The sequence below is a fragment of the Zootoca vivipara genome, chromosome 5 (genome assembly GCF_965207765.1).
Source record: "Zootoca vivipara chromosome 5, rZooViv2.hap1.1, whole genome shotgun sequence".
Taxonomy (NCBI): Eukaryota; Metazoa; Chordata; class Lepidosauria; order Squamata; family Lacertidae; genus Zootoca; species Zootoca vivipara.
Genome location: NC_142588.1, coordinates 81,888,038 through 82,009,933, shown reverse-complemented (window position 1 = coordinate 82,009,933; position 121,896 = coordinate 81,888,038). Strand labels below are relative to the sequence as shown.

General features: G+C 44.2%; 6 protein-coding genes, 2 long non-coding RNA genes and 3 other non-coding genes across 28 annotated transcripts in view; 6 read left to right on the top strand and 5 right to left on the bottom strand.

The window, feature by feature from the left end:
• The first annotated feature begins 823 nt into the window (after positions 1 to 823).
• LRRC31 (leucine rich repeat containing 31) lies at positions 824 to 12,519 on the top strand. 4 transcript variants are annotated; one of them, XM_035133823.3, is made up of 10 exons: positions 824 to 1,219; positions 2,293 to 2,532; positions 3,055 to 3,174; positions 3,941 to 4,108; positions 4,791 to 4,958; positions 6,279 to 6,446; positions 7,255 to 7,422; positions 7,704 to 7,871; positions 10,330 to 10,497; positions 11,912 to 12,519. In XM_035133823.3, exons 1-10 carry the CDS (start codon positions 1,207 to 1,209, stop codon positions 12,241 to 12,243), a joined length of 1,713 nt encoding a protein of 570 aa, XP_034989714.1. In that variant the 5' UTR covers positions 824 to 1,206; the 3' UTR covers positions 12,244 to 12,519. The 4 variants fall into 4 exon arrangements, with proteins under 4 accessions (XP_034989714.1, XP_034989713.1, XP_088525968.1 ...); XM_035133822.3 differs by having other exon boundaries at positions 7,539 to 7,871; XM_088669842.1 differs by lacking the exon at positions 3,941 to 4,108 and having other exon boundaries at positions 1,063 to 1,219.
• LRRIQ4 (leucine rich repeats and IQ motif containing 4) lies at positions 10,759 to 30,149 on the bottom strand. Of its 2 annotated transcripts, XM_088669843.1 has the most exons (7): positions 30,073 to 30,122; positions 25,921 to 26,001; positions 21,958 to 23,135; positions 19,613 to 19,786; positions 16,911 to 17,049; positions 14,300 to 14,496; positions 10,759 to 12,790 (listed from the first exon to the last, which is right to left on the bottom strand). In XM_088669843.1, the coding sequence occupies exons 3-7, from the start codon at positions 23,116 to 23,118 to the stop codon at positions 12,599 to 12,601; spliced, it is 1,863 nt and encodes a 620-aa protein (XP_088525969.1). In that variant the 5' UTR covers positions 23,119 to 23,135; positions 25,921 to 26,001; positions 30,073 to 30,122; the 3' UTR covers positions 10,759 to 12,598. The 2 variants fall into 2 exon arrangements, with proteins under 2 accessions (XP_088525969.1, XP_034989687.3); XM_035133796.3 differs by lacking the exon at positions 25,921 to 26,001 and having other exon boundaries at positions 30,073 to 30,149.
• On the top strand, positions 26,067 to 41,405 carry LRRC34 (leucine rich repeat containing 34). 5 transcript variants are annotated; one of them, XM_088669847.1, is made up of 12 exons: positions 26,067 to 26,102; positions 30,934 to 30,936; positions 32,345 to 32,469; positions 33,089 to 33,210; positions 35,173 to 35,237; positions 35,729 to 35,812; positions 36,235 to 36,363; positions 36,550 to 36,645; positions 37,884 to 38,038; positions 39,189 to 39,344; positions 40,128 to 40,254; positions 40,483 to 41,405. In XM_088669847.1, the coding sequence occupies exons 1-12, from the start codon at positions 26,067 to 26,069 to the stop codon at positions 40,684 to 40,686; spliced, it is 1,302 nt and encodes a 433-aa protein (XP_088525973.1). In that variant the 3' UTR covers positions 40,687 to 41,405. The 5 variants fall into 5 exon arrangements, with proteins under 5 accessions (XP_088525973.1, XP_060130354.1, XP_088525971.1 ...); XM_060274371.2 differs by lacking the exons at positions 26,067 to 26,102; positions 30,934 to 30,936 and adding exons at positions 30,170 to 30,274; positions 33,318 to 33,338; XM_088669844.1 differs by lacking the exons at positions 26,067 to 26,102; positions 30,934 to 30,936 and adding exons at positions 30,515 to 30,534; positions 33,318 to 33,338.
• Positions 41,406 to 42,975: 1,570 nt separating this feature from the next.
• MYNN (myoneurin) lies at positions 42,976 to 59,670 on the bottom strand. 6 transcript variants are annotated; one of them, XM_035133653.3, is made up of 8 exons: positions 59,600 to 59,670; positions 57,269 to 57,568; positions 54,746 to 55,548; positions 53,437 to 53,632; positions 52,742 to 52,920; positions 49,290 to 49,373; positions 48,526 to 48,612; positions 42,976 to 47,835 (listed from the first exon to the last, which is right to left on the bottom strand). In XM_035133653.3, the coding sequence occupies exons 2-8, from the start codon at positions 57,532 to 57,534 to the stop codon at positions 47,573 to 47,575; spliced, it is 1,878 nt and encodes a 625-aa protein (XP_034989544.1). In that variant the 5' UTR covers positions 57,535 to 57,568; positions 59,600 to 59,670; the 3' UTR covers positions 42,976 to 47,572. The 6 variants fall into 6 exon arrangements, with proteins under 6 accessions (XP_034989544.1, XP_088525965.1, XP_034989545.1 ...); XM_088669839.1 differs by having other exon boundaries at positions 53,437 to 53,596; XM_035133654.3 differs by having other exon boundaries at positions 59,546 to 59,656.
• Positions 59,671 to 60,426: 756 nt separating this feature from the next.
• Positions 60,427 to 60,499, bottom strand: TRNAV-AAC (transfer RNA valine (anticodon AAC)). Its single transcript has one exon. It is a non-coding gene; the product is annotated as a tRNA-Val (tRNA).
• A 435-nt stretch (positions 60,500 to 60,934) lies between these two features.
• Positions 60,935 to 61,007, bottom strand: TRNAV-AAC (transfer RNA valine (anticodon AAC)). Its single transcript has one exon. It is a non-coding gene; the product is annotated as a tRNA-Val (tRNA).
• A 717-nt stretch (positions 61,008 to 61,724) lies between these two features.
• Positions 61,725 to 61,797, top strand: TRNAV-AAC (transfer RNA valine (anticodon AAC)). Its single transcript has one exon. It is a non-coding gene; the product is annotated as a tRNA-Val (tRNA).
• Positions 61,798 to 63,629: 1,832 nt separating this feature from the next.
• Positions 63,630 to 69,308, top strand: ACTRT3 (actin related protein T3). The gene is made up of 2 exons (XM_035133281.3): positions 63,630 to 63,832; positions 66,894 to 69,308. The coding sequence occupies exons 1-2, from the start codon at positions 63,630 to 63,632 to the stop codon at positions 67,810 to 67,812; spliced, it is 1,122 nt and encodes a 373-aa protein (XP_034989172.2). The 3' UTR covers positions 67,813 to 69,308.
• A 28,372-nt stretch (positions 69,309 to 97,680) lies between these two features.
• Positions 97,681 to 121,896, top strand: part of MECOM (MDS1 and EVI1 complex locus) — a 480,916-nt gene continuing 456,700 nt past the window's right edge. For all 4 annotated transcript variants that reach the window (XM_088669185.1, XM_088669184.1, XM_088669183.1 and 1 more), the window contains exon 1: positions 97,681 to 97,951. In XM_088669185.1, coding sequence (XP_088525311.1) covers positions 97,915 to 97,951 — 37 coding nt within the window. In that variant the 5' untranslated portion in view covers positions 97,681 to 97,914. The remainder of the gene's footprint in view (positions 97,952 to 121,896) is intronic.
• LOC148685756 (uncharacterized) lies at positions 98,598 to 100,961 on the top strand. The gene is made up of 2 exons (XR_015949897.1): positions 98,598 to 99,003; positions 100,512 to 100,961. It is a non-coding gene; the product is annotated as an uncharacterized LOC148685756 (long non-coding RNA).
• Positions 100,531 to 102,056, bottom strand: LOC148685755 (uncharacterized). Of its 2 annotated transcripts, XR_015949895.1 has the most exons (3): positions 101,666 to 101,798; positions 101,014 to 101,116; positions 100,531 to 100,911 (listed from the first exon to the last, which is right to left on the bottom strand). It is a non-coding gene; the product is annotated as an uncharacterized LOC148685755 (long non-coding RNA). The 2 variants fall into 2 exon arrangements; XR_015949894.1 differs by lacking the exon at positions 101,014 to 101,116 and having other exon boundaries at positions 101,666 to 102,056.

The following is a 121,896-nucleotide window of genomic DNA, read 5'->3' as shown; positions in this document are numbered from 1 at the left end:
ACAGATTAACATCTAAGGGTCTAGGAAGGTACATAACAGGACAGATGCTCCAAAAGATTTTGCCTTCTAAAGCACCAGTTGGGCAAGAATTGTGCCTTTGTCTTTGAAAAAGCACTGAGTTTAGATACCATGGGTCTTGGCCCTTGGACAAGTCACTAATTTCTCAGCCTCAGTTCTGAATTTGTAAAATGGAATGATAGTGATCTGCTTAATAGGAATTTTGTCATTGCAGTGATGTGGGAAGTCACAGAAAAACAAGAATGGTAACATATGATGTTCTTAAGATGTATTATGTGAAAACCTAATGAATACACACACACACACACACACACATGAATTTTGTCAGTGCAAACATAGTTAAAATGACGAAGAAGACCTTTGTAAATTTTAAAATAAATAATGTGCTACATTAATGGCAGAAGTATTGTGACCAGAAGAAACAGAGCATTTTTCTGGCAGATCACTTTCTTCAAACAATTTTGGCAGATTTCATTATGAATCCTACCCTAACTATGAGGACTCACTGTGAAGACTAAATCACAATAGGTATAAGATATTTTGGGAAATGAACATACTGTAATAATATTGCTTCATAGCTTTATCTCCACAGAAGTATGCTAGCTATTTGATCTCTCTGCTTTTCCCAGACTCCATCAGTGTTACTTTTAAAAGGGAACACAAGGATTCTTTTTTCCTTCAGGTAGTCTTGTAACTTGAGCTATAAAGTGACTCAGCCCTCCCAGCTGCCAGCAATCCGTCACATGTAAGAGGCTCCGGTATCAAAGTCTGCACAACTACTTCCTCTTTTCTCTTCAAATGATCCTACCCCACTACACACACAAAATGCTGACCAGACTGTTCAAATGAAATGTTCAAGGAGGTAGTCGGGCAAAACTGTTGAAAAGATGCATCAAAGAAAAAGTTATGGTAATGCTTTCCACCGGACCATCATATCCCTTGAAAATATTTTTGAACTCTGCACAGTTCTGAAGAGCATATGTCCCTGCTTCACCATCGCACCAAATCAAGGATTTTGCATGAGAAAGCTAATACCCGTATAAGAACAGGAAGTGTCCGAAGACAAGCAATAAAGCAATTGGAACTGAATCAAGAGCAAACTCAAAAGGATGATCAGCTTCAAAGTTGATTTGTTTCATAAGTCATGAAAATACTTGGAAAGGTAAAACAACCTTTCGATTAAAAAAAATGGAAGCTGAAGGTAGGTTGTTTTACTGTATCTCTTAAAAAACTCTGGCAATGCTTATTTTGTTTAATGTATTTCAAGCTTTAGCATGCTCTGTCCCAAGAACTCAGGTGCAACAAACAGATCAAAATGCTCAGTAGTCAGCAAGCATAAATATTGTATGACAGGGGTGGGGAACCTCTGGCTCTTATGCCAGATTTGGTCTCCAAACCATGCCCACCTCCCTCGCACCTGATGCCATATGTGACTTCAGGTTTGCTGTGGGTATTGCAAAGGAAGAATCAGGAGCTTAAAGTGAGCTCTTGATTCTTCCTTTGCCAGAGCAAGGTGTGCTCCCACCACCCTTCAGCTGGTTTTCAGAGCCTTAAACAGCAGTGTGGGGCTGTTTGCAACAGGGCTTTCAATCAACCCTGCATTGCAATTTGAAGTCCCAACAACCCAGGCTTCAAAGCACAGTATCACACACACCACAAAGTAAAACTTTCCCAAAGTTAAAGGTAAGTTTGCTTTTAAATACAAACTGAATTTCTCCCTAGTTACAGGTAGGTAACTGTGTTGGTCTGCCATAGTCAAAACAAAATAAAAAAAATCTTTCCAGTAGCACCTTAGAGACCAACAAAGTTTGTCATTGGTATGAGCTTTCGTGTGCATGCCTGAAGAAGTGTGCATGCACACGAAAGCTCATACCAATGACAAACTTTGTTGATTTCTAAGGTGCTACTGGAAGGAATGTTTTTTATTTTGTTTTGAATTTCTCCCTTTCCTTGGTGCCCGTGCTTTTATTTTGGTTATATTGATATGGTTTCCATAAATGTTTTGTTGTGATTAAATGTATTTTTGTTTGTGAACAGCCCAGAGGACCTTGATGATTGGACAGTGTAGAAATACAGAAAAATAAGAAGAGATGGGTAGGAAGTAATAACTGGCAGGAGTTGCAATACATTCTGAACTTTCTCTTACGATGAAATTGTGTGGGGGTGCATAGTACACAGTGCATGGTCTTCTCCACCTTGTTTTTAAGGCAGGCTCAAGAGCAAGTGCTATCCAAAACACAATTTCTGCCTCTCTTTCTCTCTCTCCTCGGAAAGGTGCAAAGTGGACAAGGACAGAAAAGGCTGCAGATGGCTTTTTTCAGAGATCCCCATTCAACTTCTTTAGAAGTCAGATCCCAAAGAAGAAACCCTCTGCTGAGAAAGGGGGATGTGAACAGTACCAGGGCTCAGACCACGAAGAATCCAAAGAGGAAAGTGGAAAGGGAAGCAGAGGACACAAAATGAACGATTCCTGTTTAGAAACTCAAATGGCGGAGCAGATTTTCCCTGCACCAGGTAATAGTGATAAGAACAGGGACTGTCTGCCCAGGGGGCCTGTGCTCCAAGAGTAGCTCTCTGTGAGTGAAGACAGAAGTAACATTGAAACATCTGTGAGTGAAGACAGATGTAGCATTTTCACCCACCATGTTGTCTCAATGTTTCGCAAAAGGGATTGTGAGGAACTCCAAACTGGGTGAATGGGCAGTCAATTGGCAAATGCAACTCCATGTAAGCAAGTGTACGGTGGTGTGCACATTGGGGCAAAAAGTCATTTCACATATATATACTAATAGAGTGTGAACTGGTAGTAACTGACCAGAACAAGATTTTGGAGTCATCCTGTGAAGATGTAGAACTGCTGTGCAGCAGCTGTGAAGGCATATTCCATGTGAATGATCATTGCGAAAAAAATGTTCATGCTTTACCAGGAGAGAGTCTCCTGCACAATCAGAAGCATGGTTTGTTTGGTTTTCAGCAAATGTTAGGATTGTTGAAAACCATTCCGGTCACTACATTCCCATTGTCTTGGTTCCACAGACTCAATGCTGTGTCCACAAAGAGTCCAGAATTTCCTGGGGAAATTGGGCAAACAGCCCTCTAGCAAGGTTTTGGACTTAAATAATTGTGCATTAAGTACAACAGATATAATGGATCTGGGTGAGTATACATTTTGACACGTATTTTTTCACCCTAGTAATGGCTTCAGAGGCGTTGTCAAATACTTGAGCGCACAGGTTATGGCACAAATTTACATAAAATCTACATGTATGCATAGATGAAAAATAAGGCTCACTTGCAAAGGGGAAAGCAACCTTCGGCAGTCAGGGATTTACTCTGAGCTGTGGTGTGCCAAAAGGATTTCCTGAGCTCAATGCACAGTGTATGGAGATGGCCCTCTGCCCTTATCACAATCTTTTGGCAACAGCTATAGGTCTTTATTTATTTATTTAAAAATATAGCCCGTTAATATAATCAAAATATCTAAACAATTACAAAAGTTGGTAGCCCCTGCAAAGCCTCTTTCAGCCAAGTCCTGGCCATATCTGCCCCCCACAACACACATGGCATTATATAAGAGTTAAGCTGGATGGATGCGACTTGCCTCAGTTGACCTCACAGACCAAATGAGAACGGCTGGTGGGTGAAGTTTGGTCTGCAGGCCGGAGGTTCTGCACCCCTTCTTTGGTCACCTCTCTGCTGCCACCTGACTTCCCAGACGCATGGAGGAGATTGATGGATTGGAGCCATCTTAGCCTTAAAATATCAACCCCCACCCCCTTCTTTGCAGATGTAGGAGCAGAGCTACACAGTTACTTGTAGTACCAATAGCACCTTGCAGCTTTTGTTATCTCCCTCAATAAACATTAATGTACACACATTGCAGTCAGTAGTGGTTTATCTGTCACTCTGCTTTTCCCCCTAGTTGCCATAATACATTTGCTGCCAAGCCTGGAAGAGATTGATCTGTCCTGGAATGATTTAATAGGAGGGACATTAAAGTCTCTTACCCTTCCGTTCAAATGTTTGCAAGAGCTGAAAGTCCTCCGACTGAACAACTGCAGACTCACAGCCATGGATCTTTCGTTTTTAGGTATCATCCAGCAATTGCATAACTTACTCCCAGAGGTTATTACAATGGGTTATTTCATTAGAGATCAAGGTAAAGTCTAATCTGGATTGGGGGGACCTGCGGTAGTCCTGCAGTTCCATTTCAGACACAGGGCTTGTCCACACTTACAGTACTTTTTGCCCTGCTCTTTCCAGGCACAGTTCCACACTTAAAGCACCGTGTCCAGGTGGGTTGATTTTTTTGCCCTGGAGTTTTCCCAGCAAAGCCCCTCTCTTCAGCCCTCAGTTTGAGCAAGTGTCAGTTCCGGTTAACTGTGGATTGGCATTTGTTCCTATTGAGTGTTAAAGAGCAGGTTTTTTGGGGGGAAAGCTCTGGAGCAAAAGGAGGGGCGCTCAAACACTTTAAAGTGCAGAGCTTTAAAGCTTTAACATGCAGACTGTGCCTGGAAAGAGCAGAGGAAAGGTAAATGTGGATAAGCCCTAAGGCTGCATCCAGACTATACAAATATGAGCTTGCTGAAGTAGGGCTGTAACTGGGGACACAAATTGGTGTGCGGAAACCTGTGTATGTATGTTCCTGAAATTATTACATTCTTGCATGTTCTGAAACCAAAGTTTAAATAGTGAAAAAGTATGATGCGATCATTATTGTCTTCTGCTTCTTCAAAGCAATGTATAAACTGGTACCAAATGCTTATTTACAGGTGAAGCGCTTGAAGTAATTCCTTACCTTGAAACACTAGATTTATCGTGGAATAACAACATTGGTGGGAAGCTTTTTCTTCTAATCCAAAATATCCCCAAAGACCATAAACTCAAAACACTAAAAGTGATGGATTGCAGTCTAACTTCTGAAGATGGTGAATCACTAGGTAAGAGCCCATGGCATAGTGATGTAGCAGCTTTGAATACTGCTTTAGCATTTTATTTAGATATCAAACCAAATACCACTTTGTATGGAATCAAGATTTTAAAACTGCTGCACTTGAATGCGTTAAAGAATTTGTGTGAAAACTGGCAGGTTGCTCCCTGTGATTTATGAGTTAGGGGGCTTCAAATATGGTTTGTATTGTGCCTGCCCAAATTTCCCCATATGGTCATGGTTTTTAAATAGTGGAGGGACAAGCTTCACATTTCAGCTCAGCCCTTTAACTTACTGTGGCTTTCAGCAAGTAACTATAGTCAGTGTTATTTTTCAGGGGGACACTCAAGGATATGCAGTACTGTACTGGCAACTCTTTTTGTTGTTGTTAAAAAGTGTGGTACTTACTGTAACAACTTCATGGTGGGTATCGGCCCCAATTTTCCCAGGAAAGAAAAGAGTACTGACTACTGTAGTCATGTATAACATGGGAACTGGCAATACCTTATTTCATTGGTTTCCTGCACTAGTGATTGAGATGAAAGCATTGTTTATTCATTTGATAAAATCTACATACCACTTGATTGTAGTATGGTGTAAAACCTCAAAGCAGTTTGCAAGAAATATTTATATTATAAATAGGAAACTGTTAAAAACAAATAAAAACATTTTAATGTAATGAAAATGAATAGCACTATGTAAACAACAAATTGCTAGGGAGGTGTATCAAAAGATATGGTTAGTTTGATCACATTTCCCTTACTGGTTCAACATTTAAATGATCTTAAGGCAAATTAACATTCATTCGCATGGGGAATGAAACTTCATATTGGCGTATGTTGTATGATTGGCTTTTGAGAAACATGGGCACTCTCTCAAGATGTGTGAGGTACTGACTGGTTCATGTTTGTCACAGGTGGTGCGGGATAACCTTTTTCAAATTCTGAAGGAGTTAAGTTTTAAAATGAGATATGTGTAGTATCTCTCTCCCTCCCTCTCTCCCTCTCCCCACTTCCCATTAAGAGAGAGATGCACACATAAAGGTTATGTGGTTATTCTAGGGAGTCCAGACAACATCCAGATAACTACATCTTGTACATGACCTTAAAAAAGATATTTAGAAACTGGGTAACTGAAATTATTGCCCATTTCTTTATCATGAGATGAATATTTCCTTTTTTGATTGGATTTAGAACTACCTTCTTGTTTTGTTTTAAATTCCAAGTGCCCTGATTTCCTAATAATAAACCTATTTTTAATTTATTACATTTCTCTGCCATTATCTGCTCTGAATACGTTGTGACCAGTTCATCCCCCGTCTTCTTTTCAGCTCAGCAGCTCTACAAAATCCACAGCCTTGAAGTACTGGATCTGTCAATTAACAAAAAGATAGGATATGGCCTGGAGAGTATCGCCCAGGAATTAAAGCATGTCTCAGGACTGAAAGTACTTAATCTGAACAGGTGTGGGTTAAAACTAGATGGATTCAAGCATTTAGGTAAGTTGGTTGGCATCTGTCAGTCTCAGGAGACGATGCAAGAGTGTGTCTTCGGGGGTGAAGTGCAGGTGATGATTTGGTAGCTGGGACTTTTAATAATGATACTTAGCATGTGCGCAGAATTTCTGACTGTTCAGATGCATTATCTTCTTGCAATCCTTACAGCAACCCTGCAAGGTACATGAATATTATTCTGCATTGCAGGGGGTTAGACTAGATGACCCTTGAGTACCTTCCAACTCCAAGGTTCTAGGATTATACCTCTATTGCAGATGGGAAACTGAAGCTGTCTACACAGTACACCTTTAAAGTACTTGAAGAACATTTCCGCCCTCAAAGAGTTTGCCCCTCACAGAGCTACAATTCCCTGCAACGCTTAACAAACTACAGTACTCAGAATTCTTTGAATGTGCTTTAAATATATTCTGTGTATGCATTTGTCAACATCTATAACTGGAAATTTTGAAATAAATTTGAATTAGAAATACACACACACACACACACACCCAAATTAGGGCAAAAATGCTAGAAAATATTTTCCCAAATGTGCTTCAGATCTACTTATCAATCAGATTTTGGGCAGTATTATCTAAGTGTAATTTGAAAACATTTGAAATTAAAAATACCAAATTTGAATTTTCAAATTGCCAAATTTCAACATCATTTGATTTTATTTTTAAAAAAAATTGCCAGTCTCTGCCAATTAAGAGTAGGAATGTGCAAAAGGACTAATGGAGGCTAACAACAGATTTCCTTGATGGCAAATTGATTATTGACAAGTTGTCTTCTTATGCCTATTTTATTTCAGCCAGTGCCTTGCAGCACCTGATGGAACTAAGAGAATTAGATCTGTCATGTAATAAAGAGATTGGAGGAGGTTTCAAGTACTTAGCAGCTCATTTGGCCGAGCTAAAGAACCTAGAAATCCTGAATCTTCATCAGTGTTGTATTACAGAAGAGGACATGACTGTTTTAAGTAAGATATTGCAGAATCATTTAATCCTGAATTGTTTTAGCAAAATCATTATGTGGAATATTTAATTGGAAGATTATCTTACCTTCATTCATTCAATCAATCATCTCTCCCACTAGCTCAGAAATACCTCTGGCTCTCCAGATGTTGCTGGACTACAAATCCCCTAATATCAGAATGTTCATTGGCTATGTTTGCATGTGATGTGAGCTGGAGTCCAACAATATCTAGAGGACCACATGTTTACTACAATGCAGCTGTACTGTCCTTTGATCTTTTTGCAGCCCATATAATTCCTCTTTTGTCGAGTCTTCAGGACCTGGATTTATCGTTAAATAAAAGCATTGGGAAGTCTTCCGACCACCTTCTTAGCAGACTCCGTTTTTTACCAAAACTGAAATCTGTGCTTCTCGGCAATTGTTCTTTACAGCACAATTCATTTGCATCTTTAGGTAAGAATATGCCTTAAAATTATTCTAGTTTCCTTATCTATGTCTCCATCTTCCCACTCCCCAGGGCTAATAATATATCAATTGGGCATGAATGTCAAATGGAAAGAGACAGTAAATCGAATAAACATTGCCTAGAATATTAATCACCAGTAGGTGCATTATAGGACCATCTACTTTCATTAGGTCTGATATAATCAAATGTATGGAAAGGGGAACAGAAGTTCAATTTCTATGCAGGAGAATACATTGCATTGAAGAGCTTCTCAGTATTGGAATAACATCCTTCCATTAAAGAGCTTTTGGTAGACATAAACCAGTATAAGATAATACTTAATTGTAGTATTCTCATTCTCTCTTTCCCAGATGGCTTTGCTATTTTTTTTGTTTATTCATTATTCATACATTCACTCAAGAAATTATATCCAACTCTTCAAATAGGTTTCTAGTGGCAGCTCAGAGTACTAAATCAAAAGTACAATGAAAGCTTTGAAAAACGTAAAACACTACAAACCAAGAGCAGCAGCATGCTTTGCCACTGTCCAAAGAATCTCTTTCAACCCCTTTCGTCTAGTCTCCAGACATCAAGAGCTATATTTTTTTGTGATCTCAAGTCCTGCTGACAGTTAATTATAGAAGTTGGCAACTTCTTTTCTTTTTCTTCATTTACCGGTAACTGTGTCCTGTAAAGCAATATGAGCTCTTTCTTAAGACATAATTGCATCGTTTATTGATTCCTAAATTAACAAAAACATTGCTCCGTTGTCAGAAACTCTGTAGGCTTGCTCCTTTCTTTGTTTTGCCTACAAGGCTGGTTCTGTTTGATCTTCCTATAACAAAGCTATAATAAAGTTGTTCTCTTATCCAAATATCTGTACTGTGGAAAAGGAGCAACACAGAGTGAAAATTAGGCACATCCAAGTCCCATTAAAATTAGTGGGACTTTATGCACATAGGTAATGCTTATCTGTGATGCACTTAACACATGTACATGTAACTTCCTCTGGATTATGTCCATGATGTGCACTTCATATGGTGGTCACTTGAAACTGCACCCTTGGCAGCTATCTACAGAGAAGCTTGTCATGCAACCTGGGATATTTTCTCTGCATCCTTTTACATTTGATACAACAAAGAAAAAATCCCTTGACCTGCAGCTGGATGGGGACTGCTAATACAGATGCAGTCTTTACACTGGCCTTTGACATCTGAGATGTGTGTTTTCAAGACCCTCCCTATTCTTTTGACTGTAATCTGATTTAACTGTTCTGAATTTTAAATTTTTGTAACCCTCGCTGGGACCTCTGCATTGTACAAGCTTCCATATGTTTGTAGAAATCTTGATTTCAAGAAAAAAAATATGCAGTTGTTTCTATCAGAGAGATTTTAGCACACACTTGTGGCCAAAACCCTGCACACTCTTCCTTGAGGATAACTCCCATTGCACAGTGGGACAGTTCCCTGCACACACATATATGGTTAGGTTGCACATCCCTCACTGAAAGTAATTGGAGGTTGAATGTACTCAACATTGGATGGATTGTATCCCATGTGTTTTTTCTCGATGTTTGAACATGGTTTAGGGGAGGTCCTTCTTAGAAAAGTATAGGAAAAGCACATTTCTGATTGCCAATATACAGCCCAAATCGCCAGGGAGGTTTGCTGCATAAGCAGCTGTGCATAAGCAGTTGTGTTGCTGTTCAGCTCCCATTAATTTCAGATGAACTTTTGCAGGTAGGCCTCCTGGTTAGGGGTGCCAGACTCAATAGTGGACAGGACTTCTGTGCCTTTAATTGCCCTGCTCTCTTTTGAGTCTGGAAACCTTAAAGAGAAACCAGCAGACCCTTTGCTTGGAAATTAAACAAAGGGTCTGCTGGTTTCTCTTTAAGAAACCAGCAGACCCTTTAATTTCCAAGCAAACGGTCTTTCTAGACTCAAAAGAGAGCAGGGCAATTAAAGGCACAGAAGTCCTGTCCACTATTGAGTCTGGCAACCCTACTCCTGGTTGTGAACAGAGAATGCTTGGAGGTACATCGTGCAACTCCTCTTGGCACCCTTCCTGCATGATTTCTTTCAGGAAAACTCAGTCACATAGATTTGCTTTAACCACAACAATGTGCCCCAGTACAGCACTCTACTTTTCCACTGGAATAAATGACCACCATTTATATGCATGGGAGAATTGCATTCAACGATTCCAGGGGAGGAAGGAGTCAAACCTTTAGGGTGACTCCTACGGTAGCTGCTGAGACTCAAGTCACTCGAACTTCACAGACCCATTCTGGGTTTTGTTTTCTTGGTAGCCCTGAAGCGTGATAGAATGTTGGGAGAAGCGGGGAGAGAATGTTGTATATGGTCTGATCTATTTTGAAGATACGCAGCTGGGTGCAGAGGGTTGAATGGCGTTGGACCAGGCCTATTTATTTCAGTAAGCACAAGATGTTGTTGCTAATCTTTTCAGCCGATGCTGCCCTTCACCTTCCTGAACTGGAGCTATTAGACCTTTCTTGGAATAAATGCGTTGGCGGGAACCTAAAGCTGATTTTGAAAGCACTAAACCTTGGAGCTGAGATCAAAGTGTTAAGACTAAGCAGCTGCAGCTTGGTGGATGAGGACCTGGGTGGCCTTGGTTGGTATAAAATTGTATTTCCCTTCTCCTTAGTACTTCTTGTTTCAGACTACACGTCAGAGCTGACTTGTTCATTGGACATGAGAGACTTTTGCACAAATGGAAGGAAATCTGGCCAGTAGTATATTTTCAAATGGGATATTTCACCATGCCTATTTGCTTTATAGTGGACTCAACTCAGTGGACTATTGATCATGGACCATTGGTAAAATAAATGTATTTTACCAATGCTTATGCAGAGCAAATAATGCCAGGTGATGCTCAGCCTTATTTATTATTTATTAAATTTGTAAGTCTTTTTATCTTGCCCAAGGCAACCCAAAGCAACTTACAACCAAACAACCCCTACATAGGTACATACATTAAAACCAGGTGGTGGAAGAAATACATTAAAAACATCCCACCTACTTCTAAAAGGCCACAGATAGTTATAGAGGAAAGTTTTTGTCAGGCACCTAAAGATATACAGTCATACCTTGGTACTCGAACGGCTTGGCTCCCGAACAAATCAGATCCCAAACGCCACAAACCCGGAAGTAAGTGTTCCAGTTTGCGAACATTTTTCGGAAGCCAAACGTCTGATGCGGCTTCTGCTTGAGTGCAGGAAGCTCCTGTAGCTCCTGCAGCCAATCGGAAGCCACGACTTGGTTTTCAAACAGTTTCAAGAGTCGAACGGACTCCCACTGAGAGCCAGTGTGGTGTAGTGGTTAAGAGTGGTAGACTCGTAATCTGGGGAACCGGGTTCGCGTCTCCACTCCTCCACATGCAGCTGCTGGGTGACCTTGGGCTAGTCACACTTCTCTGAAGTCTCTCAGCCCCACTCACCTCACAGAGTGTTTGTTGTGGGGGAGGAAGGGAAAGGAGAATGTTAGCCGTTTTGAGACTCCTTAGGGTCTCAAATCCAAACTCTTCTTCTTCCCGGAACGGATTAAGTTCGAGAACCAAGGTACCACTGTATAAAGATGGTGTCAGGCTGGGCAACCATCCCGGGGAGAGCATTTCTCAAGCGGGGAGCCACTGCAGAAAAGCCAGTTCTCGTGCTGTCACTCTCAGGACCCTCTGGCTTGTCCACACAATGCACAAGCTGTCTATGCATGTACAAATGTTTATGTGATGTGTACACTTGTTAATTTGTACTGCTGTTACTGTGTACATACGTACACAGACTCTACACCCATTGAACATTTCATGTGAATAAGTATATGAGTGTAAAACTTACTTTTGGTGACACAGGTACACAGGCTTTACACTCATCCAATGTAGTGCATAACACCCCTAATCTCATTTTTCTCTACAATTTTTCTCCTTCCAAAGTACCACTCCCTTTTTTCTGATATAGAAGTCCATTCGCCACTTGAAAGCATGTACTTTGGAAACCAATGTTGCCTACTGATGAATTGGTTGCTTCTTTCAGGCCTGGTCATCCAAGCTGGGCATCTGGCTCAACTACAGGAACTGGACCTTAGTTATAACAACCAGATCTCTGACCAAGGATGGGCAGTGTTCTATCAAGACATAGTTGGCCTTGAGCAGCTTTCTGAACTGGATGTCAGCCGTCGTCCGTCGTCACGTGGCAACTGTGGCGAATGGTTGGGCAAACTTTTGGCAGCACTGCTGAAGCTGCCCCGGTTCACGGAGCTAGGGCTGCAAGGCTGGGTTCTTTCCGAAGTTCAGCAAAAGCAACTGGAACATTTTAATCGGGACAATGAACGAAATGTTCGCTTTGATGTTTGGTATGGAGCATGATGGTTTTGTGCCAGTGTAACAATCTATAGCTGGTGGCTCAGAGGCTCAGCACGCAGTTCCTATAGCCTTACCTGACAGAATCCAGTGGGGTAGAGAGAAAAGAACACTAGAATTGAGAAACTGAAGCCCTGATCTCAGTGAAACTCCTACTCAGCCCCACCTTGTGAGTAATTTTTCGCCACACAGGATGAAAGACTTGCCTTGCTGGATCATTTTTCCCCACCAAGAGGAGTTTGTGGCTTGAGCAATAGAAAATACTATCTTGATCTGTGAAAATGACTTTCTGTGAGTCCTTTTCTTTTCTTTTCTTGCTTGTATTTATTCCCCTGGCCCTTTAAGGTATCACAGAATGCAGTTATTTCTTCTTGCCCTTGCCTTTGTCCTTTTCCTTTCCCTTTCCCTTGCCCTTGTCTTTTCCTTTTCCTTTGTCTTTTCCCTTTTTGTCTTTATCCTTCTTCTCTTTCTTGCCTCTCCTGATCATTTTCAGGATCTCGCCAAAGGCTCCAATCCCTCTGCGCACCATCAAGCCACGCCACCAAGCCTGGACCTTTGAGGGGAGGGAGAAACAACCATATGAGCATTAAAATGAAGAGGAAAAAAGCAGCTGTTTGTAGGTTTGGGAGAAGAATTAGTTCATTTTGTTCTTACAGCAGACAGACCAATTTGATGGCTGCAAACTTGCTACCATATTGGAGCACAACTCCTGCTTCTCTGGATTTTACAATGTAGTTTTGGTGTGCGAAAAAGTGCACACAGAAATAGGTAAATTTTACTGTCAAAATGCATATGTTATAGAGACATGCATTAACTATATATATATATATATATATATATATATATATATATATATATTAGGGGAAAGGCATACAATTGAAAGTTAACTTTTCATACATTATTTTAAAAAATGCACAAAATGGGATGGAAGAGACCCAGGGCTTTTTTTCAGCTGGAGCTCACCAGAGCTCAGCTCAGGCACCTCTTAGGTGGGCACCATGGCCCCTCTAAGACAGGCATCCCCAAACTTCGGCCCTCCAGATGTTTTGGACTACAATTCCCATCTTCCCCGGCCACTGGTCCCGTTAGCTAGGGATCATGGGAGTCGTAGGCCAAAACATCTGGAGGGCCGCAGTTTGGGGATGCCTGCTCCAAGAGAACAAGGGAGAAGTTCATGGTGAGCTCCAGCACCTCTTTTTCTAGAAAAATACCACTGAACAGACCTACGATTAAATAATGAAACTGAAATGGGATGCAATGCGCTGTCCATTCCTAGCTATTTGTATTTTCAGATTTCAAACGTTGGTGCATAAAATGGATGGTGTGTTCCCGCTTTCCTCCCAAGGCTGTCGTCATGTGGACAAAAAATTTCTTGCAGGAATTCTTCTGGCACCACTCACCCTTTTGCTACTCCCTTGTACCCCATTAGGACTCCTGAATTAGGAGCTCTCCTGAGTCAGTAACCTCTGTGCTTGTCCTCTCCAAAGAACTGTCCTCCTCAACATCATGGACCCTACACATCACTATGTTGGGCCATCAGCAGAGCCCTGAGGGAATTAACCAAGAGGAGGAGATATGCTGGTTTATATGCCAGGGGGCTGCCCCTTAAAAAGTGGTCCTAGAGTTTGTAGGAGCGAGTAGTCAGTGTTTGCCAGCCTCGTGCCCTCCAGGCTTTGGGCTAGAACTCCCATCAGGTTGTCCAAAACAACAGATTAGCAAAAGTTGCCATGTTCACTTGGAGCTCTCAAAGGTTCTGCTACTGCCTGCCTGCCTTGTCCCACCAGCTTCTTCTCAAAGTCAGGAGGAAAATACTCTCCTACCTGACCAGACCTCCTCCTTTTCCCCTTGTTCTTTTCTGTGTTACCCTGCACATTCCCCACACTCCTCTAATACCAAGTCATACCAATGTACCAGGAGATAATGCACCCTAATCAGAATATTATCTGCTACTTTGCTTCCACTATTTAAAATCCTGTGGCCCACCCACAGTTCCACTGAATTGTCACTACAACATGCTGCAGACCCATGAGGCTTTTTGTGTGTGTGTGTGTGTTCTCTGTACCGTTATGGTCAAGGCCTTTTCGTATCTTTGATCTCGCAAGTACTGCATGGTGACTTGCAACCCTTGGCTAAATATTTCCACCGCTGGGAACATCAGAGGGTTTCCTTCAAGTGTCAGAACCTGCAGTTTCTCTAGCTTATCCAGATTCTCCGGGACTTCAAATAACTGATTGGAATGAAGAAATAGCTTTTGCAACTCTAAACACAAGAGAATGATAAAGGTGAATATGATGCATAAGCGACATCCATTTCATGTTTATTTGCAAGCTAAATGTTTGGGTATTATTGTTGTTGTTATTATTATTATTATTACTACTACTACTACTACTACTACTACTACTACAAGTGCCAAACTACCAAGGTTTTTCTTTATTCCTTTGGTTGACAATAAAAATAGGCTCAATTGTAAGGACTCTAGATTCCTTATGTACCAAGTAGCTTAGAGGACAGCTAGGGAAGCTGTGTTCCCTCCAGATGTTGCTGGACTCCCATCAGCTCTAACCAACACAGCCAATGCTTGGGGATGGTGGTGGTTGTACAGCAACATCTGGAGTGCCAAAGATTGCATAGGAGGGCAATCCCTGCTGTGAAGAGGGGCAGAAACAGAGGAGCATGGTAGCCCATGAACACCACGCATTAAATGAGACTTGGTCAGCAGGGCTGAGAGAAACAGTTGGCTCAGGATCAAACTACAAAAGGGCTGAAGCTAAGTGGTAGATAGGGTTGCCAGCCTCAATAGAGGACAGGACTTCTGTGCCTTTAATTGCCCGGCTCTCTGTTGAGTCTAGAAAGACCCTTTGCTTGGAAATTAAAGGGTCTGCTAGTTTCTCTTTAAGGTTTCCAGACTCAAAAGAGAGCAGGGCAATTAAAGGCACAGAAGTCCTGTCCTCTGGCAACCCTAGTGGTAGAGCATCTGCTTTGAACGCAGAAGGTCCTAGGTTCAATCCTCTGCATCTCCAGATTGGATGGGGGAAAACCCTTGTCTGAAAATCCAGGAGAACCACTGCCAGTCAGTGCAGACAATACTGAGTTAGATGGATCAGTGGCCTGATGGCATAAGATGGTGACCTGTGCTTCCTATGGCTTGTAACTCCCAATTACTTTTGAATTTACAAAAAGCAGGTTCAGGAACCGCCAACCAAGTTTGGGAGAGTTAACATGGGGGGAGGGGTTAATCCTTTCCCACAAACAATTTCCCTGTTGATAATCAACTCCTGACCTAAAGCTGTCATTTTCCCTGACTGGAAAAATGCAAACACAATTGTGTGTCTGTAAGGCCCACCACCCTATTCCCAGTTGTGGCAAATAGTAGGGTTTTTTTGGGGGGGGCACTGATTTCCAGCAGAAAAATTCAATAATAAATGGTAAGCCCACTTGTGATCCTAGTCTGGACTGAAACTGCTTTTTGTAAAAGAAAAGGATGCTTGGAGTCACTGAGTTTGGCCTTCATATAGACTGCATCCTGCCTTGGGGGAAAGCATTCTGGTCTTTGGTCCCTCTGGGCACCTCCAAACTGTCAGTATTTTGTGGGAGGGATTCAGGGGTATCCCGGAAATTGAGGTTTGCATAGTTAAAGGTGATTAAGGTGCTTAGTCATCCTGGCACAACAAACCCACTTTTTACAAAGTGCAGTGCCATTCTAGCACAACAAACCCACTTAAAAGTGCTATGTAATCCTACGTAGCACAACAAATCCACTTTTTTTTACAATTAGGCTAGTGACAGGGAAATGCACTGAATAGTGTGAGATGAATGTATGGTTAACTGGAAGATGCATAAAAACAGTCCAAGCAAATCGGAAGGAATGCTCAATAAAGACCTACAGAGATCCCTTCCTGCATGTACACAACATTGGGACGGGTTGTGTTCCGTCCACATGGGAAGGGACCTTTCTCCTTACGGTACAGAAGACTGGCTAGTAAGTATGTGTGCAATGCCTGGAGGGATTTCGGTATGCAGAGGGGAGGGGAGCAAGGGGTGAACAAAATCCCCAGTGGTCAAGGAGCTTCAGTGGTCCTACAGACGTAGTGTGGCAGAGGAATACTAGCCCCAGGCAAAGAGTGGGGTGTGACAGGGCAGCCTATTCACCACCCAGACACATGCCAGCTAGGAGAGGTGGTGTTTGACGGGAGGCAAAATCTTGCTGTTTTATGCCAGCCTGGAGCTGATGGAGCTATCAGAATCAGATTGGGTTTGATGTCAAGTGACAGCCGTGGAGTTCTCCCCTGGAACATCCCTTTTTTGAGGCTTTCTGTAGGCCTACCACCAGTGGGAATCCTATGAATGGTACAGTACTTCTTCTTGCCCACGCTTTTGGCAGGTGGAACAGAGAGTTGTGCACTGGAGGGGTAACCCCAACTGAGCTGTTTTGGGCTGGCAGAGGGAGGTCTCTGCCCCACTGAAACCTCACCCTCTACCCGCAGCAAGGCAGATCCAGGAGTATGAATTGCAGCCTAATTTATGCAAAGCAAGAATGTGTTTTAAATTTAGCTTTGCAGGAAATTGGGACTTGAAAGACATTATAAGGGGTTGACAAGAGGTACCCTTGGCAAAGGAAGCTATGGCTGTGAATTCTGCCTTCGTGCAGAGCCTGCTTTTATCTATCCTTTTACCGTTTAGTTCGCATATGTTATCAGGTAGCTCTATAAGATAGTTGTTGTGAAGGTCAAGTACTTCCAAGTTAAGCAGCGAGCCTATGCTTGGGGGAAGATACTCCAAATCATTGTTCTCAAGGTACAATTCTTTCAGGTTCTGGGGAGGAAAATACACATAATTTGCATTTTGAACATATATTTGTGTAGAGACTCACCTGTGTTCTCTGTAAGGTAACTTCAATTTATGGAATATCACCTACCACTCTCTTAGATAGAGAAGGCCTCTCCAATCTTTTTTCCTTCTCCATTATTTTTTCAGGGGAAGGGACTGTAGTTCAGAGGTAGAGAATCTGCTTGGCATGCAAAGGCTCCAGAATCCATTTCCAGCAACTCCAGGTATGGCTAACTATTTCCCCTGCCTGAAACACTGGAAAGCCTCTGGTGGTCACTGTAGACAATCCTGAACTAGTAGATGGACCAATGGGTCTGACTCAGAATAAAGCAAATTCTGATGTTCCTGAAGAGTCTCACCAAAAGCACAACAGGATCCAAAGTTAAGCAAATGTTCCTTTTAAAGTGCTTGCCCCACTGCTTAATTTTTTTTGTCCTCGCCGGTTTATTACATATTGTGATGATTTTAAATGCCATTTACCATAATAAACATCAGTTTACCATTATTTTAACAATTTAAACTTGTTAAAACAACCATGAACGGTGCATACACTATACCTTTAAAGAACATTCAAAGCACTTTCTTTCCCTCAAAGAATTCTGGGCACTGTAGTTAAAGCATCACTGTGAATTTCAAATATGCACATTCTACTTATACAGAGGATCTCTACTAGAAAATGCAGTTTGTGTTCTTCAAGCATAGATCCAAATCGACTATTGGACAAATGCAGTGCAATCCAACAGCCCAGCCCCCTCCTTATGTTTTCATAGAATCATAGAGTTGGAAGGGTCCCTGAGAATCATCTACTGGTAGGCCAGGCACATCCAACAGGTAGATTGTGATCTACCAGTAGATCACTGGGTGTCTGGGGTAGATCACTGCTAGATCACTGGCACCCCTAAAAAAAGCTCACCCAAAATTTTCCTCCTCCCTAAAAAAAGCTGAACTATGACCTGAAGCCCTAAACAAAAATGGGCCTCCCTCCCTCCTAAAAGAAACTCAACAAGTTTGACCTAAACCCAAAAAAACAGGGCTTCCCTTCCTTAAAAAAACTCAACAGTTTGACCTGAACCCCCCAAAAGGGGGTAGATCACTCCCAGTTTTTAACTCTGTGAGTAGATCAGAGTCTCTTGGGAGCTGGCCACCCCTGATCTAGGCGAACCCCCTGCAATGCAGGAATATGCTTTTGGCTTGACTTGATAATTTCTGCAGTGTTGGCCACTATTAAGTGGCAAAAATTTGCATCCCATATTTTGACAGCTAGCTGTACCAATGCCCCAATTTTTAAAGACCTTGCAAATAGGCAGTGTTGTGGGCAGGGCCAGCATGAAGAGCGCCGCCCTGGCTCACTGCTGCCATGCCTCCACCATGGGCATACCTTACCTATTCTGCTACCATGGATGCCCCTGCCTCAGATTTGCCCCACTCTCAGCTCCTCTGCCATGGAGGCGGCAGCCGGGGTCTGGCAGTGGTGAGCTGTGACTGTGGTAGGGCTCAACCATGATGGAGGGGGCGGCATGGGGCTGGGGTGGGCTGCATCAAATGGCGAAGCATCCCAGGTCAGCCCTATTTGTGAGATATGTGTGTACCAGATTGCAGGTTTCTGCATGGCATGGAAGTCTTTCTAATCTTTCTGGCTTCAGCGAGACAAAGTGAGGCAGCTGCCTCTGGCAGAATGTGGTTGCAAATGTATGTCATGTGGTCTACCCTCCAGCTCCTAAGCTAACTTGCTGCCCTGGGGTGAAGTGGGGGACTCTGCTCCATCATCAGTGCTGAAGTAAGACTCAACTACTAGTCTAGTCGGTTTTTGTGGGGAATGTACCACTTTGTTTTTCGCCTTGGGCAGCAAATAGGCTTCGGCTGCTCCTGTCCTGGAGGAATGCTTTATATCCCGTTTCTAACATCTCTGGGCCAATCGAGACATAATACCATCAATAACAATTGCACAAATTTCTTTTTAAAAAGCAAATTGCAGATACGGTAGGATTGGGTGCTGATCTGGATCAGAAACCTGTCGTAGGGTAGGTGTAACCACCCCTACTTCCAACGTGATTGGCTGTCTAAACTTCCAAGCTGCAAATCATAACTCAGAGTTTAAAGGCCAATGGCAGAGACCCAAATCATGAAATGTTCTGTGATTAGATATCATGTATTGAACCAGAACACAGGAGCTCAGAATCCTTAGTCCAGACTCAAGCTCAGGCAAACACAGACCACTGAATACATAACACTATGGAAGTGCCATTAACCAATTTTGCATTATGCCCACACCTCCACGGCAGCCCTTTTCTGTTATATTACACATCCCATGGCTTGTATATTATGGTTGTATATTACACAACCATTGTATATTACACAATGGTTGTATATTACACAACCATTTTGTGACTCACTCCCACAGTGCATTCTTGAAATCTCAAATGCACCCACTGGTCCGAAAAGGTTTTACGTTATATGTTGTCTGCCTATTCACATACATATACTGTATATTTCTTTGGGCAACAAGGGAGGGCTACTTTTGAGATCCGAACCTTACTGATTTTCTTACCTCTAACTTACTGATGCCTTCTGGTATTTCTGTAAGCTTGGTTCCCTGGTCTTGTCCCATGTAGAGTTTCTCCAGCGATCCAATTACAAATATTTCTTCCGGGAACGAGGTGAACTTGTTGCCGGTCAGGCTGAGGCATTTCAGCTTACAAAGCCTGAGCACTGCTGGACACAGCTTCACACACAATTCATTCAAAATAGGAATTTTGAAACATATAAATATATAGATTTCTCAAACTGCAACACTCCACTACAAGTCAAATAAATGAGCGTTATTATCCTCCCATAGCAGGGTACCCATAGGGACCCAGGTGGCGCTGTGGTTAAACCACTGAGCCTAGGGCTTGCTGATCAGAAGGTTGGCGGTTCGAATCCCTGTGACGGGGTGAGCTCCCGTTACTTGGTCCCAGCTCCTGCCAACCTAGCAGTTCGAAAGCACGTCAAAATGCAAGTAGATAAATAGGAACCGCTACAGCGGGAAGGTAAACGGCGTTTCCATGTGCTGCTCTGGTTTGCCAGAAGCGGCTTTGTCATGCTGGCCACATGACCTGGAAGCTATACGCCGGCTCCCTCGGCCAATAATGCGAGCGCGCAACCCCAGAGTCGGTCACGACTGGACCTAATGGTCAGGGGTCCCTTTACCTTAGCAGGGTACAGAAAGCTGGGTGCAAATCTTCCTGTGACAAAACCCCAAACTCCTTTTAGGGACAAAAGTGGGAGTTCTGCTGTTTGGGATTCCAGCCGCCAAACTCCACACACACCCAACTGTCAGTATATTCCATGCCCACTGGGCTGGTTTTGCAGGGATGAGTGTCTCCCCAGATGGCTTCTCCACCACTACAAGACGTTTGACTGTAATTGGGCAAACCTTGAGTTTCCCCCCATTTCCCTGATTCTTATTGTTTTATTATCTGCATGATTTATTTTTATGTACACCGCTAATCATAAAGTGATAAATATATAAATAAGAATGGCTGCTGATAGCGGGACCAGCAGTGGGGGAACTTAGATCACTGTTAGTATGCTGAGGTGGGACATGCAACAAAATGTTACAAAATGGACTGCTCCTGTACAGAATTCCAGCTAGCCAGCTGTCTCCTTTCCCCCTCCATTAATGGCTCCCCCTGAACTTATACGCATGCATGCATGCATGCAAAGAGTGCCAGCTTGGCTCCACGACTGTGGGTACCCGGGGCCATGGATACCACGCAGCATGCATGGCCCTGGCACCGAAATTTGTGGGTGCCCGGCCCCTTCAGGGAGTTGGCACCTATGATGCACACACACAACCATCAAGTCCAGGGGTCGGCAACCTAAGGCCCATGGGCCACAAGCGGCCCACGGGGGTTGTTTAACCAGCCCACGAGCCACCTGCTCAGCGAGTCCCCACGCGCTGCACTAAACCAGCGTGGCACGGCGTCGGAAATAGCATCTGGGGACAAGCCCAGCTATGAAGATGCACCACCTTCGACTGCGCACTGTCCATGGGGATACCTGGTGGCAGGAGGGATCTCAGGGGGGGTGGGTTGGAAGAAGGAGGAAAATATGTTATTTTATGTTTATGTGTCTAATTTTCTTTTTGTTCAGTTTATATGCAAAACCAATAAAAATTACTTTAAAAAAAAAGGAAATAGCATCTGCACAGATGCTGGAAATCGCGTCTGTGCAGGTGCACACGTCAGAAATCGCGGGTGCACGCGCTCACGCTCTGGCCCATGGAGGGATCTCCACTAGAGTGAACTGGCCCAGGCAAGGTAAACCTTGCTGACCCCTGGTCAAGTCAGTATTTCCTGCCCACAGAGCATGCTGTTTGAATTCTCCCCACACCCACCTTCCCCTTAAGACCCCACTCCTCAAATAATATTGTGTTTGCCCAAGCCTGCAAATCCGTAACTCTGTGAAGATGAAGGTTGGGAAGGGCTCACCTGAATCTCTATGAGAAGCCTCTCCCATATAGATGGTGCTGTAATAATAGGGTATCTCAGAGTCTAACTACCTGCTTAGAGAAGCCAAGACTGACAGAAGTTCAGGAAGTGGATTACCTGGATTCAGGTACTCCGGAAAATAAACAGGCATGCAAACATTATTTAAGAGAGATTTCTAAAAGCAGTTTACAATTTTTAAATTATAAACTCCTTGGTCTAAGGCTTCTTCTTCTTCTTTTTGCTTGTATCACTCTGCAACACTACTCCAGGGATGCTAGCATAATGGCTCCACCCTTCCCAGCGAGTCACATCTGGACATTTGTCTGCTGCCAACATCTGTAGTTTTGCCCTGGTGCCCCTGCTTTTTTAAATAAGGTTTAACTGAATTTCAACTCACTCTACTTACACTAGTGAGTCATACCTCACATAGTAAATTGTCATCAAGTAACAACACTTCCAGATTTTCCAACGAACAAATCTCCATTGGAAACACCTCTAGGAGATTTTCACTTAGATCTAGTATTATTAAGCTGGTTAGCTTGGCGAAAGAAGGATGCAGCGCTTCCAGGGCACAATTTTTCAAGTAAACCACAACGAGCGACCTCCAGCGGCGAATCTGGCGCGGGAAAGTTGCCAGGCTATTCCGAGACAATGAAAATTCCTTCATCTCTGTCAGTTCCTTAAAAGATCGTGGAAGTTTGCGCAGGAGGTTACTGGACAAATCAAGCACAGATAGGTTCGGGCATTTACTCATTGTATCGGGTAAAGATGCTAGGCTGTTAACTGCAACAAAGAACTGGGATAATTCTTGCAGGGAGGAAATCTCTTCAGGAATGAGGCTCAGACTATTGTCTTCTAGATCTACTATTTCTAAATTAGAGAGATGGAAAAGTTCTGGTGGGAAATTTTCAAATTTGTTCTTCTTTAGATAAATCTCTTTCAGTTTGGTCAAATTGACTATTTCCTTGGGAAGGCAATTCAGATTGTTACTAGAGAGTCCCAGCAATTCTAGATGATGGAGGTGTTTGCAGATTTCCACTGGAAATTCATCCAGGTTGACATCATATAACCTGAGCTGACGAAGTGCCCTCAATTTACTAATGATATTCAGTGAACTCAAAGGGACTGGATTACTGCTTAAATCCAAGCTCTGAAGACTTTTGAGTTCTCCAAGTTCCTCACATAGGTCTTGTATGTTGTTCTTATTCAAATAAAGGACTTTCACATTTCTAAGCCGATTTATACTTTCTGGGATACTATTGATTATATTTCTTTCCAGATGCAATTCTTCCAAGTCTTCCAGTTCAAAAACCTGCCATGGGATGGTTTCCAGTTTTTTGTTGGCCAAATCCACAAAAAAGATGCGGTCTATGATCTGCACTGGCACTACCACCTCCTCTTTGGGTTCTTCATCTGCCAACCTTTCCTCTATTACCTCTTCAACACCAACATCAGCACCAACATCAACATTAACCTCTTCTTGTGTCTCTGCCACATCATCCTCTTCCGGAATGGTGGCAAATTTTTCAGAGGGTTGGGTCACTATTTCGGTGGTAACAAAACTCTTGGAGGTAGCTATCATTGTAAACCTAGTTTTGGCTGCAAAAAAAGTGGAATGAACTTTAAACCACGTTTTATGAAGAATAAACAAAATATAGTGGTACCTCTGGTTAAGAACTTAATTTGTTCCGGAGATCCGTTCTTAACCTGAAACTGTTCTTAACAGAACATATCTGTTGTGTATTGAGTCAAATGATTTTATATCTGCATTACTATTGTCTGTATGTGCTTTAGGGTAAAGTAACTGCCTTTTGGTTCCAGGAGGTACAGCTACTATTGGTTCATTTAAGCTGCTGTATTTGGATCCTCTGTCTTATTGGTCTTATTGGTTTCCTCCAAAAGGAGGAAACCAATTCAGTGGGTACCCTGTCTACTCCTCCTCCACTGTGATTGCCTGATATTGTTCCCTCCAAAATGTATCCCTTTCTAGCTAGTTCCCTGTCCCTATAAATGTAGCCTCCCTGACCTCAGAGTCAGTCCTGTTTTGCCCTGAATAAAGAACTGTTCTATTGAAGATGCGTATCTGGACTTCTTAAGCCACGACACAACAATATCTATACCATCAGGTATATCAAGAGACCCATCCCATCCGGGTCATCACTTCTTTGAGCTCCTGCCATTGAGACGGAGATATAGAACAAAGAAGGCGAGAACGTGCTGTCTCAAGAACAGTTTCTTTCCTAGAGCAATCTTGGCCTTAAATAGACACTCTGGACTCTGAAGTCATCTTATTTATTTGTTATATTGTTCTGTATTGTATTGCACTTATTAGTATTTTAATTTATGTGGAGTGTCTTATTTGAGTTTAGTTGAGTTGATACAGCAACCGAGAAATTTCGTTGTTCCTGCAAGGGGACAATGACAATAAAGATCTATTCTATTCTATTCTATTCTAACCTGAGGCACCACTTTAGCTAATAGGGCCTCCCACTGCCACCGCGCCACCGCCGCCACGTGATTTCTGTTCTCATCCTGAAGTAAAGTTCTTAACCTGAGGTACTATTTCTAGGTTAGCGGAGTCTGTAACCTGAAGCATTTGTAACCTGAAGCGTTTGTAACCTGAGGTACCACTGTATGATGTTTTCATTCATAAATCCCAACTATTTCTTGAGTAAGGGGCAGTGGACATGATGTTTAGGATATGGCACTGAATCCAGGAAGATTCAGGTAGGATTTGAATCTCTTCCCAAATTTTGGGAATGTTGTGCTTGAATTAGTGTTCTTGTGGGGAAATGGTTTTGCGAGAAATGTAGGAGGAATTTTTGGCATTTAACCCACTCTTGAGCTGAAGTAAAAGAATCTAATCACATGAACTTAACCATATCAAGATTTTTGGGTTATATTATTACATGCTCCCTACTTTGCCGAGCAGTGAAAAGTTCCAAACTCCCTGAGTTTTGGTTTCCTTGGGAAGGGAGCATTTTTGCAACACTGGGTGCCCCTCCAGGTATCCTGTTTTATAGTGCACTTATGATAATTTGTGGTCATTGAAGGCATTGAGGTAGTTATATGCAGTCCTACTTTCAATATCGCCTGTCCCTACAAGAGTTTCAGGGTGGATATATCCTGCTTTATTTCCAGTCAGTGCAGGTCCTATAGCTTCCTGCTGAAATTCTGTACACCTTTCATACCACAAATGTGTGTGTTTTGTCCTGCTTTTGTTGCATAATAGTGCAAGAGTTCCCCCCCAGACAGCAAAAATCCAGTAACATTGGGAAAACATCACAGATCCCAAAAGAGAGATGTATACACCTCACAATGCCTCAACTTTCAGCTAATCTCCAAATATCTCCTAACCATTCATTCACTCTCACTGAGGAAATGTCAACCAACCATTCTGAACCATTAACTAACAAAAGAAGGCCCACAGTAATATTTAGTAGGTTTGTTCCACATTGTAACTAGCAGAAGCAGGCTATATTATAAAGTATATCCAAACAAACGAACAAATAAATATTTTTTCTTTACTGATATTGTGAATGATGAGAACTTGAGTTAAGAACAAAGAAAGTGGCTTCTGAAGCAGTATACCTACTTTTGAGCCACGCTACTGTATAAAGCAGGTAGTGTTGTGGTCTAAACCACAGAGCCTAGGGCTTGCTGAGCAGTAGGTTGGTGGTTCAAATCCCCACGATGGAGTGAGCTCCTGTTGCACGGTCCCAGCTCCTGCCAACCTAGCAGTTCGAAAGCACGTCAAAGTGCAAGTAGATAAATAGGTACCGCTCTGGGGGTGTGCTGCTCTGGTTAGCCAGAAGCGGCTTAGTCATGCTGGCCACATGTATGCCAGCTCCCTTGGCCAATAAAGCGAGATGAGCGCCGCAACCCCAGAGTCATCCGCAACTGGACCTAACGGTCAGGGGTCCCTTTACCTTACTGTATAAAACAGCAAACAATGGCAAGGAGGAGGAGGGAGCATGGCTGATTGCAAACTTGGAACGATCTTCAAATAAATTTTGCTCAGAGTAGACTCCACTGAAATTAATGAGCCTGACTGGGATCCATTAATGTTAATAGGTCTTCTCTGAGTAAAACTTAAGTTGAATGCCACCCTTTTTGTATTGGGAACTGTAGTTGGTTAAGGGTGCTGGGAACTGTAGCTCTGTGAGGGTTAAACTATAGTTCCCAGGATTCTTTTAGGCGGGGGTGGTGGGTGGGTAGCCATGTGTTTTAAATGTCTGATATGGGTGCGACGCTAGGAATCGCTGGCAGTACTATTCCAGAGGTTGTCTTCTGCCCCAGTTTCCCCTAACCGCAGAGTTTCTTCCTGAATTCTGACCCAACTGTCAAAATTCAAACAGGGAGTGAATGTGATTCGTTCACGTACCTCTGATGTCATAAAAGTACTTGGGTGGATGGCTCTGTGTGATCTTCAATGGGCAGGCTCCGATATGAGAGGAAAGGAGAGCTGTGAGGAGGAGAGGCTGATGAGCTCACGTTTACCTCAGATATCATAATAATACCACCACCACCATGGATAGCTTCCTCTTGGAGTTGGCCTCAACCTCAGTAAGAGCAGGAGCGGGGCAGGGGGTGGGGCTGTAGGGCTGAAGAAAATTTGATATATAGCAACCAAAGTGCATCCTGGCGGCGGGCATGACTGGCAATATGGTGCAGTGGGTAGGGCCTTGGCCCACAGAGACGTTGTCTAGAACCTGAAACTCACTGAGTGGCTTTATGTAAAGTTGTGTTCTCCTAGCCTAATCTACTTCACAGGTTGGATGTGAGGTATATGCACCACATTCATTTCCTGGGAGGAATGGGACAATAACCCTCCATAATGAGAAGGCGTAATCTTGTTGTTGTTTTTGCCTGGCTTCCTTGCTTGTACAAAGCCTCCAAGCAGCCTTGCACCTAGCATCTTGAAAACAGGTCCGTTATTACAAACAGAAAAGAAAGCCTTTCATAATTTAATGTGATCTTTTAACAGCTGCCAATGTATTACACAACTTTTGTTGGCTATTTTATACATAGCTGCCAAGTAACCCCCCGTTTTTCCAACTGTCCCCAGCCGAAAAAATGGATTTTTTTGTTTTTTCCTGGTTTATTCTGGTGCAGCAGCCATTTTGGAACTGGGCGGAGCATGCTCAGAAGTGACTTTTGATGCTGCTTTGCCCAGTTCCAAAATGGCTGCAGCGTGACTTCTGAGCATTGTCCGCCCAGTTCCAAAATGGCGGCAGTGCTACTTCTGGTCTGCTACTTCCGGTCCAGTCCCTTATTTCTCAGGCCGGAACTTGGCAGCTATGATTTTATACCTCTTGTCCAGGTTGTCTCAAAGGCAGGTTCCTCAGTTGTCTCAAAGGCAGGTTCCTCAGTTACCCAAACCTAATTATACTAAGGTAAAGGGCCCCTGACCATCAGGCCCAGTCATGTCCGACTCTGGGGTTGCAGCGCTCATCTCGCTCTATAGGCCGAGTGAGCCGGCGTTTGTCCGCAGACAGCTTCCGGGTCATGTGGCCAGCATGACAAAGCTGCTTCTGGCGAACCAGAGCAGCGCACAGAAACGCCATTTACCTTCCCGCCGGAGCGGTACCTATTTATCTACTTGCACTTTGATGTGCTTTCGAACTGCTAGGTGGGCAGGAGCTGGGACCGAGCAACAGGAACTCACCCCATTGCAGGGATTCGAACCGCCGATCTTCTGATCAGCAAGCCCTAGACTCTGTGGTTTAACCCACAGCACCACCTGGGTCCCTAATTATACTACTGAACTCAAATACTTAATTAGCATACTGTTTAATGCCAAGACAGGTCCATGTTGGAGGCACAAAAATATCTGCAGCAGATCCGCTCCATACATTTAAAGCATATCCAATTCACATTTTAAATACATGGCTTCCCCCAAAGAATTCTGCGAACTGTACCTTTCTCCTCACAGAGCTTCAAGCCCCAGCACCCTTAACAAACCAGAGCCCCCAGGAATCTTTGGGGGAAGTTGTGTGCTTTAAATGTGTGTTGGATATATGCTTTAAATGTATGGTAGGAATCAGTGCCCTGGTGACTGGCTTTCATAGCTTTGCAGAGGAAGAGTACCCAATCAGGAAAAGACACCCTATGTCAGGCATGTCAAACATGCGGCCCTCCAGATGTTTTGGACTACAATTCCCATCTTCCCCAACCACTGGTCCTGCTAGCTAGGGATCATGGGAGTTGTAGGCCAAAACATCTGGAGGGCCGCAGGTTTGACATGCCTGCCCTATGTCCAAAATTTTGGTCTTTGTTTACAGGATTCATAGTATGTCTTCAGATTCATACTATCTTGCAAGCATCTCCTGCTGCTTTGTCTAGATTTGTCTGGAATTTTATATTGAACAGCTACAAGCCAGGGCAAGGGAAAGAGGAAAAATTATTCAGTGGCCAAGAATAAGTGGCTGCAGTGGCTTGCACATCATTTCACTGCTGCTTCCCAACAAACAGAAGCATCATTAATAGTGCCAAATAAAGAAATATGGACAAACGTGTTAAATTGGCATAACTTACAAGGGGTGCAGTATTCAGCTTTGGACGTGAAAGCAGAGCCTGTAACCATCCTTGGTTGTCTTTGCACAGCAGACCCCCATCTAAAACAGGGCAATAGTCTGCAACAGTGGGTTTCAAACTTTTCCAAAGGACCGACTTCTTTGGATGTTTACCATAGAATCATAGAATTGTGTGTTGGAAGGGGTCCCGAGAGTCATCTGGTCCAACCTCCTGCAATGCAGAATTCCTGCCCACAGCCATCCCAGGGTGTGGGCTCAAACCACCAACCTTCTGGTTAAGAGCCAGACATACTACTAGCCCATTGCGCAACCCAAGATCTGTATGGTTCCTCAATTTGAAAATAAGTAACTTGTCTGTCGTTACTGATATTCCCTTGCAAGTGATGCTTGGCCCCAACGCATGAACTCAATGTGCTCTGTGGAAATGGTTCACAGAACCTTCTGAAGCATGTAGGGCAGGAATGGGGAACCAGTGGCCCTCCAGACAGAGGCTGTTGTACTTCAACTTCCCTCAGCCCCAGCCAGCATGGCCAATGGTCAGAGGAATGAGGAGAGCTGTAGCCATACTGGTGCCAAGTGTATTGCTTTGATATCCTTTGGACCACATCAGCCAGGCTGAGGGTCTTGTTGTCTAGGGCCAGGCAGCTCAGGACCTCCATACACACTGCCCAGGCTTGCACTGCACACAGGTCACTTCAGGCACTGCAATTCTCCTGCAGTTCAACTTCCCTCCCATGGTTTCCAGAGACAGACGGATGCCAACAAAGAATGTTCAACAGCATCTGGAGGGCAACAGGGTTCCAGTCCCAGGTGCTAGGGCTCAAAATCCAGCCCTTTCAGCCTCGCTATCTGGTCCTTGGGGTTCTACCCATTCTAAACTCCCACCTGAGCCACACTGCTCACCTGCCCTGCTTTGCACAATCAAGTATACAGTCATAGCTCAGGTTACGAACGCTGCAAGTGGCGCATTTTCGGGTTGTGGATCGCGCCAAACCCGGAAGTACCGGAACGGGTTTCTTCCAGGTTTCAGCCCTCGTGCATGCGCATAAGTGCAAAATGACGTCACGCACATGCAGAGGCGCTGAATTGCATCATGTGTGTGTGCAGATGCAGCGCTTCAGGCTGTGAACGCTGCGGGTTGCGAACGTGCCTCCTGCACAGATCACGTTCGCAACCCGAGGTAAAACTGTATTTGATTGCTTGGAATATTTATTTAGGGGATAGAGAAGGGCATGCAAGCTTGAAGAAACTAGCCTACTGCATAAAAATCAGATTTGCTGCTTTGCCCACTTTTCCATCTCATCCTACCCTCCCCCCCGCCACGTGCCGCCCCCCCCCCCCGGGTACCCAGAGAGAAAAAGGCTAGTCACCCCTGCCATTGAAAGTCTTAAGGGCACGGGCCCAGTCCTTTATGCGTTTTATAGCATGTGTAGTTTGGAGGTCAGCCTCTCTCAACCTCACAGCACTTCTTTCTAACCTCATCTGCGTGGGCGCTAGCTGTACTAACTCACTAATAAAGGAAAGGAGCCCTTGTACATGTTCAGGGACACCATTTAGCTTTATTTTCCATGTGCTGGGGCTCAGATGCCACCAACCTTCGCCAAAGGAAATGCATTATGAAGGAAAGATGTCTCAAATCAATGAACATACGAAGCTGCCTTGTAATGAATCAGATGGTGGATCTGGCCCAGTATTGCATGCCTTGACTAGCAGCAGCTCTACCATGTTCCATACAACGAACGTTTCCAAGCCCTACCTGGAGATGCCCAGGATTGAACCTGGGATCTTCTGCATGCAAAGCAGATGCTCTACCCACTGAGCTATGCCGCTTTCTCATTATTTTGCTAATACTTTACATGCTTTGCAAAGGAGACCCAGGGTGTGTAGGCGCGCTGTGGTGCTTTACTGAGTTCCAACGGAGCCCGAAATCAGGCGGCCGCCAGTCCCTCTTGCTAGTTGCTTTTGTAGGGAAAGGTGGGTGGCGCGAGGCCCCTTCTTACCCGGGATCTTGTAGACTGAAACTGTAGGGGCGCAGGCGCATTCAGGAATCCCCCGGGACGCAGGCGAAAAAAGAAGCGCGTGCCCAGTCGCTATAGCAACCGCGATTGGGGCGGAGTTGGTTGCCTTGGCGCGCGCGCTCTGCCAAAAATAAAAAAAATAAGAAATAAATAAAAAGCGTCTCGGCGGCAACAGCAGCAGGAGGTAAGTGGCGCAATTGGAGAGGGATGCGGTCTTAATCCTGGGGTTTCACGCTTCCCAAAAGGCGCGGTGGGTGCAAGGCTCTGGGCAGCGGTGTGTCGGTGTGCAAAATCTGAGCGCGCTTACTCGGAAGTACTGCTTTTAGTGGGGTTTGTTCACAAGCAACTGTGCACAGGATTGGCTCCTGTGGGATTAATCTGAAAATCGTTGCCACGCGGAATTCCAGTGAAGTAAAGTATTAGAACGGAGGGCAATATTTTTAGGTGGGAGCTGCTAGAAATTTATTTTCAGGTTTTGGGTGGGGATTAAGGAGAGGAGAGGAGATGATAGGGGTATCTGTCATCCTGTGGGTGACATCAGCTGACAGAGTAGAAATTGACCTGGTCCTCCTTTCCTCCCTAACATATTTAAACGAAGGGTGCATGGGGAAAGGGTATTCCCACTGCTTCTGTTTGCAGATAGGGCAAATCCTGATGGAATGGGGAAGGATACAAGCTGGTATCCTGATGCTGAAGACATTATTGTGTGGATGCTGAGAGAAAACTTGTGTGCGAGCTGTACCACAATAAACACTTGTCTGGAAAAACCCTTTGTCAACAGGGTGTCTACTCCAACTGAACACAAGGCAGGCAGCCTGAGCCTTTTGCTTGCAGACTTGGAAGCAAGTACAGTACTACTCAGCTCAAAGGGATTAACTGGGATCATATGACCCCCAGTAGTGTTCCCCTAATAGTGTTCCTCCCGCTCCTTCTCCTTCCATGCTCTAACCCTGAACAAAGCTACTTAGAAAAAAATTCCACTGGAATCAGCTTATGTGCTTCCAAACAATTGTGTTCAGAGTTGGTCTGTTAGCGTTTTGTTTATATGGATGAAGAAGCAGGAGTACCAACTGGAATAAAATATTGGGCGGGGAGTAAGCCCCGCCCCACATAATTGATCCCATGACACAGCAGACACACACTGTTTGAATGGCAATACCCAGCAACTTGGGGGTGGGGGGCATACACTTAAATATTTTATTGAGGGGGAGGAAGGGACCTTGGCTCCTATGTGAAGAAGGATTGGTAACTGGAAGCAGCCTTTGCATGGTCAGCTTCAGCGTTACCCAACATCCCTGGTTATTGACCAAGCTGGCTGGGACCCACAACATATGGATGGCACCATCTTGGCTGTTGTTGTTGTTGTTGTTTAGTCGTTTAGTCATGTCCGACTCTTCGTGACCCCATGGACCAGTGCACACCAGGCACTCCTGTCTTCCACTGCTTCCCGCAGTTTGGTCAGACTCATGTTCGTGGCTTCGAGAACACTGTCCAACCATCTTGTCCTCTGTTGTCCCCTTCTCCTAGTGCCCTCAATCTTTCCCAACATCAGGGTCTTTTCCAGGGAGTCTTCTCTTCTCATGAGGTGGCCAAAGTATTGGAGCCTCAGCTTCAGGATCTGTCCTTCCAGTGAGCACTCAGGGCTGATTTCCTTCAGAATGGAGAGGTTTGATCTTCTTGCAGACCATCTTGGCTGCCCCATGCTTACTTCCTTTGGGGTTATTATGCCCCTGGGTGAAGCAGTGGGCGCGCACACAAAATAATTCTGCCGCCAGGACTTTAATGCCCAATTTGTATTGGAGAGATGACACTAATTGGGCTGCATAGAAAAGCAACTCCCTTGTTGTTATGTCTTAGGGTAAGGAGGGAAACTGCATTCTCTGTTGGAGGCCGCATGTTGGCATGGGCAGGGCCACTGCATTCTCTCTCTCTCTCAATTTGTCTTTCTCTCTGCTGCTCACCAGCCTCATTTAGCCTGGCTGGAATGTAGCCTTGAACTGTGATAATACCTCTTGCTCCCCTGGATGTAGAACAGAGAGGGGTGTATGAGCATGTGTAAAAATTAGCCTACTGTACAAAGGTAAAATGTACATTCATTGCTCCACCTACTTTTGCTGCCACATGTGACCTTTGGAAACCTGTGCAGAAGGAAATAAGGCCCTGAGGCTGACAGACATTTTCTCCTCCTGGTGTATGCATTGTTATTATTCTCTTCATACATGATGTGTAGTCAATTGTCTTTCCTCCCCCTCAGGTAGCTAATATGCCAAAATACATAAGCCTTGACCAACAATATTCTCTAGCGTGTGAAGAACTAAAACACCCTAAGAACCCCTTCATAGTCCGCATTCTCCAAGAAGTGAAGCAGGACGAAGAAACGTAAGCAAATAGTTACGTTGTGGGGACTAAACCAATACTATTTTGAACTGTTAAGTTGTACTTTTATATGCTGTGCTTTAAAATGCAAACATTGTATGCTTAGATAAAACCAAATTCTGCTGCATTTAAGCTGGCTTCGGCAATCAGTAAATTATTATTATTATTATTATTATTATTATTTAATTTATTGGTTGCTTTATTTTGCCCAAGGCAACCCAAAGAGCCTTACTACCAACCAACCAAGCAAAACAAAAAAACCACATAGATACATTATAGAGTATGCAAATTATGCAGACTTGCCTATACCTGTACTTTATTATTTTATACATTCTACTAGGTATGAGGAAGGACTTAGTTTTCCCGAAATGTACAATAAAAATGCTAAAGAAAGGGAGGCAAATTGCATCATGGCCTCATTCCCCTTGAAGCAGCTAAATTGATAATTCTGTACATAAAGTTTCTTTTTAAACTGCCATCCACGTTGTGATTATATAAATCAATCACTGTCTACTAAAAGTTTTATTGCAGAGGAACCTTTATGAGTCCAGAAGTAATTTTTGAAGCGCTAAGAGAAACCAAACCACCACAACAACCAACTTTCCCGTTTACGTCGTAACAGGCTGAAAAAAAAAATCACTATAAAAATTGCTGGAAATAACCGTTTGATACCTGTGCAGAAGGTGACAGATGACGATTTTCAAATCCTGGCTACGGTTTTTACAAATAATGTGTTTCTTACAGGTATGTCTTGTTTTTATTTAAGCATTTGAAAAGCAGACCAAGTGATAGCTTTATTTCCATTCTCTGCCCACTTCCTTTTTCTGTTTTTTTCATATGTGCATATTGAGAAATATTCAGCCTTCCAGGAGGTAAGCTACTAACTACCTTAAGTTACTAATGTAGGCATTCTTTCTCTGTTGCTTATTCCATGCTGTGGGTGAGCACTGAAAACATTCCTTATCACACCCATGCCTGCACTTAGCCCAGGGTGGAGGACTGAGCAAACAAAGAACCATCAAGAATCTTTATTTTGGATTTGCAACCTGACCCACAGAGGAGTATTTGTGCACAAGATCCACTATAGACACTTCCTTTCAGACTCACATACCCCCGTTTCTCTAAGCCAGGGATAGGGAACCTTTTTCAGCACAAATGCAACAGCACCTTCTGAGGGCCACACACCACTTTCCAAGCCTCTGTTTTTAGCGCTAAGGGATCTTCCAAGCCATACCACTTACTGGCCTTGCTTTGCATCCTCCTTAAGTGATTTTGCCTGGCTGGAATATGCCCTTGAATTCGGATAATGCCTCACGCTTCCCTGGGTGGAGGGTAGAGAAGGCCATGCAAGCATGTGGAGCATGCGGGTGGAGCAATGAGGATAAATGTTACCGTTGAATATTTATATTCATTGCTCCTCCCACTGTAGCTTCTTGGCCCACCCAGCAATGGCATGCGGCCCCTGGGAAATTTCCCAGAAGCGCATGTGGCGCTCGGGTGAGAAATGGTTCCCTACCCCCTGCCCAAAAAAGGAAGAAAAGATTACCTATTGTGTAATCAGGGCTTTTTTCAGGCGGAAATTGCTGGAACTCAGTTCCGGCACCTCTCAGGTGGGCGCCATTACCATTTTAAGAACAAGGGATGTGTTCATGGTGAGTTCCAACACCTCTTTTTATAGGAAAATAGCACTGGATGTAATTAATAGTGAAATGAAACATGGTGCAGACACAACCTAAGCAGCAACTCTCATTATGAAATAGCTCATTGCATGGTATCCAGAGCCTTGGATACTTGGAGTTGGTTTTCTTCCTATGAATTCTCTACAGCCTCAGGGCGGACCCTGCTTGTAAACAAACCCAGGGCTGGAGCAAAAGCCAGCTCTTGTGCAAACAGGACATGGGTGCATTTTGCCAAGGGAGGCTTAAATCACCTTTGAGTCTTTCCCATAGTTACTTATACTACCTGCAGGCATTATTTCATGCTGAAGAAATAAAGAGAAGGTTTTGCCTTCCATTGACAAGCCCAACTGAAGCAGGAAGGTTGGATTTTTTTGGCATTAACTTGTGACCTCGATTTTCTGTGTCAATTGCTCAGTTTGTGGGTGGCACAAAACGCAGGGTTCGTGGCACAAAATGGCACTAAACAAGCACTAAACTTTGGCATCAGGTTTTTTTGGGGGGGGGCAATCTGGAATTTCGGGGTCACGCGATAATGAAGCTCTGTTTTCATCCTTCAGTGAAGTGTCCAACCTATGAGGGTTGCATAAGTGGAAGCAAAAGAGAGACTAGGTTTTATATTCACATTGGAAAACTAAAGGAAGCAAGAGCCACTTTATGGGCACTTATAGACCGTCACTATTTTTGGGTGGGATTCAAGTCACATCACACCAAATTCAGCACATGCAATTGCAGTTGGTTTGGAGGTATTGTTCAACAAACCTGCTTCTTTAAAATATGACTTTTGTACTCGCCATGCATTTAAAGCATTACACCCCCCCAGCAATTATATAGCTCTTTGAGAGGTAAACTACGGTTCCCATGATTATTTCCTTTGACAGTTATCCTAAGTCTCGTGTATGGAAATGCAACTACCGGTAGATGAGAAGATGCAGAGAATTTGGTAGCTAAGGCAAAAGGACTGGGCTAAAAGTGATCCATTAAGGTTAACATGGAGCCTGCTAATTTCTCTATTCCTCTGCTTTTTCAGGACTTGACCTGAGATATAACCTTTTGAGTGATGCTGGCGCAATACACATTGCAGCATTCCTTCAGGTACTTCTTGGCGGGGGGGGGGGCTAAATGATACTTGTGAATTTTATAGCTGCAATTTGTTAAGGTGACCTTCTTCCAAAAGTGAGCTTTATCCATGTAACTTTCTCCTTTACAATGCACTGTGTTCCTTCCAGGACATCGTTGTGGATTTTTTTTGTAAATCGTTTTTTTAAAAAAAATTATTTTAAACGAGAAAAGCGAGAAATAAAAACCGTTCAGGTATTATGAAGAACTTAATGGAGTTTAGCAAAATGTGTAAATGCAGGGCGACTTAATGTCATTGGTACGGCATTGCTATGCGCATCTCAGACTCAGAGCACAGAGAGGTTTCTGGGGTCCCTGGAGTTTGGTGTCCTTGGAATGAAGTGTACATCCACTTGGGAAGGGCATGGCTTTGCAGTTTTCAGATAACAGGGCTTTGGGTAGAATGGGAAGGAAGCGTCTCGCAGAACCCACACATTGACAGCAAGCTGAATTTCCTTGTATTCTAGGATAATCGTACTCTGCTGTACCTGAACCTGATGTTTAATGACATTGGTACCATGGGAGCAGAATTCATAGCTAAATCATTGCATGTAAGTATTGTTCAGCTGGATAAGAAAGAACACTACACGAGTTTCCCCTTTGAAGCAAAATACTTTGGAACTCAGAAATCAGCTTGCAGAACTAAATTGTTTAATGCTTAAAGCTGCAGTCAGAAGCATATTTATTTAGAATTGCCACTGAGAGCAGTGCTTTGGGTGTAGGCTGTCTTGGTTTAAAAAATGGGGATCAATTACAGTAGGTAAACCACAGGCTCCCTCCCAGCTGTGGGATTATTTAACACTAGTACTCCCCCCCTCCGCCTCTGCTCAAATATGATTCTTAAGCATGTTACATGATTGTAGCATTAGCAGGTTATTATTTTTTATAGCAATAAACAGTATTCTAGGAGATAACTTATTTCTGTGAGTTTAGATTACAGTTATATTGGAAATAATTGACTTTTCACGCCTAGAGGAATGAAACTCTGCTTCACCTAAGAATGACCGGCAACAAGATTGACAACAAGGGAGGAATGTATTTTGCAGCAATGTTGCAAGTTAACAACACTTTACAGAAGTTAGATTTGGGAGACACGGATCTGGTGAGTAAAATTCCCATTTTAGGACATGTCTACATGCACAGAAATGTAAACCTGTTTCAAACATATCATTGTGAGTTGGGGGGGGGGGGGCAAAAGGTAAACTTGCATGTAGATGGAGGATTTACTCTGTGGGAGCTAAGTGCACCTTTCTTACCCTGGATTGTGTCTTTTGTCTTTTATTTCCAGCGCACACAGAGTCTCATAGCATTAGCAACAGTTTTGAATCACAATAGCGCAATCAAAGCCATAAATCTAAATCGGCCAATACTCTACAGCGAAGAGGTAAGCAACATTTTGCATTGTTTCCCTTGAAATGGGGAGCCAGGAGCCAGGAATTATTCATCAAAAAGAAGCCTAGGGTGTAAGAATAAGCATTGACAAAGCTTTTCAGCTAAAATTCAGCTAAATAACAACAAAATTCAGCTAAATAACAGCTAAAATTCTCTCTGTGGCTGCTGAAATGCAGTAAACTTGGCAGGGATAGGAACAAGGAATAGATTTTTGTGTGAGATGGCTGAGAGCTCAGTTGATATTAAAGACAAATTCTCAGAGGTATCCTTTATCCTTTTGTTTGAAGTGTATATCTGCCCCACTGTGCAAACTCTTGGCTCTAGTGGGTGGATCTTGGAGATCTAGAAACACACAGACACACACACATCCCACTAGCCTGACATCTGTCCACCCCTCCTGTAAGGTAAATGGCAGAAAGCACATCTCCAAAAGATTAAACTAGGCAGCAGAATTTTCAAGCCCTATTGTCTGTAAATAGTCAGCAATTCTACTTTCCCCCCATTCCTTTATACAGATGTTATTGTTAATCTCAGCAAGAGCTGTGTCATATGCTCAGGTGCAGTGCAAGTGGATGCTTTCACATTCAATTCAATTAAATTAACCTTGGTTCAGCATAAAGCAGTTCCCTAGAGTTATGCGTATTTGAATTTAAACACAGGGCAACTCCACCTCCAAACACCTTCATGTTGTGGATAGTTAGTTACATACAGAGCTGGTTTGCACATAATGCTATGCCAAACTGTGGCTTAGCAGAGATGTGCAACCATGGCCGGCTCCTGGAAAGGAGATTTCGGCTGCTTGACTGCTTCTCTGGCCCTACTGATGCTATTCTGCTTTGAACTAAGCCATGGTTTGTCTAAGTATGCCCTCTGAACCCAGGTTTGTGGTTTGTCTCATGGGCCGTCGTCAAGGTTTGTTCTGTTATCATGGTTTATCTGGTGCACATGGCTTAGCTCAGAACAGTGTGGGAGCTCCTCTCAGGGAATCTTCACACATTCAAGCTAAGCAATGGTTTGGCTTAGCATTACATGCTACATGTTCACACAATGGAATTTGGTGGATGGAACATACCTGTCCTGTGGAGTAAAGCAGATGATGATGTGCATCACATCTGCATTTATTCCCATAGAAGTGGCTACATGTATTTTGTAATGTGAGCAGGGTACACATCCCCACTGGCTCTAGAACATCTTATGTTCAAGTTGTAATTCAATAATACGGAACTTTAGGAAGAGACCACGGTCCACACAGCCCTCATGTTGAAAGTCAACTGCACCCTTGTTGAACTGCATTTGTGTAAACACGAAATGAAGAACTTCGGCATGGAACGCCTGTGTGATGCATTGTATGAAAACAGCACCCTGCGATATCTTGATCTCAGCTGGTAAGAGAAGCTTGAATTATAAAGAGAGCATTTTAGCTATTAGAATGATATGCAGTGTATGAAAACTGATGCACTTGACACCTACTTCTCAAAATAAGCTAAGATTGATTTTTAACTGAGTGTTTCAGACAGCTGTGCTTGTACATACAGTCATACTTCGGAAGTCGAATGGAATCCGTTTCGGAAGTCTGTTCGACTTCCAAAACATTCAGAAACCAAGGCGCAGCTTCCAATTGGCTGCAGGATGCTCCTGCAGCCAATTGGAAGCCTCAGAAGCCACGTCAGATGTTCAGGTTCCAAAGAACATTTACAAACCAGAACACTCACTCCCGGATTTGTGGCGTTTGGGAGCCAAAACATTCGACTCGCAAGCCATTTGTCAACCAAGGTACGACTGTACAATGTTTAATAATAATGCTTAAGATTTAGATCATGCAGTTTAAATATGCCAGAGTGCTTCACATACATTATTCTGGTACTTCTTGCAGCGGACCATTTTGCAGAATGGAGGGAGCAGGGTGAGGCTGAGAGAATAATGGATTGTCTAATGCAGGGATGGGGAACCTTTGGCTCTCCATATGTCTCTAAATTACGATTCTATCAGCCCTAGCAAGCAGGGCCAATGGCCAGGGATGATGGGAGTTGTAGTTCAGCAACATCTGGAGAGCTAAAGGTTTTCCACACCTGGTCTAAGGCCACCTCATGTATTCATGACAGTAACAGGACTGAACTGGCAGCTCTCCAGCACACACTCTTAATTACAATATCCACTATACTGGCTCCTAAGATCTGGTTTTAAGTCCCTGTAATGTGGTTGGTGATTTTATTGTAAATATTTGATGACTGTTCTTGCTCAGGGCTACACATACATTATTTTGCAGATTTTGCATTTGGGTTTTTATGCCCGTTGTCTCTTAAGTTTATTGTGGCTTTAGTATGGCTTTATTGACATGTCTTTATTCACATTTTATTTGTACAATGACTTTAGCATTTATTTTACAAGGCGACTGATAAATGTAATAAAAAGTAATGCCCCTTAACAGTTACAAGAAACAAGAGTTTTGTGGCATGGTGAAGACTAGCTCACTTATAGCGACCTATGAACAATGTTTCTGAACGAAAACAAATGTATACACTTGTCTCTTTTCAGCAACAAAATTACTCGGGATGGTATTAAACATTTGGGAAAGCTGTTAAAATCCAACGCCACCCTGGAAATCCTGGACCTTAATTTTAACAGGATAGAGGACGATGGTGCTTTCTATCTGAGTGAGGCCCTTACTACACATAATCGGACTCTTCAAGCGTTAGTATACAGAACTCTTAACTCCCATAATGCATTACTGTGAGAGCAGGCATTTGAATAAGGCAGCACAGAATTTCGGAAGCAAAATGGCCCATACTTCAGACCAAAATGTGTCTGCATTAAACACAACAGTGACCTGTAGGCCTAGCTCCAGAAAAGCTAGGTGATGTGATGGTGACATCACTGGGGAAGCAGTTTCCAGTCCAAAAGGCCCACCTCAGCAACTTCTGTTACACTGCACCTTTCAGATCACCTGCTGCTTGCGACTACCATGAAAGTATTACTCTCCCCAAGTAAGTGCATGGGTTACTTGAGCAATCAGAGCCTGCATTGGGGGGGGGTCTGTCTTAGAAATTTTGGGCAGTAGTCAACTATCGAATCCCATCAGTGCAAAGATTTCTACTTGCACATTTAAGATTGCCATGAGATGCAAACTGAATCAATCTTCTTCCTCATCCCTGCTGTGAACCCACTGAACTGATATGACAGTAGATCAGGAAAAGTTGAAAACAGAAGAGAACAACTGCTTCAAATCTCAAAAACCAGCAGCAGAGGGTTTTATAGTCACGAGGAACAGGACATCCTTCCTCTCTTGGGTTCGCTAGTGGGCAGGAAGAAGCAGAGGCTGTTAAGGGAGGAACTGGGTGGACTTCATGGCTGGTAGCTGCTGGGAGAAAAGAATAGAGTGGCTCACATATATGGATTTATGTAATTTATTATTGCTTGGCTGTCTGCAGCTGCTCAGTGACCTTGGTTTTTTGCTTATATCCTTCTGCTCTCTAGGCTGGCAGTGACAAACAACAACATATCTGGGAAAGGACTGGTGGCCCTTGCAGAGTCAATGAAAACAAACCTAGTTCTTTCCTATATCTACATATGGGGAAACAAATTTGATGAAGAATGCTGTGTGGTACATCTATTTCTTCTTATGAAATGAAATAGCTGACATCCTTCTACCTCTGTAAAAAAAAATAGAGAGAGGAAGAGGGATTTGGATTAGAAAAACAATGCTGGGGTTGGGGGGGGAGGTGTTTGATCCCCCTTTCCCAGTGTTGCAGCCACCCACAGCTGCATTTCCCCTTAAAAGTGCAAAGATCTCTTACCAAGAGATATCTATCTATCTATCTGTGTGTTTCAGGCATTTGCAGAGTTAATTAAAAGCGGTCGCCTGAAACCTACTGGCACAGATGTCGATCCATATGAAGTGGATGGGAACACGTACTTTGCCGAAGTCTCCTATGGCCTTAAGAGGCACTATTACTGGACACCAAGTTATGGACAGCCTGATAACCACGATGAGAATGCCTCTCTGGCAATAACTCCTGTTGCAGAAAACTTGTAAATGTCAACATATTTTTTCTTAAGCCTTGGCATCTTGGGGTTGTTTTTTAAAAAATAACGTGTGCCTCAAACCTGCACCCAATTACATGTAGTTTCTCGGAGAACTGATTTTAAAAGATTTTGAACCATAAATACTGTATTAAACTGAACTGGGAAAGTGCTGGATCCCAGTCTAGCGACAGCTAATTTCAGGTCCCGTTGAAAACAGAACTTAAACTACTTGTGACTCCCTTGTTCCAGAGCTTTCAGTGAGTTCCATAGGTTCTTAACTGCATTGGGACCGTCATGAGCAACACTCACAATGATAATACAAAGCAGCCTGTAGAAGTGATTTCATACAATTCAAACACTTACTTAGAGGCTACTAAGGAATGTTCGATAGCTTGAAAGTAAGGCTCATATGCTAGGCATGGTTCTTTGGCAATAAAACACCATATAAATCAACATGCCAATGTAAGTGTTTTTAGGATGTTTATTATTTATGTTAACATTTTTCTAAGCAAATGAATTCATTGAAGCCGACTGTGGGGTGGGGGAGCATGGGCAAGAAGGAAGTTGTGACAATGCAGCAGTGCAAGGCTTATGGCTCATGACTTAAGACACATCATTATTTGCACAGAATATAGGTACTCCAAGTATTATGACAAATTTTGTTTAAAAATGATTTACATGGGGGGGTAATCTAAATGATGTTCAATAAAGTTTGTTCTGATCTGTTAAGTCTGAACTACACTGAATTTTATACATTCATTGACACTGGCTTTCAGTGAATGCATTACGCTCCTGTTAATCCTATTTTGAAAGCTATTAGAATTGTACAAAGATAGACTTAATGGCTAGAGACAAGATCTTAAGTGGCAAGCTCATCATTTACAGCTTGGGGGGGGGCAAACCTGTGACTTACTCGATGTTGCTGCACTACATCTCCAATCATCCTTGATCATTGCCTATGCTGGCTGGGGCTGATGGCAGTTGGGAGTCCACCAACATCCAGAAGACGGCAAGTTTCCTACCCCTGCTATACAGGCACCAAGAGACCAGGTAGGGTCTGATTAGTACAATGAGACTCGCTTGCAGCATCCTCTCCTTTTTCGCAGTCCCTGCCCTTTTACTCCATACTATTAGCCATCTATGGACTGGTACAAATGCATTATTTGATTTCTCAAGCCTTGCTATACTGAATGTGCCATCTTCATTGGCAAGCATTATGTTTTGGTCACTGTTAGCAATGCAGCTGTGGTGATAGAACATTTGTGGTTCTTTCACCCATGCCAATCAACACTTGCAGTTGCTGATTTATATGTGTGAACCAGACCTCTGGCAGTGTCGCAGGCACCCTTCTCATTTAGCACCAGGGCCAAATGTAGTCCTCTAGGCCTCTCTAATCTGGCCACTCCCCACCCACCCCCCAGGTCCTTTAAGGGTTTTTGGGTGCCTGAAATGTGCTCTTGGACTGCAGGTATGGGGAATCCATGTCCCTACAGATGTTCCATCAGCCCCAGCAAGCATGGCCAGCGGCCAGAGGTTCCCCACATCTGCTTGTACTCTTGATAATGCTTCCTTGCCTGACTGTGTGTGCAGAAACTAGCCCACTGCACAATGGTAACGTTTATATAGGTAAAGGTAAAGGGACCCCTGACCATTAGGTCCAGTTGTGACCGACTCTGGGGTTGCGCGCTCATCTCGCACTATTGACCGAGGGAGCCGGCGTATAGCTTCCAGGTCATGTGGCCAGCATGACAAAGCCGCTTCTGGCAAACCAGAGCAGCACATGGAAACGCCGTTTACCTTCCCGCTGTAGCGGTTCCTATTTATCTATTTGCATTTTGACGTGCTTTCGAACTGCTAGGTTGGCAGGAGCTGGGACCAAGCAACGGGAGCTCACCCTGTCACAGGGATTCGAACCGCCGACCTTCTGATCAGTAAGCCCTAGGCTCAGTGGTTTAACCACAGCGCCACCTGGATCCCTAACGTTTATATAAGTGTCTACAAATCAATGTTCCCCAATAACTCACTTTCAAAACACGAAACCAAAATGCCAAAAATTCTTTGATTTACTGGTAGTTTAGCTGCTGTCCACAATGGTATTAAATGGGATTGAGGAAAAAGCCTGTTACAGTCAAAGCAATAACAGAATGTTACCGGTGTAAGACATTATTCTACTTTCCTGTCAAATTACAGTTGTGCTTTTGCTTAGGACTCACTCATAGATCATTCTGGGACGAAGCTTTTTCAAACCACTTGTTCCCTTCAGTTATTTATAGCTAAATGAGCAACAAGAGGAACAAAGAAGGGTTACAAAACAAAGTTTTATTCAGGTCTAAACATTAAAATGTTGCAAATTTATGTACATAATCCCTCAGAAGGGAGTATAAAAGCAAGAGGTGAGCTATATACACACAAACACCCATGACAAAGTACTTCAGAAATAATTTAAACCAGAGAGGATTCACAACAGCTCCTCAGAATGTCCAGTCTTGGAATTGTTATGGTGCCAGAACTAGTAACATTCCAAGAACCAAAAAAAGGTTTAAGTATTCCCTTTCCTTAAACATGTCTCCATGTTGAGCATCTTATCACTGCAAAGCTTCAAACTCCCAAACAAGACTTAGGAGCAATAAACGACAGAAAGGATGTGTGTAACATATCCCTATATTGCTTACTAAGATGCAACTTCTATAGAACCAAGCTGATCACACTCTTTAACTACTGTATTATCAGTAGGCCATAATTTATTGAGTAAGTATTTTTAAGTGGTCACCCTAGCTTAACAGCCCAAGATTTCTTGATATCACAGGTAAACACTTCAGTTTAGAAACAAAAAGCACTGTTTATTCAATTATTGCTGCAATAGATTCTAGCTCTCCCAGAGCCTGTGTAGTGTTACAAGAGGGGGAGTCAAACAATGGTTTCTTTAAAAATATATTCATGTACAAAAGACAAATGAGTTCTACAAAGTAAAACATCTTTATAAATATTAAATAGCTAAGTAAGGTCTACTATAAATCTAAGAAGAGGTTTTTTAAAAGTCCAAAACCATTTTTAAAAGTGACACCCAAAAAATTGCAAAAACATTCATATCAAATATGCATACACTACAGTATGCTTTTTTCAAGAAGATGGTTAGTTGTTGCAGTCATATTGTAAAGAAATAGGTCCAGAATATTTTGCAGAAGACAGACACAGCCCGTTTGTGCTAACAGCAACTTAGTACGATCAGGTCTTTTCCACCCAAATTTAGGGTTTTTGTTTTTTGTTTTGTTTTTAATTTCCCTCATCAGGAAAGCAAAGTGGCTGGAGAAAATGGCATGCAAAAGAAGATACAACCATAACTAGCCCCCATGGAGACACATGCATAATATTCCAGCACTACCGTATACAAAGATGATCATCACCTGTTTGGGGGAAATTGGTGTCAAATGTCATACATGCAGCCCACTTTCTCTTTCCCTAACCATGTCAAAAGAGTTGCTAAGTGCTTTAATTAGAACAGAGGTTAAGAAGTACAGTGGTACCTCAGGTTACAAACGCTTCAGGTTACAAACTCCAGTAACCCAGAAATAGTACCTCAGGTTAAGAACTTTGCTTCAGGATGAGAACAGAAATCGTGCTCTGGCAGCGTGGCAGCAGCAGGAGGCCCCATTAACTAAAGTGGTGCTTAATGTTAAGAACAGTTTCAGGTTAAGAACGGATCTCTGGAACGAATTAAGTTCTTGACCAGAGGTACCACTGTATCCCCAAAAGCAGATACAGGTGCACAACCTGCTACTATGCTGAAGTCTTTGCATTGTGGCCTAAGAGGACAGCACTTGGGCTGCTACAAGATGGTCTTATCTGACATGCGCTGCAACCTCTCGAAGCTGTGGAAGCAAGGGTCAGAGGCTATTGAGTATTCTGCATACCTTGTGGATTTACTAGGCAAGCATGCATTATCAGGCATGGGATATGGTTTCTGAAGCATCATAGGAGAAATGGGATTTCTAGCTCGAATAGGAACAAAGGAAGCTGGCTAATACCATTGGTCCATCTAGCTCAGTGTTGTCTACACTGACTGGCAGTGGCTCTAAAGGATTTTGGACAGTTCTTTCCCAGCCCTCTCTGGAGATGCTAGGGGGTTGAACCTGGGACCTTTTGCATGCAAAACAGGGGCTCCACCACTAAGCTACAGCCATTCTCTCCAAATATAAACCCCCATGACTGCAGATAAATGCTTGTAGACAGCTTCAAACCATTCACCCATTTATCTCGGTTTCATTCATGCCAAAAAGTCACCAAATATCTTGAAAACATGGACAAGACAATCAGATGGCAGAGTATGTTTTGCATATTAAACCAGGTTCAATAGCTGGCATGCAGTTAGAGAGACGGAAGCTGCAGCGATGATAAAGCAAGAGGAACCACTGGGAAGATGGGTGAAATAGCTTCTTGTATTCCAATGTTGGAATTTGGTGACCTTTCTACAGAAATGCATTTAATTTGGGCAGCATACATGTGACCCTATTCCAGGGGGCACCACTAATCCTGCCCCAAACAGATCTTCGATTTTATCTCTTTCCCAGCTGGATGCTTCAAGACTTCAGTGCCAAACTGGCTCTGTAATAGGCAACTTCATTATTCTACACAGTGTAAAACTTGAACTTCTACCGGTAAGTGATCTTGTATGGATGCCGATGCTGATGAACCACTAAAAATAATCACCCATTTATTCCAACACTTCCACTTTGCATACTTAATTCAGAGCACCTCAAGGGAAACTGAGTGAGAACAGGACCATCAATATCTATTAGATACAACAGCCAATAATGGAACCTCCATCCTCCAATTATCAAAAGCTAGGAACAAACAAGGGATAGCCATCTTCGTCAAGCCCTGCTGCGGAACTTAAGAACGTAAGAGCCTGCTGGATGCTTTTCTCAGTGGTCAACCAAATGCCTGTGGGAAACCCGCAAGCAGGACCCAAGCACAAGAGTACTTCCCGTTCCTGCAGTATTCTAGCAACTGGTATTCAGAAATGTTTCTGCCTCTGTTCATGGATACAGAGAATAGCCATCATGGCAAGTAGCCATCAATAGCCTTATCCTTGAATTTGTCTAATCCTCTTTGAAAGCCATTTAAGTTGGTAGCCATCACTGCCTCCTATGGGAGTGAGTTCCATAGTGTAACTATGCGCTGTGTGAGGCACTAACTTTCTTTTATCTGTCCTGAATCTTCCAACATTCAGCTCCACTGGATGTCCACAAACTCTATAGTGTTACGAGAAGCAAAACTTTTCTCCATCCTCTTTCCCCATGCCATGCACCATATTATAAACTTCTATCATGCCATCTCTTACTTGCCTTTGCACTAAACTAAAAAAAAAAAAACCAAACGCTGCAACTTTTCTTCACAGAAGAGTCGCTCTATTCAGCCCTTCCACATTTTCTGAACCTTTTCCAACTCTACAATATCGTCTTGGCACGGTATACACGGTATTCCAAGCTTCTTGGAAAGCATCTTACTAGCCAAAACTGGGAACAGAATCCTAGACTAGTCGGGATATTCTGATGGCACTAGCAGGTTACTTCCTCTAAAATATGGACCCAACAAGTTTTCTGTAGTGCTGTGCAAAAACCTGTCCTCCAGCTTCTCAAAATGTTTCTTACTTGCAAATGAGGCTTCTGTTTTTCTGTCCCTTTTTGCAGGGCACTTTAGAATTTATCATGGGCAGGGGCTTGATTTATCATAGCAGTGTGTGTATTTGTTCGTTTTCTTCCCATGAAACATTTTGCCAACACTCTACCGCTGCCTGCACTCCCCTTAAGCTGCTTTGAGCTTCCTGATCTCAAACAGGCCCATGGAAAAAGCTATTTCATTGGGGAGGGGGGAGGGGGGGGCCTTCTGAAGGAAGATTTCCCACTGACACTGCAACAAAACTGACCCTTCTTTCTAAGCCCAGAAATTCAGAAGGCGAGAAATATGAAACCTTGAATGAGAAGATGCCGTTACATAAAAGAAAAAAAATGGTATTTGCACTGTAAAATGATGAGGCAACATGGGCACTTCCATGTCCTACAATACTGAACTTGAAGGCCAAGAACTACTCCATAAGTGTTTCCTAAAAATCATTCAACAGAAAACTAACCCAACATTGATCATAACTACAGGAATCTGAATACCTGTATAAAACAGCTACATACTCGGAAGGTTGTGCGTTTGCTGCAGATCTGCTGAGGAGTGTGAGAAAGGGTCAAAATATGGTGCTGGGTACAGAATCTAGCTTCCTGAGAATCTCAACTTTCATTTCTTGTTGTAAATAAAAAGTTTAAAATCCTTATAGCTATTAAAATACACTCAAAACTGTGTTGAGGGGGCAACAGCTACAAAAATATCCAAAGTCAGGGAATTTACTAAAGATTTCCAGGTATTGGGACACAGTTTTAATGCTCACATATAGTTTCTGGCCCTTCATCACTAGCAGAACCAAAATCTACGCAAAATAGAGAAATGATGCACACCTGTCAATTTTCACTTTGAAGAAAGCCAATGGTGGGGGGGGGCGGGGCGGACAACGCAGAGTAAACATCTTGGCTACATAGAATTAGCTTCTGCATGAACAATGAAGGAGACCTCCAGCGTGAACTGACTGATAATTCTTAAGGCATGTGTTACTAAAGAAAAAAGGAAGTATCTATCTTCCATAAATACAATAATTCTATCCTGATTTTGTTACATAACAAAAAGAATGGCTACCAAAATATAAGGAAGAAAAAAACAGGTGCGTTTTCAAATGTCCCTATTTGAAACCTATATGAAGTCCAGCTCGATAACAACTTGCATGATTACGTTCCCTTTACCAAAGAAGCTCTCGTGGTCAAAGTTTTCTGCGAGTTTTCATCATGTGCAGGATGTCAATACAACTGCTGGAGGAAAATAAACTGAGGTTCTGAATAGCCAGTGATGGTAGACCTCAAAAGTGTGTCTGACTGGGGTGACTGACTATCTGTGACAGGCAACAGAACTTGATGGTCCTCTGTTCCAAAGGGGAGAGGTAATGCTATATCTGAAGGCTTCACATCAGCAGATTCCAGCAAAGGGCTTTTCTCATTTGGAATGGAGTCTTGATCATTGAAGGAATGGTCAAGTGTGATGGGATCCAGAGGGTTCTCCGAACCTGTGAAAGCAAACAGAACTAAAATTGTGTTCATTGCTAAAAGTTGTGCACAGGAAGACCCAGGAAGAGAAGATATGATTTCCCCCTGCAAATGATTCAAGAACACTCACTACTATTTACTAGTCTTCAAGCCTTCATAGATGTCTATTGTAAACCTGAAAACAAAACTTGTAACTGGGATTTAAAGTTCACGTTTGGGCTACAAGAATTATCAGCAAAATTCCATAACTGAATGACTGATGGCCCTGACTTCAAGGACTAATCTCATTACAGATTTGGGTGGAGGGAAGGAGAATCTCAGAACCACCACCTCAAAACCAGTATTTTCATTATGACGGAATTTGGTACTAGATTAGTTCATTTCAGGTATCTGCCCTATAAAGTCAAGTGCATCTTCATACATGACAGCTAGTAGGGGACCTAAACATGTACCTAGGCAGGCTCAGCAATGCCATTCCTTCATCACATTATTAACGTACAGGGTTGACACTCTTGGCAAAGGGTAGCGGGTCTCCCATTGGCAGCACTTTTGAGACTGGATTAACCACAGAGTATACGGAGGCACAGTCCAAAGAATCCACCATTTTAGTATGGCTAAGTTAGTCTTTGGGTGGCATTGCTGAACAGCTAACCTTTTTACCTGTGATTCCACAAGTAGTAGATATTAGTTCTTAAATAACCAGCACTTACCTGCATGAACCTTTGCTTTGTGTTTCTTTAGGTTTTTTATATCTGTGTAGGAGTTTCCACACAGCTCACAGACAAATGGTCTTTCACCTTAAACAAAAATTGTCAATTAGACTTCATAGATGTGCAGTGCAATCCTAAGGGCTTCCCACAACCAAAAACAAGTTTCTATAGCCACTTCATCTCAAACTCCACCCAGGTTTCTATGGCAAAGTTGCTTAAGGGAAACAACTTGTTTAGGAAATAACAAGTTACAAAGTGACTTTGATTCTCAGGCATAAGGCTTTTCGATTCCTTCAAAACTGGTGTCCAATACCAGAGGACAAGAGCACATTTAATGTGGAATTGCTATCATTTCACAATTCTTTATTAGAGAATTACATATAAAGATCATAATCCGCAGTTCACATACATATAGGAAGCTCCCTCATACAATGTCAGACTGTTGGTCCCTCTAGCTCAGAATTGTCTACACTGACTGGCAGAAGCTCCAGGATTTCAGACAGAAGTTTCTCCCAACCCAGCCTGGAGATGCCAGGAATTGAACCTGAGACCTCCTCCTTGCAAGGCAGATGCTCTACCTCTAAGTTATGGCCCTTCTAATACAGACAATTAGAAAGGTAGGTAGGAGGATCATGCTAACTGAAACTAGATGATGTGTAGTATACTATCATTTAACTATTTGACATTAAATGACTTTGAGTAAGCACAAACCTGCATACAGGGCATGGAAAAGGTAAGAGGGAGGAGCACGCCTGAAAACTAACCTGTATGGGACCGAAAATGCTTGCTGAGCTCTCCTGAAGAAATGAAGCTTTTGCTACAAATTCCACATATATAAGGTTTCTCTCCTATAGGGAAAAGGAGTGGATGAACTCAGTACACAACCTAGCAATAATGCATGTGAAGACCTCATGAAATCTCAAGTGTATGGACACACTTCATTCTCCGCTATTAGTAGACACAGATGCGGGTGGTGCTGTGGTCTAAACCACTGAGTCTCTTGGGCTCACCAGTTGGAAGGTCACACATACATCCACCCAGACTAGCAGCAGTTCTCAACCTGGTGGGATGAGTCTCATGACTGGAATATAGTAATAGAGGGATACAATCTATTTAAGAGAAATAGACCAAATAGGAAAGGAGGAGGAGTAGCTTTATATGTTAGGGATGTGTATACCTGTGAAGAGATCCAGGATTTAAAACTTCAAAGCCAAATTGAGAGTATCTGGGTCAAAATTAAGGGAGAGAAAAATAACAGTGGTCTCATTGTGGGAGTTTACTATAGATCCCCAAGCCAAACTGAGGACACAGATGATGCCTTCCTGGAACAGATGGCCAAGCATTCAAAAGGAAGTGAGATAGTAGTAATGGGGGATTTCAACTATCCTGATATTTGTTGGATGTCAAACTCAGCCAAGAGCATAAGGTCGAACAGATTCCTCACTGGCCTTGCAGACAACTTCATTGTCCAGAAAGTGGGAGAAGCAACAAGAGGATCAGCCATTTTAGATCTGGTCCTAACCAATAGTGATGACTTGGTTAGTGGGGTAGAAGTGGCAGGATCATTAGGTGGGAGTGACCATGCTCTTCTGGAGTTTATTATCCAGCGGAAAGGAGTAACCAAGCATACTAAGACTCAAATTCTAGACTTTAAGAAAGCCGACTTCAGAAAACTTAGGGAAACGCTGGGTGAAATCCCATGGACAGTAATACTAAAAGGGAAGGGAGTTCATGATGGTTGGGAGTTTGTTAAAAGGGAGATATTAAAAGCACAACTTCAGGCAATACCAATGAGATGGAAACATGGAAGGTGCCTAAAGAAGCCAGGCTGGCTATCTAAAGAACTTTTGACTGAGTTAAGATTTAAAAGGAATATGTACAAAAAATGGAAAAGGGGGGAAATCTCCAGAGAGGAATTCAAACATATAGCCAGCACGTGTAGAGACAAAGTCAGAAAAGCTAAAGCACAGAATGAACTCAGGCTCGCCAGACAGGTTAAAAGCCACGAAAAGGGCTTTTATGGGTATGTCCGTAGCAAAAGGAAGAACAAGGAAACAGTGGGGTCACTCAGAGGAGAAGATGGTGAAATGCAAACAGGGGACAGAGAAAGGGCAGAACTCCTCAATGCCTTCTTTGCCTCAGTCTTCTCCAAGAAAGAAAACAATGCCTGACCTGAAGAATATGGAGCAGATGATTCAGCAGGGGAAACACAGCCCAGAATAAGTAAGGAGGTAGTACAAGAATACTTGGCTAGTTTAGATGTATTCAAGTCTCCAGGGCCAGATGAACTACATCCAAGAGTATTAAAAGAACTGGCAGAGGTGATTTCAGAACCACTAGCAATAATCTTTGAAAATTCCTGGAGAACAGGCGAAGTTCCAGAAGACTGGAGGAGGGCAAATGTTGTCCCTATTTTCAAAAAGGGGAAAAGAGAGGACCCAAACAATTACCGCCCAGTCAGCCTGACATCAATACCAGGAAAGATTCTAGAGCAGATCATTAAGCAAACAGTCTGTGAGCACCTAGAAAGAAACTCTGTGATCACTAAAAGTCAGCATGGGTTTCTGAAAAATAAGTCATGTCAGACTAATCTGATCTCATTTTTTGACAGAATTACAAGCCTGGTAGATGAAGGGAACGCTGTGGATGTAGCCTATCTTGATTTCAGCAAGGCCTTTGACAAGGTGCCCCATGATATTCTTGTAAAGAAGCTGGTAAAATTTGGGCTAGACAATGCTACCATTCAGTGGATTTGTAACTGGCTTACTGACCGAACCCAAAGGGTGCTCATCAATGGCTCCTCCTCATCCTGGAGAGTAGTGACTAGTGGGGTGCCACAGGGTTCTGTCTTGGGCCCAGTCTTGTTCAACATCTTTATCAATGACTTGGATGATGGGCTTGAGGGCATCCTGAGCAAGTTTGCAGATGACACCAAATTGGGAGGGGTGGCTAACACCCCAGAGGACAGGATCACACTTCAGAATGACCTTAACAGATTAGACAACTGGGCCAAAGCAAACAAGATGAATTTTAACAAGGAGAAATGTAAAGTACTGTACTACACTTGGGCAAAAAAAATGAAAGGCACAAGTACAGGATGGGAGACACCTGGCTTGAGAGCAGTACATGTGAAAAGGATCTAGGAGTCTTGGTAGACCACAAACTTGACATGAGTCAGCAGTGTGATGCAGCAGCTAAAAAAGCCAATGCAATTCTGGGCTGCATCAATAGGAGTATAGCATCTAAATCAAGGGAAGTAATAGTACCACTGTATTCTGCTCTGGTCAGACCTCACCTGGAGTACTGTGTCCAGTTCTGGGCACCACAGTTCAAGAAGGATACTGATAAGCTGGAACGTGTCCAGAAGAGGGCAACCAAAATGGTCAAAGGCCTGGAAACGATGCCTTATGAGGAACGGCTTAGGGAGCTGGGTATGTTTAGCCTGGAGAAGAGAAGGTTAAGGGGTGATATGATAGCCATGTTCAAATATATAAAAGGATGTCATATAGAGGAGGGTGAAATGTTGTTTTCTGCTGCTCCAGAGAAGCGGACACGGAGCAACGGATTCAAACTACAAGAAAGAAAATTCCACCTAAACATTAGGAAGAACTTCCTGACAGTAAGAGCTGTTCGGCAGTGGAATTTGCTGCCAAGGAGTGTGGTGGAGTCTCCTTCTTTGGAGGTCTTTAAGCAGAGGCTTGACAGCCATCTGTCAGGAATGCTTTGATGGTGTTTCCTGCTTGGCAGGGGGTTGGACTGGATGGCCCTTGTGGTCTCTTCCAACTCTATGATTCTATGATTCTATGATTCTAAAGCATCTCTGAGATTTTGCCTAATCTCTATTCACGAGATTTCTAGAAAATCATGCATGCAAAGTATGCATTCTTTTGCTGAGCTCTGCTGTTGACCTCAAGCACCTCATTTAACCTCAAGCACCTCTGGTATTCTCAAACAATCTATCTCCACCACCACCCCTTAGCTTTTAAGATCAGGTGTGTTCATAGTGGCATGGTTGCCAAATGAAAGCTGGGCTTATCATGGTGTTTAGCTCAGCAGGCAATAAAGCAGGCAAGAACAGGTAAACTCATTTACACTTTGCATATTTTCTTGCCTGTTGCACTGCCCTACAAGGCCATACACTTCCCGTTCCATATCTATAGCACTCTATGCAATTTGGTTTCACCATCTCTCTCGTGTCTTCCACTTTGGATCTCACCTGTATGCTTTCTTGAATGAGTGATGAGTGAACTTGAGACTGCAAAGGCTTTCCCACAGGTGTCACAGACATACGGCTTTTCTCCTGTATGCCGCCGCACATGATATGTCAGTGTGCTTGCCTGTGCAAATCGCTGCCCACATCTATCGCAGACATATGGTTTTTCTCCACTGTGCTTCCTAAAAGGAAAGGAGCTTGTTAGATTCTACTGGTACACCAATCGGTTTCCCTGGACAACAGCCCTATTAAAACGGTCAAAGAACACATGCAGGCATAAATAGCAGAAGGGACGTCAGGCTGCGTAGGCTAGCTCGTGTTCCATGTTCCAGTTGGCTCTACCCCCAACTTTCCTGCATTGACCAGGAAGGTCTGAAGGGGGATTGTGTGCTCAGGTGAATGTACTTAAGAGTCCTCCCCTTGAATGGGAACCCCTGCATTATCAGGATTCATGACCATGGGAAGGATTACCCACACATTCAGCTGAAAGCAGGAAGTATCTGCCTTCAGACTTTCCCATTCAATGTGGGAAGGTCAGAGAGGGGACAAGGAAACAACGGGTACAGATGGTGTGCAGGCACACAGCCTGTGCCCCCTTCACATTGTATACCCATATGCATTCTCTGAATGCATGGGGGGGGGGGGACCTAAGCTCCCTAACTTAAGCGGTCAGTTTCAGATGAAGTCCTTTTACTCACCTGGCATGAATCTTCAGATTGCTAGAGGTTGCAAACTGCAGGTTGCAGGCATCACACTTGTACGGTTTCTCCTCCCCGTGATGCATGCGGCTGTGGAAAACCAGCTGGCATTTTTGAGCAAAGCCTTTGTCACAGAGTTCACATTTGTATGGCTTTTCACCTGTGTAGAGAATTGAGCTGCTTGCTTTAGCAGTGTCTTGTGAAGGATGAGGTTTTTCAGATGAGAAGCGACAGCAAACCGGAGGATGGGGGCAAAGTTCGGCATAAAGGGAAAGTATGTCAAAGACTACTTGACCGTGTATAAATTTGAGCAGATAGGGCCCTAAATAACTATTCCAAATGTCAAGGAAATAAACAACTATCTGACTTTTAGAAGACATCTGAAGGCAGCCCTGTTTAGGGAAGTTTTAAATGTTTGATGTTGTTGCTTTTATTATTAATAGGAATATTCTGTTGGGAGCCACCCAGAGTGGCTGGGGAAACCCAGCCAATGGGCAGAGTATAAATAATAATATTATTATTACTATTATTATTATTATTATATTGCGGCTCCCACAACAAACAGTTTAAAAAGACTACCAAAAATACTGGTATAAGCATTGTGTGTCACCAAGCTGAACACATCACCGTAGTTGTGTACTGACGCCTGGCAGAGGTATGTTAACACTGCTGCCTTTGTAATTACAGCTGGGTAGCAAGAAATGGTGTTTATCAAGCCAGCAGCAGTAACGTGCCACACATGGCTGCTTGGTCACAAGTCTGCAGGCTTGTACTAGAGGCAAAAGAAAATGAATATGGTTTATAGTGTACAGTAACACAATCCATGCCTAATACGGTTAATGAGCATATGAAACTGACCTATACTGAGCAAGACCATTGGTTCATCAGTTACTGTACAATGATAGACCCTGGCTCACCTAGGTTTCAGATCAGAGTATTCCACAGCCCTACTTAGATATGTCAGGAATCGACCTTATGCATGCAGAGCATGTGCTTTATCGCACAGACATGGCCCTTTATGGTTTGAATAAATGAGCAAGCTATTGGTATTTGTAACTTGATGTGGAAGAAAGTAGTCCCCTGCAATGCCAGTGTAGGGGAATCTTAAAAAAATAGTAATTGTACAAATTTGATAAAAATAAAACATTGGCGGTAAGGAATATTCCACTCACAATATTGCCATAATCATTCAAAAGCAACTATCAACCCACAATACTGAAGAAGGGAAAGCAACTTCTCTGGGAGAGAATGAGGGTCTTTCTGCTCACTTTCACAAGAGGCAACTCCCAACACAAAGCAAGGAGCCTACCTGTATGGGTTCTTACATGTGTTTTCAGCTGGTTGCACTGCGTAAAGGCCTTCCCACAGAGCTGGCACACGTACGGTTTGACTCCTTTGTGGATCCTCATGTGCCGCCTCAGACTACTAGCTTCGGAAAACACCTTGCCACAGGTGTTACACACTGGCTTGGCCTTGGGGTATTTCGGATCCAGTTCCTCTCCTGAGCTTTCCAGCTGGTAAGAGTTCTTGTCACTGGCGATGTTGGACAAGCAGTGCTCCTTCAAAGCACAATCCTGCTGCGCTTTACCCCGTTTGGACTTCATAGTCATCGTCTGGACAAGGATCTCCTGCGCAGCAAAGGTTTCACTCTCCACCACAGGTGTAAGCTGCAGCTCAGAATTATCCCCACCTTGGGCAGCTTGCTCCGTGATCTCTGTGGCGAGCTTATTTGCATCTAAAAACATCTCCACTGCAGAGTTCTCTGCAGCATCACTTGGATATTGTGCTGGCTTGTTTGGCAGGTTTTTGGGAGAGCTGAAGGCCTTCTTTCGCTTTTTGGTTTGAAGAGATTTTTTCCCTGTGGTTGCTATCAAGACTGGGGACTGCACCGTGTCCACTGAAGGGGAATCCAATCTCTCTTGGCTGTTATAGTCACGAAGGGTTAGCAGGCAAGTCTGCTGGTTCAATGCAATATTCCCAGTGATACTAGAGATTTCTGTAGAAGAGGGATTAGCAATAAAAGCAAAGTCTTCCATCTTTATTTTACATTTAGTGACCACCTCCTCCACTTTGAGATAGTCGGCAGCCTGATGTATTTCTTTAACATTCCAGCTGCAAGGGAAAAAGGTTAAATGGGAATGTACCAGCTGAAGAAAACAGGCTGTCTTATAGAATTAGCATAAATACTAAGTGGATAGAAACTGGTGAAGCTTGAAATCAGGTTTTTATAATATAGACTGGAATTTTTCATTTTTTTAAAAAAATCAAATGTATTACATATTCCTTTAAAAATAATCTAGTTTAAAAGCTGAATTTAATAAGAGTTCTCATCAACCACTGCTCTTTTCCAGTGTGGTGCCGTGGTTGAACATCTAATTTGCACAACAGAGACTCAGGTTCAGATCCCACTATCCAAAAGGTGCCCTTCAGATCCAGTTTATAACCAGGTTATTAGAAACATAAGTTTTCCATAATCAAACATGAGAGCTAAAGTTAAGAATTTGATTAAAATAAATATATTAAATCCTAGGAAAGGTGTTAAGTATGAGCCACACATCTCAAGACCACAGTCAGTAATCCTAATATTTTGAAAATCATCAAGTGTTTATATTTTGAAACTGGTCAAAACTAAAGGACAAGTAACACTGGTCTCACCCACAGGCTCGTTGCTGCTGCACAAAAGACCCCTTAAGCCCATTTTCTTCACAACTGGGAAATCAACTGAAATTCACGAAAAGCCCCTCCCCTTCTTTCACAATTTCCCTGTGTCTTGACTCAGGCAATAATAGTCTTTGCAAAAGCCTCTATTTCTGCTTACCTTTTCTCAGTGACCCCTTACTTCTTATAACTTTTGCCTTTGCCTCAGGATGCATGGAAGAAAATGGCTGATATGCATAGTGGAGGAAGAGTAATAAAAAAGGTAAGGTCAATGACCCCTGGACGGTTAAGTCCAGTCAAAGGCAACTATGGGGTGCAGCACCCATCTCGCTTCAGGCCAAGGGAGCAGGTGTTTTCCAAATCATGTGGCCAGCATGACTAAACTGCTTCTGACGCAACAGAACACCATGAAAGAAGCCAGTGCATGAAAACGCTGTTTACCTTCCTGACATAGTGTGGATTCAAACCGCCAACCTCCCCATCAGCAGGCTCAAGAGGCTCAGTGGTTTAGACCACAGCACCACCCATGTCCCTGAGGAGGGAGGGTGTGGAAATAGGGAACATCTTTAAGCAGCTGCTTGCAATGCAACAACTGAGGTTGCAGTATAGTACTAAAACAGAGGCAGTGCAGGCCCAAGATGATCACAGTCCAATGGGAACTGAATTCTGTGTAAATTGCAGGCACGGGGAGTAAAGGGCTGAAGCCCCACTAAACCAGGGTCATGATCTGGATCTAGTAGATTATGCTGCTCATTTCTGAAAGAAAAGTAATGCACTCAAGGGCATCACTTATAGTTTAGCCCTCAGTTCCCTTCCATTTGCTATTTATATCCCTCTGGGGGGCAAAGGCGAACTAGGTTGAGAAACTGTTCCCTTAAATAATCTCTGGCAAAACTAGAATTAGTGTTTGCATCCTTATGTTATAATATTGGCCTATGAAACAGACAGTTACTCTCTTGAATGAGGAGCCTGAAACCGTAGCGACATCAACTATCAGGTGGGTGGCATTATCCTTGCATATCCTAGTTGTATTCTCTGACCTCTTTGCCCTCTCTCAATTCGTGACATGTCAACTTAAATTGCAAGCCGTCAGGCAGCAACCTGTCTTTTTAGTTCTCTGTGAATGTCTTATTCCGAATACTCTGCAGACAAATGCCCAGCCTTATTGTATTACCTGTCAAGGTTTAAATCTCCTGTATATATGAACTCCAGAAGTTTCTGAAATCCATCAGCCTTCACTTGATTCTGATCCAAAAATATGTTACTCTCCGAAGTATCCCTGTAAAAAGCCCCAAAGTACTCGCTAAAGGAAGCCAGAACATTTCGGTGAGCTTTAAACTGGCATTCACCAATAACGATGGTGCAGTCACAAAGGAAGCCCACCTCTCGCTGTTTGTTCAGTCTCTCCAGTAGGTGCTCACAGTGATGGGAATACTGCATTTTGGGTATTGAGACACAGCTTCCTTGCTTTGGTCTGAGAAGGCAAAGGAACATATTTAGTATCAGTATGCCAGGCTCAGAAAAGAATATAGATGTACTATAGTTCCCACTCAAGGATCTTAAACTTTTAAGCAATCCTGCACTTAAGGACAAATTATGTGAACAATATCACATGCAACAAGTTTTCCTGTTACTTGCCACTAAAATCAGATTATTAAATTTTACAGACTGGTTTGGGTCACAACTATCATTTTTATATGATAAAGGGTAAAGGGACCCCTGACCATTAGGTCCAGTCGTGACCGACTCTGGGGTTGCGCGCTCATCTCGCATTATTGGCCGAGGGAGCCGGCATATAGCTTCCAGGTCATGTGGCCAGCATGACAAAGCTGCTTCTGGAGAACCAGAGCAGCACATGGAAATGCCGTTTACCTTCCCGCTGTTGCGGTTCCTATTTATCTACTTGCATTTTGACGTGCTTTCGAACTGCTAGGTTGGCAGGAGCTGGGACCAAGCAACGGGAGCTCACCCCATCACAGGAATTCGAACCGCCGACCTTCTGATCAGCAAGCCCTAGGCTCAGTGGTTTAACCACTTATTGAAAATTTGATGTCCCACATTTCAATGGTTTTTTTTGTTGTTGTCCCAGACTGCATCATGTAGGTCTTGTTTACTCTGCCAAGAATTAAAGATTAGTATCTCATAGCTATTATCCATAGTTATTATTCATACAGCATGTAGTTCCTACAAAGAAGGCACATCCATAAAGAAAATATGGCATCCAAATATAAATTGCTAGGATAAAGATCCAATTGGATGCAAATCTGCATGGATATGTTGCATATAGAACACACATATTTACGGGTGTGTTAGATGTAGTTTCGAATCCTGACTGTAGGTAAGCCATTCTGGGAGCCTTTTCAGCTAAACAGTGGGGTACAAATGCTCAAAATAAGTAATTTTAAGTACTTCCTAAATAGAACCTTTGTAAAATATGAACTGGGCTCAAATTCAACAATCCCCATAGACAAAAAGAAATCCAGTATGTAACTATTCTGGAGTGTTCACAGGCCACTGCCTTTGTCTGAAAGTACACACTCAAACCAACAGGGGTAATTTAATTATCACCATCCTTCCAGCCTTCTCAGTCCAACCAAGCGCAAGGATGGTTACAGACACCCCCCAATAACCTCAGCCAGCCTACTCCTGAAAACTGACATCAATTCTACCACCCATTTAGCACATCATTTTGCTCCCATACTGTTACCATCACAACTGAACTGTAAATTTCAGCTTGTTCAGCTAGCAGGTAAATTCCTCCCGGCTTGCTTAACTGACCCCCAAGCATGTACGCAACTGCACTTGCCTGTTGTAATCTTACGCCAACTATGCCTCTTCCCAACAAGCTCACTCAGCGCTTTGGGGGCAGCAGTCACCACTGTGTTCAGGGGCTCCTGTTTCTTATTAATTCTTTTTTGCAAATCACTTGGAGGGGTTTGGCGGGTTTGTTTGTCTGACCAATCCACCGGTTATAAATTGGATGAAATAGATAGATATAATCATGCTTAGGATGGCAGCTCTACTTCCTAGAACCATAGAGCTGAAAGGGACCCCGACGGTCACCTAGTCCAGCCCCCTCCAAATGGAGGCAGGAATCTTTTTGTCCTACATGGGGTTCAAACCACAACCCTGAGATTAAGAGTGTCATGCTCTACCGACTGATCTATCCCAGGATCGCGGCAGTCTTGCCAGGAAATAGACTGTGGGCGAGGAGCGCTCCTTTCCACCCGCCCCCCATATTTGACTGCCTGAGCACCGCCCCCCCTCGCCCTCTGCGCTGCCCCATTCCTCCTGCACTTCGTCGAGGCAGCCCTTCCTATCCTGTTTATCTTTCCTCACATAAAAACACCCTTTCTCTCCACTACCCGAACCGCCCCCCCCCGCGCGGCAGAATGGTCCCGTCCAACCGTCCATTCTTCCCTCCCCTCAGAACTACTAGGGGAAAACACACCTGGAGAGGGGCAGGGGTGGGGTGGGGGGATGGGGGACGCGGAACCTTGTTCACCTCAGTCCGCCATTTTATGATGACGCCACCCGCACCGGCGGCCGAAATCTCACTTCCGTTCTCAAATGAACTCCGGCAACTAAAGAGTGGCGGCGGGAGGGGCGGGAAAAAAAAGATTGAAATGGAGGGCGGGGCAGAATTAGGTTCCGGCCGGGAAGTTCTTCCCGCCCACCTCCCCTGACAAAACTACGTATCCCATGATGCTTAGCCCCAAAAATGAACTCCGCCAGCGGCCGAGTTTTTCCTCAGCGTGAGGGGAAATGTAGTTCCTAAGTGCCTCGCTGAGGTTAACTGCTTGAGTGCCAAGGACAGGATGAAATGAGAACGAATCGGAATAGGCTATGTTAGGAAGTACCGGTACTGTAGGTTGTAGCTGCAGCACGCAAAGGAGCGTCCGCTCACCCGCAAAGCTGCATAAGATAATTTCCCAACATTTATTGCGGTTTTTAGGCTGAAGGCACTGCAATGCTGGGCAGAAGAGGGAAATAAATAAATAAATGAAAATCCCGAAACTGGATTGCCATCAAGATATATAACGGCCACTTAAATGCTGTTTTGCAGGAAATGTGGTTCCAATGTGGCCCGTGCCCCCTAATGGCTGCAGCCTGCAGATATAAAGTGATATGTTGAAAGTGCTGTTACAAATGCACACTCGTGTTAATCTGAAATAAATTTACCAGCCAGTTCCGCCCCCTCCCTCCACACTCCAGTATTAGGCAATTTCAGGTTGAACTAAATAAAACACGTTTTGACAGCGAATAAAGTGAATCCCAAATCCGTAATATAAGCGGCTCAAAATGAATAAATTCAAGAAAAAGAAACCTTAATGTTTCCGCCCGGTTTCGAACCGGGGACCTTTCGCGTGTTAGGCGAACGTGATAACCACTACACTACGGAAACTTCTATACGAGAACGTTTGAAATTATTCTATATATATGCCTGTGGCTCGATAGGAGGGCGAATCTAAACATTAGCACAATACATGGTACTTAATACTGAACTATTATTCCAAAAGTATATTTATAATCCTGAATAGTCAAGCCCAAATAGAGATATGCGCGGAACTTCCAAACATACGGGGAGCAAGCCCCACACAGAACGCAATGAGATTACAACTTCCTAGAAAACATGCCAAAGATTGAGCTGTCAGATATTCCTTGCGTGGACATGCTGATATCCAATTGTTGTTGTTTAGTCGTTTAGTCGTGTCCGACTCTTCGTGACCCTATGGACCAGAGCACGGCAGGCACTCCTGTCTTCCACTGCCTCCCGCAGTTTGGTCAAACTCATGTTCGTATATCCAATAGTGTATATATATTTAAAAAAAACTTTGTCTGTTTCCGCCCGGTTTCGAACCGGGGACCTTTCGCGTGTTAGGCGAACGTGATAACCACTACACTACGGAAACTTGCATACAACTTACCACGCCTCCTCTTTCCCTAGTAAATACCGGTACCATTGCTGTAATCTCAGGCGTGTGTTCTAAGTCTAAAGGAAAAGAGCAGAGCATTGCAGTGGCAGTTTTTGAGGTCACAACACTATTTACACAACCCCGTTCCTCGGCAGTCTTTGCTTCTGTCTCTTGCGGAGACATATATCTTAGTATACATGCAGGCTACCGGTGGATGCGAGGTTTGCTGCAGGAGTTCCATGACAAATGCATTGTCCCTAAGACAAGAAATGAGAAAAGAGCAAGCTTAGTTGTGGGAGTTGGGTTTTTTTCCTACTTATGATTGCATATATTTCTAAAGGGATTACTGTTATCTGTTCCGGCCAGCATGGGGGGGGGCGTTTACAGTTAGAACTAAAATTGCTCTTGTCTCCTTTCTAGCTTTAACGACCATTGCATTTGTCAGGGGATTGCTACAGCAGATCCCACCACCCAGCGGTAGCCAGATGTATGCTAATATACAGTATATGTATATACTGTATCTCCTCTCCACAAGCAGAATGAGAAGGTAAAACCTTGCCAGGGAGCTTAATTGTGGAAATGGTGCTATTAGCTCTCCCATAACACCCCCCCCCCCACTTAATTTATCTGCTCTATTTGTTTAGGACGCACATCTGAAATTAACAGCAATTGTACTTTACTGGAGGAAGAGGAAGCGGACATTCCTGTATTCAGGTTTCCGTAGTGTAGTGGTTATCACGTTCGCCTAACACGCGAAAGGTCCCCGGTTCGAAACCGGGCGGAAACAGAAACTTTTTTTTTAAAAAAAGAACTTCATCCTTGAAATCTTTGGAGATCAATCAGCCATGTCCATGCAGGAAGATTTGACAGCTCAATCTTCGGCATGTTTCCTCGTCAGTTATACTCTCAGGTGCATTCTGTGTTGGGCTTGCTCCCACTTAAGTGTGCATAGACAGTAGCCTGAGTTGACCTTGATCTCCAAAACTGCATTGTTCTTTAAAAACATACCAAATTTACGATTTTAAAAAACATTATTGAAATTTTCCTGGGCTGCCTCTCTTTTCTGAGGACTTGAAAAGCAGCTAATAAATTATTTTAATAACTAATGCATAAATCACATTCAAAAAAATTAAGGCACAGTGACCAGGAAGGAGGAGATCCTCCAGGACAAAGGAATTTGTGCAGTTTTGGGCAGCCATGAAGAACACATTCACAAGGTGATTTTATCCAACTACAGGTTGCTAGGAATAACCTACTGCAAGCCCTTAAGATCCCTGGAAAAGACCCTGATGCTGGGAAAGATTGAGGGCACAAGGAGAAGGAGATGACAGGGACGAGATGGTTGGACAGTGTTCTTGAAGCTACCAACATGAATTTGACCAAATTGCGGGAGGCAGTGGAAGACAGGAGTGCCTGGCATGCTCTGGTCCATGGGGGTCACGAAGAGTCAGACACGACTAAACGACTAAACAACAACAACAGCAGCAGCAGCAACAACAACAACATCAACAAGCCCTTAAGAAATTAGCAGGTGAACATTGTAGTACCGTAGGCTTGCACCCAGAAGCCTGACAAACACTCATCAAATTTCCAGACTATAGAGCTTCTAATTGAACTCATTGGAACTTAATTCTGACTATGTAAATTTAGGGTTATTCTGTGCGGAACTGTTTGCTAGTCGTCCTTCCTTCATCATGTCACACCTTGTTCATTTCTTCTCTCACTTGTGGGTAATGCAAATCTGCATTATATGCTGAGCATGTTAGTCAGCGGGTGAACCTTCCCCTAACACCTTTACAGCTCTCTCATTCATATAAAAACCTACAAATAAGTAAACAGATGCATAAAACAAAATGCAAATCTGGATCACTGTAACTTAATTTCTGCCCTAAGAGTAACTGAATTATGGAGACAGGACATGTTCAAATTACATGAAGTATGCTCATGTTGCCTCCTAGTGGTACAGTAATAAAACTGCTAACACATTTGCAAAGCTAAACAGGGCCTGATATGGTTTCAATTGTATTTGTTACTCTCTAGTAGTCCCAGGCATAGGAATCCCTTTTGTCCCAGAAGCTTCATGCTTGACACTACTGAACTATAGCAGTTTGCAACAAAGATTCATTAACGGTTAAGAACATAGTCTTGTTTTTGCTTATATTGCATAATGGGGGCTGGCTGAAGGTAGCCACCCAGAGTGGCTGAGGAAACCCAGGTATAAATGATAGATGACGATGATGATGATTATAGACAACTTGGTGGGACAGTGCCCTGTTCGCCCTTACTGTATGTATCAGCTCCCGCTGGGTTCTTGAGGCTTGGAATAATGATTCACAGTATGTGCACAGAAAGCAAAACAAAACAAAAATCCTTCCTCATTTCCTAGTCATATAGATATTCACAGCCTGACAAAGCTTCAGAAGAAGGTATCATAGCAACATGTAAGTCACAATAGAGCCAGCCACACATGCCTGGGAAGATTGTTAGCCTTACTCTTCCCCCAATATAAGACAACCCCACTGAGAGTCAAGTGCCCTGAGCAGAAACAGGCAGAAGCAGAACCATCACTCAGGGAATCACCGCTCAGGAACTAGGCGGAAGCAGAACCAACTCTCAGGGATGGGTGAGCTGCCACCAGCTGTGGTGATAGACAATGGCTCAGGTCTGCTCAAGGCTGGCGTGGCTGGGGACAAAGAACCGCGTGTCATCTTCACCAACCTAATAGGCCGCCCCAAGGCCAAGTCTGTGATGTTGGGTGCTGGCCAGAAGGACTTCTACATTGGAGATGAAGCGCAAGCAAAAAGAGGGATCCTCTCCCTCAGGTGCTTGGAAGGCATGGGGGAAATTGAACCGTAGGGAAGCAATGCATATTGGCTAAGCTAGTTTCTTAGGAGTGGGGGTGTCTAGGGAAACAAGTGGCCTGGGATGGTAAACAGAAGGGGAGTGGTGAGTTCATGCAAAAAGTGATTCAGGCTCATGAAGGCTATAGTGTCACAATAGGGTAGAATGGTGGTGGTGATTTCAGGCTTGGGGGCCAAATGCAGCCCTCCAAGCCTCTATTATTTGACCCCTGGGACTTTGCCCAGAACACCCCCCTCACTGGCCCTGTCATTGAGTGTTTTTGCCTGGCTGGAATGTGCCCTTTAACTCTGATAATGCCTCTTGCTTTCCTGAGAGAAGGTGTGTGAATGTGCGCAGAAACTAGCTAAAGGCAAATGTTTGCATTAATTGCTCCACCTGTTAAATGGTGGGTAGAGACATAGCAGACGACACAGCAATTTCTCCAAGCAGCACTTTATTAGCAAGCTGGAACAGAACTAACTGAACAGCTCAGCCGGCCTGCTTTTATAGGCAGCCGGCTGACAACATTGTAACAACAATAGCCCAGGGTTTCCCACCTAAATTAACTGACATGGACCTGAGTGAAATCTACACTATACCCCTGCCGGCCAGGGTGAGAACTTCAATACACAACACCACCCACTTTTGCCTTTTGCTCCAGTCACAAATAGCATGTGGCCCATGGAAGGTTACAAAAAAAAAGGATAGGAGCAGCCCAGGGAGGAGGGCAGTGGCATCAGGGGAAATGGCTAGGAGGAGGGGTTTAAGAGCAATGAGAGAGGGGCTCCGCCCACCAGCTTGAAACAGCTGCAAGCCTTAATCTGCAGCTGTGAGTCACTCTTGAAAATGAACAAATTAGAGGTCAAAATGGATCAGTGATCATTACTTCAGGATATCTGCTCACTTGTAAATACTTAGCCTCCCAATAAAACTGAAATTTACTACATTTTGTAAAATCTTAAGGTTATTCACTGACTGGTACTTTACTATTTTTATTTTTTACATATAGGAGCACTGTGAATTTTTTTTTCCAAATTAACAAAGCTAAAATAGACTTATTTGGGATAAACAGGTTTTGGGAGGGCTTCAGAATAAGAAACACATTGGTCCTGATCCAAAGAGTTGTCCTGAAATTTTATTCAAATGCATGAGTCTGGTAAATTATGAAAAGCCCCACTGCTATAGGTTTAACCAAATTTTCGAGACTGAAGCTAGTGTGTGGAAGCCCTATATCAACACGGCTTCTGTTAACATGTTTAGGATTCAAAATTTAGGCTGTCATCTAACTGCACTAATTGGCAAATTAGGTCAACATAAATGAATAGGACTAGTTCACAGGTACTGTAAAAGCATCTGACATTCAAATTGACTTATTTGCAGGAGATTCATAGTCAAATTCAAAATGGCTAGACTCAGGGAAAAAAGAGCCAATTTTGCAATCTACAGTCCGGGTGCAATTTGTTCTGGAAATGTCATGGTCCCATCAATGCAATGCCTAGTAACAGGGTAGAGTGAGTTTCAAAGCTCAGCTTATAATGGATTGATGGTTATCTGGAGCATTCCTCTATGGTTTGCAGTGTATCCAGTTTCACACTGAACTTTTCACCCCCAACTCCACCAAACATATGAGATAGACATAAGGTAGCTAAAATCAGTTTGGCTTTGTTTTCTCATACTATGTTTAAAATGGTGGTAGAAGGGCTGGGACTTAAAAGTCTCTGGTACACATCCATATTACAAATGAAATTGGTTTAACAGTCATGGCTACCTCACCCCACGGAGAACACCCTGGCACAGGTACAATTCCCAAGCTTTATCAGCTAGGGCCCGTGAGGGATGGGTGAATCTATCAATGTTGGTTTTGCTCAGTTTTTAGTTTTTCCAATCTTAAATTCAGTTCTCCACATTTCTACATCAGTTGGCATTTAAAAAAAATGAAGTCCTCATGTAAATGCATCAGCATTTTAGTGCATTTACCATCATTGCTGCTGCCAGTCTACTCTGGAGTAAGGATATGGATATTCAGCTATATGTCATCTAACCTGGTGAAAGGACTCTTCCCCACTGAACAGCATTTAAGGCAGGCTGCTGAGGTGTTCATGAAATGCAGCAAGACCTGCAACTGCAGTTGGCACTTCCAGGAGGCTGGAGAAGAGACTAGCCACCATTGCGCTGCCTGACAATAGCCTTTTGGTGCTGCCAGCCTCCTCTGCAGGAGATGTGGGAGCCTGCTTGTATGTCATCTACAGCCCCATATTTAAGTCAGGCTCCTTTGAAAAGTAGCAAGACCACTACCAGGAATTTTATTGTTGGTTAACTTTTGCTTTTGTTTTGAGCCTAAATTGGGGTATTGGGGGGGATGCTGAATTTATTGTGTTTGCTAAATTGTTGATTTTTGAATTAACTGACATGTTCCATATGTTGTGTATTATTTTATTGTTTTGAATGTTTGTTGTAAGCTGCTTTGGGTATAGATTGTTGTGGGAAAGTGGCATATAAGTGAAATCAATCAATCAATCAATCTAGAAATGAATCCTTAAATCCATGACAGTAAAAAAAGAAAAGGTTGAAAATGCTTCTGATTCATCATGGAGCCACACTCTTCATGAGGCATTTATTTTCATTTACTACACTTATCCTCCAGGCAGCATATATGGTTCCCCCTTCCCTTCCATTTCATCCACACAACAACCCCAAGGGGTAGTTTAGGTGGAGAGTGAGTGACTGGCCCAAGGTCACCCAATGAACTCCACAGGTGATAAAGATTTTGAAACCTGATGTTCCAGATTCAAGTGCAATACTAGACACACTTAGCACTTTGGTTATTTTCTGATTCAATGTGTTTTTACATACACTTGCACATGCAATACATAGAGAGTACATAAGATGCTGGCAAATTTAGTAGTACAAAAAGTTTGCTTTGTGCTTTCACAAGGGTACATAGGCAATGCATGCTGCATTTTAAAGCTGGGAATACTAAAGGTTTGGGGCATGACAGATTATGATAATATAATACCACCATATTCTTTTATTCTTCTATAGATATCCAGTGGAACATGGAATTGTCACTTCCTGGCCTGACATGGAGAAAATATGGAAACACGTTTATGATAATGAATTGAGGTTAAACTCCTGCACAAGACCAGCTCTGATAACAGAGGCACCACTCAACCCACTAGCCAATCGTGAACAAATGACAAGGCTGCTCTTTGAAAAATTTGAGGCACCAGCTCTCTATGTGGCCATCCAAGCTGTCTTGGCACTCTATGCAGCAGGCCTCACAACAGGTTGTGTGATGGATTCTGGCGACGGCGTCACCCACACTGTCCCGATATTTGAGGGCTACTGCTTGCCTCATGCTGTTCTTCGGCTTGACCTGGCGGGCCGGGATCTTACAGAATATCTCATGAGGATCCTGAGGGAAAGCGGCATTGCATTGGTGAGCACAGCTGAGAGGGAAATTGTGCGAATCATCAAGGAGGCTCTGTGTTACGTGTGCTTGAACCCTGAGGAAGAAATGGCTAAAAAACCAACTTCAATTGAGAAAACCTGGAAATTGCCTGATGGGCAAATCATTAAAATCCACAACCAATTGTTCCGCTGCCCTGAGACCCTCTTTCGCCCATCTAACATTGGCATGGAAGCCCCAGGTATTGATAAACTGCTGTTCAACACTATAATGAAATGTGATATCGATTTGAGGACCACTTTGTATGCCAACATACTCCTTTCTGGTGGTTCAAGTCTCTTTCCTGGCATTTCTGATCGCCTCACAAAGGAGTTGATTCGTATGGCTCCCAAGGACACAGAGGTGATGGTCCAAGCACCTTCTGACAGGAAGATCTCTGTCTGGATGGGAGGATCTATCCTTGCTTCTCTCTCTGCCTTCCAGGAGATGTGGATATCCAAAGAAGAATATGCTGAAGTTGGGGCTAATATAGTACACAGGAAGTGCTTCTAGATTCCTGTTGTATTGAAACATTTTTATTTAAAAAGCTGTGGGGAAGAAACACAAATTCATGGCATCCTTGGTGAGGCTTTTAGCCTCACAGCTTTCTGAAAGATGAATAAAGGTAACACTTCCATGCATACTTGTTTAGGGTAGAAATTTGGGGTTGTCTATACGGTAGAATAGACTACTTGTTTATTGATGAAAAATGACAGGCTTACAATATATAAGGGGGAAATAATGACTTGGAGGAAGGTTGTAAAAAGCAAACTAAGGCACTAGTTCTTTTTTTCAAGTATAGGCTTAATTAAATGTTTCTTTCATATAGTTCACCAGGTCCTTTCTTACAACCTCATTCAGCCTAAGATCCCAGTTTGGCATGTTTTACCATTAAGCCAGAATGGACTTACCATGAAGCACTGCAAAGCAAAATACTTTTGGCAACAACAGTGGCTTTTTATGTTTGTTCTTGTTGAACGAAAACAACCATCCACATGGCTTTTAAATTGGGTGGGGGGGTATAAATAAATACAGCAACAGGGCAGACGCAGCCTTCAACAATGTGTATATATGCCTACAAATCAAGGTTAACATTAATGTATCAGATGAACTAGCCTTGCCTTGTGTCCGGAAAGCATTTGTTAGACTTTAAATTGTGTTCACAAGATCCATCCCTGCTTGTGAAGGAAATGGGGGAACACTGGTATAAAGACAGGCGTGCTGCAACATGCCTCCGTGCATGTCTGAACAGTTCGAATAAGGGCCCCCAAGGCAAAGCCTACGAAAACTGCAAAACACAGTAAACTAGCAAGCAGGCATGTCCTGGCATGCTGCTACAAGGCAGAGCGACCTCACCATGAACTTCCGCCAGATTATGTTCCCGCCCATGACCCCGCAGGCAATGAGAAGCAGCGCGCGCTCCGCCTGCTAACCAATCAAACGCCGCGGAGGCCGTGCAAGCGCCGGAAGAAGCCAATCAAACGCCGGGGAGGCGGGGCAATCGCCTGAAGCGGGGACCGGCTATATAAAGCCGGATGCTGGCAACTTTCAGTCCGCAGGCGGCCGAAAGGTTCTCTCCACCAGGTGGGGGGGGGGGTCTCCCCCCCGCTGCTCTAACCCTAATTAGCCATTAACGGCGCTCGCTCACATTCGCTGTTTTGACCGTTGACTTTCAGCGATTCGAATTTTTCCCAAAAAAGTCATCCGTGTAAGGGGGAGGAGCCTTCTGACTCCGCTTGCCGCGCCTTCTCGACAAGCTCCTTTCTCCTGAAGCGGCCGGAGCCGGACCCCGGTGAAGAGGCCGCGGTCAGCCTGGCCCTGGGCCGCTGCTGCCGCGAAGGGTTCGGCCCTGTCAGCCTTGGGGAGCGGCGCGGCCGGCCGAAGGGCGGTTGAGGAGCTGGGGGGCGGGGACCGGCGCGAGAGCAAAACAAACTAACCGGGCGGCGCTTCGGTTCCCCGCGCGCTCCTGAGCTGTGGGGCGCGCGGCCAACGCCGCCCGGACACACAAATTTGTTGCTATTGCTGTTATTCGCCCTCTTTTTTCCCCCACTCGAAAGGGAAGGAGGGAAGGAGGCTGGAGCTGATGGTGGCGGCGAGCACGGAGTTAATGCGCCTTAAGAAGCAATGCGGGGGGGGGGAGTTGTGCCTTGGCCCCTCACGTCTGGCTTAAAAGAAGCCCCACGCCCACCATGGGGAACTACCGTATAGAGCTTAAGGGAGGCAGGCTCTGTTGGTGCACGATGGTAAGAAGACGAGTTTGGTACAGGTGCAGCTTCTCTGCTGGTAGCTTTTCTCTTCCCTCTTACAGTCCTTTCCTTTTGTATCTTCGTCAGCAAGCCTATGGGCAAGGGAGTGTCTTACCGGTTCATATAGGCTCAGTGCTTAGGAATTGTTTATAGGCACCTTGCAAGTGTACTTGTAGCTGTAGTAAAGCCTCGCTCGCCCCAGATCTTGTTCTGGAGAGCATCAAGTTTTTCGCTGAAAGTTGCCGAAGTGGCAAATTTCAATGTAGGTACGGGTAGTAGCAATTGGCTGGGTTCCCACGCATGCTGACTGCAGGGTAAACTTTCTTGAAATTTCATATTTTGCCTGGTTGGAGTTTTGTATCACTGTCCCTGCCCTAAAGGTACCCCTGACCGTTGGGTCCAGTCGTGGATGGCTCTGGGGTTGCGTGCTCATCTCGCTATATAGGCCGAGGGAGCCGGCGTTTGTCCACAGACAGCTCTGAGTCATGTGGCCAACATAACTAAGCCGCTTCTGGTGAACCAGAGCAGCACACGGAAACACCATTTACCTTCCCGCTGGAGCGGTACCTATTTATCTACTTGCACTTGCCGTGCTTTCAAACTGCTAGATGGGCAGGAGCTGGGACTGAACAACAGAAGCTCACCCCGTCGCGGGGACCTGGTAGGTTTAAATCTGCCAAGACAGAAGCATTATAACACAATTGGAAGTTGTCAAGCCCCTGAGAGTTATTCTCATTTTCTTACCATTCTTCCGCCTGTGTCCTGTATGTTTTAGGCAAGTTTTAACAGTTTTTGCCTATGTCAGGCTTCCTCAACTTGGCTCTCCAGATGTTTTGAGACTACAATACCCATCATCCCTGACCACTGGTCCTGCTAGCTAGGGATCATGGGAGCTGTAGGCAAAAAACACCTGGAGGGCCAAGGTTGAGGAAGCCTGGCCTATGTGGTGTTTTGCCTTAATTCCAGTATGTCTTATATTTTCTGCATTGCTATTATTTTTTCTGTGTTTTGTGTTTTGCTCATAACTGCTGCCTCCTGTGTTGCTACCTTTCTGGAGTACAAGCCTGCCCAAAAGACAAGACCCAGCTCCCTCTTGGCCTTGCTGGTGTGGTCTAAGGAAAGTACTGTAATACATCTGGCACCAGCATGGCTGCAGGAGTTGCTGGAAGGAGGCATACAATATGCCATCCAACTGCCTTAGGGGCTTCACTCCGGATTTGTGTAGGGCTTGCTCCTGAGCCTTTTCTTTTCTCGAAGATGTCCCGCAAGTCAAAAAGTACTGATTGTTCTTGGGGTTTGTTCCGAAAGCCTTTCTCAAGAATGAATATAGCCTCAAGGCAGCAGAAGTTTAGGACTGGTTTTCCTTCTTCAATTTCTGTACTGTACTCAAGATATACTGTGGGGGACAGGAGGCGGGCAGGTGTGGAGGACTCCCTGGTCCTGAATGGGGTAACTGTGCCCCTGAAGGACCAGGTGCGCAGCCTGGGAGTCATTTTGGACTCACAGCTGTCCATGGAGGCACATGTCAATTCTGTGTCCAGGGCAGCTGTTTATCAGCTCCATCTGGTACACAGGCTGAGACCTTACCTGCCCGCAGACTGTCTCGCTTGAGTGGTGCATGCTCTTAATAATAATAATAAATAATAATAATAATAATAATAATAATAATTTATTATTTATACTCCGCCCATCTGGCTGGGCTTCCCCTGCCACTCTGGGCGGCTTCCACCAAACATTAAAATACATCAAATATCACAGATTAAAAACTTCCCTAAACAAGGCTGCCTCTAGTTATCTCTCGCTTGGACTACCCAATGCACTCTACATGGGGCTACCTTTGAAGGTGACCTGGAAACTACAACTAATCCAGAATGCGGCAGCTAGACTGGTGACTGGGAGCGGCCGGCAAGACCACATAACACCGGTCCTGAAATACTTACATTGGCTCCCAGTACGTTTCCGAGCACAATTCAAAGTGTTAGTGCTGACCTTTAAGGCTTAAACAGCCTCGGCCCAGTATACCTGAAGGAGCATCTCCACCCCCATCGTTCTGCTCGGACACTGAGGTCCAGCGCCGAGGGCCTTCGGGCAGTTCCCTCGCAACGAGAAGTGAGGTTACAGGGAACCAGGCAGAGGGCCTTCTCGGTGGTGGCACCCACCCTGTGGAATGCCCTCCCACCAGAGGTCAAAGAGAACAACAATTACCAAACATTTAGAAGGCATCTCAAGGCAGCCCTGTTTAGGGAAGCTTTTAATGTTTGGTGGATTTCTGTATTTTAATATTTTGTTGGAAGCCGCCCAGAGTGGCTGGGGGAACCCAGCCAGATGGGCGGGGTATAAATAATAAATTTTTATTTATTTATTATATACTGTAAACCACCCTTTTTATACTGTAAACCATACTTGATCTTAAGATGAAGAGCAGTATATAAATTTAATTAAGAATAATATGTTTTTATCTCTCTCCTGCCCCCCTTCTCTTCCACTGATCTCTGTAGAACAGAGCTCTTTACTCAGTCTACAAGTTAAAAATTATGCTATTTTGAAATTTTATTTCTTAGGTTATATGTTCATATGCAACCAAATTTGTAAGTCTATGCAAATGTATTTATATATTTTGAATTTTATAAAATCATTTTTTTAAAAAACCCAGAGCTGTTTATTCAATTCAGTTCCCCTGTTGCCCCAACTCAGAACTTGTTTCTCTGCACTTCTGGTGTTTGTTCCTCTTTGTTTGTTAAAATGCCATTAGCTCTTGTGAATTGCGTGCTTAGACAGTTGTGCATGCGTATAAAATTGTGCAGTGTCTGATACTTGTTGGAATACTTCTTTCACAGTATATCAAGGTGCTGCAGACCAGTACTAAAACTTAATTCTTTATGGGCTCATGTGATTTTTTCCTAATGACTTTGCTGCTTGTCAGCTATGATAAGCTACTGGTGTAATGCATTATAAAGTTACATTGACATACTGGCAGCCAATTTATCAATATGAAAATTTGGAGAAAGACAGTCTTTATAAATACAGGTAGGTAGCCGTATTGGTCTGAGTCGAAGCAAAAAAAAAAAAATCCTTCAGTAGCACCTTAAAGACCAACTAAGTTTTTATTTTGGTATGAGCTTTCGTGTGCATGCACACTTCATCAGATATATCTGCTAATTTTAGAATTAAGAACGATTAGGAATGGTGCTGGTTTAAGTTAGGAAAGTGTTAGTTTATTTAGAAGATACCAAACTTAATGTCTCAACACCTTTAACTTGTTGTATTTGATTTTTTATTTAAAAATACCGTAATGATTTAATTGTAAGGCATATGCTCTTGAGTATGCTGTCATCTAGTGGTATCCTATATAATAAAGTCCAAGTTGTCCCTGCGTCCAAGCTGTCCCGTGTGTCCCTGGGTCACTGCGCATGTCCCCCAGGCACACAGGGATTGGATGGAGAGACAGGACGCACACACACACACGCTCTCTCTCCCCCCCCCACCTCTGCCTCCCATTTCCCTGCGGCCGCCAACTGCCGTTCCCGGCCGGACAGCCGTTGGGACTTGGAGCGGAGTGGCGGGGGCAAAGGAAGATGTGTTATTGGGGGGAGTTGAGAAGCAAGGAAACCGTAGCGCCGCTCGGAGGAGGAAATGCCTTTGAAACCCCGGCTCCCCTGGGCTTAGGCAGCCCCAGCCTCCGCTGAAGCCCGATCCTGCATGAAACAGGTGGCCTCTAAGGGAAATCCACGAATTAAAGTCCAGGCAGGAGGCAGATCTCGGCTCTAACATCATCCGCTGCTGTGCCTGCTTGGATTTTTGTGTGTGCGTGTTTTCATGTCCGACCATTTATTGCTGTAAAACAAAGATATAGAACAGGATGCCTTCATTTTCCTTTCCTCTCCCTCTCCCTCCCTCCCCGAGGGTGTTTACTTTTCTTTTTTCCTCCACAATAGGAGAGGGGGAAAGAGGAACGCTCCAGGAAGTGAAGCACCCCCCCCCCCAAAAAAAAACAAATCCAGGATCCTTACAGGTTGGGGACACGCAATGGTTAAACAAACATTTAAAAACAGTATACCACTTTTTCAATAACTAACATTGAGGCAGAGTCGCCTCTGAAGTTCTGTAGGACAAACATTTTTTAAAAAGTACTGAGGAGCACTCTAGGTGTCCACCAGTCCTTTAATCTTCTTGAGGGTGGACATGGAAAGGCTTTTGCGCTTTCTTGCTCCTGCCCCTCCCGCAGCCCAGCCTCCCCTGGAGAATGAGAGAGAGAGGGCGGGGACTGAGGGAAGGGACAAATTTGTTGATCTTCCACTGGGTAAGCCTGATCTGCCACAAGCCTACCACTGTGCCTGGGAGACTTATGGGAGGACAGAATTCACAAAATGTAAAATGCCATTAACAGCATTAATATATGGTCAAACTATCTCTCTGCTTTCTGGAACAACATGTCCCTGTCGTGTCGTTCAGGGAGATACTGGGAATGTCTTTTTAAAAATGTGTTCTGCAGATTTCAAACTTGGGGCAATACCTTGATTTTAGTAAATGGACACAACATATCAGTACACTGCTTCTCTTCCATCCCTCCACTCACAGTAAATGGGGACAATAAAAGTTTCAGAACAGGCTTGAGTTTCAACCAGATCCGTTATGAGTGTCGGTTAACCAACAGTCCCTTGCTTCAGAAACCAATACAGATCAGGAGATTGCAGAGTAAATGAATTTACATGTATTTTAGACACAGGAAATATTTCCCAATGTGCAAGTAGGTGGTGGTGGGGGAGGCAAGCAGAGCTGCTTTGAGAAAGTAAAGATGCTATTTATGCTGCAGCATTGCAGACACTATTGCACTGACCTGAGTAGGCTTCTTTTCAATGCTTCTCAAGTTGCATTGTTCCACCACATATGTTCTAGCAGCAGCAGGAGCGCGACCCCCTCTGGGCGGGACAATGGCGGGACCCCCTCCTCCCACCTCCTGGCAGCTCCGGCCGCCCCTCGCAGCTCGGAAACCTTCCTCAGGCCTCATTCCGCCCCCATCGGAGGCCGGCTGGGGAAATGCCTCCACGACGAGCGGGGCTCACGGCTTCCCCTCAGCCCCCTTCCCTTTGTCTCGCCTCCCTACCCCCTTTTCCCAGCGGCAGGAGCGGGGCTCGCTCCGAAACTCATTGTCGGTTGTCAGGCAGCAATGCCTCTGAGCGTGTGCAGAGTGCCCGCACTTTTCTAGCGCCCGTTTACCTAACGGGCTGAATGACACTAGTACTGTAATATTAACACAAATAAAGAGGTGGAAACCACTTAACCTAAAGAAATGAGACCAAAGATGTGTATATTTTCTTCTAAGTTTCTGTCACATGCTGAATTATATTCGTTTTCTGTTCTAGAGGGTGGCACTCAAACCAGTGGGTTCAAATTACAAGGGAATTTCAGCTAATGAAAGAATGCACTTGTTCACTGACTTCTTCTTTGACGATCACTCGTAGCCGAGTAAGATTGTCTTCCATGAACACAGTCTTAACAGTGAATCCGTAAGTGACTGGAGGCAGTGGAACAGACAACCTCCCTCATTAGTCGGTTTTTAATTCTAGGCTAGAAAGCATCCTAACAGGGATTCTGTTGTAGATTTTCTGCTTTGGCGGGTGATTAGTCCAAATGATGTTTTGAGTTCAATTCCAACTCTGATGTTGTAGCTGTAAGTTTAAAAATGAACATCCTGATTATTCAAGCCCTGGAGCCAGCTGGAGCACACATGGAAAAGTGGCTGCTGCTAGGCGGGGCATCTGAGCAGCCTAAACAAAGCCTCACTGCACCTCCAGTCTCTTTCAGCCATTTCCCGCCCTCACTGACGTCCTCTCTGGGCTCTGCAGAGGGTCTTTTTGTGAGCCACAAGAACCCTCTGGCTCTCTTTTTCCATTTCCTGCTTAGATTTATTTCCCAGTGCTGTGTGTTAGTCAATCACATGTAAGTGGGGGGAGGGACATCTGCAATTCAATTATCAATTGTCTGTTTTTACAGGTAAGATGTGAAGCACAGAGTCTTAGCAGCAATCCTGTTGACTTTTGCATGAGAAGAGTTATGCCATACCAAGGAAGATATAGTCTGCCTTGGCAGTGATAAACATTTATCTCAATTGGAAAACCATACAGTGCCCTCCATACTTTTGACCCGCAACTTCCATAATTGTGTTTGACTGCTGGCTGGGATAGATGGAGGTTATAGTCAAAAGCATTGGGACAGCGCCAGATTGAGGAAGCCTGGTCTAAAACATCTGAGTGCTGTCCAACCCAGTCCTGCATGTGTTCACTCAATCAACCCCTGTGGAGCTTACTCCCATGGAAGCAGGTACAGGATTGTGCTGCTGGTGTATAAGTTTGTTTGGCAAAGCTGCTGATTTGCTGTGCAGGCAGATTAATCATCAAAGAACTTAGGGCAAGGCCCTTGCGTTTATAAGTAAATATCAACTAAGCATAGTCTGCCTAGCTTTCATCTAAAAACCACAGCACTTTTATAGTAGAATACCCCATGATTGGCATACCATGTGCAAGTATAATAGTTTAACAACTTAGGTGGATGCATTCTGGTCTAGCATTATTTCAGGATTGTATATCATTTGACATGGTGTCAGACAACAGCTGAGCAGAAGGGTCCAGGTTCAGTCTGGCATCTCCAGTTGGAGGGGGTGGAATTGGGTTGGAGAAGATCTTTGCCTGAGGGCCAGGACTTGCTTCCACTCTATAAATGATGTTGGGCTACATGGATTACTGGTTTGAGACAGTGTAAGATAGTACCATGTATTCATGAAACAATAGAGGAATAGCTATTAATGAAATGATAGAACGCTGCATTTTTTAAAATATGGGTGAAATCCAATAGTGCCAATATGCCAGTGAAATGGAATGCTATTGACATAACTGATTTCTTACCACCTGCAATCTCCTATACAGGGTGGCTCAAAAGTAGGTATACAGTTGAATCAATGAAATACATCAACAACATGATATGGGTACACATAACTGACACACAAGAAAGTGGCAGTTAAATTTCAGGCTGACAGTTGGAAATAATAGTGGAGTTAGATAAAATTATTATTTTTCTTTACCGATATCATAAATGATGACAGCGAACTTAAGTCAAGAACAAAGTGGATTCTATAGCAGTATACTTGCTTTTGGACCACCCTGTATGTGCCCGTCTAAATCAGCTTCAGGAGGGTGGAAGCAGTTTTTGGTGGTGCACAGAGTGGAGAAGAGGAAGGGGAAGCCCCATCCTGCAAACAGAATCCCACTCATATGCCATTGGGTTGGAGCCAGAAGACTAGTTGCTGTTAGTTCACCTTGAACCAATGGGACAAGTTATGAATTGATTTTGTTCCTGTTGATTTCAATGGTAACTAAGTTCAACTCAGTCTGTTTTGAATGAGCTTCCCCCCCCCCCACAGCAGATGGCAACATACTTTCACTACAAGTAGAAATAAAGTACAGTATAGATCTCACAGAACTCGCAAGATTGAAGATACAGTACAGTACTTAGAACTGTATTTTAAATTTTTAACTGTTTTATGATCATGATAGCATATTTCCCTCTAAACCCTTAAAAGGTAAAGGGGCCCCTGACCATCAGGTCCAGTCGTGTCCGACTCTGGGGTTGCGGCGCTCATCTTGCTCTATAGGCCGAGGGAGCTGGCGTTTGTCCACAGACAGCTTCCGGGTCATGTGGCCAGCATGACAAAGCTGCTTCTGGCGAACCAGAGCAGCACACAGAAACGCCGTTTACCTTCCCGCCGGAGCGGTCCCTATTTATCTACTTGCACTTTGGTGTGCTTTCGAACTGCTAGGTGGGCAGGAGCTGGGACCAAGCAACAGGAGCTCACCCCGTTGCAGGGATTCGAACCGCCGACCTTCTGATCAGCAAGCCCTAGACTCTGTGGATTAACCCACAGCGCCAACCCTTATGTAGTTGCTAATGCAAACTATGGAGAGCTCAGATTTTGGGGGGATTTTTTTGCAGACTACAAATAATTGTTATGTCTCCTGTTTCAAAACAAGTGAGATGAAAATACACTGTTATGAAGTCCCATTTCTGCCCATATATGAATGCATACATTTGCAGCGTATTGTCTGAATGCACACAAGACATGCCCCCCCCCCTGCTAAAGCTAAGCCATTCTGAGTCTGGCCAGTGATGGTTAACCTCTTGGGAGGCACATTTTTGTTCCATGAAAGAAGGGCAGGATATAAATGTCAGAAAATAAATAATAAATGCATTCTAAGTGGATATCAAGATAACATGCTGGGTTAAGGAAGCACCTGCTAAATTGTTCTTAAAATCCATAGACTGCAGTGGGATTAAGAACTATGGTCACATGACTGCTCCATGTATGCGCAGTTATTTCCAGCTGCCCACCTTCGATTATATCATGCAATAGTAAGTCCACCTTACTCTATGTGTAATAGTGCAGGATTGCTTCGTTGAGGAAGCAAGCATGATAGTTAATAAGTTGCGTTTTATTTTTAAGAGAATTGCATATAACATGATCCTTACTTGGATTCGAACAGCATATCCAGATCTTAATCTCTAGCACTGACATTGGCAAAGTCAAATTAGTGTGATCCACTGCTGATCCAGTTTTCTGAGCTATGGATTCAGGTTTGTGTGCCTGTACCCGTCCATTATCAACCAGTCATTTGGAATTTACAAGTCTGTGTGCAAGACAGACTTTCCAAAGTGCAGGGTATGGCAGGCAGATGCATTGGCCTGGCCAATCTGCCATCCAGATGTTTGGAGGTACAACTCAAAGCTGGTGGGAGTTGTACTCCAGAACATCTGGAGGGCACCAGGTTGGTGAAGGCTGGCTTTTAGAGTAAGGGTCATAGCTGCCAAGTTATCCCTTTTTTAAAGGGATTTTCCATTATGCTGAATAGGCTTCCTCGCGAGAAAGAATAGGGAAAACTTGGCAGCTATGGTAAGGGTGCTTGTCTAAGTACTTCTGTTGTGCTTATATGAGTGGCCTGACATATAAACATCAGAGTAACTGAATTTGTCACTGATTCCCCCACCCCATCCCAGTTATTTACTTTATTTACTTCAGAAGAGTAGGTACTTTGAACAATGTCAGTGAGCAGATTTTGGCAAAACTTTTTTTGCCACAGCTATAAAGAGATTGATTGTACTGTGGAATGCATTATTTCATCATTGAAAAACACTGCTGGGTGGAGTTCATCTTCAGTGAAAAACTGGACAGCTGCAATATGTCTTAATAAAGCAGCTCTGGTAGGCATGTATTGACAAATAAACATTGTCTTTGGTTTTTTCTGAGCTGTCAAATAACAGGTGTCTCATCCTGAAAGAACAATGCAATGATCTGCTGCTGTTGTCTCAGAAAAGGTGTGGATATGTTGCACTGGGATATATAATTGAAAAATAGAGCATACTAACCCCCTAACTAAAAAAAAAAGGTAATGAGTTGAATCTAGACTTCATCATGCTTAAGTGTATATAGAACTCATTTATCTCAATGGGTCATGAATTTAAACATGACTATGTCTGAGTCCCAGGTGGTGCTGTGGGCTAAACCACTGAGTCAAGGGCTTGCTGATCAGAAGGTCGGCGGTTCAAATCCCTGTGACGGGGTGAGCTCCCATTGCTCGGTCCCAGCTCCTGCCAACTTAGCAGTTCGAAAGCACATCAAAATGCAAGTAGATAAATAGGAACCGCTATAGCGGGAAGGTAAACGGCGTTTCCATGTGCTGCTCTGGTTTGCCAGAAGCGGCTTTGTCATGCTGGCCACATGACCTGGAAGCTATACACCGGCTCCCTCGGCCAATAATGCGAGATGAGCGTGCAACCCCAGAGTCGATCACGACTGGACCTAATGGTCAGGGGTCCCTTTACCTTTACCTTATGTCTGAGTCCAACCCAAAGTATGCTTGTATTCAAGACCAAAGAGGTAACCACTCAAATATTATTCATATTCACTGTACCCACAGTTTATTTACAAGATGCATGTTCTCTGCAGGAAACAGAGTCATTTAGAATTAGTGAAGTAAATATTCTTGCCTTATTTCACAATGTCTCTGTTGTGCTGCCTAGGAAGCTGTAGCTGTGGTTGAAGACAAGTATGTGTAAATATTATCCAAAATTATATTATATTACAATCTAGTAAATGCTTTTCATTATCAACTTTTAACAAGCAGGGCATTGCAAAAGTGAAATTAAAGGAACAAAATGAAATCTCCTAATTTTGTTTCCCCTGCCCCATAACCAATTCCCTTAGGTAAATCTGCATGTTTACAAGAGAGTGCTCAAATAGTAAGACAAATTGTGCTGGATCTTTTCATGTGCTAATTGAGCACTTCTAAACTAGACATAAGAAAATTTATTTTTTCATTTTTTTTCAATATATTTTTCCCCTGACCGTTTGGTAGTGAGTGGTGTACCTCTCTGATCCTGTTCCAAAAAAATTATCTGGGATTACAGCAGGAATCTTAACAGATAAGTAGGGAGATCTTCGGTGCTGGGTTGAGTAGAAGTCCCCCCTCCTGTAATTACCTTGATTTTAGTATATTTTTCTTTGTGTTAAAATGGGCAATCTTTCAGTCATGGACATGTCTGATCTTGATCCTGTTAACTAGAGATTGTATGTCATTATTTTGATGTGCCTGTTCTTGGTGCTGTCACAGTTCTTGAAGAGAATGATGCAACACAGCTGACAAGCAGAACAAAACACATTTTTCAGCAAAGACCGTCAAACGGTTCCTTCAAGGGCAGAAGCTTGTTGGCTTTCCATGCACAGAATTGTTAGTTAGAAGTTAAATAGAGCATTGTGTAAACACGGGCTGCTCTTTCATTACAGGTGACCAAGAATATATTTCGTTTCCATCTGTGTTAGCCAGGCTTAAGATAAGGCCTAAGATTAATTGATTGCTGTTCTAATAAACTCTTTGCTTATAAGTACAGTTTAAACACAGATGCCCTCCTTAAACATCCATCCTGTGTCATGGTATATTAGCGTGTGTGTAAAACATATTCAGCTGTGTGTGCAAAAAAAAAAAAAGTGTTTAACCCTTCAACAGACTGAGGTATTTATTTCCAAGATGTAGAGAACTAGAATTGTTCTGAAATTCAGAACAGAAAAGATTTTATCGTTGGTATCCGGAAACAAGGAAATAAAATGGTTAGTCAATTATCCTTGAAATACCTTGTGAATTTATTTGGTAGTTTCTTTGATTACTTGTTCATTTGACAGCTAGCTCCTGGACATGTGAAAACTGACTAGAATGAACACCATTGTGTTTAAGGTACTATGGAAGTTCTGAGAATCAGCCAAATACATTTTGCTCCCGATTAATGAACAGTGAGAACCACTGATTTAGTTGGGTTAAATAATAACCATATTCTAATTTTATTAAATGGAAAGATACGGGCCTCATGTTCTCAAACATTAAAGGGAAAAAGATTGCTGTATACTTTGCTGATTTTTTTTTAAAGTCTTGTAAATTCTATTGTTGTACATGTACTCCCACTGCTAGCAAGACCTGAGGTTCCTTCCAGATGACCTATCTATTGTGCCGTATATCCATCCTGATTTCCTTGTACAAAGCTTATGTTCAGTTAGATTATATGAGGTCTTAACTGAGCATTTCTTCTAATTTTACAACACAGAGCAATTCATCCTGATTTTCTTGTGGGAGCACTCATAGTTCATAATCTGTTTCCAGATTTCCAAGTACTGTGCAGGAAAGGATGCACACTGAGAGCATTTCTTAAGACATACCGGTACTTCAAGGACAAAATCAAAACACTTCAGTAAAGCCTAAACATTAATCAATGTAAGGATGTTCTTGTACGTCAAGTACTACATAGTATAGCTTGCCAATGACCTCAGCATACTAGCCAACACTGAAACAACTAGAGTAATTACAGATTACATTAAGTATCAAGCAAATGCCAAGATTCAACTACTAGACAGTTCTTTAATGCATTATTAAAATAGATCCTTCCCAGAAGATACAGACTAATAAAACTGAATTTTATATAGCAACCAGGGAAAGATTTATTTATGTATTTATGAAAACATTATCCCCTATTTCTCCTTGACTAACGTTCCAGCTTGGCAGGCTTCTGTTGCATAGAATATATGCAATATATATCCTCACACAGATCCCCACCCCACCAGCACAAATTACAATGATAGCTTTGAGCCCAAATCTTGCTGTAGTAAGACTATTTGAAAATAAAGGGGTTAAAGTTATTTGCAAGTAAGCTGTTCCATGGGTATCAATGACTACATAGGGGACAATAGTTTTGTAAGATCCCAGCTGCTTTCAAAAATAAAAACATTTTGATTACCCTTTTAAGAGACAAAAAAATACCATGCACAATTGATGTGACCTTTCCTTTGCTGTACGGAATCAATTTTCTGTCCCACTGCAGCCCATCAGATGGTAGCCCAGTGGGCTCTGGTTTGATTCAGTGAATGGCCAGTTTGCCCATATTCAATCCTCACCCCCCCTTTAAAATCAATTTATGTTTATCAAATTGAAACCCCACTATTCCCCCAAGAAGGCTGCATGTAAGGCTTCCTCATTCTTAATGCTTAGCACCAACTCATAATTTAAGGTAAGCTGAAGATTCTAATGTCACCCAGTAGAGCTGGCCCTGCCATTAGACATATGAGGCAACCACCTCAGGTAGCAGGTGTTGTGGATCAACACTGTCTTCCAGTGTTGGAAGACAGCTATCCTGCTGCCATCAGTTGCAATTGAGGATGCTGTCCTGTTAAAGTCAACCCAGTCATCTGCTGTTCATGAAATATGGAGGAGGTGGTTGCCATCCTGCCTTTGCCTCAGGCAGAAAAAATATCCTGGGCCACCTCTGTCATCAAGTAAGCTTCGTGTTCAACAGGGCCTCTTTGTTCAAATTCTAACACTAACACCATACTGACTAAAGGGAGTGTGTTGTGAGGGCAGGGAGGGAAATTTGGGAATCTGTATTAGATGCAGTAATGAAACCACTGTTTACCAATGACCTGAAATGAATTTTCAGCTATTGGTCATGGGGAGGTCAAGCCTTTGTGGGAGTCACTTCTACTGAAATCTTGTAGCACTGACTTCATCATAAGTCTGTTCCATAAGTCTGCTATTCTAGGCTGCATCAACAGAAGTCTAGATCAAGGGAAGTAATAGTACCACTCTACTCTGCCTTGGTAAGACCATACCTAGAGTGTGGATGTTGACAAGCTGGAAAGTGTGCACAGAAGGGCAACCAGTATGATCAAGGGTCTGGAAACCAAGCCTTATGAGGAATGGTTGAGGGAGCTGTGTTTGTTTAGCATAGAAAAGAGGAAAGTGAGAGGAAATATTATAACCATCTTCAACTATCTTCAACTCAGCATAAGGCAGCTTCCTATGTTTTTAAATGTGACTGGTATATGAGTGACAAAATAACATCAAATTATGTCAATAGCGTGTAAAGGACCTTAGACATGAATCATTATTCAAAGAAAGCCAGCAGACCCCTCCTATCTTAACCTGCTTATACTTCCCAATGCAACAATGAAATGTGTGGCTTCAAAGTAGCCTCAATGGATTTAGGAGAGCAAATAATGCCATGGCAATAAAGGATATGTAATTAATTATGTCCACTTATTTCATCTGAAAAAATAGTGATCATGCTAAATGAGCCATGGACACAATTTCAACCATATCACAACTATTGAGTGTATTTTTCCAGTGATGAACATTATGCAAGGCTGGAATTTAGCCTTTGAAGCAGAAAAAAAAATATGAAAAAAAATGCATCTGAAAATAATGCTATCGAAAAGAATAGAAAACATAGCACTATAGTTTTCTAAATAAGAGCTGGTTGTTGAAGCAAGCAGTTAATGCTTCTTTTGGCTCCAGTGGAGCAAGAACAGGTTTGTAAAAAGTTGGGTCCATCTTTTGTTTTGTTAGGATTGTACTGAGATTAAGCGCGGGGTATAGTATAAGACGCTTTATCTATATCCTGCCTCTGATATGCGTATTGATGGCTGGAGACAAATTGTTAGAGAATTGCCACAATCCTCTGTGGCTGTAAGACAGGATTTGCGCAAGCCCACTCAATGAACTTTGTGGCTCAGCCAAGATAGAGACATCATTATCATCATTACTCTAACCTCCTTTTAGAGCCGCAAGCTGTTGTCCATCTTGTGGTAGCAGAGTCCTTAATTTGACTCAATGCTATGCGACAAAATACTTATAACTGTTCTGAACCTTCCAATACATTACTCCACTTCCTTGGGTGAACACAGGTTCTATTACTGGCGGTGTGGGGGAGTTCTCTCTAGCCACTTTCTCAACACCTCTATCATGTTCCCCCTTACTCTTCTTTTGCCCAAAACTTAATAAACCCTATTGATGATTTGGTCCCTGGTCTCCTCTTCTGAAATCCAGCACTTCTTAACCACTCCAATTAATGTTTATTCTAGGCAAGTACCCAAACCACTTCAGCCATTAGGCAGACTGAGGCACCTGCCTCAGGTAGCAGAAGCCCCCAAGGTGGCACTGATGTTGGCCAAAATTGATTTTGGCCACCACTTCTCCACCAGCAGCAAGAGGCAGCAGGACAAGTGGAGAGCAGCATTGGCAGCAACAGGTAGGGTGGCGCTGGCAGCAGCAGGATGACAGCACTTTCCATTTTGCCTCAAGAGATGAATGGGGGTACATCACCCCTGAAAATTACAATTTACATTTGTAAGCTGAAGAAGCTGGATTCCAAGTGTTGTTCTCTTTTAATACAGAAGAGCAAATTTTTAAAGAAAATAAGAGAGACCTTGGGAACAAAATATGAAGAAGAAAAGTCGTAACCAACACCGACTGGAGCATGTTCCTGATTATTAACCCTCATTTGGTACTACTTAATCTCCAGAATGTATTAGTGCCACAAGGAATATATTTGACAAACTCTAATACGTTGACTACAGTTAACAATTTACCTACAGCTGTTGCTGGGCTAATGGTGTCCACCAGTGGCAAGACCATTTTAATTACCATTGTCATCCATCTCATGAAGCTTTATGCATTTGTATTATTTATGGAGCTTTCCTGCAACCGTTAGATGACTCACGGACAGACGAGGGATCAGGAGTTCAACTTACGTTATGTTAGATGTTATCACCAGAGAGCAGCAAAGGGCACCTGGGTCACATATGTGAATTTGACCTCTGGTGAAATGAGTTTGGGGCTAGTTGTATTTAAGAAAAAAGAAGAAAAAGAGCGGGCTCACTCTGCAGAGACAGTACTGGGTAATTGCACCCTCCCCATTTCTTAGGTGCTGATGGTTCTTAAGACGTGCTGAGTGCCCTCATCTTCTGCTGAAAGAAATTGGAGAACAGATGGAGACACTCCATGCTTTTCTCCACTGTTGTGCAGTAAGAGTCCATTTGTTGTTAGGCTGTATATGGTCTCCATGCCTTCCCCTGAGTTTGTACTTATTAGTACAATGTCTTCTTCATGTATTACAGTTCTGGGAGACCTTTGGCCCTACAGATGTTGCTTAACTACAACTGGTACCAGCTCAAGCAAGCATGGCCAGGGACGATGGGAGTTGTAGTTCAGCAACATCTGGAAAGCCTCAGGTTCCCCGTAGAATGGCACAGAAGCAAATCAAAATGGGCCCTTGCTCCAAAGAACTTGCAATGATAGAGCACAATTTGTTCCCTTCCCTGGAGAGCTCAATAGAGCATTTTAACTCTCCTCCTTCCTCCTTTGCCAGGTAGGTGTAATGCCTGGTAGACTGCAATACACCAAGCTATTACTTGGCCTGCAATAGTGATATTCTCAAATGGGCATTCTGGTTATTATTTGGCTTGCAGCTGAGTTTAAGAGCAATGGGGGAGAAAGTCAACTCGGTTCACATTTAAAGGCAAACCTACCCCAATTCACACTTCCTGAAACAATAAGGACTGAAACACGGACAACTTTTGTAATTTGCATGTCCTCTGAATTTTCAGTAGTGTTTTCTAGTCAACTAATGTGTACAAAATACATATACTAGCAGAGGCAGACTTTGACCATCTTTCATAATATGGTGTTGTGTATGCGGCCAAAATGTGGCACTCCCTAATGCATCTTCTCAATTATGGATCACCTCAATTTTGCTCCCCCTTGACTTGGCACCCTGTATGGGAGAACCACCCTAAATCTGGCACTGATACTAGGAGAAAGTGTTCATGCATATATTCGTGAAAATAACATAGATAAATATGTTACATTAGGGAAAACTGCATTGCAAAATTCCCTGTATTTGGCAGAATTGCAAACAAAATTGTGTACGTCAGGAGAATTTTGCAGTAAAATGCTGAATTTTCATGAGGACTTTTGTTTTGTAATGCAAACTGAAGTGGAAATGTGGAAAAATGAATTTAATACTGGAAAAATGAAAGAGAAACTGATAGTCACCTAACTAGGGTTGCCAGACTCAACAGAGGACAGGACTTCTGTGCCTTTAATTGCCCTGCTCTCTTTTGAGTCTGGAAACCTTAAAGAGAAACCAGCAGACCCTTTGCTTGAAAATTCAAAAAGGGTCTGCTGGTTTCTCTTTAAGGTTTCCAGACTCAAAAGAGAGCAGGGCAATTAAAGGCACAGAAGTCCTGTCCTCTATTGAGTCTGACTGGCAACCCTACACCTAACCCTAACCAGCTTGCATGGTTTGAGGCCTGCAGCTGGATGTGAAGCCTCCCCCTCCCCCCCAAAAAACCCACCATGTCTTGCAAGCTGCCAAATGCCTGGCAAACACTCCGGTTACTTGCTACTCAATCATCTTAATAGGAGATGTCAGAAACTAAACCTGGGACATTCTTATTCAGAGACATAAAAGTAATCTATGGAATTCACTGCCTCAAGATGTGGTGATAGCTGAAGGCTTACATGGATGTTGTTTTTTAAGGGATTAGACCAAAGGCCCCATATACACTGTACACTTCAAGAAGTATCATACCACTTTAAAGAGCCATGCCTTCTCACAATGAATCCTGGGAAGGGTAGTCTTTCAAGGGTGCTGAGAATTGTTAGGAGACCCCTATTTCCCTCACAGAGCTACAACTCCCAGAGTGGTTTACTTTGCGACTAATGTTGCTTTGCAGACAAACTAAAGAGGTTAACAGGTGAGCATGGTGGGCGGCAGAGGCTTAAAATAGATTATTAAATGTGCTCCAAAAGTGAACTTCACCATCATTTGGGCTCGGGAGAAATAACCTTTGCAGAATACTTGACACAAATGCCCTGTGTACCACACCACGTTCATAACACGGGGTAGAGGACAGGTCTAGCTTCCATCACATGCTTAACACTGAATCAGGAAAGGGGTACGATTTATTGCCCTCTAATGTCTTTTGACATGAAGCATAGGGAAAGCAGGGCATAAATGCCAATGCACTGCAACACACATCACTTTTTAAAACTCCCTGCCCCTCTGCCTTTGTAAAAAAAATTCTAAAGAAAACAGAAGCCCCAGCGATATTATCCTTTAGAAAAAATGCTCTGACATAGTAACTAGTTGGGTTGCCCCACTCTCCATTTTTGGTTTTTCAATGCCCCTGGCACAAATTAAGTGCGAATTAAAGCTCAGTTCCTAAGAAGACGGAAAAACATGGCAGGGACAATGCAAAGACACTGTTGGGTTTATCAGAGCCACAAATCAGGATTACCGGTAGTCCAGACACCCACCTTGTCTCCAAACCTCATTTTAGCACCTGAGAAGCAAATGTAAATAAGATAACGTCTGTGAATGTGCACACATCTGGCCCACACCCTAGGAAGCCTTCAGCACCACTCATTTTAGAAATTAAATTCTGGACTGGAAAGAGCCACCAGGACAGGGTAGAAACCTCTCTTCTTGGCAAGAGGTCCCTCCTCAAGTCTCACGAATCTGCCATCCCTCCATCTGCAGTTCCGCGTTGTGGCCGGGAGGGGGCAGCGCAGACCAACCCGTTTGCGCTCAACCAGTAGCTTGTGAAGCCGAGACGGTTCTGTTTCTTGCAAAAGGAAAGGAAAATAAGTCGGGCCACGCAACCGCATCGGGCGAAATCCATTGCAGTCCAGACTTGGCAACAAGGCATCATTCCCACGGCGGGCACACACACACACAAAAAACCTAAGGTCTTTTCAGCTTCTTATACAGTACTTCCAGGGGAAAAGTTAAAGCACGAGCTAAAATCTCTCCCGCACTCATATCCAGTCAGTTGATTGAATTTTGGCCGCAAATCGTGCACAGGGCGTTTCTCATAATTTAGCCTTAAAGCGGGGGGGGGGGCTGGGGCCGATATTCCTAAATCACCATCGCGATCGGAGGCATTTCCCCCCACCGCACCTTGAACAATTAGAGCAGAAAAGGCCAGAAGATGAGTACTGTTACTTGGTCCTGGGAGTAAGTGCCCCTGTTTTTTGTTTTAAAAACGAGATCGAGAAACGACAGCCTATGGAGGCGCTTTTAACTTTCGCCGTCTCTTTGGGCCCCAAGACTCGCCAAAGGTCGAGCATAAGCATTTCGACTGTCGGTCTTCTTCAGTTACGCGGCGAGCCACGTGTAGGCATCGACGGTGTCAACCCTGCGCACACTTACTCGGGAGCAGGCCTCGTCGGACCACGTGCAACTTGACTGTCGAGCGGGGGTGGGGTGCGAATAAAATATTGGGGGTGGCCCCAGAAAGTGCCGTCCTGCAAACTGATCACATGATGTAGGCGCACGAACCGTTTGGATGGCAGTGCCCATCAACTTTGGGGGGGGGCACCTTCAAAGATTTTATTGGGGGAGTTGGATCCTATGCTGCCGAGGAAACCGACCTCGGGCCCCGTTGCGCGCCTGCAAGCCTAGCCTGCCCAAGTGAAGCTCTGAGGAAGAAATCTACCCTCGCCAGAGCCTCCATCTATTTCATTTCACCTTTAAAAACAGCCCCGGAAAGGTGGCCCCTAATTCTGCGCCGCCACAATTGGCGTGTGACTCGCCCGAAGATGAGGCGGGATTGGAAGGCCCTGGGCGAAGAAGCAGCCAGGCGAAGGGCGGGCAGCTCCAGGAAGGCTCCTTCTTGCGCCGGCGCCGCCGCCGCCGCCGGAGAAAGAAGAAGCTGGCGGGTTTCGCTTCCCTGCGAGCGCGCGGGGTGAGGCGCCGCTTTCGGCCGAAGGGGCGCTGCTGGCATGGCAGGGGATGGCCGGCTTGCCGAGGACTGGAGGGCCGCGGGTGCGAATCTGGAGGCATTGTTTCGGTGCCGGTGAAACACGCGGCGGAGAAAGAAAGCAGTAAAGCCTCAAACCCGAATTAGGAAATCCTCTCCAGGAACAAATGAAAGCTCGCTCTCTCTCCGCGGGAGAGGAGAGGTTGAAGGCCGCAATCCAGCCCAAGTGAAGCACGTGCACGCGAGCCCAGGCACGGGCTTTACTCGGGATTAAAAAAAAAACCGCTACAAATATTTCGAGAGGAGCTGCCCCGCGCACAGGATGGCGCAGCACGCTGTTTACGCGGGAGTAGGTCCCGCTAAATACAAAGGGGCTTGGCTCCGAAGGAAGAGTGCGCTCTCTAGTTTACCTGGGAGTAAGCCCCACTGAGTTAGCCCGATCCTCCTGCCTGTTCAGAAAGTAGTACTGTTTAATGGCCTCTGCTTGCGGGGGCGGGGGGCGGGGAGCGTGTACTTCGGGCCACCCCCTTGCTGCACGCGCGCGCTTTCTCCCAGGGTGCGAAGCGTTCTCTTGAACCCAGGACCGGGCTGCCCATTCAAATCGAGGGGATCGTGCCCTTGTGTCTTTAATATACCGTATATAAATACATGTTTGTTTTGAAAAATGCATGTATTTAAAGGGCAGTATCTTTTCGCATTGCCCCGGTCCTTCCTTATCACGTCTGAAGCGAAAGCAGAATCAGCCGATCGGATTCTCGCCTCCATCCTTTTATAGGCTTTACTAGGCCGGTTTGCTACCCGGGCTGGGAGGAGCATGAGATTCAACATATATTCCGGGAGATTTTTGGCACTCCCAGAAGTTTCCAGAGTGATGTGGGTGATGGCGGCGGACGGAGGGAGGGGGAGTTCTCCCATTGATTAAAATCTCCATATTTGTCTTTAGGCATCTGGGGTTTATTCAAACTCCCCCCGTCTCTCTCTCGCCCCCCCCCGCCTCACTCCTTTCTCGTTTCCCCCACCCCTTCCTTGTGCATTTGTAAAGTAGCCCCATCGAGAAATGATAAATATCCCTGTTGATCACTTGATTGATTACCTCTCGGAAAGGTCACGCAAGCTCGCAGTAATTTCCTTTCGCCCAGGGCTCCCTTTTCCCACTTTGACTCTGAGCGCGACAGTTCCAACTATACAGGGGCCTTCGCTTTGATTTTAACCCCTAAGTAGCCCCCTGAAGAAGGAGGAGAAAAGAGTAGGGGGGCGGGAGGGGGGGAGAGAGAAGCCCATAATGCAGAGGCAGAAAAATCAGAGGTAAATAAAGCCAGCTAAGGTCCATTTCATACCCCGCTTCCTCACCAACCCTCTACGCCCATTGAAGCAGATCAGTAAGGTTAAAACAGAGGAGGGTCTTGTAAATGAAAAAGATACCCCCTTTTAAAAAAATTCTTTTAACCACCCCAGAGCCTGGGGGAGGTGAAAGTGTTGTCTGAATGGCCCATTTGTGACTCTCTCTCCCTCTCTCCTGTGGTCTGTACATTCAACTGTAAGCAACCAGACACGCTATTAATTTACCCAATGCTACCCAGGGTCCTGAACCCAATTAATTTCTAATAATTATAGCCCAAGGGGGCGTGGGGGCGGGAGAGTTCCTTCCCACCCACCCCTCCCGAGCCAGTGCCACTTCACGCCACTGAGGTCAGCATATCATAATAAAAGTGTGTATTTTGAAAGCGATCTGTAGGAGACTGAGTTACTGCAATGGCTGGAAATTGTTTCCATTTTGCCTAATTGAGCCCCATGGCTGAATGCTGGGAGTCCCGAGACTTTTAATATTAATAATAAAAACATTTTTTAAAAAAAGTTTATTTTCTACCCGGGCTGGGGGGAGCTTCCCCGTATCAGCTGCGATCAGCCAGCAAGAGATTTAATTTCTTAACAGCAAAACCCTGAAATCAAGCATTGGGTAAACAGTACTAATAATTGCCTTACAACGATTAAATTAATCTCCCTGCGTTGGTAGCTAGGAGAATATATCTATATAAGATTGAATAGCAGCAGGTAGAGTTCATTGCACAAAAACAATGGGGGCTACAAACGCCATGATCAAGGGGAGGAAAGGAAGAAAGAGGAGAAAAGAACCGGCTCTCTCTCTCGCTTTCTCTCCGCCGCGCTTTCCAAACAGACTGCGGGGCATGTTCAATTAAGTTCAATGTGAGGAAAAGAAAAATTTCCTGTTCCATAGCAGAAGGCATTGAAAACTCTGGACGTCGGGCCATTTCCCTGTAACAGGCATTTTAAAGCACGCCAGTACCCGCAATTCCAACAACCTGGAATTATAACGCCGAAGACGGCGCACCGTTCTTTAAGCCACGTGGCGGAGTATTTTTTTTACAAGCGAGGAGGCGGGAGGGGGGTGTCTCCTTCCGTCGGGCAATAAATGCGCTCAGCCTTTATGACCGCCACCATCGATCCTTTCCTTGCATCCGCCCAACCACCCCTCTCAAATTCGGACATTTGAGAAGGAGCGTCATAAGCCATCTATATATTATAGTACCTATTCTTAAGAGCAAAAAACAAAACAACCCACGCCATCTCTCTTGCCCTAAAAGCGGCATGGAAACGGATTCAAGGTCGGTGAGATTGGAAGGATGGGTAGAAAGCACTGGACGGCGCCCTCCTCGCGTTCCTCATGGCTTGGGGATCTCTCGAGGCGTCAGGATATCTCTCAGGCGCTCGAGAAATAAATGCAGACCGGAGCGGTCCGCCTGATGGCTCTGTAATCGAAAGGGAGAGTAGTGCAGGGGAGAGGGAGGGGTTCCCCGACGGCTGGTTGGGGCTCCCTCGCTTGCAAGTCGCCGGGTGCCTAAAGCTGGACCTGAGTTTTCTCCTCTCTCTAAGCCGCGGGAGGGTCTGTCCTGCCCCGGGGACCGGGAAGCGGGTGGGCGAGGGGAAAGGTCAAGGGTTTGCGCATTTAGCCGAGACAGTTTATATATACCGGTATATAACCATTGCATTACACCGCCTCCTGGTTGGGTGTTTCTCGGCCTTCGGAAGAAACGCTTTACAATTGCGTCGCGTGCGCTGCCACACCAACCTCTCCTCGCCTTTGATCTTGGATTGGGAAGAGAAAGGTGGGTGGGCTTTCAGGGCCCGCTCCCCTCCCCCTTTGACTTTTTGCAAGGTGGCCCCCTCTATCAAGTCGGAAACTCCCCCGGCGAGCGACTTTTCTCCCAGCCTCAGTTTCCTCATCTGTGAAATGGGAAGAGTGTAACGCTCACAAGCGTAGTTCAGAAAACCCGAGAGTATAAGGAGGACACCTTTGGACACTTTCTTATGCTACCTTATGCTCTACGTGCAAGGAAGTCTTATTGAGAGTTTTGTTTTTCTTCTTTTTTGGTGAGTAAAACATGCCCGGTGTTAGTAGGTGCACGCCCCATTGATTTCAATGGGAACTTCAAACACGAACTCGAATCAGTGAGGCAAAAATATAATGTATATACTGTATACTTTATTTTGGGTGGATCCTGCCCTTTGAGTTAAGGAACCCAGTCTCGCAGGCGCTAGAAGTCCCACTGAATTGAATGGGATTTACTCTCCGGATTAAATTTATTGAAAATCACGCCCCAGTACTGCACTCCTGTGAACACTTACTCGGGTATAAACCCCAGTTGAATTCAGTGGGGCTTAAATTCGAGGAAGAGCGCTGTGGATAAGTGCATAAGTGCCATATGACAATATAGAGGAATAGGAGGCTCGGCCGGCGTCGGCTTAGTAGCTCACGCGACAACTGTTGCAAACGTAGTTGCTGTATAGCTAAGGACACAGCCAAAAGGACATGCTCATAATTTTTTTAAACTCCCAAGTATCTGGAATATGCCCAATGGGTAAGAATATCCGCAATCATTTCTGCAGAGTCCAACCTCACACCAGGGCAAACCACGTTTACTCGAATGTAAGTCCCACTGGTCCCAGTGACATATACTACAAAGGAAAGCTAAATTTGTAAGAAAATTCGCCTGATAGCAAATCCCATTGAGCTCAACTGAGCTTGAGTAGAAAATGATTAGGACTGGGTTTTAAAAGCCATATATCCTGTGCACGATTACTCAGAAATATGCCCCCTAGAGTTTAGTCGGTTTAATTCCCAAGTAAGGAAGGGTGCCTAGGACAGGGTTTGCCCACCATCCTGCACATTTACTTGCGAGTAAGCCCACTGAACTGAACGGGTGAGGATGGATAGGATCCGACTGTCAGTGCGCTTAGATTGCAGCCTTTTGCTATCGTGGTCAAAATAAAGGCAATGCCCATTTGCCAAGGGCACCCAATAAGGTGTCAGACTCTCTGTATAAATTATATATTATTGAATCTATGCCCCTCCTTTCATCCGAGCCTTGGATTCCAGAGAGCCCACCCACCCCGCCTTTCCCCCTCCCCATTTTGATCCTCGCAACAACCCTGCGAGGTAGGTCTGGTTGAGCGCCGCGGGAGCGACTGGCTCAAGTGAACCCGGATCTCTCCCACACCCCGTCTCCCGTGTAAGCAGCGATTTTCCTAGGTCAAGACCCAAGACGCTGCCTACTATGCCCGACTGCCTCTGGCTCCCACGATCCGCAGACGCGCGCCCGCCAACCGCCACCCCTTTTGCTGGGTGCGTAAGCCAGACTGCGTTATTGCGCAGCGCTTGGCAACAGCGGGAACGCCGCAGGCTGGAAGCCTATAAGGTTCGTTCCGGGCAAGCGCTCTCCACAAAGGAGACCTCCGGGTGGACAACGTGGGCTTGGGCAGCTGAAGCACGCAGGAGAGCAAGGAGAGAGGGGCTTTCAGTGGACGGATTCTCCTCCCCCCACCCTCTCGGCCACGCAGCAGACTCCAGCAAAAAGTCTGCCCGGGCCTGGAGAGAGCGAGAGAGACGGAAGAGACGCTGCGAGAGGAGGCTTTCAAGGTGATAATCCTGGAAGTCTGCCTCCGTTTACACAGGCGACGGGGGAAGCCAACAGGTGGCTGCTCAGGCAGAAGAAAGACGGCCATCCTCGCCGCCGCCCCTCCTCCTCCTCTTCTTCGGCTGGCCTCCTGTGCCTTTAAGAGCTGCACATTCAACAGGTGAAGCAGCTCCAGGAATCCTGGTAGGGCAGAAATGGAGGGAAACATCTCACCTGTTTGAATCTCTCTCCATCCTGCCCTGGGCTATTAAAAGGCACGCGAGCCCTGCTCGGAGAATCTGAGGTGGCAATGGCATCCCGTGTAAAAAAGGAAAAGAAAAAAGAAAGAATGAAAAATGAAAAAATGGAGCGGGGGGAGACATAAGCAGAAGGTGCATTTTGATGTGCCAGGGAGGGGCACAATCGTTTCCTTGCTCCTCTTCACCTTAGTCGCCACCCATTTCTTCCGAGATGGAGACCATGCCCTTTCCTTTTCCTGCCTCTCTTTTTACCCTAGACTAAATCGGTGTTTAGATTTCTGTCTCATCTAGCTCTTATAAACAACCAACCAACCAACCAACCAACCAACCAACCAACCAACCAACCAACAAATAAATAAATAAATAAATAAATAAATAAATAAATAAATTCTATTATGGAAGTTAGGGCGGGCAATATTTGACATCAGCAGAAAAACTTACATTGTAAAGTTAGTTATGACACGAAGTCCAGCCTTTCCAAACAGAAATATTTTCCTCGCAGGTAAGCTCAGGCTAGAACTTGGGCGGACGTCCCACCAAGGGGACGTTCGGTCTACCTAGAACAGCTCCCCCCCCAGTAATTCCCTTTGTAGGGGATCCCTTTTCAAATGCTTTTTGCGTCTTTCCCGCGCTGGTCCTTAACATATTTCCACGGATCACGCCCAGCATCCTCTTTTCAAAAGCAGCCAGGCCATATACCGCTTAGAAACTCACCTCTCACCTGCTTGAAGACAGTAGCCCTCTCGTTGTTGCTATTCGGAGATACTGTAGACTGCCCCTGTATATGTAGGTTTTACTTAGTTCAACCTCTCCCCAACCCCCGTTGGTCGAGTTATTCTCGTCGGATTTGTTTCACTTCAAATTAATACGCTTTAGAGAGAGTTGCCAATTCATTTAATTTTCTCCCTTTAGATTTTTTTAATGTACACAAATAAGCTTCAATTCCAATGCATATTTTGTTTCCTTTTTGTGAGAAGGGGATTATTACTTTTTTAAAAAAGGAATTTATCGTCCCCACCCCCCGCAAGACCACCTGTTCTCAATAAAAAAACACCTCGCAGGGATTTTAGTAATGTATATTTAGCGCCATTCCCATATTCCACAGCCTCTTTGAGAGTTAGGAAGCGCGCTTGGCCGTCTCCATGCTAACAAACGACAAAGGTCGCTCAGGAAAGAATGGAGAAAATTTGTCCTTTCCTAGCAAGCGCCCCTCGGCTTTTGATCTTGCGCTTTTGCCGAGCTGGTCGCTGCTACTAGTGAAAACCCCCCACCCCAGGTGTCTCCCACTTTTACAGCTAGATCCGATGAAAATCGCTCAGAAACCAATCCCACTTATTTCGATGAAACCTAGGCCCATGCAAGTGCTTAGATTTGCTGCCAATGCACCTGACTCAAAGTATGCTTACTCCGAGGCAAGTCCCACTTGTCTTCAAGTCAAGAATGCGGAGGATGCTAAAGCTGGCAACAAATGATCCAATCTGTGTTAAATCGATGTGGCTCTAAATCCTATGGAAATGGAGCGGGGCTTGAAAGCGACTGACTCCGACGCTGGGCTGTGACCATCAATTCAGCAGCAAAGTCCAGCGATTGGCTTCCAATCATTGTGTTTAGGATCGGATGCCTCTCCTGTCCTAGGGTTCAGGCAGTGGCCACCCCCAGTCGGGCGGGGAGACGGGGAATCTAGAGGTGAAGGTGCACCCCAAAACCCGGAACAATTTTCTCGCGCGGAACTGGCTCAGCATAGGGGCTGAGAGACCGTAATTTTCTTTTATGGCGTCTGGCAGGATTTTGCTACAAATATTAATGGGAACATAAATAGCGCCGAGCGAGAAGGTATTGAACAAAACTGTTTAGTGCAAGGAGGTTGTTCTGGAGCAATTTTTTATTTTATTTTGCAAAAATCATTACGTAGCTTGGGTTGATTCATTCCCCAAACAGGAGCCAGTTTCTCTCAAGCATGTTTTCGATAGATGTTTTCGATAGATGTGCACACCGCCCCCGCCCCCGCCGCTCCCCGCTTCAACCATCCATTGTCATTAAAGCGAAAGGAATCTGATTTCATGATCGCCATCTACTTAAATATGTATCCAGGGGAAGATTAAAGATATGATAGGATCCCTGTGACAAAACAAGGATTAGGAGTGGTATGCAAATACACCCCGCTCCAAAATGTATCCATTGCCCGAACCTACATCTATTACTTTTGAAGTTTCTTCGGGTGATTTAAATGCACCCCCTTATTTATTTAATTTTTTTAACATCCTGGGTGTGTTGTTTATACAGTATTGCAGAATTGCATTGCTGCGCGATCCAGCACGTTTTCTTGGAGGTATAAGGGTGCTCGGGACTGCAGCCGCGCAGCCCAAGCCCATGTTTACTCGGAAGTAAGACCACTGAATTCAATGGGACTTTCCTCCTTGTAAGCTTTAATATTAATGCATCTATTAATTGTATATTCATCGGGGGACTGAACGAACCTTTCGGCCTAAAGAAGGCTGACTTGCCCTACAGTCCCTATGCACGCTTACTTGGGAGTAAACCTCACGGCATTTCTGAGTAAATATGCTTAGGATCAGACTACTCCTGGCTTAGTTCGACCCGAATTGACTTCCAAAGTGAGGCGGCGTTCCACTGCGAGTCCGACTGAAGCAAAAGGGGGCTTACTTTCAAGTAAACGAGATTAGGATCGGGACCTAAGGGTCCCGAGGGCTGGGATGCGACGGACGGCATCGCAACCCAGGAGAAGCAAGGTCGCGGAAACCACCTCACGTCCCACCGGGATGAGATTAAGAGAGGGGCTACTCTAGAGTAAGGGGAGCGGAGGATCAGAGCCAGAAATGTGCTTGGAAGGGATAGTCCTGCCGATCAACTCTTCCCCACACAACCCCCTTCGTTTGTACTTGGGTAAAGGACGGGGGGGGACCCATTGGAGTCAATGGGTCTCCTCTGGAGTAACGGTGCGACCACTTAGCGCGCCTCACGATGCCTTCTGCAAACACTAACAGGAAAGTGTCCGTACAGTATCTAAGAGCCCGGGAGCTTGCACCGCCAGGCCTATAGGGATGACCGAGAATCATAAATATTTATTCTCCTCCCTCTCCGCTTAGATATATAGGTGTCAGAAGTAAGCGGGTTTGCTGTTATACAAAACTGGGCTCCCCTCTCTCTGCCTCTCCGGGATGGCGGCGGGGCGCGTGTGGTGCGGGGAGGAGAGACTCTCTCAGAATCCCTCGAGGAAACTCGGGCAGGTCTCGTGTCCGTCTGAAAGATAGAGGCTGCGAGCCTCAACATCGGAGAGCGCCCCCCTAACCCCCAATCTGTCTCTATGGGTGGGTGGATATATGGGAAGCCGGGTTGGTCCAGTAATAAGCGCCGCTTTGCTCATTCCTAGGGTCGCCCTGCGAAATAATTGTTGTGCTGGTGAGAAAAGTGTGTGTGTCTGGGGGTGGGGGGAGTGCACCGGCCAAGGGTGCACGAAGAAGAATCGCCGTCCACAATTACTAAATCGCAGGTCGTATCAGCTCATCGTCCGGCATCTCCCTCCCTCCCTTAAAAGTCTGCATGGGCGCTCATGTCAATTGGTTTTCTCTCCTTAGCTTAGATTTTCCCAAGCGAGCAAAAGAGAGATCTCCACCACCCCCGCCCTGCGTCTTAGTCTCTTTCCTGAGATCTTTTGCCCGAGATCCCTAAATCCAAAAGTGAAAGATCGCTTCAAACTTTTTTTTTTTTTGGCGGCGCCCGGGAGATGTTGGAAGGGGGGGGGAGTTGCGCGGGGAGGGCGAGCGAGAGGAGAGCGAGAGGGAGAAGCCGCCCTTGCGCATGTGCGAAGGTGTCCAAACTGACAATGCTGGAGAAGATAGCAAGCTTTGGGGTTGGGAGTGAGAGAGAGAAACAGAGTGAGTGAGAAAGAGAGAAAGAAAAGAGTGGGGGAAGCAGGAAGGGGGAAAAATCAGAGAGAGGGAGAGGGGGGGAAGCCCCTCCATTGATTTCCCTCCCCAACCCCAACCCCGACCCCAGACATCCCCCCCAAGCAACCATCCAAGCAACGTCCGCGGGATTTGGCAGCAATGCGATCCAAAGGCAGAGCGAGGAAACTGGCCGCAAGTAGGTGCAATCGCTCTTTCTGTTGCGCGCCCCCCGCACCCCCCTGCGCCGTCCGCGCTCCCTTCTCTGCCCTGCTAGGCGTCCGGGAAAGATGTGGGTCCGTGGGGTGGGATGGAGAGGGCTCCGCTCTGGGTGGAGGGGCGGGGAGGTTGGGGGTCAGCTACTGGCCCCACAGATCCGGCCCGCCCCCGGCGCAGAACTGGCCCCCGAGAGCCTCCGCTGCCTAACATCCATCCACCTCGCGACTGGTTTGCTGGAGAGAGAGAGATGGTGCGCGGCGGCGGCGGCGGCGACGCGTTGGGTTTCTCTCCTCTCTCTTTTCTCCCCACTTCCTCGCCTCGGACGCGGGGGGGGGGGAGAGGTCCCGGCTCGGCTCCCTGGCTTGGCTTGGCTTGGCTGTGCCCGGCGCTGTTTGTGTGTTTGTCTGCCGGGGTGGCGGGGAGAGAGAGAGAGAGAGAGAGAGAGAGAGAGAGAGAGAGAGAGAGAGAGAGAGAGAGAGAGAGGAGGGGGGGCGGGGAAGGATCGCTGGTGAACTTCAGCCGAGGCGGCAAAAGAGTTGAGGAAAAGTTCAGCCGCGCCGAAGAAGAGCGCCGCAAGTTGCTCGCTCGCTCCGGCGAGGGAGGGAGGGAGGGAACCAGAGAGCGAGGCTGCAAGGACGCGGAGCGCCCCTAGTGGGCGCTGCTGGCTCTGTGAAAGAAACATTAAAAACAAGCGCGTGGGGAAGGGAAGGAGGGGAGGCCGCAAAAGCAGGAGAAGGAGGAGACGGACGGTGGTGGCAACTTGCAGCCCAGGAGTTGGAGCGATGGCTTTGCTGGGACAGGTTGGGTGGGTAAGGTTGGGTGCAGAGGAGAAGACACAAGGGGAGAAAGCATGCATGCACTTAACCCAGCAGCAGGGAACTCCTCGCAAGTTGATGGTTTTTTGTTTGTTTTTTCCCTCCTCGGGGCGAGTTGGGGGTTGTCCATTTCAAGCTAAGCCCCACCCCTCAACACCAGGGCAAGATCCAGCCGCTCCGGGCTTTTGGGAGAACCTCTTTGGTTCGAGTCGCTCTGGTAAGCGCGGAAAGACCCCCCCCCCAAAGTACACGCAACGTAGCCAAACAAATTCGCGCTCTGCGCGTGTGAGCGCTGCTTCTTTGGCGCGCGCACGTGCGCAACTGCCTATCCCGACCCGTGCACACGCGTCTCCCGTTTCTGTGGCACGTGCAAAAGGAACAACCCGCAGCATACACGTGTATAGTCTGGAATACTGTTCCATGAAAGGCTGCCAAGAGATGCCTAAACACAACGAGTCCTCCTTTTCTAGTTCTGGTGCTATTATTTATACTGTATTTTTTAAGTGGGGCCGGGGCAAGTGTATGAGTTACATAACAAAGCAGGAACGAGCGTAAAATAATAACAGCAGCAATAATAAAATGAATATGTTCCGTCGTGGAAGGGAGACTTACAAAGTTTTCCTTCGCTTGGGAGTTTCGGCTCTTTCCGCTCGGTAGTCCTCGTTTGAGGTGGCCAAACTGGCCTGCATGAGATTTTCAGCGGCAAGGCAGCTCCCAGCTGGATCTTCTTATTTTCCTGTCTGATTATTTCGCATATTTGGAAAACTAATAATAATAATATCCACTCAAGAAGCAGCTAGGACTGGTCAGTTTCAATTTTAACTTGATGCAGTTACAGTACAAGGGATGTTTTGAAGTGCGAGCTCGGTGAGGTGGAAGCGATTGGGCCGCACTTTTCTTTTTTTGCTTTGGCATCTTGGAGACCCACGATGATCTTGTCAATTTCACGCGTCCTCCTCTAACAGTTTCCTACAGACTGCAGTGGCGGCTGGCAATCTTGGAGCCGGAGTCTCCGTCTATCCTTACGAGCCGATCAAACATCATGTGTGCGGTTCTCCATCTCTCCTCCTCCCCTCTCCTCCTCCACCACTATGGAAACTTACATACAAAATGTGCTCAGGGCTGCACTCCTGTACTTTAGTTTGGGCTTGAGACTCACTTGAACATGTTGGGAATTGAGATTCACTTTCTAGCAAACGTTCAAAGCACCATCGGGCTTTGTGCGAATACAAACCGCGCAGTTATTTCAAGTTTATCTCTTTTAAGCTGCTGGGGAAGAATCGTTTTCTTGACTGCAACGCGCAGTGCAAGAAATGCAACCTTGCTTCGTTTTTTGCAAGGGACCTGATCTCTTGTGCGTCCCGTCCCCCCATCCCATTTACCTGGCCCCTGGACAAGTCCTCTTTATTTATTTCATGCTATTTTTGTGTTTGTTTCCCTGCATTGTTACTTTGATTTCCAACTGAGGGGGTGGAGAGGGAGAGAAAGGTGGCGGCGAGAACGGCGAGCAAAATGTTGCAGAAGTTGTTTGACATTTTTAAAAGGCCGATTATTTGCTTGTTTGGGGAGAAAATCGCGCGCGGGGAGGGAGGAGGGAGGAAAGAGGAAAGCACAAGATCTCATTGGATTACTGTCTAATTTTCTGTGAAACAGACCACCCCACCCCCCGCTCTTCCTCCACCTCGCCTGCGTTTGATTAGCTGGTTTTTGTCCCCCCAAAAGCAGATGTATCCAGTCGACACAATTTGAAAACAGATCCGTTATTCATTTAATAAAAGAAGGAAAGTTGCAGATGCGCCGATCGCAGCAGATGCGTAAAGATTCCCTTATCTAAAGGCACCGGGTTAAGTCCAGTAGCAAACCTAGCAGGGATCTTATTTCTGGCACGGTCCGTGGCTGATGTTCACCGCAGCTGTGAGATAGTCTGTTGCTGCCTTTAGAAACGGCGCAGAGCATTCGCCAAAACTATCTGACGTGCCTTGAGATGTACAAGGCAGTGAAGATGCACACTTAGGAAGCTGCGTAGGTTGCAAATGGAGAGAATAAGTGCAACAGAAACCGCTTTCTCATGTTTACGAATCCTGTTTCTTTTCGCCTTCGATCACCACGTCAATTTCGCTGGCGCCTGTAGAATTAAATCGTTGATTTTTATTTATTAAAAATGTGTTCAGCTTTCTCCCTTTTTTACGTTTGCGCACCTCCCTACACCCCCTTCAAAGAAACTTACTATTCATTTACGAAGTTATATGAGGTTGCTTGGGGGCGGGAGAAACCACGATCAAGCTGTTCTGTAAATGTGATTCTTAGGTTGGAAGATACGCACGCTTTACCTGGAAGCAAGTTCAATTGAAACCCGTGAAACTTATTTCTAAGTAAACCGAGATGTCTATGCCCAAATTCAGTCAAGTCCGGCCTGTTCCTTAAGCAAAGCGAGACACTTTAGGTGATAAATGGTTTGTTCTTAGAAAGCAACGCAAGTTTAAGGTTATGTGGCCTGATTTTAACTTTGATCATATTCAAGATATTCGCTGTTTTTAATTAAAAAAATAAAATAAAAGCAACAGAAAAGCAACAAAGCTTGTGAATGATGGAGCAAGTCGGAAACGGTCGCATTATTTGGAAAACTATAATTTTAAGTCGCTGAAAAATGAACTCGCAACATGCTAGCCACTCTGAGACACTGTAACAGTTCCAGAGAATGTGCACCCTATGTGTGACATTTACCGTTACGTGGTCAGGATCCGAGCAAAGAGAAGCGCTTTGGGGGGTCGCAAGCCTACACTTTACCCGGGAGCAAGCAAACTAGAGTGGGGCTCACTTTTTATGTGTACGCATAATTTACTCCGATTGCAAGGTGCCAATCCACATAACGCACTTACTAGCGAAGCAAAGAGTAGGACGTCTTGACTTCGACGGCAGAGTTCAGCACGTGTTCGGTGTTCAGATCTCTTCCCCCATTAAAAAAAAAAATCAGTGGGACTTTGAACGCGTCTCACTTGGCCTGGATCGGGCTCTCCCCGCGGGCTATTCTGGCGCCTTTGCTTGCACGTGAGAACCAGCTAGAATCGACGCTCTTCCTCGGGCTAGGGGATGCTCATGCGAGGTTAGGGCTCTCCCCCACTACTTCTCCCCACTCGCCACCCGCCCGGGCCTAAAATACCCTACGGAGGAGAGCCTTATTTCTGCAGAAGGAAGTCCCACTCAGCGCAAGCGAACTAGGCGGCCAGCGCAAGCCCCGCTGGTAGTGGTTAGAGACACCCAATAGCCCCGTAAATAAGCAGAAGGTGATCAGATTAGGCGAACACCCGTGCCTTATAAAAGGAGTTACTTGTACTTTTACACTTTATCACCAGTCTAACACACACACACACACACACACACACACACACACACACACACACATCACCAAAAAAACCAGGCAATTGAAGCAAGTCGCGATGGACCCAGGTCTCTCCAATCCTTTGAGAGAGTAAGCTAACACTTTCCCAAGTTTCAACAAGTCCGCCCCTCTTCCCCACACACTCCGACGCTTGTGAGTTTGCCCTCTGCCTGTGAGGGGTTTTTTTTAGTGGTAAGGGTGAAGAAGAAGAAAAAACACACCTCGCTTGAGTGAAAAGCAAAGCAGACGAAACAGACTTTATTTCTTCGCTTTGTTAGGACTTCCTCATATTGGGCTATTTGATGAGTCCCAAACACGCGAGGTGCTTTTTAAGGAAAGGCTTGTTTATTTGGCATTGCTTTCCTCTCAAGCTTTATTTTTTTATTTTTGCATATTGACCACATTGTGTGCAAATAGCCTCCTTTTGTGCAAACATGCAAACAAAATCGAGCAGCGGCAACAACATAAGCCAGCGTTGTTGTTGGTTTTCGCCGCTCGGAAGTGGGGACGGAGGATTACTAGTCTCTTTCTGTTTGGAAGCGGAGCTTGGCCAAAAGATGGACCACGGGTGGTGTTGGTGGGGCGGAGAAAGACAGAGACAGGGAGGGGTGCGTCCCGTGTTTTCGCCACCGCCGGCTCCCACGCTGATGGAGAACTTGGTCCCTAGTCAGCGGCGCATCCCTCCGTGTCAACATCACTTCGGTTAGCAAGATGCCAAGGCGTTCAGTCAATAGGCGTCTAGCGTGAAGACCTCGCGCCCGCAGCGCATCATCGCTAGTTTGCACGCTGGGCGAGAACTTAGCTTAACCATCCGCCTCCGCCCTCCCCCGCCCCCTTAGCCCAGTGGAGACTGCTTGGAAGCCCAGTCTTTTAATGCCCACACTCACCCAACCAACCCCCCAGTATATGCTTGTTGTTGAAGGCTTGTTGAATCTGCTTCTTGCGCCGCAGAGTCTCTTGGACCTGCTTATTCTCCCTCTCTTCTCCTTATGCCCAGATCCCATGCTGGGCTGTCTCTTCCGTCAAAGCTATCCTCAAACCCCACATTTCCTGGGAGTTCTTCCCCATCAGTTTAGGGACACTGGCCCACTTGGGATTCCTTGCCTCCCCTTTTATTTTCTTTCCTCTTCCTCCATGGCGGTGTGGTGGGCAACCCCTAGGCACAGGGTGGCAGGGGCAATTGTGGTCCTTCAGGGCTTCCTCTGTGGCCCTTCTTGGGACTCTCTCCACCAGCCACACCCCTCATTGGCTCTACTCTGCACCCTTCATAGATGGGTCTGGCTGGCTGGAAGGTGTGCAGTTAACTCTGATAATGCCTCTTGCTTGCCTGAATAAAGAGGAATGCATGAATGTGTGTAGAAATCAGCCAACTACACAAAGGTAACATTTGCATTCCTTGTTCTGCCAGCTTTTACTTCTGTCCCTGGCCTTCAGGGTTGAGAAAGGTTCCCTATTGCTGCTTTCTGGTCATTCAGACTGCATGATCCTTGAGGCACAGATCTGTATCTGTGTTGGTTTATTGTTTGCTTGTTTCTCTGTGTATAGCTACTAGTGCAATGTATAACTCAAAGGAAGAGCAGAAGAGAGGCAGGTGGAGGTGAAACTACAAAAAAATCCCAGGTGCAACAGCAGAACATATTTAAGATCTCTTCATGCCAACCAGTTGCCTTCAGGAACATATACCTTTTATTCCCAATTTTAAAAATGGCAAAAAATATTGTAAAATCCTATTATTGTATTCCACTTTAACTACCTTAACCCAGAATAACTACTTTCCCCAAGTGCATTTGCCCAGTAGCCATAGTAACCATATAAGAATGCACTGAATTTGTGAGTGTGTGCAGAATCCACCTTTTCCAGCTGCTCCTATTTGAATATGGCAGAATATTAAGCCTGTTAGGAAATAATTCATCTTCGTTAAGTGATCTTGAATTAATTGCAGATAAATTATGCTGGTGGTTGTGGGGCTGACTATGAGTGACTATGAATTGAGCCAGCGGACTTGCATATGCAAGATCATTCTGCTTTTAATCCCACACATACAGCTGCATGCATACTGCATGCGTGGATCCCTTACGTAAAGTCTTTGGAGAACTAAGGAACAAGTTTAATAACCTCTCCAGCCCATGGCCTTCAAAGAAGGGGTAGCAGAGAAGCTCTACAAACAAGAGAAGGCAGAATACCTTCAATGGAAGGAACCAACAATAAAGAACACCAAGACTCTCTATCTAACTAGTAGAAATTAGAGATACTGTAAGGGCCATGCTGGGAGGTGAGGGCTGGGAGTTTGCAGGATCTGTGTAGGGACGGCACCTGAAAACAGATTCTGATATTGCTGGGGCTATTTTTATGACCCATTTGGTTCAAGACAGCCATGGGAATAAACTTTGCTTGGCCTGAGTTCCCAAGCACACTGGAGACCTTATTCAGAAGCCCTGCTCTGCTTTCCCTCCTCTAGCAGAGGGACAATATTATTAGGAATATATAAAAAAGCTGCCTTATACTGAGTCAGATCATTAATGCATCTACTCTGACCAGCAGTGGCTCACAAGGATCTCAGGCAGGAACTTTCCCCAGCCCTACCTGGAAATCCCAGGGCATTGAAGCTGGGACTTTCTACATGCAACACACCTGTCCTTCCACTCGGCTACAGTCCTTCCAAAAGGGAGAGGGCCTTTTCAGAAGTGGTGGCCTGACTTTGGAATGTCCTTTCCCAAGGAGGCAAGTCTGGTGCTGACATTACAAGTTTTTAAGCACCTTCCTATCTGCCCAGGCATTAAAAAAAAATGTTGGAATTTTGCTCTCTTATGTTTTTGTTGTTTTTCAGGTTTGTATTTACCCCCTGCTTTGCTGTATTTCATTATATGCTGATTTAAATTTTGTATGTTGCAAATAAGTTGTATGCACACTTTTGCATGCTGCTCTGGCATGTTTCAATTATAGGTACGGTAGTTAATAAGTATTTTTAAAAATATGTATAGCTGCTACATTTAGCATGTGAATGAGCATACATTTGCAAATACCTGTAGTGGATTTGGCTTTCGATCCCACACTGTAACCCACTGTAAATATGGCTTAGCAAGGGCATATTATATAAAGCTATGGTTAGAATAATGGAATCAGAGAATTGTAGAGGTGGAAGGGACTCTAAGGATCATCTAGTCCAGCCTTCTGCAATGCAGGAATATGCAGCTGTCCCATACGGGGATCGAATCTGCAACCTTGGCATTATCAGACAAATGCTGTAACCAACTGAGCTATCCAGGTTGATGTACATTATGCTCTCCCTACAGACCAGAAGTGAGCATGGACTAGCCTTTTCCTGAATCTGGAATGCACTGGAATATTCACACGGGCAGGTGCACTGTATAGTTTAGGAGGCTGCAAGGAAAAGTGGACAGAGAAATATAGTCAGTGAAGGGGCCATGAGAACAACCTCGGGAGCAGAGTATGAATGCTCATGCTTATGGTAAAATGGCACTTTATTCCTAGGATTACAGTAGATGATGTCTGTTGCAATTCAGAATCATAAACATTAAAGAGGTTTCAATGGGACATAGGTTGTATCCATTGCTCAATGTCACTGGGCCCAGGGACACAGTATTCACATAGACACATAGGAAGTTGACATACCTGTATACTGAATCCAGGTCATTGGTCTATCCAGCTCAGTATTGTCTACACTGACTGGCAGCAGCTCTCCAGGGTTTCAGGCAGGGATCTCTTTCAGCCCTACCCAGAGATGCCAGGGACTGAACCTGGGACTTTCCTCATGAAAAAAACATATGCTCTACCACTGATCCTCAGCCTGTCCCCTTTATTTATTCCACTTTGCTGTGAGATTAGATTAGATTGGGTGGTACTGGGAATCAGAGATGACTAGAGAGTTGTGATCTAACAAGATTTGGCATTTGTTTTTGGTATGCGAAGAACCATTCAAATAGTCATGTTTCTGAGACAGCAGTCAGTCTGAGCAACAGGGAAGAAGAAGAAGCTTAGCACATGTCTGCTACAAGGGCTGACTTGTATAGCATTTTAAAATTAATTCTGATGAACATTATATGTGATATACATGCATTTCAACCTGGTCTTTTAGATGGTTCAGCGTTTGTTAAAGTTGTAACCTGGCCCAGGCAAGATTAGCTTGTGTGAATTCAGGGATGGCATTCGAGGTAAAAGTGAGATTGCAGGAGGGGAGGATCAATATTTGCAGTAAGATCCAAAGGCTTGTTCAATATTAAACTGTAAAAGAAAGTAATGTGTTGGAAGAGTATTTGCTGTGACTCATTTTTAAGTAGCCTATGTAATGATAATGAACACAATAAGCTGCCTTATACTGAGACAGGCTACTGATAAATCCAGCTCAGCATTCTGACCAATCCATCTCGGTATGTATTTTGCTGAACTGACTTACAGTGGCTCTCTAGGATTTCAGCTGCCAGGGATTGAACCTGATGCCATTTGCATACAAAGTGTGTGCTCTACACTGAGCTATGGCTCTTCTCCAAGCAATAAGCTTACTGTAAGCAAAGGGGCGTATGCCTTCGACATGCATAGGTAGAACACAGACCTGTTTCATTGTTTATGAGAGTGTAGAACTAGTGAGCTGGCCAAGGGACATTTGTTTCTGAACAATAATCACATGTGATCTGAAACACAGCTGTGCATTAATACAGTATAAGCTGTTATAGACCATGCTGTCCTTCTCTTCAAAGTCTGCTTTTAGACCGAGCAATGCCCACTAATAATGAATGCCAGGCATCAAAGCCAGGCATGGATCAGACCCACTTGCCTGGGTGCAAGTTGAAACAGGGCTAGACTTTTATCCTAGGAGAACAGTAACTAGGTTGAATTAAATTTTAAAAAGTTTTGGAGCTGCCTGGCAAGAAGCAACCTTGAGGAGCCTTAGGGGTATGCTATAACTTTTGATAAGTTATTGTTGTTTTAACATCAGCCCTGCCTTGCATTTGCTGCCTTGCTCCCCATCTGCGCTACCTGCATCTTTGTAAATAAATAGGCACAGCCAAAAATACCGCAAATCTCCAGTGCTCTATTCTCCCAAGGAAACTGACCCTTTAAACACCCCTGGGACTTCCTTCCTCCTTGTAGATGTTATATCCTATAACATATATTAGAACTATATACGCTATATATAGCAAATGTACTATACAATACATGGCAAGCTATTCTGTCGTAAAATACACATCTGCATTACATATACTTTATTGAGAAACAATAATACGGGTCTGCACACATACATGGGTATTTGGAATAAATGACTCATGAAAGTCAGATAATATTGAAGTGTACAAGTAGTACCACACTGTGTTTCTGAAGTATGTGCGTGAAACATAGAAACTCAAAAATTATGATTGATGTAACAGAACAGTCTCTCTTTCTTTCTTTCTCTCTCTCTTTCTCTCTTACTGCCCCTTCATCTCTAGCCAAGAGTGGGGAATCTTTGGCCTATCAGGTGTTGGACTCCAGTTCCCGTTAGTTCTTAGCCAGAATGGCCACCGGGTAGGGGTAATGGGAGATGTCAGCCAACAGCATCCAGAAAGCTACAGATACCCCAATCCCTGACCTTGGCTGCCTCTCTTTTTCTCATGGCAAACTTTGTATCTGAATTAAAAAGGGAGAGCACCTGTAAGCTATTTAGGGGTTTTAGTCGAAATTAAGCAGTATACACATTTTGTTTAATTAATTAATTAATTAATTAAACACAAAATAATAATAATAATAATGATGATGATGATGATGATGATGATGATTTTGTGCATTTATTTGCAAGGCTCTTGGCAATAAACATTTCTACGACTATGTGGAAAGGTTTTGTGTATATTTCCAAAGAAGAAACTGAGGTTAACATAGCTCCTTTAATTCTACACTAATATCCCTTTATTATCTACAGTAATCTCTCTCTCTCTCTCTCTCTCTCTCTCTCTCTCTCTCTCTCTCTCTCTCTCTCTCTGTGTGTGTGTGTGTGTGTGTGTGTGTGAATTTCCCCAAACAAATTACCTTTCCAACATATTTCTTTTTGTGGAAGGGTCATAGCTCAGTGATTTGCTTGCAAAAGGTCCCAGTTTCAATCTCTGGCATCTTCAGGTATGGTTGGCAAAGACCCCCATCTGAATCCCTGGAGAGCCACTGCCAATAAACATAAACAGTAGTGAGCTGAATGGACGGACCAATGTTCATACTTGGTACAAGCCAGCTTCCTATGTTATTTCCCCAAGATTCGCTTTCCAGCATTGGCTGCCTACTGTCAATCATCCTCCTTAACATGAATTTGTTCTTTTACATTCATTTTAAGGAGGAATGACCTATATGGTGAATGGGGGGGGGGAGGAAGGAAGGAAGGCTCAGGGATGGCTTCTCCCCATCACGCTATCTTAAGATGAAACATGGCAGGCTTGTAAATGGATGCTGTTTACATAGGGGTACGGAAAACTTAAGAAATGTTTCTACAAAAGGGAAAGAACTGTTTACACAGGCCTTTGAAAAGTGTGACATACTGCTCTAGTTCCAGCACTAAAAAGCTAAACACTCTTACAGGCATTTGAAGTTATCTGGCTGAAGCAACAGGGTTGGGCTCCAATTTAGATATTGCTTGTGCGTATAACTAATTGCAATATATTCCCCCACTTGTGGGAGAGGAGAAGGCTCATAGGTTCTCCCTTGGGAATTGAATATTTGGCTCCCCGCCAGTTCTGTACAATGTCCACACTGACTATTTGAATTCCCAGACTCTATTTAACAAGTTTCTAAATAAATAAACTCATTGTCTGTCTGTGTTTTAAAATTATTTCACCTCTTTTGTAAAAATGAAAAAAGAGAAAAGCAATGGAGTCCTATTACACTGGCTTTGCTGCCTGGCTTTTTCTTCCAGGCTCTTTCTAAACAAAGAGAATCACAGCAGATATACACTTAAACCCAACCTGTAACTGCATAGGGTGGGAAGTGAAGAGAGGGATGGGCGGCGTGTGGCTGTCAGATGCATACCCTCTATGGGCTGCGATATCTAGTCAGAGCTAACACCAGAGACAGGTTCAGAAAGTCAGTTAAATATTAATCCTTTGGAAAAGGAGACTTGTGTGCCTGCCATCTCTTTGGCACGACCCTGCAGATAACTGAACAAGAGGCAGGCCCTGTGGGCAGTGTTCATTCCTATTGCCATAAATGGTGATTTGTGTCCGTTTCACCCTTATTGTTTTAAGCTCAGGAGTTGCTGATACGAATTGGGAATGCTGAGGTTGTTACCAGAGTCAGCGTAATTCTTTTCTTAAAACCATCCTCTCAAAACTATTTGACCAGAACAGTTAGGCTGCAATGGGATGGGGGAATCACAGGTTCCGGTGGCCAAAGGTGCCCCTTCAGACCTACCTCTCCAAATGGCTCTTGGGGCTCTTTCTGGGCCATGCCCATTCCCAGACTACACACCCCTGAATGGCCCTGCTCTGGATTCTCTGCAAGTGTCCGCCTCTCCCCCCCACCCCCGGCTGGGATGGGTCCTTGAAAGCTTGCTTGCCTGGAAAGAAGATGGAGAGATGTTTGTGTGGTGTATGCAGTGTTGTAGCGTGGGTTGCCAGCACCCATGGCAAGGCAAGTATTGCACCCCCTAACATATGGTTAGGGCCAGGCGGGCACTGCATGACAGTATTAGAAGAGGCATTCTGTCATGTGTGAGAGAAGGGGGGAAAACACTTTTAAAAAAACAGAGAGAAAAGTCTGTGCCTGCTGTGATGCGATGCATGGATGCATCACACCAGCCATCCTTCTAAACAAATGGCAGGTAACTGTTTAAAGAGGCACTCCTCCTTCTAAAACTTCACCTGAGTAGCAGTGTGTGAGTGTGTATTGCAGGCACCCCCAAACGCCAGCCCTCCAGATGTTTTGGACTACAGTTTCCCTGACCACTGGTCCTGTTAGCTAGGGATCATGGGAATCGTAGCCCAAAACATCTGGAGGGCTGCAGTTTGGGGATGCCTGGTGTATTATGTTTGTGGTGGCAGGAAAGATATCAGCAGCAGTGGGGTAGAGGTTCTGCTCCCACATCATCCAAGATACTCAAGGCCCTGGCTTAGCCTGCTCCTGAGTACTCAAGAGAGGGAGTGTTTTATGGATCACATCCAGCGGCAACAGCGAGTGCAGACAGACATGCTGCTCTTCCTTCTTCCTTAAAAAAAAAAAACACCAAACAAACCACATTGTGAGCAAATTGGCTTGAAATCTTGGTTTCAGAAGGACCATAAAATATTGCAGCACTGTGTTCCTATTATAATGTTCTAAAAACTATGGCTGATGCCCTTTATAAACAAACAAAACTAGCTATTCAAATCTGTTTTATTCAGTCAGTCAAGTAATAAATGTAATCTTCATTTATTTGCAGCTTACCAAAGTAATAGTTTTGAAGTAAACCCCACCAAAAATACCTTTGTTAAGTCAATTAAAAAGTTTTAAAACCCCCCAAAAAGCACAAAACAAAAACAGATTGGTCAAACAAATGAATCAGTTAAAAGCATAGCTGTCAAGTCCTCCGTTTTTAAAAGGGAAATTCCCTTATGCTGAATAGGCTTCCTCATGAGAAAAGGGAAAACTTGACACCTATGGTTAAAAGTTTCAGCTCTACTCAAAAGAAAGGAGATCCCCTCCCATTCAGGATGAGTATTTTAATTTATATGCGTTCGTATTCATCATGAATTAAAACACAATTTGTTAAGATTTATTACGCTGTGTGAAATCCCAATATATCACTGGGAAGTTCTCCTGAGCAAACTCCATCCACTGAAACACCAGTTGTCTATTGTGCAATCCTATGTGTGCTAATTTGCAAAATGGCCAGGATTTCAAACACAGGAGTCACTGCAGTCATTATAATAGTGATGACAATAACTCCACAAACTAACTGTCCAACTCATTGTATTTTATATTCAACAAGTTTATGAACTGCTACTTCTAAGCATACCATGGAAAGGCTTTGTATATATTTCCTTTCTGAACAACAACTATGAGGTAGGACAGGGAGAGGTCATGTTGGAAGACGGACTCACTTGTAGTAACAAACTGTTCTTTCTCTTAATTGTGTTTCTGCTTAGTACATTTGTGATGTGAAAGAGGTTACTTTTGGTATGCTGCGATTCTATGTAAGTGCAGGCTGTGATGTTGGCTGCAGAATCCTGTTTCCTGAGAAATGTGATGCATTTTTCAAAGTGCATAAAATGCAAGGCTGTTTAGAGATGCACAATGGGCAATGGACAGTGAAATCTCAGTAATTAGATGGGCTGCTGAATAATATATTAAGTGGTCACAAGATAAGGATTCAAACCAAAACTAGATGTAAGAGTGATATTGATGAATCCCTATGAAGCAGACTTCCTCAACCTTGGCCCTCCAGATGTTTTTGGCCTACAACTCCCATGGCTCCTAGCTAGCAGGACCAGTGGTGAGGGATGATGGAAATTGTAGTCTCAAAACATCTGGAGGGCCGAGGTTGAGGAAGCCTGCTATAAAGCAAGTGATTGGGCAAATCAGTCCTCAGTAATGGTGGTTAAGGATCCCCTTTTGAGCTGCTTCCTCACATCTATTTTCATTTCATTTTATTTATGTATTATATTTCTATCCCACATTTCACCAGAAGAGTTCAAGTAATGCACATGCTTCTTTCCCTCCTCACTGTAGTCTCACAGCAACCCTGTGAGATTGATTAGGTTGAGAGACAAGGATAATCTCATGAGCTTCATGGCTGAATGGGGATTTGCACTATGGTCTCCTAGGTCCTAGTCAAACACTCTAACCACTATGCCACATTAATGTCTAATGGTAGAGGCTACTTCTGTTCTCAGAGTCCACCTGAAAGTAAAACGGGGGGAGAGAGGCAGTGAGTGTTGGTGTTGAAGGAAAGTGCCAGTCAATTCTGTGTCCAGGGCAGCTGCCTACCAGCTCCATCTGGTACGCAGGCTGAGACCCTACCTGCCCACAGACTGTCTCACCAGAGTGGTGCATGCTCTAGTTATCTCCCACTTGGACTACTGCAATGCACTCTACGTGGGGCTACCTTTGAAGGTGACCCAGAAAGTACAACCGATCCAGAATGCGGCAGCTAGATTGGTGACTAGGAGTGACTGCTGAGATGATACAACACCGGTCCTGAAAGACCTACATTGGCTTCCAGTACGTTTCCAAGCACCTTTAAAGCCCTAAATGGCCTCGGCCCAGTATACCTGGAGGAGCATCTCCACCCCCATTGATCAGCCCGGACACTGAGGTCCAGCTCTGAGGGCCTTCTGGCAGCTCCCTCACTGCGAGAAGAGAGGTTACAGGGAACCAGGTAGAGGGCCTTCTTGGTAGTGGCGCCCACCATCAGATGTCGAGGAAATAAACAGCTATCTGACTTTTAGAAGACATCTGAAGGCAGCCCTGTTTACAGAAGTTTTCAATGTTTGATGTTTTATCATGTTTTTAATGTTCTGTTGGGAGCCGCCCAGAGTGACTGAGGAAACCCAGCCAGATGGGCGGGATATAAATTATTATTATTATTATTATTATTATTATTATTATTATTATTATTATGGAAAATGTTCAGTAACCCCCCCATTACCCAATATATGGTTTAAGTCACACACTCATTATGGGATTGGGTGATGATCTGATTCTGCAATATGCGTCTGCTGTCATCCTAATTTATTCTGTTTTCTACATCCTCTTTTGCTTCTTCTTTGTTTGCTTCTTCTCTGTTCACCCACACACCCATGTTTACTGAATGTATTAAGGGGGACCACACTTCCTGGCCTCTCTACCACAGCTGTTTGCATGTTCAGTGCAGCATTTAAAAAAGAAGAAGCATACAAGCTACAACTGCATAGGTTCCTCCTCTTAAAAGTTGCACCAAATGCATGGATGCCAGTGAGTTCCAAATTTAGAAAAATAATGACCTAGCTGTGTTTTAAGCTAGTAATGTGTACACAGCCTAATTGATTAAAACACAGCCCAGCACAAGTTGAATTTGCTTATAGCAGCAAAGAAGCCTGCCCTCCATCACTTTGCATTGTTGGTGCGGACAACAGAGGGTTTAAGGACTCCTTTCTCTGATGCAGCTTTGATTGCCATAATCAACTAGTTGCAAATTCTGCCCCACCCAAAACCAAAAGGCAATTCCTTCACTTCATATCATACATAAACCAAAGCCATTGCAGCTCTATTTAATTCTAATTTTTTGGGAAGCAGATATTATTTCCATTGAACTGGTTTCCAGAGCTTTAGCGTAAATTCTAAACCTTCTCAATGACTGGAAAACCATGACAAATCATATTTATGACGGAAATAAAACCAACCTTTCATTTTATAGCTTCATAACATAATCTTGCATCCCACAAAACAGCATATCAGTACGATGCCGAGTGCCAATTTTTGATTGTAATCGGTTGTAAACCAAAAGGGAGAGACCTTTGCAAAGTGGTTGCTTTGGGTGAATGAGTCTCTAATTATGCATAGCATTTCAAAATATTTAGTTTTCCACTTTAATTGCAGAGAAGTTGACAGGAGTGTGGAACATTAGAATATCTGGTCGTTTTTGTCTACTATTGATTATTACTTTGCTAATGTGCTGAGCATTAAACATAAAACAGTAGAATAAAAAGTCACTGAACATTCTTTTTTGTTTATAAACCATAAACCTAATCCATAGAGTGCAATAATTTATAGGCATATGTTCCAGTTTTAGTACAAAAATATTTGGTACAAGATGATGGAAAATGTAAAGCAAATAAATATATAGCATACTTCAGGACTGTGGGCAATCTCTGCCTGCCAACAGTCCAAATTCTTTATCAAAGAAACACAGATCCTGTGACCAGAATGAATTATTCAAATTAAGCATAATCATCACATACATTTATTTAATTTGAATAGTTTATTCTGTTTTGATTTTTTTTCAGAGTTTTTTTGGGCACTTGGCCATGGGACAGGATAACAGAAGGGAATGGAGTAGTGGAGGGGCACAGATAAATATACTGTATAGTGGACACTCGGGTTGCGAACGTGATCCGTGCGGGAGGCACATTCGCAACCCGCATGCACAGGTTGCGATTTGGCGCTTCTGCGCATGCGCAAAGGGCAATTTAGCACTTCTGTGCATGCACGAGCACCGAAACCCGGAAGTAACCCATTCCTGAAGCATCTGTAACCCGATGTATGACTGTATACGGAGTACAGTATCCTCACACTGAGTCAGACCACTGGTCCATTGAGCCCAGTCTTTCCCCACCTGAAGCCCTCGAAATGCAATTTCAATCATTCCTGATGCTGGCTGGGGCTGATGGGAATTGGAGTCTGACATCATCTGGAGGGCTATAGAAGTCTGATAGGTAGCAATTTTTAGTCTGTTGCAGCAAAAAAAGTAAGAGTCTTGTGCAGGTGCAGCTTGCTACTTGTAGGCAGTGGAGCTTGGGCCTTTTCAGTTATGACCCCTCATTTTGCAGAACTCCCTTACTGACCTCTGAGTTATGGCTTCCAACCAGGCTCTGAAAACACGTTTATTTCAGACTGTGATTAGCTGAGATGCTTTCTCTTTAGTGTGTAGGCTGGCCTTGGATTATTTTCTACTAGTGGGGATTTTCTGCTGTATTTAAAGAAGTGAGCCATTAAAGGTTTGATAGATTTTGGGGTGGCTTGGCTACACTTGTACATTATTGTTTTCAACTATGGTATTTGATTGCAATTGTGTTTATAGTTTTACTATTTATTTATTACATTTGTATACTACCATTTTCTTCCAAGGAGCTCAAGGTGGTTCACATGGTTCTCCTCCCCATTTCATCCTCGCAACAACCCTATGAGGTAGGTTAGGCTAAGAGATTCTGACTGAGCTTCATGGCTAAGTGGGGTGATCTTAACCCTGGCCTCCCAGGCCTTAGTCCACCACTCTAAGCACTGCAGCTTGCTGGCTTCTTGCCAACTACTAAAGTAAATCTGTAAAGAATCCACTATGTTTTCTGGCATTGCACGTGCTTAGTGTGACTTCCATGGCAGCTCCTTCGATCCCAAAAATCCCAAGAAGTGTTACACAAAGAGAAATGCAGTTTCCAGCCACTCTTCATGCCAATGTTTCCTCCCCTCTTTTGCCCCTTTGGCTACAAAGAGATTGGAACCACCAAAATGATGGCTTAATTCATCAAAAAGGTGCAATTAAAGGGAAATGATAGAAAGTGACCACATCAAGGTGGAACTGCAAGGAGGTTTCGAGTGGAAAGAAGAAAGTTAATCACTTGGGTAAAAAATACAATTAAAACTTAAAATGATTACATTAAAAAAGCACCTTAAAAGCACTGCAGGTGCCCAGGCCAATTTTTATTAGATGTGTTGCAGAGGTTCCGCCCCCCGCCCTCCCTGCAGATTAATCTTCATCTTTATTGAATTAATACCCTTCCACTCACATTTTGTTCCCTGCCTTTTAAGTCTCTTCTCCTCCCCAACTTGCTAACCTAATTGCATGCAGTGAAGTGTTAGGATGCCCTATTACCATTTTCCTGCAGGATAGGGCACATTCCTTGGCTGTACCTGATACCTTCAGCCATAACTGGCTTGCTTTTATTTTGAACATTGCTCTGCTTCCAAGAATGAGGGACAGGGAGCATTGATCAAAACCAACCAGGCATAATGGGAACTGACATTATGCAAGTTTCCCTGCCGAGATTTGCCAACCACAAACTGCAGCGGCCAAACCCCTGCTAATTCTGGGCCTGGCCACTTTCGAGCAGCAACGGCCAACCCTATCAAACACTGTGGTGGTGAAATTATGAGCTAAAGCAGGGATGGTAAACTTTTCTTTGTGTGTGGGGGAGGGCTCCCTTTGCTTTTCTAAATAATGGTCTGGGGAGGGGGTGGAAGTGCTGTCTCCCCCCCCCCCCCCGCCACATTCTAAATCCTTGGGCTTCCTATTGGTGCCATCTAGCAGCAAGGGTTTAAATATTAGTTATTTAATGTATTTATTACATTCATATCCCGCTTTTCCTCCAAGGAGCTTGAGGTGGCATATGTTGTTCTCATCCCCACTCTTCATTTTTTTCTCACAACACCCCTGGAAGGTAGGTTGAGAGACTGTGACTAGCCCAAGGTCACCCATAGAGCTTCATAGCTGAATAAGAATTTGAACCCTAGTCTCCCAGGTCCTTATCCAACACTCTGACCATTACACTACATATGGAGCATATTCACTGCATACAAAGAGGTAAATGTCCGTGTGTTTATTTATTTAACGTGGTGTAGGGCTTGTGTACGAGGGTTGGTTTTTGTTTTTGTTTTCAGTTTGAAGCTCACAGAGTTCTTTAGAAAACCTTCCAGGGGCCACATGTCAGTGGTGCGCAGGGCCAGAAGCAAAAGTGGGTGGAACTGCAAGTATTAATTTATTCACACACCCATCAGTATCCACCATCCAAGCAAGCGAGAAGCATGTTAAGAGTTAAAGGGCAGATTCTAGCTTGGAAAAAGGAGGGTAATAGTGATTCATCACATACTGATGAAGTATGTGGCCTCGAGAGAAGGGGTGTGGCATGGGGAGAGTCCTGAGGGCCAGAGAGAAAGGCTTGGAGGGCCACATTCAGATCCAGACCACAAGCATCTATCACATACATATACATAGATGTACTCCACTACCACTTTTATAGTACAGTGGTACCTCTGGTTGTGGGTGGATGGGATCCGTTCTGGAGGTCTGGTTGGATCCCAAGGTTTCCGCAACCTGAGGACCGCTTCTGTGCATGCGTGCGTGGCGAAACCCGGTAAAATACTTCCGGGTTTGCTGCGTGCGCATCCTGAAGTTTACATAACCAGAGGGTTACGTAAACAGGGGTACGACTGTATAAGCTGCCTTCAGAGCCGGTCCTGCAATTAGGTAGAGTGAGGCAGCCACCTCAGGCAGCTGTTTTTATTTTATTTTATTGTAATTATAAGATGGATATACCCACCCACCCACTCCCAATGAACAGGGTGTCTTAAAGGCCTTTCAGATTACAGGAGGAGGAGGAGGCGGCAGCATGGAGCCAGTTCCAGGCCTTTGGCAGCTGAGTATGGGTGTCATGAAAAGGCTTCAAACTTTTATTTGTTTGCTTTTTAATTGTTGTAATTATTACTATTTTACTGTCAAGGAAAGGGAGAGGTGTTTGTGAGACTTCTGGCCTCGGGTGCCAAAATAACTTGACAAGGCCTTGAGTACTGTGGGGCCTTGGCTTAAGGTGTGTGTTTTCATTTGCTACTTTTGCTTTTGCAAAATGCCTTCAGCTGGTCCTGGCAGCCTCTGAAAAACTAGTATATGAGGAGAACATCAGTTATAAATGCATAAATGCATACAATAAAATGGCTACTAATGGTGGGCAGTGGAGAGAACTCCTATAAAAGCCAAAGAAGTGTAAAGCTAAAATATAGGGTTGGATTTAGACAGCTTGGGGGCAGATCTCTACCCAATGGTACTCATTCACTGGAATAAGTAGGGGAGGTGATTATTTGGCTTTTATTTCCCCCTTCTCCTTCCTTGTACAGTGGTACCTCGGTTTATGAACACAATTGGTTCCGGAAGTCTGTTCATAAACTGAAGCGTTCATAAACTGAAGCGAACTTTCCCATTGAAAATAATGGAAAGTGAATTAATCCGTTCCAGACGGTCCGCGGAGTACTTAAACTGAAGTGTTCATAAACTGAAGCGAACTTTCCCATTGAAAGTAATGGAAAGTGGATTAATCCGTTCCAAACGGGTCCGTGGAGTACTCAACCTGAAGCGTACTTAACCCGAAACATGGGTGTAATTGGTTCCGGAAGTCTGTTCATAAACTGAAGCGAACTTTCCCATTGAAAGTAATGGAAAGTGAATTAATCCGTTCCAGATGGGTCTGCGGCGTTCGTAAACCGAGGTGTTCATAAACCGAGGTTCCACTGTATTACTATTGTTTATTTAATTTGTGAATCGCTTCTGATGAAGCATTTTGAAGTAATTTCACAATGCAATAAAAGTAATTTACAAATACAATTTCAAATAGAAAATAATTTTATATAAATTCAGATATCTATATCCTCCCACCCAAGCTGCTCCTGACCCTCCAGAACAGCAGGGTAGGTAGTGCTGGGGACTGCAGAGGGAAAGAGGAATTTGTGAATAATCTCTCCCTTGGGATCTTCCAGTGGATTTTGCTGCTTTAAGTGAAAGCAGAGAGCCCTTCCCTTTGTGGAACATAATGAGGGTGAGTGCATAAGGTCTTCATCAGGCACAGGAAGCCTAACGAAGCCGGGGCTACACAAGTCTCCCTTTGGATCGTGGTATTTCAATTATGGATAATAATAATAATAATAATAATAATAATAATAATTTATACCCTGCCCATCTGGCTGGGTTTCCCTTTCTTCCAATGAGCTCAAGGAGGCATGCATGCCCCCTCCTGCTTTCATCTTCACAACCACCTTGTGAGGGTAGGTTAGGTTGAGAGAAAATGAGTGGCACAAAGTTTCGCAGTACCCTTCATAGAGCCACGTGTGAATTTGAACCTGGGTTTCCCCCAGTCCGACACATTTAAACCACACTGGCCCGCTGCAAAGGTTAGGGCGCCACCACAGGGAAGGTCCCGGCTTTTCCTCAGATGGTGAAGGGGATGGCAGAAAGGCCTTCGATATACACGTGCTGACAAGAAGACAGCTCCTTTGCTCAGGCTACTCTGGATAAAAGCTGGGCTTCTGGGAGAGAAGCTGCTTCTCAGCAATTAAAATGAACTCATTGGGCTGAGGCAATCTAGGCTGACTTTGCCTCAAGGCCGGAGGAAGAGGGAGTGAGGCCTGCAGAGTGGGAAGCCCTTTCTTTCAGCAGTGTGGAAAAAGTAGGCCCTTCAAGGTACTAAGAAGCTTCTAGATGCCTTCTGGCTGGTTCAGGGGATTCATCCCAGTGGCTATGCTTTTTTTACTCCAAAGCCGGCCCATTTTTGTTTTTCTTTCACACCCTGTCTCTTCTTGACACTTGGGACACCTCAGTTTCTCCACAACGGATTGCAGATGATCGATTCAGAGCTCCATGGTATGTACAGGATGAAGTGGCTTTGCTAATTTTAATTTGATTTATAATTCCCAGCTATGTTGCTAATTGGAATATCTGTTCGTACTTTTTAATGGGTGTTTTGGGTTCTGGTTTTTGCTCTTAATTTCCCCTCTTTTTATTTATTTCTTAATAAGTCTACAGAATTGGGGTCTGTTTATTTGGGTAAAGGGTTGGTACTGAATCCAGTTCCTAACCTCTTGGTTGCTTACTATTGTGTAAGTGGTAAACCTGAGGCTCAGGGAGTAGAGAAACCCGTTTCTAGCTCTTTTTCTCTTTTGAATCATAGGGGTGTCCTTGCAGGGTTGGTGTTAGATCCTGAATACTAGTCCTGGCTGTAACACCAGAGTCTCGGCCTAGGATTTTGAGGAGCCAGTCCTTTACACAACCTTATTTTTCTACATCCCTCTGCTGGGTTTCCTATCTCAATATGTTACAATTTGAAAAGTACGGTTCTTTTCCTAATGAGCGGACCTAGTAAACAATATTCATTTTGTTTAAAAACTTTAAATAATTTCTCCTTAAGTTAAATTAAGTTAGGACCATTAAGGCTAAGGGAAACTGCTTCAGGTCAACCAGTTTTCCATCTCTCAGAAACCAAAATTAGTCATTAATTTTTATTACTATTTCTGAATTTATATGGCACTTAGTGCCCAGATGCTTCTAAGCAGTTTTCAAAACATGGAAACCAATTACACATTCTACAACATTATGCTACCGTAATGTAACATGGGAAGGGAAGCAGAGGGCAGCTGCCTCATTAAAAAATAATAATTCAAAATTAGGAGACCAGCATGCAGGAAGAAATAATCTTTCTCCCTTGTACCAGGATGGGGAGTACCCATGGCTGCTTTTTGTCAGCAAAGAGAAGTGACCAGCCTAAGCATGGTTTTGAATCAGCTGCCTAAAAAGACATCTAGTTTGAACTCAGATCCAAAGATAAGAAATACTTCTTGAGGTAAAGAAAATTTGATGACTGCATTATTCATTGTAATCCGTTTTTGTTATATATCAAGCTCATAGTCCCTGTGCCCAACCTATTACTAAACTGGTGAAGACAGATCATGGCTGTTGTATGATATGTAGCAAACAACAGAAATCTTAATTTTATAATTAACCAGCAGCTTCTTGTCTAGTGTTGCTCAGGAATTCTACGAAATAAAAAATCAGTACAGCTTTGAAATAAGTGGTTAAAATTATTGCAGTTTTAAAGGGTTCTGTCCACCACCTTGATTCAAAATGTTGTCCAATTGCATCCGAACATAGTTGAAAACTTGCTCCTTGATCTCAGGAACAAAATTTGGTTATAGCATTTTAAAAAGTGACCAAATGCCTAACAAAAAACTATCTGAGATCCTTAAGTGGAGATGTCAAGGACAGGACCTGTGTTTGATGCACGTATGCCAGAATCTAGGTTGATCTCCTTCTTGAGTTGGAAAAGTTGGAAGGAAAAACAGCATATGGAAATAAGCTGGTTTGTTTGTTTGTTTAAATATGAATTTGGGATTCCGCCTTTGAATTCCTGCCTCTTGAGACTTAGACGGAACACAGATTTTGTTGCTCCCACCAATGCCTTTGTCAACTCACTGTTCACCACTTCTCCTCCTACATCTCTGTCACAGGGCTGAGTGACAGATCTCTTACTCTCATTTTCTCTTCCTGACCCTAAGGATGCTCTCTGATTCTTTCCACTTCACTGCCAAAGGTTGATAGCATTATTCATTTCTCGGGGGGGGGGGATGTCATATAGATTGACACAGGTCAGTGGTGATGGTTGGTGCATTCGCTTACAACGTCAGTCAGTGGTGGAGACTTTAATTATAACCCAGCATTTGGGGTGTCCCCAAAAGTAAGACTGCCACTGAACTTTTGAAGCTTAGCACTGGGGTTCCTAAACTGGTCCATTGAGCTTCATTGAGGTAGTCTATGGCATGCCTGTTGATTTGTGGTTGAAAATGGTAGCAGCACATCAATTGCATTAAATATTCATATATATTTTTAATTGCCTTTTAATTGCATCTTTAATTTCTTATACTGTATTTTATTGTATTTCAATTTGAATACTATGGAATACAATAAAACATTATATAAGAAATAAAAGAAATTGTAAAAATACAATTAAAAACATACAGCGCATTGTACAGCACATTAATTGCTACAACAAGCAAGAAAAGCATTAAGTGTTCTGTCAAGATTCTCAGCAGTTTCCAAGTGGTCGCAAGGAAGAGATGTTTGGGAACCACTGGCTTAGTAGAATCGTAGAGTTCAGGTGATTTGCATGTACTGAACTAGTACCTAATATTGGAGCTTACCTGCTAAGTTTTCCTGAAGGCATTTGCTGTGCTGTGTGTTTTTGTTGCCCTGCCTATTTGGCTGACATGATACTTTTCTGACTGGAGGACCGAGTTTTACAATTTTTTCAGATTCTGTACTGTATTTTGGAACTCTGAACCTATGATGATGATGATGCAAATTATTGTTTTATTTTGTGAGAGAGGCATTGGGTACTATATACAAATCTATGATCTCTAAATATGCTAGATAGGTTTTGAAGTTAATATTTCAAAAATTCTGTGAAAACATTCTACCCCAAAGGCATCGGAAGAAGCTTTTAAATTTAACAAGCTAATGGTCAAAAAGTGAATCTCTGCTTAAAACAGGAATAG

What these genes read in the sequence shown, in the direction of transcription:
- LRRIQ4 (XM_035133796.3), bottom strand. Translation starts at nt 23,118, where the DNA reads ATGATAGCTACCTCCAAGAGTTTTGTTACCACCGAAATAGTGACCCAA. An exon ending in TAACATATGCGAACTAAACG is followed by an intron (nt 14,497 to 16,910) that starts GTAAAAGGATAG and finishes TCTTGTGTTTAG; the next exon opens with AGTTGCAAAAGCTATTTCTT. An exon ending in AAAAGGCCTTGACCATAACG is followed by an intron (nt 12,791 to 14,299) that starts GTACAGAGAACA and finishes CTCCCCTCAAAG; the next exon opens with GTCCAGGCTTGGTGGCGTGG.
- LRRC31 (XM_035133822.3), top strand. An exon ending in AACAGATATAATGGATCTGG is followed by an intron (nt 3,175 to 3,940) that starts GTGAGTATACAT and finishes TTTTCCCCCTAG; the next exon opens with TTGCCATAATACATTTGCTG. An exon ending in AGATGGATTCAAGCATTTAG is followed by an intron (nt 6,447 to 7,254) that starts GTAAGTTGGTTG and finishes ATTTTATTTCAG; the next exon opens with CCAGTGCCTTGCAGCACCTG.
- MYNN (XM_035133653.3), bottom strand. Translation starts at nt 57,534, where the DNA reads ATGCAGTATTCCCATCACTGTGAGCACCTACTGGAGAGACTGAACAAA. An exon ending in ACATGTAAGAACCCATACAG is followed by an intron (nt 53,633 to 54,745) that starts GTAGGCTCCTTG and finishes ATCCTTCACAAG; the next exon opens with ACACTGCTAAAGCAAGCAGC. An exon ending in AATCTGAAGATTCATGCCAG is followed by an intron (nt 52,921 to 53,436) that starts GTGAGTAAAAGG and finishes CTTTCCTTTTAG; the next exon opens with GAAGCACAGTGGAGAAAAAC.
- ACTRT3 (XM_035133281.3), top strand. Translation starts at nt 63,630, where the DNA reads ATGGGTGAGCTGCCACCAGCTGTGGTGATAGACAATGGCTCAGGTCTG. An exon ending in AGAGGGATCCTCTCCCTCAG is followed by an intron (nt 63,833 to 66,893) that starts GTGCTTGGAAGG and finishes ATTCTTCTATAG; the next exon opens with ATATCCAGTGGAACATGGAA.
- LRRC34 (XM_088669847.1), top strand. Translation starts at nt 26,067, where the DNA reads ATGGATAGCTTCCTCTTGGAGTTGGCCTCAACCTCA. An exon ending in GTGAAGCAGGACGAAGAAAC is followed by an intron (nt 32,470 to 33,088) that starts GTAAGCAAATAG and finishes ACGTCGTAACAG; the next exon opens with GCTGAAAAAAAAAATCACTA. An exon ending in ACATTGCAGCATTCCTTCAG is followed by an intron (nt 35,238 to 35,728) that starts GTACTTCTTGGC and finishes CTTGTATTCTAG; the next exon opens with GATAATCGTACTCTGCTGTA.